This window comes from Girardinichthys multiradiatus, chromosome 3, assembly GCF_021462225.1.
Source record: "Girardinichthys multiradiatus isolate DD_20200921_A chromosome 3, DD_fGirMul_XY1, whole genome shotgun sequence".
Lineage (NCBI taxonomy): Eukaryota > Metazoa > Chordata > Actinopteri > Cyprinodontiformes > Goodeidae > Girardinichthys > Girardinichthys multiradiatus.
The window spans coordinates 33,472,986-33,584,895 of record NC_061796.1 but is presented as its reverse complement, the minus strand read 5'-3'; the positions used below and the strand labels follow the sequence as shown (position 1 = coordinate 33,584,895).

General features: G+C 38.5%; 4 protein-coding genes across 4 annotated transcripts; 3 read left to right on the top strand and 1 right to left on the bottom strand.

The window, feature by feature from the left end:
• The first annotated feature begins 10,105 nt into the window (after positions 1 to 10,105).
• LOC124866265 (trypsin-2-like) lies at positions 10,106 to 11,610 on the top strand. Its single transcript, XM_047361973.1, has 6 exons — positions 10,106 to 10,259; positions 10,354 to 10,504; positions 10,610 to 10,860; positions 10,970 to 11,106; positions 11,235 to 11,336; positions 11,463 to 11,610. The coding sequence occupies exons 1-6, from the start codon at positions 10,220 to 10,222 to the stop codon at positions 11,508 to 11,510; spliced, it is 729 nt and encodes a 242-aa protein (XP_047217929.1). The 5' UTR covers positions 10,106 to 10,219; the 3' UTR covers positions 11,511 to 11,610.
• Positions 11,611 to 23,877: 12,267 nt separating this feature from the next.
• Positions 23,878 to 25,371, top strand: LOC124866255 (trypsin-2-like). Its single transcript, XM_047361952.1, has 6 exons — positions 23,878 to 24,020; positions 24,115 to 24,265; positions 24,371 to 24,621; positions 24,731 to 24,867; positions 24,996 to 25,097; positions 25,224 to 25,371. The coding sequence occupies exons 1-6, from the start codon at positions 23,981 to 23,983 to the stop codon at positions 25,269 to 25,271; spliced, it is 729 nt and encodes a 242-aa protein (XP_047217908.1). The 5' UTR covers positions 23,878 to 23,980; the 3' UTR covers positions 25,272 to 25,371.
• A 2,506-nt stretch (positions 25,372 to 27,877) lies between these two features.
• On the top strand, positions 27,878 to 39,104 carry mrpl17 (mitochondrial ribosomal protein L17). Its single transcript, XM_047360976.1, has 3 exons — positions 27,878 to 28,258; positions 38,329 to 38,397; positions 38,500 to 39,104. The coding sequence occupies exons 1-3, from the start codon at positions 28,085 to 28,087 to the stop codon at positions 38,752 to 38,754; spliced, it is 498 nt and encodes a 165-aa protein (XP_047216932.1). The 5' UTR covers positions 27,878 to 28,084; the 3' UTR covers positions 38,755 to 39,104.
• A 1,469-nt stretch (positions 39,105 to 40,573) lies between these two features.
• tmem145 (transmembrane protein 145) lies at positions 40,574 to 111,529 on the bottom strand. The gene is made up of 15 exons (XM_047360975.1): positions 110,705 to 111,529; positions 85,375 to 85,449; positions 84,206 to 84,283; positions 77,535 to 77,621; positions 76,822 to 76,923; positions 66,149 to 66,233; positions 65,593 to 65,664; positions 62,282 to 62,350; positions 61,656 to 61,736; positions 61,267 to 61,345; positions 56,966 to 57,059; positions 49,422 to 49,594; positions 47,178 to 47,298; positions 46,650 to 46,838; positions 40,574 to 44,505 (listed from the first exon to the last, which is right to left on the bottom strand). Exons 1-15 carry the CDS (start codon positions 110,813 to 110,815, stop codon positions 44,266 to 44,268), a joined length of 1,656 nt encoding a protein of 551 aa, XP_047216931.1. The 5' UTR covers positions 110,816 to 111,529; the 3' UTR covers positions 40,574 to 44,265.
• Positions 111,530 to 111,910: the final 381 nt, after the last annotated feature.

The window sequence follows — 111,910 nt, the reverse complement described above, 5'->3', positions numbered from 1 at the left end:
AAGTCCATTATCTGAGGCCATAAGAATTTCATTAGTGACTTTCAGCAGAGCTGTTTCAGTACTATGATGAGCTCTGAAACCTGACTGAAACTCTTCAAACAGGTCATTGTTGTGTAAATGCTCACACATTTGATTAGCAACTATTTTCTCAAGAATTTTAGATAAGAATGGAAGATTGGATATAGGTCTGTAATTTTTCAAGACATCTCGATCAAGTGAAGGTTTTTTAAGTAAAGGTTTAATTACAGCTACCTTAAAAGCTTGTGGTGCATATCCATTTACTAAAGATAGGTTAATCATATCTAAAATGGGGCTGGTAATCAGAGGGAACACTTCCTTAAATAATTTGGTTGGGATTGGGTCTAACATACAAGTTGAAGGTTTAGATGAAGCTAATATTTCTGATAACTCAGGAAGCTTCACAGGATCAAAACAGTCCAAACACAGATCAGGTTCCACAGGTATTTCCAATGTTGTCTCACTTGCTGAGGATGAAGTAATCATCTTCGGGAGTATGTCAAAGATTTTCTTTTTAATAGAATCAATTTTATTTAAGAAGAATCCCATAAAGTCATGACTGCTAAGAACTAAGGGAATGGATGGCTCAACAGAGCTATGACTCTGTGTAAGTTTACCAACTGTACTAAAGTGAAACCTAGGATTATTCTTGTTGTCTTCTATTAGTGATGAGAAATAAGCTGTTCTGGTTTGGCGAAGTGTCTTTTTATACAACAGTAGGCTATTTTTCCAGATTAAGTAGGAATCCTTTAGGTGTGTAGAGCGCCATTTTCTCTCCAATTTTCTAACATTTTGCATTAAGGTATGCAGCTCTGAATTAAACCAAGGAGCCTGCCTCCTATGAATGATTACCTTCTTTTTCAAGGGGGCTGCATTGTCTAATGCATCACGCAATGATGAAGAAACACTATGAACATGGCAATAAACAACTTTATCTGTGCCAGTGCCTTATTTGTTTAAAAAATTCCTTGTGCACACAAAACTCTATATATGCATATGATTATATACGGGCAATCACTTTGAATCTCTTTTTTTCTAATTTGGGAGTTTTTTAACTAGACCTGCAATATTCTGTGCTATTATGTGCTGCCACATCCATAAAGAAAATGATTTGCATCTTCCATGTTTCCTCTTTTATGGCATCAGTGGAGTTAAAAGCATTACCTTTTCTACTCTGAAGCTTTACTAAGCCAAAAAACAAAGATAAGTGCTGCTTTCTGAACTCTACTTTTGCATGTACCTTCTTTCTAGAATGTTTCAATAAAATCAAGTTAAAAAAAACATTAATTTTTTTTGCAATCAGTGCATCATGTCCAGAATTATTATGCCTTGATATATGCTTTTACTTGACTAAACTTTTATATTCTAGTGCAATATGACAAGAAAGGGCATATATGGTACAAAACCTATCAATATTAGCACACAATAAATATTTAGGCCTTAGCTGCTGAGTTCCTTTCACTGCCAAAATCTTGATTAGAAGTCCTTGGTTGATTCTTTTATAACCAATGCAGATGTACTTAAAGAAAAAGCACTCTAAATACCAGACCAAGCAGGTAACTCTTAAATTAGACTCATAAATGAATAATGAAAACAATCAATAATCAACACAGGATATGAACAACTGAATTCAATTGAAAACATTCTGTTATATGTAAAAAAAAAAACAAAAGACAGGATAAAAGGATAATCATTTTGATACATAAATGTGGGTTAAAGAAAAATATGTTATTTTCAAAAGGTATTTCTAATCTAACAAATGATCCTCATATTCTAATTCATTAAATATGACAACATATTGCATTCCCAATGTTTGTGTAAAATGTCCTTCCAGGTATCCTGAATGATACTTTTCCTGCTTTTGGAAACACATTTGTCACAATGCAAAATGTTTTTAAACAAAATTTTGAAAAATGACCAGTTGCCTTTGTTCAATTTTGCACACCTGCAACAGGTTAAGTCTGAAAAGAGACATCACAAAGTGCAACACATACAGTAGAAATTTTTCTGTTTGTGAAGAATCACTTTTTTAACCTTGAAATTGCTTTTTATGCTTTGTCTTCTCATTTGTGGAAACCTTTTAAAACATAAATATTTAAACAATTGTTTCATATTTTCTTATGGTCAGACTGGAAATGTGCACATTGCTGCTTTCACATCTGTGTGCTTCTCAGCAGCTAGGATAAATCCAGTCATGGACATTCTGACTCACTTCAACTAATAATTAATTTTACCACGAAAAACACTTCTGGAAAAGCAAAGGACAAAATGGAAGATCCAACACTGACTAATAAATACTAACACAATGACGCAAAAGAAATTGTGTTACATGCAAAGAACTATGTGCTTTAACCAATACCATATACAGTCATTGACAGTCACCTAAATTGTCTTAAGAACTTAAGGCTCAGGAGTTTTCTAAAGGTTGTTTTACTCCTTAAGTTCCTTCGGCTGTGTCTAAACTTATAACTTGAGGCAGACAAATAAGTCAAATTGTAGCGAAGAAAGTAGACATGAAGGATGATAATACAAAGGCACAGAAAGTTTCATTCTAACACTCTCCAAACATGCCTTCTCTGATTCCGCTGGTTAGTACAAATAAACATGAAACAATAACATGTAAAGAATTTAGGAAAATATTGTAACATACTGTTTCTGACACATTTTGTGACAACAGGGTGTTGGATCTAATAAAATGCCCAATCCCCTAGGATCTTCTAACACCAGGCTGCTTATAAAACCTTTATTTTTTATTGACATCACACTAAACATATCAAAAATAAAAACACATAAAACAAATCAGAAAACCCCAAGAGTCAAATCTAAATCATTAACAATATAAAGACATTAAAAAACTGAAAAGTATTATGTTTTCAAGCATTACAACTGTAGTAAATGAATAAAAGACAAAGAAAGACCGTAGGTTAACATATAGTCTTAGATGTAGACAGAGCGGTGAGCAGGGGCAGCAGGTCTGATTGGTCAAATCTGCTTGACAGAAATACCCCCATCTTCTGGACAACTTAAGGAGCTACAAGTGTAGGCTGCAGGGGGGAATAGGCTGGGGTTCGCAGACTTGAACGGGCTCTTTCTGTGTTGACCCTTTTTAGACATGCTTAAATCTCTTTCAGGCCCCCAGTTTCTGGAAAGCTAATGCGCCAAGGCTTCAATGGATACAAGAGGCGCAACTCCAGATAGTGTAATCCGGGTGGACGGAGCAGCCAAAGGGGAAATTTGAATAAACTTATTGTTTATTGAAATCCCACTTTCAATAAATTGAATAACCAACTCAGGTCACTTAAAAAAAACTGCAACTGCCTTATTCATACGGGAGGCATATGCAATATTTTCATTTCCTACCATTTCTCCCACTGCCAACAGCTCCCTCTCCACAGAGGTATTTGGGTGTGGTAAGGATGGCATCCCTAAGGACTCCATCCCTGCCATGTCATTAATTACTTAAAACAAATAAACACACCGCAAGAAAACAATAACTTACAAAAATAACAGTTCAACCATGGAAGAGATTGGAAATATGTGGCAACAGTTTGAAATATTGCTCTCAATCTCCCAGTTCACTTACCGCACACTCCACCATCAAACTCCCAGCATGCAGCTTAAAGAAAGACTTTTGACTTTTAACAACTTGTATTTATATTACATTAAAACATATTATTGACAAACAAAATTCACCCATAACCAGAGCCATGTACAAATGAAAAGTAAAAATACTGAAAGTTCAAAATCTCAAGATCAAGGAACCACCAACATGAAGTTAGCACAAAACCTTTTTCATATCACACCGGGCCTCAAAGGAGCTCAGATTCTATGTAAATGTAAAGAATGCATGCTCAACTTTCAGTCTAGCTGTCAATGAACCTTTAAAACACTGAAGCACATCAGTCCAGCCATGAACACACAGATTATTCTTCCTGGTCTTCCAGATGGCCAACTTTGCCTCACCAAAGGTAAAATTCATTAATACCACACATTGCTTTGTTTTGACAGCATACTGTGGTCCAAAGATAAAAAGAGGTGAGGAAAACGCCTCACCAAATGGTTTCAAATGTTATTTTTTTCCAAAGTAGGCAGACAGAAAGTGGGGTGGAGCGAGGGGGAAGACATGCACCACAGGTCTACAGGGTTGGGACTCAAACCTGGGACAGCTGCACCGACTGCGACCTCCGTATATGGGTCAGGCTCTCTATGGCTACACCATGCCCCAAGCCCACTACATATTCTGAAAAACTTTATGTTTGGAAGGGGAGCAAATTGTAATATATTTCTAACTGGTGATTTTACATACATACAAAGCTGAAACTCAGAATTCCGTCTGCACTTAAATATTTATTGGCGCTGCTCACTGTTGGGAAAGTGTTTCCAAATAGATATAGCTGGGCTAACCTCCATTAGCAGCATGGCCTCTGAAACCAAACTACCAGAGAGGGTCCGTCTCTCCTATTTGGGAGTAAAGAAAGAGGCATCAGGCAGATGTGAGGATCCTTCCTAGCTACTCTGACACACTTTGTATCCCTGGAATGTTGCAACAAACACTTTAGTTGAGCACAAGGGGAATCATAAATTAACTTGGTACCAGTCCACCTTGGGAAGAGGTACATGGTCAGTTTTGTAGTCATGTCATCAAGCCTGCCAGGCTTTGTCTTTAACTGTGAACTTGTGAACTGACTCCCACCTTGAGGATTGCATCTGGTGGCTCCCGGACTCACCAAAGCAAGACCTGTGTTTCCATTGTTGACACAAAGTCAAGTTTGTTGATTGAGTGTAAAGAAAACAGAAACCAAGACTAATAAGTCAGGAAAAAAACAAAGGAAACAAAGCCAAAAAAAAAAAACAGAATATCAGAAAGCAATAGTACCAGATTCAAACCAAAGTAGCTTTCATTTCATTAGCCGGCTGAAACTGCTGGCTAAGGATAAGCGTAAATACAGTAAGATTGTTATTCACGCTGGCGGTAATGACACGCGGTTACGTCAATCGGAGGTCACCAAAATTAATGTTACTTCAGTGTGTAAGTTTGCCAAAACAATGTCGGACTCCGTAATTTTCTCTGGTCTCCTCCCCGATCTAACCAGTGACGACATGTTTAGCCGCATGCTGTCATTCAACCGCTGGCTGTCTAGGTGGTGTCCAGAAAACGATGTGGGCTACATTGATAATTGGCAAACATTTTGGGGAAAACCTGGTCTGATCCGGAGAAACGGCATCCATCCCACTTTGGATGGAGCAGCTCTTCTTTCTAGGAATCTGGACGAATTTATTAGTTCTCCAAAACTCTGACAACCCATTGTTCAGACCAGGAAGCAGGGTCGTAGTTTAACACTCCTCTCTGCAGCTTCTGTACTGCTACCCGCCCATTACCCTATTAAGACAGTGTCTCACCCACAGCCAAAATTGAATAGAATAATCTAAAAGGAGGAAAAATATTAAAATCTCATACAAATAAACATAACTCAGACTAAAAAGAAAAATAAAACAATTAAATGTGGCTTACTGAACATACAATCTCTCTCTTCAAAGACTTTGCTAGTTAGTGACCTGATTTGTGACAATCAGATTTATTTATTTTGCCTCACAGAAACCTGGCTGCAGCAAGAGGATTATGTTACTATAAATGAGTCAACTCCTACTAATTATTTAAATTTTCACATTCCTCGAAATACTGGGTGAGGAGGACCAACAGTCGTAGACCAATCAATAGCTACAACTCTTTTGAATATTTAATCCTTAGTTTTCCTTGTCCAAATTGCAAAGCACTAAAACCTCTTCTGTTTGTTGTTTTGTACCGTCCACCAGGCCCTTACTCTCAATTTTTAGATCAGTTTTCAGACCTTTTATCTGATTTAGTGTTAAATACAGATAAGGTTATTATAGTGGGGGATTTTAACATTGATGTTGACACTGAAAGTGATAGCCTAAAAATAGCCTTTAAGGCTATCTTAGACTCAATTGGCTTTGCTCAAAACATTAACAAACCTACCCACCTTTGTCTTCATTCTCTGGACCTTGTGCTGACATATGGTATTGAGTATAAAGGCATAACATTATTTTCGCATAACCCTGTCCTGTCTGACCATTTTTTAATAACCTTTGAGTTTAATTTAACTGAGTACTCCACGCCTGAAAGAACATTTCATTATAGTAGATCATTATCAGACAATGCTGTAACAACCTTTAAAGAATCTGTTCCACTTTTAATTTCTTCATTATCACAGAAAAACATAGCAGAGGGCAATAATTTTGTTTCTTCCTCTTCACAAATTGATTCTCTTGTTCATAGTGTTACTTTATTATTGCACCCTTGAAAAAGAAGGTAATTATTCATAGGAGGCTACTTCCATGGTTTAATTCAGAGCTGCGTACTTTAAAGCACAATGTTAGAAAATTGGAGAGAAAATGGCACTCTACACACCTAGAGAATTCCTACTTAATCTGGAAAAATAGCCTACTGTTGTATAAAAAGACACTTTGCCAAGCCAGAACAGCTTATTTCTCATCATTAATAGAAGAGAACAAGAATAATCCTAGGTTTCTCTTTAGTACAGATGCTAATCTTACACAGAGTCATAGCTCTGTTGAGCCATCCATTCCCTTAGCTCTTAGCAGTCATGACTTTATGGGATTCTTCTTAAATAAAATTGATTCTATTAAAAATAAAATCTTTGACATACTCCCGAAGATGATTACTTCATCCTCAGCAAGTGAGACAACATTGGAAGTAACTGTAGAACGTGATCTGTGTTTGGACTGTTTTGATCCTGTGGAGATTCCTGAGTGATCAAAAATATTAGCTTCATCTAAACCTTCAACTTGTATGTTAGACCCAATCCCAACCAAATTATTTAAGGAAGTGTTCCCTCTGATTACCAGCCCCATTTTAGGTATGATTAATCCTTAGTAAATGGATATGTACCACAAGCTTTTAAGGTAGCTGTAATTAAACCTTTACTTAGGAAACCTTCACTTGATCAAGATGACTTGGAAAAATTACAGACCTATATCCAATCTTCCATTCTTATCTAAAATTCTTGAGAAAATAGTTGCTAATCAAATGTGTGAGCAATTACACAGCAATGACCTGTTTGAAGAGTTTCAGTCAGGTTTCAGAGCTCATCATAGTACTGAAACAGCTCTGCTGAAAGTCACTAATGAAATTCTTATGGCCTCAGATAATGGACTTGTGTCTGTACTTGTCCTGTTAAATCTCAGTGCTGCATTTGATACAGTTGATAACAATATTCTCTTAGAAAGGCTGGAATATGCTGTAGGGATCAGGGGAACAGCGCTAGGCTGGTTAAAATCTTATTTGTCTGACAGATTCCAGTTTGTTCATGTAAATGATAAATCATCTTTAAACTCCAGGGTTAATTGTGGAGTACCACAGCGTTTAGTACTTGGGCCAATTCTCTTTACTATATATATGCTTCCAATAGGTCAAATTACCAGGCAGCATAGGATAAATTTTCAATGTTACGCTGATGATACTCAGCTTTACTTATCCATAAATCCTGAGGAGCCCAACCAGTTAGATAGACTACAAGTATGTCTTGAAGATATAAAAACTTGGATGACTTTAAATTTTTTGTTTCTAAATTCAGACAAGACAGATGTTGTTGTCTTTGGACCGGAGTCTTTAAAAAAGAAACTGCTTAGTGAATCACTTAACCTGGATGGCATTAAATTGACCTCCGGTAATAATGTAAAAGACCTTGGTGTTATTTTTGACCAGGACATGTCATTTAAATCCCATATTAAACAGGTTTCTAGGATTTCCTTCTTTCACCTCCGGAACATTGCCAAAATTAGAAATCTCCTATCCAGGAGTGACGCTGAAAAACTAGTCCATACATTTGTTACTTCAAGGCTGGACTATTGTAATTCTTTACTATCAGGATGTCCAAAAAATGCAGTTAAAAGCTTTCAGCTGATTACAAATGCTGCAGCAAGAGTTCTGATGAAAATTAAAAAGAGTGATCATATTTCTCCTATTTTAGCTTCTCTTCATTGGCTACCTGTTAAATCCTGAATAGAATTTAAAATTCTCCTCCTCACATTTAAAGTCCTTAATGATCTAGCTCCATCATACATCAGAGATCTGATTGTTCCATATATTCCTAACAGAGCCATGATGATACAACAACAAAGTCAATCATTGACCTCCTGCCTAGGGTGTCCTGGTGCCAAGGGCACTGATGGACATCCTTATGTTTGAACATGGTGTTCATTATGGACAATCCGTGACTAACACCGAAGTCCAATAACAAAGCACTACTCGGATTCAGATCGGGGAGGCCATTCCTCCCGATCACGCCTCTCCAGGTGTCAGTGTCGTTTCCCATGTTGGCGTCGAAGTTTCCCAGCAGAATAATGGAGTCCCAGGGAGGGGCACTATCCAGCACCCCAGACAGGGGGCCCGTAGGCCGAAATGACTGTCAGAGACCTGTCCCCAACCCGAAGGCCAGGGATGCGACCCTCTCATCCACTGGGGTAAACCCCAACACGAGACGGCTGAGCTGGGGGACAACAAGCAAACCCACCCCAGCCTGCCACCTCTCCCCGTGGGCCACTCCATTAGCATTAGTTTTTCTGCCTGCATTTTGCATATGTCCTTTATAGGCACATTTAATAAACCATAATAACATGGAAGTTAATTTATTTCAGTAACTCAATTCAATAAGTGACACAAATATATACATTAATTACACACAGACTAAAATCTTAAAGCCATTGTTTCAGTTAATTAGTATGATTTGCTACTTACAGCTAATGTGGGCATAACATTTAAGATTTGAATATAAAATCATACCAATTAAAAACATTTTCAATACAGAAAAGTGGTCTTATTGAAAGTGTGTTTACTACCTGCTTCAAGTAGGTTAATTTCAAAAGATACTTTAAATCTGACAAATTAACCTCATTGGACTTCTATTATTATATGTATTTATCATATGTAGAATATATCATATTTTTTAATTTATTGAACATAACTGTACATGGCTCTTAACCTGCAATAGGGACTTTGTATGGGTTTAATTCAGCAATTTAATAATCATGTCGCTCTTCCATAAAGGAAAGATTTAAGGATCATGACTAATAGCTGTCAAGAGGATCTCTACTTCAGGGCACGGCAGGGTTAATGCAGATTTCACACCTGACTGCAATCACCATCATCAGGCTGCTTCTTCCTAGATGAAAGGAGATGTTGGATGACCAGACTTCACCTGATCATCAGCCTTTGTGGTATAGTCAAGCCATCTATATATCTCCTCTAGTTTTTTTCTAGTTTATTCACTTTCCATTGTGAATATTAAATCGCTGCATGAGTTCTAGTTTACTTGAGCTCCTCTTGTCCTCTGTGCCTCCTAGGTTGAAGTTCATGTAAGCCAATTCCTGATTCCTTGTGTCCAACAGCTCGAGGAGTCTGTAAATATTCCAGCCGACGGGAACAAATGGAGTTTTCCCATTATGCCTTCAATTTGAAATAGTGGATCCATGCAGTAAGAGTAATGTAAACAGCGTTAACCCAGCTGGTGTATGACCATAAACATTTCTGACACAATATCAGAATTCTTTATTGAAATCCATCAACTTAATTAACCAACCTTTCAGTTTTCTGCTAATTCTTTGGAAATATGAGTAACTAATGGAAACATCTGTGACTCTTCTCAAACCATTTAGTCACACATCAGTAGATTTGCACCAGTGGTACCTTTATGGCTGCTAATATTGATATCAGTAAATTATTTAAATGACGAGTAACTAGTACAACAGTTTACTGTAATCAAAAGGTTAACAGCACATAATTGTGAGAATGTAAAGAAAAATTGGAATATGTTCAGAAAAACATTTGTTGCTTGATATTAAAACAATGCCAAGCTCTACTGATTGTTGTTTCCAACATCAAGACCTTATGGTTATCGTTAATCTGCTTCAAATCATGTTGGAATATACGGTAAACATACTTCAGCTGCATATCTGGAATTCTGAAGGCCAGCCCTCTGCGCAAAAAGAGTTTGTTTGTCCAACATCCAGAATGTTTTTCTTCAGGTCACATATGACTGTGGGAGTATTGGTCCTAGATAACAGAAAGAAGTGTTCTTATAAGTAAAGCTCAGATCCACCTTTTCTATATAAACCAGGGCTGCAGAGGAAGTTTTTTCATCAACAAGATCACTCAGCAACAATGAGGTCTCTGGTGTTTGTTCTGCTCATTGGAGCTGCTTGTAAGTTTGTTTGTCTATTCTGCATTGAATAAGCTTCTACACTGAGTTTCAAAATGTTTAGTTCAACACTTAATGTTTTTTTTCTGTGTTTTAGTTGCCTTGGATGACGACAAGATTGTTGGAGGGTATGAGTGCACACCCCACTCTCAGCCTCATCAGGTGTCTCTGAATGTTGGCTACCACTTCTGTGGTGGCTCCCTGGTCAACGAGTTATGGATTGTGTCTGCTGCTCACTGTTACCAGAAGTAAGTGCCCATAATTACTTGTGTCTTCATGACAGAAGGCCTGATTTACTTATATTAACATTCTAATGTGTTTGTACTCACAATTTGTCTTTGAACTCTTTGCAGCCGTATTGAAGTTCGTCTGGGAGAGCACCACATCAACATCAACGAGGGAACTGAAGAGTTCATCAGCTCCTCCAATGTCATCCGCCATCCCAGTTACAATAGCTACACCATTGACAATGACATCATGCTGATCAAGCTCAGCAGGGCCGCTACCCTCAACCAGTATGTCCAGCCTGTGGCTCTGCCCAGCAGCTGTGCTTCTGCTGGTACCATGTGCTTAGTCTCTGGCTGGGGCAACACCATGAGCTCAAGTGAGTAAGATCTAAAATGTGGCTCCTCAGAGTTAAAGAGTGCTTTGACATATGGTTGCCATTGGGTTATTTTAGAGACTAATATTGTGCTCTGTTTTACACAATTCAGCTGCTGACAAGAACAGGCTGCAGTGCCTGGAGATCCCCGTCATATCCAACCAGGACTGTAATAACTCCTACCCTGGAATGATCACTGATTCCATGTTCTGTGCCGGATACCTGGAGGGAGGCAAGGACTCCTGCCAGGTATGGAGCAATTCAAATCCATACACGTCTCAGGCACAACACCTCAGCTTCTGTTCCAGGAATGTAACCAACATCTTTCCAGCAACTTAAGAACCAGGTTCAATCATTTTAATCTGCTTTGTTGTCAGGGTGATTCTGGTGGCCCGGTTGTGTGCAACGGTGAGCTGCATGGCATTGTTTCATGGGGATACGGATGTGCTGAGAGAGACCATCCCGGTGTCTACACCAAGGTAAAACAAAATTATATTTGTATTTGAAATAGTACAGCTACAAATAAACAGCATGTAAAATCCAATGTTGTTTCTTGTTTTTTATGCTTCTTGTACTAACATATCCTACACTGTCTTTATTCACAGGTCTGCCTCTTCAACGACTGGCTCCAGAACACCATGTCCAGCTATTAAACTGGATCCTACAATGGCCATCTAACACTGCTAAATTTCCACCATCATTCTGTACAATATGTAGACAGTTTGACACCAATAAATAAATCATAGAACTTTATTTCTCTTGGTTTCATGACATGTAGTTCCTTTCTTTGTTTACAAAATGTTTCTTTATTTTGTGAATAATGTTGAGATCCTCTTAATAAGACACATTTTGTCATTATACTGAAACTAATCTCATTTATCTGATGACCTATAAAAAACGTTCTCACTACTAACATTTCATACAAGAAGCATCTCATGATGGGTAAAAGCAAATAGCTCTCTCAAGACCTTTGCAGCCTTATTGTTGCAAAACATACCGATGGTATTGATGGCAGATTTATTTTGAAACTTCTGAATCTTCCAGTGAACATCATTGGGGCCAAAATCTGGAAATTAACCGAAAATCATTTTACCACAAACCAGCCATAACGATGTGCTCCTTAAACGATTTCTGTCCCAGGAGTCAAAGGAATTTCTGTAGTACTGTCCAAGAACCCTGCACAGAGCTTCTGAAACACCTGGAAGCGGCAATTCCAGTTTTTCAATTAAAATAAGAAGTAATGCACTCAAGCTCAATGACCATTATATCTACTGACTACGTCTGACTTTCCTGTCCCTGGTCAAGAATAAAATGTTGAAGGTCATTTCATATGTATTGATGCTCCATTCAGTATTGATTAGTCCAATGAGATGAAAATGAAGTTCCTCAGATGTCACAACACACCAAGTTGTGAGGAGAAATTAGACTATGAGGCTATTTTTCATCCCATGGCACTGGGATGTAGACAGTTTGACACCAATAAATAAATCATAATTCATAAAACTCTTGGTTTTATGTCATATTGTGCCTTTTCTCAAGTAATGTTGTACTACTTACAGTGTATTTTCATATTGTACATAACTTTGAGATTCTCTTAAATTGACACATTTTGTCATAATGCTGAAATTTGCCACTGGGTTTGCATGAAACATCTACCTCTAATATGTGCACACATGTTTCATGCCTAAACAATAATCTAATAACAATTAATTGTGTCATAGAAGGCCACAACCTCATTTCTATCCCTTCACAAATTGATTTTCTTGTTGATTGTATTGATACTATGAATAGAAACTGTACCAGCCTTGAAAAAGAAGGTTATCAGGCATAGGAACCTGACTCTCTGGTTTAATTTAGAGCTGTGTACTTTAAGGCACATCTTTAGGAAACTGGAGAGTAAGAAGTGGGACCAGGTCATTGTTTTACAAGTTACAATTGAGTCTCAAGTATTTACAAGTATTTTTAGGTCTCGACTTGAGTCCTAAGTAAAGACATGTAATTCTTAGTCACCTCCAAAGTCCAGACATGGAAGCCCTGAGTCACTTAATAAAAAGTTTATTTGATTACAGATGAATAATTATCATAGAAAATTATTTATTTATAGTATCTCTAAATAAATATCTAGAAATTGTTATGTTTTCCAGAACTAACAGCAAGAGAAAATGAACTTCAAAAAAGTCCGAAAATCTGTGCTGAGGTTGCATTTCACAGAAAATATTAATTAAAACGATTTCAACAGCCTGTAATCTGAAAAAAGGAGCAGACTGATGAATAATGAAAAATAGAATAAACAATCAAAGAAATCCACCCCCCCCCCCCCCCCCCCCCCAAATAAAAATCCATGTTAACCAGCTACAACGGTACAAGCCTGCCTTTGCAGTATTGTAAGAGTAATGTCAGATAGTGAATATAACTGGATAATACACTTTTATGCAAATTTCCTTTCTGAACCAGTTAATTTTATAAGACATTGTTTTGGTGCTACTATTGTATTTCTGCCAGCTGAGATGAACTGACTGGATCACATATTAATCAGAAGAAATTATTCCATTTGTATAAATAAAAATACTGGACAAGCCACCATGTAATTTTGCTATGAAGAGGTTAGCAGATTGCATTACTTTTTTTGTTTACAAATAACACTTTGTATTATCTGCGATGGACTGGCGACCTGTCCAGGTGTACCCCGCCTTTCGCCCATAGACTGCTGGAGATAGGCACCAGCTTCCCCGTGACCCACTATGGAATAAGCGGTAGAAAATGACTGACTGACTGACTTTGTATGATGTTGCAGCAAATGCTGGCCTTATTTGAAGTCTGTACAACTACCTGAAACTGACTCTGAGATTGATTTGCTAATCGGCTCAAATGTGCCAAACGCTTTGAAGCCACTGGATGTCATCAGAAGTGTTGCAGATGGTGCATATGCTGTAAGACTATTGCTTGGTTGGACAATTCACGGACCTTTGGGTGAGATTCAAGCTGAAGCTCAAGAGCAACCACAAATAACTGTCAACAGATTATCCTTAATCAGACTTGAGGAGCTTTGGAATCCACAATTTATAACAGATTTTCCAGAGTGTGCCAGAGATGAAACGGAACCTTCCAAGGAAGATCAGCAATTTTTGGATGAAGTCTCAAACTCTGCAAAGCTACATGACGGTCATTATTACATTGGACTCCCAATCAAGGATTCAAAAGTTTGCATGCCAGATAATAGAATTGTTGCTGAACAACGCCTTCAAACTCTGAAGAAAAACCTGTGAAGAATTCTTCTTTACATCAGGACTACAACAACTTAATGTCAGATATAATCTCTAAAGGTTATGCAGAAAGAGTATCAGATGACAACTTGGAATGTAATGAAGGCAGGGAATGCTATTTACCACACCATGGCGTTCTACATTCACAAAAGAAAAAGCTGACAAGGGTGTTTGATTGTTGAGCCAAGTACCAAGGAGCGTCGCTGAATAGTCAGCTCCTACAAGGTCCTGACTTGACCAGCATATTGATTGGAGTCCTGACTAGATTTCGTAAAGAGCCTGTTGTCAAAGCTGCAGATGTCGAAGCAATCTTTGACCAAGTTAGAGCACCAGAAGAAGATCGACATTTGTTAAGGTTTCTCTGGTGGCCTTATGGAGATTACACCCAAAACATGAAATATGAATATAGAATGACAGTACACGTGTTTGGATCAACATCATCTCCCAGTATTGCAAAATTTGCCCTAAGGAAATGTGCTGAAGATCATAAACAAAAGTTTAGCCCTCAACCCATGCATACAATCATGAACAACTTTTATGTTGATGACTGCCTTGTCTCAACAGCTTCAGAAGGAAATGCATAGGCTCTCTATCAAGAACTCTGCAATGTTTTGAAAGGAGACTTTTTATTGAACAAGTGGATAAGTAACAGTCGCAAGGTGTTGTCTGTAATACCTGAAACTAACAAAGCAAAGGAAATAAAAGCTCTGGACTTAAACAATGATGGACTTCCAGTGGAAAGAGTTTTAGGGGTTCAATGGTGTGCTGAGTCCGATGTTTTCATGTTCAGAATCATTTTGAAAGATCAATCCCTAATAAGACGTGGGATTCTCTCTGCAGTCAGCTCTGTTTACAACCCCCTGGGAATGTTGGCACCAGTAATCTTGATTGCTAAGAAGATTGTGCTAAAATTGTGTCGAAGAAAGACTGGATGGGATGATGCATTACCCGATGCAGTCATACAGGAATGGACTTTCTGGATGCAAGGTCTTCACGAGCTGTAGGACTTCAAAGTTAATTGTTGTTTCACACCTAACAGTTTTGGAACTGTGAATGCCGCTCAGTTACATCATTTTGCAGATGCATCTGAGTTACTATGATATAGTAACTTACTTGTTACTAAAGAACGAACAGGACCAGGCAAACTGTATCTTAATTATGGGAAAAGCACATGTTGCCCCTTTAAAGCCAATTACAATTCCTCGAATTGAATTAACTGCCGCTGTGGTAGCAGGCAGAATGGACGCAATGTGGAAGAAGAAACTTCAGCTGGAACTAAAGGATTCAGTATTTTGGACTGATAGCGCATCTGTGCTAAAATACATCAACAGCAAAATATCAAAGTTTCATACCTTTGTTGCCAACATAGTTTCGGAAATTGCCAAAGTTTCTAAGGCTCTACAATAGTGATATGTTGATACAGCTAGCAATCCAGCAGATATGGCTTCTCGAGGTCTAACAGTTTAATCTTTCCTAAAGAACAAAAAAACATGGGTGTCTGGGCCTCCATTTCTTCTGTTGCCACAAGAGGAGTGGCCTCAAAATCCTGATGAAGTGAAAGAAATCTCATCACATGATTTAGAAATTAGGTGTGAATGCTGTTCAAACATCACATGAAATTGATCCAGATTTTCAGCGTATTCAATACTTTTCATCCTGGACTCATCTGAAACGAGCAGTGGCATGGATTCTAAGAGTGAAAAAACTGCTTCTACATCACAGTAGAAAAAAGATGGGGGTTAAGGATGATCCCGAGCAAAGAAATATTGAACTTCAGAAGGAGAAGTTGCTGTTGATCAGCCGTCTCACAGTGGAAGAGCTGGATAGTGCTGAAAAGGCTATAATTTCTTTTTGTCAAAGGAAGACGTTTGTAGATGAAATCTCCTATTTAACAAAAGGGATGAATGTAAAGACCAGTCACTTTGTAAACTTAATCCCAGGAAAATAGTGTATTGAGAGTTGGTAGAAGATTTAGCCGAACAGTGGTGCCAGAAGAGACGAAACATCATTTATTCTTGCAAAAGACACTCATATTTCTAATCTGATCCTTCAACATACCCAACAGGTGGGACATGGAGGTCGTAACAATATGCTGTCTAAACTGCAGCAGAAATACTGGATTCCAGGTGTCACAGTACCAATAAGGAAAATTATGGCTAAATGTGTTGTGTGTCGGTGCATTGATGCTTCACCAGGACAAAAACAAATGGCAGACTTATCCTTACATAGGGTAACGCCTGATAAACCTCCTTTCACCTATGTCGGAGTTGACTATTTTGGACCATTTCAAGTAAAACGTGGAAGAACTACTGTGAAATGCTATGGTGTCATATTCACATGTTTATCCTCAAGAGCCATTCATATTAAAGCGGCATCATCACTGGACACAGGCTCCTTCATCAATTGCCTTTGTTGCTTCATTGCCAGACGTGGCCAAGTAAAAGACCTGCGATCTGACAATGGTACTAATTTTGTGAGAGCACATTGTGAGTAGAAGGAAATTATAAAAGGTTGGAATCAATGTCATGTACACAATACACTTCTAGAGAAGAGCATTAAATGGACATTTTATTCCCCAGCTGGCTCGCATCATGGAGGAGTATTGGAAAGACTTATAAGATCTTTGAGAAGCGTTCTTCTTTCCACTTTGAAATGTGCAGAGTCTCGGTGAAGAAGGTCTCAGGAGTGTTTTATGTGAAGCTGAAGCTATTCTGAACAGCAGACCTATTACAAAAGCTTCCATGGACCCAAATGACCTTGAAGCACTTACACCGCACCACCTGTTGCTTCTCAAGACAGCACCGTCGCTTCCACCAGGATGTTTTCAGAAGAATGACATATATGCTCGCCGTAGATGGAGACAGGTTCAACCTATGTCGGATCTTTTGTGGAAAAGGTGGATTAAGGAATATCTTCTTCAACTGCAACAAAGGCAGAAATGCAAAACCCAAGACGGAATTTCATGCCAGGAGACATTGTGCTCATCACTGATGATTCAGTGCCACGGAATTCCTGGATAACTGGAAAAACTGAAGCCACGATTCAGGACAAAAAAGGATGTGTTCGTCATCTTCGGATCAAGACAAAGACTGGAGTTCTGAATAGACCGATAAATAAAATCTGTCTTTTATACATATACATATATCTTTGTTTTGCTTGTTTTACTTACTGACTACTTTCTTCACAAATTTACAATGGTGTTACGGGGAATAGTATTGGTCAATGTGACACTAACAGGTAATTAAAATGTGTATCTGCTCTGTCTTCTTAAAACCCCCTGTAGGTCGTAATAGATGGCCGCTCACACTGAGCCTAGTTTTGTTGGGGGTTTCTTTCTTTTAAAGGGAGGTTTCCTTACCATTGTGGCAACATGCTAGTTCAGAAGAAGGAAAGTCAGTTATATGATTTAATCAACCGATTTTTTTAGATATAAAACTTTTTTACCAATTGGTATAATAAACTTAATTTGACTGTTAGAACTAGGCCTGGATTGGAATGTTTTTAACAGACTTTGAATCTGTCAGTAGGTTGGACTGAATTAAATAGTCAGTCATTTTCTACTGCTTATTCCATAGTGGGTTGTGGGGAAGCTGGTGCCTATCTCCAGCAGTCTATGGGCGAGAGGCAGGGTACACCCTGGACAGGTTGCCAGTCCATTGCAGGGCAACACACAAACAACCATGCACACACTCATTCATACACCTAAGGGCAATTTAGATAGACCAATTAACCTAACAGACATGTCTTTGGACTGTGGGAGGAAGCCAGAGTACCCAGTGAGAACCCACGCATGCACGGGGAGAACATGCAAACTCCATGCAGAAAGACCCCTGGATGGGAATTGAACCCAGGACCTTCTTGCTGCAAGGCAACAGTGCTACCAACTGCATCACCGTGCAGCCACCATGCAGCCATGAACTAACTATATATTTCTAAATATACAATGGAGCTTTTTGTTATTTAAAGTGCCATGAGATGACACTTGTTGTGAATTGGTGCAATGTAAATTAACTGAACTGAATTGAATTAAGCTTAATTTTATGGGTTTTGTTAATCAAGGGAATTTAATTGCACATGCCTTCAGTACCTGCAGATTTCACTACACCATCTAATCTTTCTAACATTTAGTCTTACATGCCCCAACAGTGATGAAATGTTAGAAGATTCCTCTTGGGTTTTACTAATTCTGTCACTTACTAGTTCCACTCATGGCTGCAGATCCAGTGATATAACCAGGGCTGCAGGAATCCAATAGCATTATATAACTCCAACCTCAACTTTAGATGTTCATGTCAAAGCTACTGTTCTGTCGTTATTTCCAATTCAAGTCAATATGAAACATTTAGTTATGCCCTGGTTTCTATCCTCTAATTATGCACATTTTTGCCAATACTGATCTTTACTGCTGTGATTCACTGTAAAGTAATTTTTTGATTTTGAGTGTTTATTAGTTACCTTATTCTTTCTTGCAAAACAGCTTGTAACATTGTTTAGAAAAGTGCTGTACAAATGATATTTTAATATGTGCCTTAGTGTGGGTGTGCCTGACAGTGGTATGCTATGGAGTCATGTCACAGCAATAATATTAAAGATATAGAACTTAAAATCATCCTTTTATTTCAGCTACAAACATGCTCCATCTTTCTCAAATGACTTTAGTGTCCAAATGATTGCCAGTCAGGGGGAAAAACAGCCATCGTAGTTGTTAGTTGTCAGCTGCCATATATGGGTGTTTTTACTTTCGGGACATTTTGCAGGAATTCTAACAATATTTAACCAGATCTGATTGACACAGTTGGTAAATTCACATGATGCCATAGCTCAAGGTTATGTTGCCTTATCAGTAGTGTCACCAGTGTTAACATACCTGGCAGAAGAGTGAGTTAAACTTAGCATAATATCTATACCACTGGTGTAAACCAGAATATTGTGGAAAATGGAAAGATATTGAAACAAAAATATTGGAATCAATTCAAAGCATAATTGGAGATAAGGAAAGCTTTGAAGGAATAAGACCTACTTGGATCCAGTAACTAAACACACATTAGATTTATGGTTTAAAATACATAAGATATAGAAAATTTAGAAAAATTTTAAAACTGCTTTGTATGACCAGAACTATAAATACTAGATTTTTAATGGAATGATGGCATGGTGCAATTGGAAGGTTTCCAACAACTAGTACAGAAATTTCATTTAGGAAAACATGATTTTTTTTGCTACCCCTAAATGAGAAATTATTATAGATTATTTATTAATTATTACAGATAAACCCTCCAAAAAAAGGAGAGCATAGTGATCCAAATTATAACTAAGGCATATGGGAACAGCAATGGAAAACAATATATACAGCATTAATAAGCATAAATAAAGACACAACAAAAGCTTCAAAGAATAAATGGGGGAAAAAAAGGTTAACATACATATTGATGCAATAGAATGGTAGAACACATGGAAGATCCACCAGACAACCACCAGCTCTCAGACCTGGAGGGGGTATGCCTGGAAAAATCTTATAAGATTTTTTTATTACACCAAAAATAAGAAGCAAACAGCTAAAAGACAACAGAGATTCTGTAGAGGATGTGGAGATGTTGATGTGGATGATTCACATATTTTCTGTAAATGTCCAAAAATATATGTATTAAGGGAAATTATCTGTGAAGTCATAAATAATGTCTTAGGATTCAAAGTCCCACTGAGACAAGAAGTACTCTATCTATGTAAATTTTCAGTGGGAACCAATCATGACTGTGATAAATATTTTGTTAAAACATTGCTCACAGCGGCCAAAAAGGCAGTACGAAGGAATTGGAGGAAGAAAGACATACCATCAAAAGCCAATGGACTGCAACAATAGAGGGCGTATTCTTAATGGAAAAAATTGACACACAGGTTGAAACTACAAAAACCACAGATGAACAAAAAAATTGAAAAAAATTATAATTTACATGAAAGCATGATGTACAGGTCCTTCTCAAAATATTAGCATATTGTGATACAGTTCATTATTTTCCATAATGTCATGATGAAAACTTAACATTCATATATTTTAGATTCATTGCACACTAACTGAAATATTTCAGGTCTTTTATTGTCTTAATACGGATGATTTTGGCATACAGCTCATGAAAACCCAAAATTCCTATCTCACAAAATTAGCATATCATTAAAAGGGTCTCTAAACGAGCTATGAACCTAATCAACTGAATCAACGAGTTAACTCTAAACACCTGCAAAAGATTCCTGAGGCCTTTAAAACTCCCAGCCTGGTTCATCACTCAAAACCCCAATCATGGGTAAGACTGCCGACCTGACTGCTGTCCAGAAGGCCACTATTGACACCATCAAGCAAGAGGGTAAGACACAGAAAAAAAATTCTGAACGAATAGGCTGTTCCCAGAGTGCTGTATCAAGGCACCTCAGTGCGAAGTCTGTGGGAAGGAAAAAGTGTGGCAGAAAACGCTGCACAACGAGAAGAGGTGACCGGACCCTGAGGAAGATTGTGGAGAAGGGCCGATTCCAGACCTTGGGTGACCTGCGGAAGCAGTGGACTGAGTCTGGAGTAGAAACATCCGGAGCCACCGTGCACAGGCATGTGCAGGAAAAGGGCTACAGGTGCCGCATTCCCCAGGTCAAGCCACTTTTGAACCAGAAACAGCGGCAGAAGCGCCTGATATGGGCTACAGAGAAGCAGCACTGGACTGTTGCTCAGTGGTCCAAAGTACTTTTTTCGGATGAAAGCAAATTCTTCATGTCATTCAGAAATCAAGGTGCCAGAGTCTGGAGGAAGACTGGAGAAAAGGAAATGCCAAAATGCCAGAAGTCCAGTGTCAAGTACCCACAGTCAGTGATGGTCTGGGGTGCCGTGTCAGCTGCTGATGTTGGTCCACTGTGTTTTATCAAGGGCAGGGTCAATGCAGCTAGCTATCAGGAGATTTTGGAGCACTTCATGCTTCCATCTGCTGAAAAGCTTTATGAAGATGAAGATTTCATTTTTCAGCAAGACCTGGCACCTGCTCACAGTGCCAAAACCACTGGTAAATGGTTTACTGACCATGGTATCACTGTGCTCAATTGGCCTGCCAACTCTCCTGACCTGAACCCCATAGAGAATCTGTGGGATATTGTGAAGAGAACGTTGAGAGACTCAAGACCCAACACTCTGGATGAGCTAAAGGCCGCCATCGAAGCATCCTGGGCCTCCATAAGACCTCAGCAGTGCCACAGGCTGATTGCCTCCATGCCACGCCGCATTGAAGCAGTCATTTCTGCCAAAGGATTCCCGACCAAGTATTGAGTGCATAACTGTACATGATTATTTGAAAGTTGACGTTGTTTGTATTAAAAACACTTTTCTTTTATTGGTCGGATGAAATATGCTAATTTTGTGAGATAGGAATTTTGGGTTTTCATGAGCTGTAAGCCAAAATCATCCGTATTAAGACAATAAAAGACCTGAAATATTTCAGTTAGTGTGCAATGAATCTAAAATATATGAATGTTAAATTTTCATCATGACATTATGGAAAATAATGAACTGTATCACAATATGCTATAATTTTGAGAAGGACCTGTATGTCAAAGATTTTGTTCCCTGGCAAATGTGTTACATATGTTCTGAATTACAAGTAAAATATTAAAAACTCAATGAGAATAAGTATAAAAAAGGTTAAACTCAGCTTACCTAAACAGACTTGTAAATGATATGGTAATGTCATGAAATTTAACATGAAACATTTATTTTTGGGCTGCATGGTGGCGCAGGTGGTGGCACTGTTGCCTTGCAGTAAGAAGGTTCTGGGTTCAATTCCCAGCTGGGGGGGGTCTTTCTGCATTGAGTTTGCATGTGCTCCCTGTGCATGTGTGGGTTCTCACTGGGTACTCCAGCTTCCTCCCACAGTCCAAAGACATGCCTGTTAGGTTAATTGGTAAATCTAAATTGCCCTTAGGTGTATGAATGAGTGTGTGCATGGCTGTGTGTTGCCCTATGATGGACTGGTGACCTGTCCAGGGTGTACCCTGCCTCTTGCCCATAGACAGCTGGAGATAGGCACCAGCTCCCCCATGATCCACTATGGAATAAGCGGTAGTGACTGACTGACATTTATTTTATTCAACTTCAACTAATCATTTACTTAAGTACAAAATGGTTTTCCAGGTTGTTTTTAGTGACACGCAGCAATCTCTACTGAGAAAACTGCTAAATATTCCTACATCTTGGAAAAACACATGCACATACAGTAAATCTGCTTTCATCTTGATCAACATATAAAGTTAAAACAGCACTGAAACATCTATTTTGTCAAATGTCAGATACTCTAAGATCATAAAGTCAATCAAGTTAATTCACAAAACCCCTGTAAAAACATTAATGTATATATAAAGTACTGTGCAAAAGTTTTAGGCAGGTGTGAAAATTGCTGTAAACAAATAATGCATTCAGAAATATAAATGATTATTGTTTATTTTAATCAATTTACAAAATGCTAAGTGAGCAAACCCAAACATACAGCCAAAGTCATTAAGAACTATCTTCAGCGTAAAGGAGAACAAGAAGATGAACAAGACGTGATGGTAAGGCCCCCACAGAGCCCTGATCTCATCATCATTGAGTGTGTCTGGGATTACATGAAGAGACTGAAGGATGTGAGAAAAGCCTACATCCACAGAAGATCTGTGATTAGCTCTCCAAGATGTTTGGAACATCCTACCAGCCGAGTTCCTTCAAAAACTCTATGCAAGTTTACCTAGAAGAATTGATGCTGTTTTGAAGGCAAAGGGTGGTCACACCAAATATTGAATTGATTGAGATTTCTCTTTTGTTCATTCACTGGATTTTGTTGATTGATGAAAATAAATGATTAACACTTCCATTTTTGAAGTATTCTTTGTTAACAGCATTTTTACAGACCTGCCTGAAACTTTTGCACAGTATTGTATATATATATATATATATATATATATATATATACATATATATATATGTATAAATCGGTGTGTGTGTGTGTGTGTGTGTGTGTGTGTGCATTGAAAGGGGGGTTATAATTCCCTTAAATTATTTCATGTCAAAACACAGCTCCAATGTGGTTTCACATCTAGTTTTTTTATCAGCAATTTTACTGCTTGAATACATATATATATATATATATTTTTTTTTTTATAATGTTTTTATGCTTTTCTGTCATTAGTGAGTCTGTTCACAAGCCACTATGGCAGACTTAAAGAAGCATCTTTAATTTCTGTCAAGGTAGTTAATGATTTAAAAAAAAAAAAAAAGATCCACCAACTAAAATCAGTTGAAAGGTAATTTTGCTTGAGAGTGAATATTGTTAATATGGATGAAGCCAGTTACAGGTCTTAGCAGTAATTAGGATTTATCTGCAACATTAACAGTTAACTCCCCAAAATCAATCAGTCCAGTTCTAACTGTTATCAGATATTATAAAGTTATTTGTCCTGTCTTTAAATCAACAAAATTATAACGACCTATAAAAATGTGACTTGGTTATGTGGAGTTAAACAAGCCATCTGCTAATAAAGTCCTGTCAGAGTTGATGGAAATTATGCATTTAAACAGTACTAAATACGCTTGTCAAACAAAGTTAAAGGTACTGTTTAAAAACTGAAAAAATGCAGTCAAAGGCAATACAAAAATATTTTAAAATGAAAAAGCCAAAGGTGGCATATTTGTTTGTCCAACATCCAGAATGTTTTTCTTCAGGTCACATATGACTGTGGGAGTATTGGTCCTAGATAACAGAAGGAGGTGTTCTTATAAGTAAAGCTCAGATCCACCTTTTCTATATAAACCAGGGCTGCAGGGGAAGTTTTTTCATCAACAAGATCACTCAGCAACAATGAGGTCTCTGGTGTTTGTTCTGCTCATTGGAGCTGCTTGTAAGTTTGTTTGTCTTTCTGCATTGAATAAGCTTCTACACTGACTTTGAAAATGTTTAGTTCAACACTTAATGGTTTTTTTTCTGTGTTTTAGTTGCCTTGGATGACGACAAGATTGTTGGAGGGTATGAGTGCACACCCCACTCTCAGCCCCATCAGGTGTCTCTGAATGTTGGCTACCACTTCTGTGGTGGCTCCCTGGTCAACGAGTTATGGATTGTGTCTGCTGCTCACTGTTACCAGAAGTAAGTGCCCATAATTACTTGTGTCTTCATGACAGAAGGCCTGATTTACTTATATTAACATTCTAATGTGTTTGTACTCACAATTTGTCTTTGAACTCTTTGCAGCCGTATTGAAGTTCGTCTGGGAGAGCACCACATCAACATCAACGAGGGAACTGAAGAGTTCATCAGCTCCTCCAATGTCATCCGCCATCCCAGTTACAATAGCTACACCATTGACAATGACATCATGCTGATCAAGCTCAGCAGGGCCGCTACCCTCAACCAGTATGTCCAGCCTGTGGCTCTGCCCAGCAGCTGTGCTTCTGCTGGTACCATGTGCTTAGTCTCTGGCTGGGGCAACACCATGAGCTCAAGTGAGTAAGATCTAAAATGTGGCTCCTCAGAGTTAAAGAGTGCTTTGACATATGGTTGCCATTGGGTTATTTTAGAGACTAATATTGTGCTCTGTTTTACACAATTCAGCTGCTGACAAGAACAGGCTGCAGTGCCTGGAGATCCCCGTCATATCCAACCAGGACTGTAATAACTCCTACCCTGGAATGATCACTGATTCCATGTTCTGTGCCGGATACCTGGAGGGAGGCAAGGACTCCTGCCAGGTATGGAGCAATTCAAATCCATACACGTCTCAGGAACAACACCTCAGCTTCTGTTCCAGGAATGTAACCAACATCTTTCCAGCAACTTAAGAACCAGGTTCAATCATTTTAATCTGCTTTGTTGTCAGGGTGATTCTGGTGGCCCGGTTGTGTGCAACGGTGAGCTGCATGGCATTGTTTCATGGGGATACGGATGTGCTGAGAGAGACCATCCCGGTGTCTACACCAAGGTAAAACAAAATTATATTTGTATTTGAAATAGTACAGCTACAAATAAACAGCATGTAAAATCCAATGTTGTTTCTTGTTTTTTATGCTTCTTGTACTAACATATCCTACACTGTCTTTATTCACAGGTCTGCCTCTTCAACGACTGGCTCCAGAACACCATGTCCAGCTATTAAACTGGATCCTACAATGGCCATCTAACACTGCTAAATTTCCACCATCATTCTGAACACCATGTAGACAGTTTGACACCAATAAATAAATCATAGAACTTTATTTCTCTTGGTTTCATGACATGTAGTTCCTTTCTTTGTTTACAAAATGTTTCCTTATTTTGTAAATAATGTTGAGATCCTCTTAATAAGACACATTTTGTCATTATACTGAAACTAATCTCATTTATCTGATGACCTATAAAAAACGTTCTCACTACTAACATTTCATACAAGAAGCATCTCATGATGGGTAAAAGCAAATAGCTCTCTCAAGACCTTTGCAGCCTTATTGTTGCAAAACATACCGATGGTATTGATGGCAGATTTATTTTGAAACTTCTGAATCTTCCAGTGAACATCATTGGGGCCAAAATCTGGAAATTAACCAAAAATCATTTTACCACAAACCAGCCATAACGATGTGCTCCTTAAACGATTTCTGACCCAGGAGTCAAAAGAATTTCTGTAGTACTGTCCAAGAACCCTGCACAGAGCTTCTGAAACACCTGGAAGCGGCAATTCCAGTTTTTCAATTAAAATAAGAAGTAATGCACTCAAGCTCAATGACCATTATATCTACTGACTACGTCTGACTTTCCTGTCCCTGGTCAAGAATAAAATGTTGAAGGTCATTTCATATGTATTGATGCTCCATTCAGTATTGATTAGTCCAATGAGATGAAAATGAAGTTCCTCAGATGTCACAACACACCAAGTTGTGAGGAGAAATTAGACTATGAGGCTATTTTTCATCCCATGGCACTGGTACAGTTCACATAAAAGATAAATGAATGAAAGATGTATCAGGACATTTTGGATTAGAATCTGAAGATTTTATAAGGGTGGAAATTTCAGCAACAAATTTCTTTCAAACACATCAGTTTCAGAGATTGAAAGTGAAGCTTCTAGAATAAACTGGTTCGTGTTGTTTTTTTTTTTTTGTATGGGTGGATTTCTTGGGTTGTTACAGACACCTGTTGTGAATTCCATGTGAATAGCCTTATTAGAAATATCTCAACTGAGAAAAGTGTTCATGTTATGCTTCACTGCTGTATGCTACACTATTTTTCAGATGGGAAGCAAGGACTCCTGTCAGGTTTAGAGTCTGCCTTTGAAATGAAAGCACAGCATTTATTTCAAAGGTATCGTAATCACTTAGATAGGATATCTTTGTTCGTTGGAACACTTACATGGGGAATCAGCAGTTGTGTGTAAAGCTGAGCAGCAGGATGCTGTTTTCTAGGAGTTCAGGATATATAGGGAAAAATCACCCTGGGGGTCATGCTGACATAGGAAAAAGCAACAGATTTTTTCCACCATCACACAAAGAACTATTCTTAGAGCCCATACTGATGGGGATATGAGTAGGTGAATTCTTATTACGCTCAAACAAAAGTCTGTCAGTGATATCTGAAATAAATATATATTTTATCTATATCTCTTTATGGTTGCTACAGTCTTTCATTTTCCTATTGCAGCTCTGTCAATGAAAGCAAGAAGTTTCCAGAGCAAATTTTCTACTTTAAAAAAACTGTGCTAGAATATATTTTACAAAAATGTATACCCAAAAGTCATTTGGGTATACATGTTATTCCATCGAAACCTGTTCACAAGAAAATAACAGCAAAACATGTAAAGTAAGATGGGGGAACAGGTTGGTTTAGTTTGCAAAAATGTATGGATCATTTGACATACTCAGAAAATAATAGGCTTTGTACATAACTCTACTTTCTGAATCTTTGTTTTATAATCTCATTTATCCTTATACATACAATTATTTTGGGGTAGTACATTTCAATCTTATCTGCATAAAATATTGCTGCTTCACAAGAGATTTGTTAAATTAGCAACCTTTTCTGGAATAGAAGCAGCAAGTGCTCCTTTATTTTTTATTAAAAGTACGGAATATATTTGAAATCAATATTTTACAAACCTGTACTTTTGTTTATAAAGTGAAATACTTGATAGTGCATTTCTAAATTGGCTTTAGCAGTTATTTTTGTAAACACTTTCACTTAATAATTACTCAACTGGACAGGCCAAGAATCTCCATCTTCCATTGTCTAAAACATCACACTGTCAGTTTTCTTTTAAGTATTATGGAGTTATTGTTTGGAACTAGTTTTTATATCTTATGAAACCTTTTGGCCCATTGTCTGCATATAAAAAAATATATAAACATTCTTTACAGTCAGAATAATTTTGATTTTTTTATTCATTTTTATATAATAAAGCTTTTATTTTTTTCACTTAAGTGCTTTATATCTATAATTGATTTATGCTTTATATTTATATATTGTTAATACTGTTTATCTTCTTAATTATTTGGTATGGTTCATATAAACCAGAAGGCCTACTGGTTTCTACCATGCCATCGCCTTAATTTTTTCTTGAATGCGCTTAATATTTTAACGTTATTTTTTTTGTTTTTTGCATGTTTATGTTATGTAAACTACTAAAATAAAATAAAATAAAATAATAATAAGCAAATCCCGTTTTTGCATTGGGTTTAATATTTTCATTACGAATAGTTTAGCGGAACCTTGGTTTCCTAGTTTCATGAGCAGATCGGACACTTTGGGCGACGTACAGCCAATGTCAGAGGGAGGAAAACTACCGTTGACATAACTGATATATGTATTCATTTTAATGTCCTCTCTGTTTTCTTCCTAATAGACGGAAAAATCACATTGTTCTATTACGTGTTTATAGTTTATCGTTATTATTATTATTTATCGTGGACGCTGTTGGTGTAGCGGAACCTACGGGACGCGATGCGCCTCACGCTGCAGATGCTGATCTCCCACGGCCGGGTGGCCAGGAAGATGGGCCTGGGCCCCGAGTCCCGGATCAACATGCTGCGGAACATCCTGACAGGACTGGTCCGGCATGAGAGGATAGAAACCACGCAAGCCAGAGCCGATGAAGTCCGCTTCTACGCCGAGAAGGTGAGGGGGCCTGAATGCCACTGGCATGTTTCTGGGACATCACCAGCAAATTGTGTTAAAATTATTCCTCACAACCTTCAATGTTCACTAATTCCACAACGTTTAGATATTAGTTAGTATGTTAGTACACCCAGCCCTTTTTGTTTTACTTCTTCAAAGATAAAGATCAACGATGTACATCTGAAGCCATTTATTAGACTGTAAATATACACTGTATAAAATAACTTTTTTTTTCACAGTTTGACGTTAAATCAGACTAAACGTTTCCCGTTTTGGGTCATTTTTATTTTTAGATAATAATAATATTTTCAGATTCAGATATTTTCCTAATCATGGCTATAAATTATTTGGGGAAACCCAAATACATTTATACATACATTTCATGACAAGCTTCTGAAGGGTTAATTGACAACATCCAAATTACATGGAGGCACAATTATGGATGGTTTTTTTAAGGATTATGTCACACATGGAGAAATTCAAAAATATCACTGAAGACATCAGTAAATTGTGCACCTCCAGAAGTCTATTTTAATCCTTGGGAGTAATTTCCAGATTCCTGAAAGTGCTACAATAAAATGATATGTCAGTATTAAAATCATGGGGAGGACCGGTTCTGTGTCCCAGAGATGAACATGTTTTAGTGTGAATTGTGTTGTCAACCCCAGAACAAAAGGCAAAGACATCATAAAGATGCTTGCTGATGCTGATAAGAGTGTCATTATCCACAGGTTAAAAAGTTCTTTCACCAACAGGCTGGACGTCCACTCAGAGATGAAGAAGCTATTACTCCTAAAGCAACAAAGACCTAGAATACAGTTTGAAAATGCCCTCAGGAACACCATCCCTATTGTGAAGTACAGTGGTGGTTGCATCATGTGGTGTGGGAGTTTTACTAGTGTCATGGAAAAAACATTATGTGGAAATGTTGAAGTAACATCTCAAGACTTCAACCTGCAAATTAACTTTGGTGAAATTAGGTCTTCCAGATGGACACTGACCCAAACCACCAGTTTTGTCACATAGTAGCTGAATGATTACAACTTTAATGTTTTGGTGTGGTCATCACAAAGTCGTGATCTCAGTCCCTTAGACCATTTGCAGGCATAGCTAAAAAGATGTGTGTGTGAGCAAGGTGGCCTACAAATCTGACTCCTTTACACCAGTTCTGTGAGGAGGAAGGGGCCAAAGATCGAGCAGACTGTTGTGAGAAGCTTGTGGAAGAATAGCCAAAAAGTCAAGCCGTTTAATAGGAAATTAAATCAAATAAATGTGAAATTTAGGTAAACTTCTCCATTAAAAAACATCTTAATATTCTGGCATTTAGCAAATCCAAATTGTTTTAGTAATCCTAACTGACCTAAAACAGCCATTTAATCTGATTTAATGTTACACAGTGAGAAAAAAAGATTACATGTCTTTTTATTCGATTGATGTAAATATCTGGTTTCAGCTGTATTTAGGTGAAACAGTCTCAGTTTATCAGGTTATATACAGTTTCAAGATATACAGGGGTTGGACAATGAAACTGAAACATCTGTCATTTTATTGTGGGAGGTTTCATGGCTAAATTGGACCAGCCTGGTAGCCAGTCTTCATTGATTGCACATTGCACCAGTAAGAGCAGAGTGTGAAGGTTCAATTAGCAGGGTAAGAGCACAGTTTTGCTAAAAATATTGAAATGCACACAACATTATGGGTGACATACCAGAGTTCAAAAGAGGACAAATTGTTGGTGCACGTCTTGCTGGTGCATCTGTGACCAAGACAGCAAGTCTTTGTGATGTATCAAGAGCCACGGTATCCAGGGTAATGTCAGCATACCACCAAGAAGGATGAACCACATCCAACAGGATTAACTGTGGACGCAAGAGGAAGCTGTCTGAAAGGGATGTTCGGCTGCTAACCCGGATTGTATCCAAAAAACATAAAACCACGGCTGCCCAAATCACGGCAGAATTAAATGTGCACCTCAACTCTCCTGTTTCCACCAGAACTGTCCGTCGGGAGCTCCACAGGGTCAATATACACGGCCAGGCTGCTATAGCCAAACCTTTGGTCACTCATGCCAATGCCAAACGTCGGTTTCAATGGTGCAAGGAGCGCAAATCTTGGGCTGTGGACAATGTGAAACATGTATTGTTCTCTAATGAGTCCACCTTTACTGTTTTCCCCACATCCGAGAGTTACGGTGTGGAGAAGCCCCAAAGAAGCGTACCACCCAGACTGTTGCATGTCCAGAGTGAAGCATGGGGGTGGATCAGTGATGGTTTGGGCTGCCATATCATGGCATTCCCTTGGCCCAATACTTGTGCTAGATGGGCGCGTCACTGCCAAGGACTACCGAACCATTCTTGAGGACCATGTGCATCCAATGGTTCAAACATTGTATCCTGAAGGCGGTGCCGTGTATCAGGATGACAATGCACCAATACACACAGCAAGACTGGTGAAAGATTGGTTTGATGAACATGAAAGTTAAGATGAACATCTCCCATGGCCTGCACAGTCACCAGATCTAAATATTATTGAGCCACTTTGGGGTGTTTTGGAGGAGCGAGTCAGGAAACGTTTTCCTCCACCAGCATCACGTAGTGACCTGGCCACTATCCTGCAAGAAGAATGGCTTAAAATCCCTCTGACCACTGAGCAGGACTTGTACAGGTCCTTCTCAAAATATTAGCATATTGTGATAAAGTTCATTATTTTCTATAATGTAATGATGAAAATTTAACATTCATATATTTTAGATTCATTGCACACTAACTGAAATATTTCAGGTCTTTTATTGTCTTAATACAGATGATTTTGGCATACAGCTCATGAAAACCCAAAATTCCTATCTCATAAAATTAGCATATTTCATCCGACCAATAAAAGAAAAGTGTTTTTAATACAAAAAATGTCAACCTTCAAATAATCATGTACAGTTATGCACTCAATACTTGGTCGGGAATCCTTTGGCAGAAATGACTGCTTCAATGCGGCGTGGCATGGAGGCAATCAGCCTGTGGCACTGCTGAGGTCTTATGGAGGCCCAGGATGCTTCGATAGCGGCCTTTAACTCATCCAGAGTGTTGGGTCTTGAGTCTCTCAACGTTCTCTTCACAATATCCCACAGATTCTCTATGGGGTTCAGGTCAGGAGAGTTGGCAGGCCAATTGAGCACAGTGATACCATGGTCAGTAAACCATTTACCAGTGGTTTTGGCACTGTGAGCAGGTGCCAGGTCGTGCTGAAAAATGAAATCTTCATCTCCATAAAGCTTTTCAGCAGATGGAAGCATGAAGTGCTCCAAAATCTCCTGATAGCTAGCTGCATTGACACTCTCAAGCAAGAGGCCACTGACTGTGGGTACTTGACACTGGACTTCTGGCATTTTGGCATTTCCTTCTCCCCAGTCTTCCTCCAGACTCTGGCACCTTGATTTCCGAATGACATGCAGAATTTGCTTTCATCCGAAAAAAGTACTTTGGACCACTGAGCAACAGTCCAGTGCTGCTTCTCTGTAGTCCAGGTCAGGTGCTTCTGCCGCTGTTTCTGGTTCAAAAGTGGCTTGACCTGGGGAATGCGGCACCTGTAGCCCATTTCCTGCACACGCCTGTGCACAGTGGCTCTGGATGTTTCTACTCCAGACTCAGTCCACTGCTTCCGCAGGTCCCCCAAGGTCTGGAATCGGCCCTTCTCCACAATCTTCCTCAGGGTCCAGTCACCTCTTCTCGTTGTGCAGCGTTTTCTGCCACACTTTTTCCTTCCCACAGACTTCCCACTGAGGTGCCTTGATACAGCACTCTGGGAACAGCCTATTCGTTCAGAAATGTCTTTCTGTGTCTTACCCTCTTGCTTGAGGGTGTCAATAGTGGCCTTCTGGACAGCAGTCAGGTCGGCAGTCTTACCCATGATTGGGGTTTTGAGTGATGAACCAGGCTGGGAGTTTTAAAGGCCTCAGGAATCTTTTGCAGGTGTTTAGAGTTAACTCGTTGATTCAGATGATTAGGTTCATATCTCGTTTAGAGACTCTTTTAATGATATGCTAATTTTGTGAGATAAGAATTTGTGGTTTTCATGAGCTGTATGCCAAAATCATCCGTATTAAGACAATAAAAGACCTGAAATATTTCAATTAGTGTGCAATAAATCTAAAATATATTAATGTAAAATTTTCATCATGACATTATGGAAAATAATGAACTTTATCACAATATGCTAATATTTTGAGAAGGACCTGTATATGTCATTCCCAAGACAAATTGACGCTGTATTGGCCGCAAAAGGAGGCCCTACACCATACTAATAAATTATTGTGGTCTAAATCCAGGTGTTTCAGTTTCATTGTCCAACCCCTGTACTTGCTTAGTATGTGTTACCACAAACAAAAAAGAAATACACTTAGCTATATGTCAGGTTAGACTCATATATAATCTAGTTGAAAAATGCAAACAACATAAAATGCCCTGCAGGCCTTTTTCAGATTGCCGTTTTTTATGCACAACACTTTGATTAAAGTTTGACACATCTAGCTAGAAGATGCACACACACCAGTCATGAAGTCCTAGTCTGATGCTGATCACGTCAAGGTACTCTGGGAGATATTTGATTGCTGATGGTGGTTTTCATTTCTGTTACACTTAGTGCAATCTCTTGAACATTTCTCATTACTAAGCCTAAACCAGACCCAGAAGGTGGAGCTCCTGGATAGGCTTAAATTCTCCTAACTCCTTTTTTTGCTCTGAGAATATTTGAACATGCATCCTCTTAGTTGTTGCTGATGTTCACCTCGACAGATTTCTCTCTATAATCCAAAGCCTTATATCAGCGTGCAACAGGGCATACAGTTCTGAACTTGACAACTAGTAGTAGCAGCTATTGTGGATCTTTAATTTTCAGTACAATTGCTTTCTTGTTACAGATTATTGTGTGTTGTCTGCTGAGAAAACAATAGATATTTTTAGAAAAAGCAGTGACATTGTGTATATTTAAAAGTGTCTAAAAAGACAGAGGGCTTTTTTATTATACCAAATCATTAAATAATAAAAGAAAATGTATCTATATTCATTAAAAAGTGTCAGTTGTTTATTGTATGCTTAATTAGTCAAATATAAAGTTCATTAATTTAAACTGGGATTCAGTGTATGATAAAAATCATAGTTTTTTCCATTATTTCTTATTTCTTGTGCAAACGTTTAAATAAATTATTTTATTATGGCCTGTTAGTTAGGCTCTAATATGTGATTGGTTAACCTGTAGCTCAGACCAATCATCTTGTGAGTTGCAGTGTTAGCTCTGTCCACAAACTTTGATGGCCAAGACTAACAGATCAAAACTAATAAGTGGGGGGCTGAAACAGGACTATAGAAGTATTTACTGAAATAATAATATATGCTTTAAACATATACTGAATAGACATTTAAGCTGATTATTTCCATATTTATTACTTTATTCAATGAATTATTGAAAAATTTAAACAATTACAGATACACATATCATGTATGCTCTTCTCAGGTGAATGGAGCTAAATTGGGGCCATAAAGTTTGTTTAAACGAAAAACATTTGAACCTGAAAAATTATTTTGAACCTCCCCCCCATAAAATTTGAAAACTGGAAAAAAAGGTTTTTCACGACGCGAATCTCAGAGGAGAAAATATGATCTTGACAGATTTGCTCAGCATTTTAAGTCCGTGTTGGAGATTTCCCATGCTCTCAACGTGAAGCAAAAGAACCGCCAGACTAAGCGGCGGGAATGAAACCAGATGCAAAACGAGCCGGTATTTTCCAAATATCCTTGCATAATTAAGCCTGGACTTGTTGTCATATGGACTGGACTCGGGTTTCGGTTTCTGGTGCATTTTTGATTAAAACGTGTTTGGTCTTCATTTAGTGAAGTGACGCACAGCCAGGGGCAAACTGGCATACGGGCAACCGGGGAAATCCGCGGTGGACCGCTGGCAGTTTTTAATAAGTGTCACTGTTTGTTCTAGTAGCCCGGGCTTTTTTTTCTGATCTCCGCTCTTCATTGTCAGCTCAGCTGGCCGCCCTGCAGCGCATATTCATGTGTTACAAATCAGCTGTTCGCCAGCGCGCAGCAGAGCTGATCTGCCTGACTGGAGCAGAGGAGAGGTTTGTCCGAGCTACCGCACCTTGTTGGTGGTCAGACCTCTCGGAGTTCCTCCGGTCCTTGGTCCCCAGAAGCGATCAGACTCTATCTAACACTGACTCTTAAAGGAACGACTCAAATAGTTTCTAACTTTTAGCTCCATTAATCTAAATTAGGCAGAGGAATGATTACAGAGATCAGCGCTGAGGCTTCCGTCTCGGACCGTCGCAGTCTGTAAGGATACATGTTATCCCTATGTAGAGGCGCGTTCAGGAGCGGCGCCGCGGAGCGGAGCGAGAGCGATGGACAAGTTGAAAAATCTGAACTTTTTCCTAAATTCGCATTGCGTCAACCAATCAGGGGGAAGGACCACAGCGGAGAAGAAGCGGTTGTCAGTGAAGATGGAGGACCAGATCATAGTGGCGATGTGCAGCAAGCCAGAGTTGTATGACTCAACTAATTATTTTTACCGAGACAAGTACAGAAAGGACCTGGCCTGGTTATGTTTAGGCACAAATGTCTTATATTTAGGAAATGTGGACATTAAAAATCTGCTGTTTTTTTATTGAGCTGAGATTTATTTACTCACCGAAGACAGATGGACAGGCGTTCAGCAGCGGGGATACAGCGCCAGTAGTTGATGTCCCGGAGGCCGCTTCATCTCCCAACGCGGGACAGCAGATCTTTGAACTGGGTCCTGGATAAATGGAAGTACCGCTGAAATCAACCGTCATCCAGACGCAGCTCCTGGAGTAGTTGGTGGTAATCTCTGAACTGTTCCCATCCCTGAAGAATCTGGTGAACCCAGGGACGTCGGCGTCGTTTTTCGCCTCTCCACAGGTAAAACACCGTAATTAGGTCCGTGAAATCCATGTCCGCCATGTTCAGTTGAAACCAGCAAGCAGCAGATAGAAGCTCCTCCTATTTGATGACGCGGCGAAGCGTTGCCGCTTGTTGCCAAATGGCAACGCGGAGTTCACGCAGAATGTCAAGCGGGCAAAAGCACACAAATGACGCGAAATATTCGCAGAATCCGCGTTCGGTGTGAACGCACCATTAGGATGACAAAGAGCCCCGATAGAAGGTCACATGTAGTTTTATATCTGGCACTCCAATGCAATGGATGTGCCCTCCCTCAGTGTTTATCAGCAGACTATGTGTCACCATTGTGGTATCTATCTGGTAGGTTGTGTAGTAGCTGGTGTTAATCCTTAATCTAATCAAACCAGTTACTGCCTGCTCCACCATCAAACCCAGTGCCTGGGCCACAGGTCATTCATGACAAACCTTGGGCCATTTATCCTTGTAATGTGTGTCGATGAGCATTCTTATCCTCTTCTAACAAAAGGGAAACATTAGAACTTATGCTTTATATCATTATGGTATAAGTGGGAAAAACAGCTATGAGTCATATAAATAAACGTTATCCCTAACAGGTTGATATGGCATAGTTTAGGGAACAATGGTACTTGTTGGCCCTTTTGCCTTCACTCTCACCCCAAACCATCTCGATTGGGTTCACGTCCGGTGACTGTGGAGGCCAGGTCATCTGGCGCAACACCAATCACTCTCCTTCTTGGTCAAATAGCCCTTACACAGCCTGGAGGTGTGTTTGGGGTCATTGTCCTGTTGAAAAATAAATGATGGTCCAACTAAACGCAAACCAGATGGAATAGCATGCCGCTGCAAGATGCTGTGGTAGCCATGCTGGTTCAGTATGCCTTTTATTTTGAATAAATTCCTAACAGTGTCACCAACAAAGCAACCCCACACCATCACACCTCCTCCTCCATGCTTCATGGTGGGAACCAGGCATGTAGAGTCCATCCGTTCATCTCTTCTGCGCCGCACAAAGACACGGTGGTTGGAACCAAAGATCTCAAACTTGGACTCATCAGACCAAAGCACAGATTTCCACTGGTCTAATGTCCATTCCTTGTGTTCTTTAGCCCAAACAAGTCTCTTCTGCTTGTTGCCTGTCCTCAGCAGTGGTTTCCTCTCCCAGCTATTTTACCATGAAGGCCTGATTCACACAGTCTCCTCTTAACAGTTGTTCTAGAGATGTGCTGCTAGAACTCTGTGTGGCATTGACCTGTTCTCTAATCTGAGCTGCTGTTAACCTGCGATTTCTGAAGCTGGTGACTCGGATGAACTTATCGTCCACAGCAGAGGTGACTCTTGGTCTTCCTTTCCTGGGGCGGTCCTCATGTGAGCCAGTTTGTTTGTAGCGCTTGATGGTTTTTGCGACTGCACTTGGGGACACTTTCAAAGTTTTCCCAATTGTTTGGACTGACTGACCTTCATTTCTTAAAGTAATGATAGCCACTCATTTTTCTTTACTTAGCTTTTTTCTTGCCATAATACAAATTCTACCAGTCTATTCAGTAGGACTATCAGCTGTGTACTGTATCCACCTCCTGCACAACACAACTGATGGTCCCAACCCCATTTATAAGGCTTGAAATCCCACTTATTAAACCTGACAGGGCACAACCATTTCAGATGACTACCTCTTGAAGCTCATCAACAGAATGCCAAGAGTGTGCGGAGCAGTGATCAAAGCAAAAGGTGGCTACTTTGAAGAACCTAGAATATAAGACATATTTTCAGTTGTTTCACACTTTTTTGTTCAGTATATAATTCCACATGTGTTAATTCATAGTTTTGATGCCTTCAGTGTGAAGCTACAATATTCATATTCATGAAAATAAAAAAGTGAACCACCATTCCACTAAGCCAGTGGTATGCCCCCGTATGCCAGTTTGCTGGTGGTGTAGGGGTTAGCGCGCGACCATATATAGAGGCTATAGTCCTCGAAGCGGGCGTCCCGGGTTTGAGTCCCGGACCCGGCGACCTTTGCCAAATCTCTCCCCCTCTCTTTGCCCCTCCTTCCTGTCTGCCTACTGTCAAAAACAAAGGCCTCTAGTGCCGAGAAAAAAAATAAAAAATGAAGACCAAACACGTTTTAATCAAAAATGCACCAGAAACCGAAACCCGAGTCCAGTCCATATGACAACAAGTCCAGGCTTAATTATGCAAGGATATTTGGAAAATACCGACTCGTTTTGCATCTGGTTTCATTCCCGCCGCTTAGCCTGGCGGTTCTGTTGCTTTATGTTGAGAGCATGCGAAATCTCCAACACAGACTTAAAATGCTGTGCAAATCTGTCAAGATCATATTTTCTCCTCTTAGATTCGCGTCATGTTTTCACGTAAGCTGCTTCTATCGGTGAAGCATGTTATCTTTCAAAACCAATCACATATATATAGAATATTGATGATGTATTACAGATAATTCCAGTTCCCACGGTCCCTGAATGCAACAGCTGGGAATATGTTGTTCAGCCGCTGTCTTGAGCTGTCAGTCATGATTCCACACCCCGTGATCTGAGGCCCCGCCCCCCACGCCAAAACAGGTCCAAAAGTTTGAAGCCGAAAAAAAAATCTGCACGTTCGAAAAAACAAATTTAATCTGAAAAGTAGTTTTGAACTTTTTTTTTCCAGTTTCAAATTTTTTGGGGGGAGGTTCAAAATAATTTTTCAGGTTCAAATGTTTTTCTTTTGAACAAACTTTTATTTTTCAGGTTCAAATGTTTTTTCATTTGAACAAACTTTATGGCCCCAATTTAGCTCCATATATTTGTATTAAAAAAAAAATTGCAGTTTAGAAATTGTGATACATTTGACCCTCAGTAGCTTCAAGATTCTTGTGATAATGTATTTTTGCAACAAAAATTGCATTCAAATAGTTAAATCTTGTAAATATTAGCATAATACCGACTGTCCAGCTTATGGCTTTGCTCCAGGTATCTAGTCCTGCAGATTCTCCTCAAGTCTTGTTGAATCTTATGGAAAATCTCCCATTTGATAATTTGAACATGAACATAGATGTAATCATGCGCCACAATCTGAATCTAAATTCTCTTAGACATGAGGTGTTTCTGACTGTCGATATTTTTCGTTTCATCTTCCCAGCTAATCGATTACGGCAAGAAGGGAGACACCGATGAGAAGGCGATGAAAATGGCCAGTTTTTGGCTAACGGTACGTGTCTGCAGCTCTTTTCATCCCTGTGAAGTTATAAGAGGCTGAGCTCTTAATGGAAAACAGTTGATTTGATGTTTACCTCCTGCTTCCTTTTTCCAGGAAAAGGACCTCGTCCCAAAGCTCTTTAAAGTCCTCGCTCCGCGTTTTGAAAACCAGTTGACTGGCTACACACGGATGGCCCGGATCCCCAACAGAGAGAACCTGGACAGAGCCAAGATGGCCGTGTTGGAGTACAAAGGCAACCCTTTTCCTCCTCTTTATCCTGTGAAGAAGGAGAATGAACTGACTCTCCTCAACCAGCTCCTCAAAGGCTACAGAGAAGAGAGAGCAAGAGTGTTGGCTGCAGAAGCTTAATTAATCCCTTCATGTTTTTGTTTTTTTATTGCTGCAGAAACAGCCTTAATACATTTCTTTTCATGAACAGTTTTAATGTGAGCTAAATCAAGAGCAGATCTGTTAAAACTAAACTGATTGTGTTATTTCTCCAACCTAAGTTTCAGGTTTTTCTTACTTCTTCAGTATTTATGAGTTTAGCTTTATGCGGGTTCTCAGCAGAAGGACCTGAATAAAAATAACGTGTCCTTACCCTGTTGAAGAATTTTAATATTTTACATCACTGATTTTGTGAAGAAGATAGTCAGAGCAGCAGAGGCATGCTCTGTTAAATCTGATCTGAAAGAAAATGAATAAAAGAATCGATGCAGCCTCCTGCAGTTGTGCTTTTTAAATAGAGGCCTCAGCGAATAAGTTATGAACCTCAAAATATGCGCTGTAGAGATTTTAGCCCTAAAGGATGCTTCTAAACTTCTCCTTTTTTAAAGGTTGAATATGAGCAAAAACACAAAATAAGTTAATGTTTCTCGACAAGCAAAGCCAATAATTTATGAAAACAGAAAAAGTTGAGTGATGTAACATGATATGCTTTGTATAACGTATATGCTAACTTTACCGGTTCACCTGTGTTCTGGCTCCACCTGTAAATTAATTTTTATTCATAGGTTCCTTCCTTAAATCATTAGTATTACTGTAAGCAAATGTCAAAATACCTACATTTTGTTGGAGAGCTGAGTTCAATGTCATTATCCGCACCCAAGCCGGTTGATGCAGAATCAGCAAAATTACTTAAATATAACTTGCCTGAAATTCAAAAGCAGGTTAAAACAGTTGTTACAAAACCATTTCCAAGGCTTTTGGACAGCGAGGAAAAAACACCAGTTAGAACTATTATCCACAAATGGAGAAATTTTGGAACAGTGGTAAACGTTTCCAGATGTGGCCAACATACCAGAACAACTCCAACAGCATATCAATGACCCATCCAGGGGGGTCACTGAGTAGCCATAACATCATGTAAAGCCCTGCAGGCCTCTCTTGACGTCCGGGTTCAGTGTTCATGAATCAATAATACAAAGGAGACTGAGCATCCATGGAAGAGTTCAAAAGCTCATAAAATTAAACATGAAGATGCCTCTCACATATCAAAAAGAACATCTTGATTAATCCTCAAGACCTTTGAGAAAATATTCTGTTGACTGATGAGACTAAAGTAGGAGTTCTTGAAGGTGCTCAAAGTCCAAATCAAGTACTCAGTTCCTATAATATACAATACATGGATATACTGTTCAGTAGGCAGACCTTTCTGTATTATTTTTATTGATTTAAAGTCATATTCTAATTTTGGGATTTCATTAGGTGCGAGCCATAATCATCAACAGTATATTATATAACAAATTAACTTTTCAATGATGCTGTAATTTATTGAGAGGCAGCTGTAATTATATATCTGCTTCAAATACGACTTATCACAGCATGTGGACAAAATGATTTATTAACCAAAATGACCAACAATTTCCCATAAAAGGGAAAAAAAATGTTAATACAAGTTTTTGAAATAGACATTTTGACTGAAAGTTCAGTAATACCTTCTGACTGAACAGCTAGTCAGATCAAGATATTGGTAATGCCTGTAGAACATTTAGGCCTGCAAGCTTCCATTTTGGACCAGGCTGGAAACTGTCCCCAGAGTGTTTTATCTTAATAGACCCTCATAATAAGAACAAATTCCAAACACAATAAACAAATATCAGGTTTACGACATTTGGACTCGTTCCTCACTGGAACGCAACAAGCTCACAAATCAACACAGAAAGCAAGTAAGACAGCCAGACTAGGCTTTAAATAAAACCATATTTTTATTAGTTATTTTGGCAAAAAGTGTATATGTACAGCATTTTTATAGTTAATATTATTTGACACCAATAAAATGCATTTGAATGGTGCTTTAGTGATGTGCTCTTAACCAGATCGCTCTGAGTAGCCTAAAAGCTGTGCTGTTCTCTGTCATGCACACAAATTCTTTCTTCAAGTTGTGTCTCCACAAAACCTTATGTCATTTCAACGAGGGCATAAACGTGGCTAAAGCAGTGTTACAATATCAGTAAGCCTGCCTCGGTCTCTCCGTGTCTATACAGTCAAGTCATGGCAACATCGGACAAAGAGGCAGACATGCCAAATACAGACCAGACACATACTCAGAAGCAACAATTAGTACTCTAATTCAAGTACCAGTCAGTTTCACAAAGTTACACTTCTGAAAAGACTCCTACATTTTACACATTACAGTCCTAACATCGGTACTCCATGACAACAAGTTTGCCACTGATAAATCTGGGGGCTCGAAGCTGAGCACCCCAGAATCTCTAATTCAAGATAAAACCATTGACTTTGTTGCAAACAAAGCATGAATTATTCCCTAAAATGTCACAATGACGGTTTCAGTCCGTATTTACAGGTGTACGCATCTGGGATAATACTCCATGAAGTGTAAATACAGGTTTTTAAAGCAGTCCTATAGGATGGATGCACACAAATAAACAGAACAAGACCAGGAACATTAAAGTGCTCCATGCAGGGCAGACAAAATGTAGTTATGTTGCTGCTTTCACAGCTCCTCTACACTTCTTTTTATTCCCGATATAAGGGCAGCATATTGAATATTATAACTGAATGTTTGTTCAGTTTTTTTTGCACAGTTTAAACATTAAGGTGTAAAAGACCAACAAATAAATTGATTTATGGTTCAGATACAAGACAGGGGTCAGGGGTTATTTTTGTAAAATAAATAAGAGAGAGAGAGCCTCTTGGGTCTATGCTTGTTTTGGTAATTAGGTTTAAAACCAGTAATGGCGAAACAACAGCAACAAAAAACAAGTGGTTATTTGATTTTGGTTTTAAACTACAACATATAAAATGGAAGAAAAAAAAAAAATTGTGGTAAAAAACGAATCAGCAGAAATCACACTGAAGTTTTTAGAAAGTGATGTTTCAGAAGTTAAAGAAAACAGGACACAGCGCCACCTAGTATCACAACATACAATGGTCGCAGAACTGGTGGCTGACTAGGATCATCAAAACACTGGTCAATTTAGCATATTTTAAGGTTTAAATATGAAAAAAGAAAAATTAAATCAAAACAAATTTAAACTTCCACTCATCCATTTTTATCACAAAAGAAAAAACGGCTTGTATTTCAATTTTATATTCGACTTTACCATTAAAATCAAATAACTCACTAGTTTTTTGTTAGTCATAACGGATTTTTGATTAGAATTAGAAAATCTAATTACCAAAGCACAAAGACACTTGTTTATAAAATCATGGAAGGCTTTACAGAAAAATGAATCTGATAAATCTGAAGCACTGGACAACTTTAGCATCACCGCTGTCCTGGTGCTGTATTGCATCTGTACATTCACCAACATCCACTAACACAGATATGACAGTTTAACAGGGATAGTCTGCACTCCAGTGAAATAATAAACTAAAAACAGTACTGTATGATTTTGATTTTATTAGGCATGGGCAGGTATCTAGTTTTATTGTTCGAAAAAGTCACATTTTTAAAACCATTAAAATATTGTCGAACTGATATTTGTGTGGTTTAAACTGCTCTTAATGACAAACCAAAGACAGTGTAGAAGTGTATTGGCTGAGAAATGTCAGTCAGCTGTGTATCATGGCTAATAGGAGATTATGAATAAATAAATAAAAAACAATGTAGAACAGAAAATAAATATGCCTTTAGAGCTAGAATAATATCGTGTTAGGGTGTTATATTTTATATGTTCTTAAATATGTATGAACAGATAAATCAGTTAATGAGCAGACACAAACATTTTTTAGATTGACCAGATTGTCCTGGTGAGCAGCCTGTGAGAAAGTAAAAAATGTTATCAGTTGCATTAATAACAACACTCTCCAGTGTGGAAGTTTGGGCACTGGTTATTTCTTCTCTTTTTCTAATCATTGATGTCCACAATTTATCAAAACTATTCATTTACCAAAAGAAAATAATCTGATACACAACGGTTAGGTGTGCGGCTATGAAACAGAAGTAGATATGGGGCAAAATAACAGTACCAGGCTATGAATTAGCAAAGATACAAACCAGAGCACTATATAGAATACAAACATGGACTAATGTTTACAGTTACTAATGCTAACCATGCTAAATATTATTAGATGTTGCCGAAGACAGTTTGAAATATCAGCTGTGAAATCATTTTGTCTTTTGTTTAAAAAAAAAAAAAAAAAGAGTAAAACCCTGTTTTCCAGCATAATCTCTCCCCCACACACAGTGTGAAGTCACCTCCACTCTTATCATAAACAATGACTGATCATGGAACAAACTGGTCCAACAAATATTTTATACTGTTAAAGATCTTCAGGAAAATTTAGAATCTACTAAAAGGTGCTATTAGCAGGTCAGAGGTTTACAAAGACCAGCCACAAATCTCTGATAGCTGCATCTATATTAAATGCTTGTTTTTGTTCTGCAATCTGATGTGGAACTGTGGTATTTTTGCCCACACTTATTATGTCTCAGAATGTCAAACCAGCCCATGCCTACTTCTGTTTTTGGGTTACAAATACAAGACAGTTTCAATCTGAAAAATAATTAACAGAAGATTTGCAGTAAAAAAGCATACTGCAGCCTATTGTATGTATTTATAGAAGTATGGGTTTCAATACACACAATAAGTGAATATTCTATGGTCATATGGAGTACATACATCTGCTTTTCGGACCAGAACTACAACACAAACATGCATGTATTACGAGTATTGTACTTGGAGGTGCCTAGATTAAATATGACAATTTACAGTTACACATCAGCATATCGATCCAGAAAAACCAGTTCCAATGAAAGCTTATAGTCAGAATATAAATAAACAACAGACTCCATATACCATAAATATACCTAAGTTTTATCAAAAATGTCTAGAACATAAAAAAGTATTTTTTATGAATTTTAAACATGTAATAGCATGAAATTTCTGTGGTTGAGGCACCAACTGGAATGTCATGTTTAGGGAAAATACATGAATTAATCTCCTCTGTTGAAATAAAACTATACAGAGTTGTTGTTCTCAACATTTTTAGCTATTTACAAACTTCCAGACACACCATCAAATCCCCATGAATTTTTCAATAAAAGTATTTGAAGAATTTTGTTCATTTCCACATTGTGCACAGTTATCATTCTATTGCTCTGGCTACATCCACTTCGTCATCTTTCTCCCCGTGTGCCTTCAACTGGTCAACATCAAATATTTATTGCTTCTTTATTCTTTTACAACCTCAGCATTTGCGTCAGAGCCATCCCCCTAACTTTTCCATACAGGTCATTTCCATTTGCAGGTTAAAAGGACCATTCAGGGATTTACGTTTGTGATGACTTCTCATGTGTGTCCTTCCATCTACAATTCCTCTGTTATTTTGGATGACCTTTTTGACACCGTCATTCGCACCACCTCTTTCTGTAGCCTTCATCCTTTCTGCCACTGTCTTTCTTTCCCATTCACTTCATGCCTTCGTTCCAAAGCCTCCTCCACCACCGCTCTGCATGCTGAAATACTCTGTGAATGATGGAAGCCGAGGGGGCATCGGAGGTGAGCGTGAGGCAGGACGTGGGGGTATCGGAGGTGGAGGTGGGGGCAATATCATGGTTAAGTCTGCAGCGGTGGTAATGATCTTTTGTTCGCTGTTCCTCGGCACATTGGGTCCTTTACGAGCTACCGTCTCTTCTACAGTTTTCACTGGATCCTAGAATTAAAAACAAGTCTTACTCAACTGAGGCGTCATTTATATAATAATATCAACAATCCATACAAAAAAAAAAAGCATGCTGAGTGCAAAGGAGATCCTCGTCTTCCAACACTGTCAGCACAAAGATCTTCTGACTAATTAAAAAACATGCATTTAATTTACCTTTGGGATTAATGAAGTATGAGTGAATTCAATCGAATGAAGATTTTTTCATAAATAGCAGGAAATGTGTATACAGATCTAAACAATGTTAAGACCATCAGCACCCTACATCTGTTCAGTCAAAGTACCTCTTGAGTGATCATACATACATACACACACACACACACACACACACACACACATATACAGTGCCTTGTGAAAGTACTCGGCCCCCTTGAACTGGTCAACCTCTTGCCACATTTCAGGCTTCAAACATAAAGATATAAAATTCAAATTTTTTGGGAAGAATCAACAATAAGTGGAACACAATCATGAAATGGAATGAAATTTATTGGATGTGTCAAACCTTTTTAACAAATAAACTGAAAAGTGGGGCCTGTAATATTATTCGACCCCTTTACTTTCAGTGCAGCAAACTCACTCCAGAAGTTCAGCTGAGGTGGGAGAGTCTGTCCATAGAACAACAATCAGTCGTACACTGCACAAATCTGGCCTTTATGGAAGAGTGGCAAGAAGAAAGCCATTTCTCAAAGATATCCATAAAAAGTCTCGTTTAAAGTTTGCCACAAGCCACCTGGGAGACACACCAAACATGTGGAAGAAGGTGCTCTGGTCAGATGAAACCAAAATCAAACTGTTTGGCCACAATGCAAAACAATATGTTTGGCATAAAAGCAACACAGCTCATCACCCTGAACACACCATCCCCACTGTCAAACATGGTTGTGGCAGCATCATGGTTTGGGCCTGCTTTTCATCAGCAGGGACAGGGAAGATGGTCAAAATTGATGGGAAGATGGATGGGGCCAAATACAGGACCATTCTGGAAGAAAACCTGTTGGAGTCTGGAAGAGACCTGAGACTGGGACAGAGATTTATCTTCCAACAAGACAATGATCCAAAACATAAAGCCAAATCTACAATGAAATGGTTCACAAATAAACGTATCCAGATGTTGGAATGGCCAAGTCAAAGTCCAGACCTGAATCCAATCAAGAATCTGTGGAAAGAGCTGAAGACTGCTGTTCACGAACGCTCTCCATCCAACCTCACTGAGCTCGAGCTGTTTTGCAAGAAAGAATGGGCAAGAATTTCAGTCTCTCGATGTGCAAAACTGATAGAGACATACCCCGAGCGACTTGCAGCTGTAATTGTAGCAAAGGGTGGCGCTACAAAGTATTAACGCAAGGGGGCCGAATAATATTGCACGCCCCACTTTTCAGTTTTTTATTTGTTAAAAAAGTTTGACACATCCAATAAATTTCATTCCACTTCATGATTGTGTCTCACTTGTTGATTCTTCACAAAAAATAGAATTTTATATCTTTATGTTTGAAGCCTGAAATGTGACAAGAGGTTGAAAAGTTCAAGGGGGCCGAATACTTTCACAAGGCACTGTATTTATATACACACGCATATATTCGAATTAGAGCTCCTCTTCTGTAACTTATCTCTATGTGGCATAAAAGCAACAACCAACAGAGTAGAAAGTAACCGAAGCAAGACAGTTCATCATAGAAAACACAACAACTTAATTAAGTCTTGCCAGACTTTCTGCTCACACTTTTCCTTAATTTCACTCATGTGTTTTAATCTCAGACATGTTGTTATGCAATGTGTCATTCCCCGGAGGAGATAAGTGTTTTCCTGAAAAATAATCCCTAAAAAGTGCTCCCTCACAAACTGTACAGCTGCCCCGATCGCTTTCTATTTTCAAACACTTCTGCTCGATAAGACAGCAGTTAATTTCAAGCTACGCTTGACACACAAAAAGCATCATAAAATGAGTACACTAGAGCCCTTATCTAATTAAATGTAGCAAGCGTTGCAAAATAATGGGGAATTTATAGTGGATGTTATACAGACATAATGTATATCTCATTCTGGTTTCCTTTTTATTAGTTCACAAATTAGATGTTCCTGGCTGCATATTAACCATTCCAACATATCCAGGAACACAACTCTACATTTAAACTTACTGATTGGATGGAGAAGAGTTCAGTGAAGTTGGGTTGAGAATCTCCAAGGAAGGAGCTGTTTCCATAGGCATGGTGGGGAAAACTCTCCCCTCCCTCACCTCCTTTTGGACTGGACTGCAAGATCCCGATCTGAGAGGTCCGAACATGATATGGGAAGTTCTTGTTAGCTGCTGATGGTCTTGTGATAACCTAAGAATGAATAAACAAATTGGAGTTATTTTTCAGCTTTTAAGAGAGCTTCAGGAATATGTGTTGAATCTATGAGCTCTAGGTAACAACAGAGACATAAGAGGTATGGGTGAGGATGGAAGGATATTGGAGAGAACAGTGTGGCCCATTAGTGAAGAACAGTATGTTGAAGGTTACAAGGAGATGAATAATGATGTGTAGAGGAGACGTTACCGAGCTACGCAATCAGAACTCATGGACTGTCAATTATGTATGACTGTGGCAATAATGACTCTTGAATAATGCGAACTCTATAGAAAGGCGCAGGGGTCTGCAAGAGCACGTGCGTGTGGTACGAACAAGGAAGACGATGTGAGCGTAGAGGTGGATGCCGAGTTGGATCCCGTTCACAATCTTTTCCCGAGCCCATCGAGGTATCCCGAAGTTGGCAATCAGAGCCATCACAGGCACAGCGAAAAACCTAAGGAAGAAAAAAAAGAACAGATTTCAAATTAGAGAGAGGAGGGAGAACATTAAAGTAACTGATGAGAGTATGGTTTGATGGTGGAGTAAAAGATGTAAAGCACCGAGAGTGATAATGATGGGAGGAGAGAAGTGGATAATGAGGCAAGGGATAGTTGCTACAGCGGTGGAGAGATAATATTAGTCTTTGTAACCTATGCTTCGTTTTAAGCCTCTCCTGTTAGAAACAGTGGTTGAAAGACTGAGAAACAGTCAATATTAAAATGTTTACTGCCTTCTATTATAAAAAGTGAAATATCTAGCACACATTGTTTCATGCAAATATTCACACCTCTTTGTTTTATGTTACAAGCACATGTATTAAATGGTATTTTATGTGATAAATCAACACAAAGGATTCATATTTTAAGTAGAAGAAAAATTATACATGGTTTTCAACATTTATAGCAAATAAACATCTACAAAATACAGGGTGCATATTTTGTCAGACCCCTTTAATCTGATGCTCCTAAATAAAATCCAATGCAACCAATTGCCTTAAGACGTCACACAATTAGTAAACTGAGTCCTATGTATAATTTAACCTCTGTATAAAAATAACTGTTCTGTAAAGACCTCAAAGATATTTTAGACTACATTAGTAAACAGCATCATGAAGACCAAGGAACACAGTGGACAGGTCACGGATAAACATGTGGAGTTTAAAGTTCATAGCAGGGTTAGATCATTAAACATCCAAAGCTTTGGAAATCTCACAGAACACTGTTCAATCAACCATGTGGAATGGCAAAGAGTAAACTCCAAACCAACATTCCAGTCCACCTAAACTGGCAGGCCAGGGCAAAAAAAGCAATAATCACAGAAGCAGCAAAGGGCCCATGGTGCCTTTGGGGGAGCTGTATAGATCTAAAGCTCAGGAAGGATTATGTGGTTGGGCAATAGCCTCAATATATACACTCAACAGTGTCTTCAGTTAGAGGCTTCTTCAGATCGGCTGCAAGGAGATCCTTCCTACAGGAGATCCTTCCTGCCCACAGCCATCAGCATCAACAACGGCTCTTTGAAGAAACCTGTATGTGCTACAACATTTAATTTCCCTTTGGGATTAATAACATATTTTTGAATTGAAATGAATTAAATATGCTGTGCTTATTTGAATAAAATCTGGTTGTTTAACTAAAGAAAGATTATGCTAAATTATCTCTTTCCCTCCATTAAGGACCACCCTTCAGAATTTTACATTCCAGGTTTATCCATGTTTATTCTCATATATTCCTGTTAATTCCAGTTGAAATAATTTAATTCCTGCTAATTCACATTTATTCCAAATAAATGTATTCTAAAAGTTTTCAACTTTAAGAGTGGAAAGAAGAAAGTCCCTGTTGAAAGGAAGCCATACAAAATTTTGTTTGCATTTTTCTACATGCCATGAAGGGACACACCAAAAATGTGGAAGAAGCCTTCTGGTAAGATGAAATCAAAATTGAACTTTTTGACCTACAAGGAAAACGCTTGGCAGAAAACGCTGCATATCACCCTGAAACACCCTATCCCCACTGCGAGACATATAGAGTCATTCTGTGGGGATGCCCTAAAGACTTGTAGCTGTAATTACAGGTATAGATGGTTCTACAAAGACACGAGGGAAGGTGAATCTATATGCATGCCACACTTTTCAGCCTTTTATTTGTAAAACATGTTTAAACATATGTATCCTCATTCTTCCATTTGGCGATTATGTAATACTTAGTGTTGGTCTGTTACATAAGATCTCATTAAAATACATTAACTTATAAAATGGGATAAAATGTGAAAAATGTTCAAGGAACATGAATATTTTTACTAGGCATTGCATAATTATTCTGAAACATGAAGTCTGAACAGCTCATAAATATAGATATCCTCCAGCTATCCCTCATCTGGGAACAATTATCTGCAACATAAGAAGAGTATGAAATTGGGACTTCCCCACCTAAAGCCCCTGCTATCCTTTTTCATTTTTTGCTTTGACTGAACTGTATGAATAATTTAAATTTCACAGAGAAATACATATGCTTCTGCTTTTGCAGTCTCGAGCTCACATGGCGTAACAGTCAGCGACAATTGGAGAAGCTATCTCACCATAATGTGTATGTGGTAAAGAAAGGGACAAAGAAGGGCTGCTTCTCAGGATAATGTTTCAGGGAGACCAGCACAGCGTAGCAGAACCACACGTACGCGACCAGCTGCAGGCCCATCAGGCCGTAGCCTGCGGGGCTGTCGTAGGCGTAAAGCACCTCACCTGGGTCAAAGAACTGGCACAGGAAAATAAGAAACGTTAAAAACAAGCAAACTTTTACACAGAGAAGAGAAGAGGTGCAGACTGTGTCCTATTTCCTAATGATGAATTGCTCATGGGTTAGCTGACCTGCCCCGGTGACAGCAGCTTGTTGCATTCTGTGCAAGGGTTTGACATTGACACTTCTCAAGAACTAGGACATCGGCATGTGTGCTCACAACTTTGTCTGCGTGTGTGGCATGTATGCTTGTATGTGCAGACAAAAGATTGCATTTCACAATCCAGTGACTGGATATAGCCTCTGGCTGTAGACAGTTACTCTTGCTGCTACATAATGCATAGTGCTGAGAGCTCGGTGTGATGTTCGGGATGCAGTCACCCAACCACAGCCTGGCAGATTTCTAACTGCAGTCACACTATTGGGTTCAACTTTCAAGTCTTCATTTCCGTTCCTCTTCTAACCTAGTTTTGCTTATTTTAGACAGAGTTCCCCAGAGTTTGAAGCTCTTAAATAGCAGGGCCTGTGCAAGAGGGCAGGCGGCTGATAAATCATACCACTTCAGAACCACATATTGGAAGAGACAGCTGCATGCTTCAATATCAAAAATAGCACAGATACTTCTACAGCCTTCTTCTCTTCTGGGGTCATTACTAACCTGAATTCAAAGGCTGTAATCCACCGTCTCTAAATGCAGAAGTGTTACATCTGACAGTGCAGAAGCTTCCTCACTGAGCAAAGATATATGCACCACTTTACACTCCCCAGTGTATTATTCATTCATAAGATCATGTGCTGGTTAAATGTGTTTTCCCCTTCACCCAAGACAGAAAAAGCAAGGTGGTTAATGAAGATTAAAGTTTCCCAGTATGCTGATTAGAAAAATCAAACTTTCCAGGAAGTCTTACAGTACAGATCCCTGATCTGGTATTTACTGTTGAAAGCAAAGATTTATATACAGATCCTTCTCAAAATATTAACATATTGTGATGAAGTTCATTATTTTCCATAATGTCATGATGAAAATTTAACATTCATATATTTTAGATTCATTGCACACTAACTGAAATATTTCAGGTCTTTTATTGTCTTAATACGGATGATTTTGGCATACAGCTCATGAAAACCCAAAATTCCTATTTCACAAAATTAGCATATTTCATCCGACCAATAAAAGAAACGTGTTTTTAATACAAAAAACGTCAACCTTCAAATAATCATGTACAGTTATGCACTCAATACTTGGTCGGGAATCCTTTTGCAGAAATGACTGCTTCAATGCGGCGTGGCATGGAGGCAATCAGCCTGTGGCACTGCTGAGGTCTTATGGAGGCCCAGGATGCTTCGATAGTGGCCTTTAGCTCATCCAGAGTGTTGGGTCTTGAGTCTCTCAACGTTCTCTTCACAATATCCCACAGATTCTCTATGGGGTTCAGGTCAGGAGAGTTGGCAGGCCAATTGAGTACAATGATACCATGGTCAGTAAACCATTTACCAGTGGTTTTGACACTGTGAGCAGGTGCCAGGTCGTGCTGAAAAATGAAATCTTCATCTCCATAAAGCTTTTCAGCAGATGGAAGCATGAAGTGCTCCAAAATCTCCTGATAGCTAGCTGCATTGACCCTGCCCTTGATAAAACACAGTGGACCAACACCAGCAGCTGACACGGCACCCCAGACCATCACTGACTGTGGGTACTTGACACTGGACTTCTGGCATTTTGGCATTTCCTTCTCCCCAGTCTTCCTCCAGACTCTGGCACCTTGATTTCCGAATGACATGCAGAATTTGCTTTCATCCGAAAAAAGTACTTTGGACCACTGAGCAACAGTCCAGTGCTGCTTCTCTGTAGCCCAGGTCAGGCGCTTCTGCCGCTGTTTCTGGTTCAAAAGTGGCTTGACCTGGGGAATGCGGCACCTGTAGCCCATTTCCTGCACACGCCTGTGCACGGTGGCTCTGGATGTTTCTACTCCAGACTCAGTCCACTGCTTCCACAAGTTCCCCAAGGTCTGGAATCGGCCCTTCTCCACAATCTTCCTCAGGGTCCGGTCACCTCTTCTCGTTGTGCAGCGTTTTCTGCCACACTTTTTCCTTCCCACAGACTTCCCACTGAGGTGCCTTGATACAGCACTCTGGGAACAGCCTATTCGTTCAGAAATGTCTTTCTGTGTCTTACCCTCTTGCTTGAGGGTGTCAATAGTGGCCTTCTGGACAGCAGTCAGGTCGGCAGTCTTACCCATGATTGGGGTTTTGAGTGATGAACCAGGCTGGGAGTTTTAAAGGCCTCAGGAATCTTTTGCAGGTCTTTAGAGTTAACTCGTTGATTCAGATGATTAGGTTCATAGCTCGTTTAGAGACCCTTTTAATGATATGCTAATTTTGTGAGATAGGAATTTTGGGTTTTCATGAGCTGTATGCCAAAATCATCCGTATTAAGACAATAAAACACCTGAAATATTTCAGTTAGTGTGCAATGAATCTAAAATATATGAATGTTAAATTTTCATCATGACATTATGGAAAATAATGAACTTTATCACAATATGTTAATATTTTGAGAAGGACCTGTACAGTATATAAAATGGCACATTTTTTCTAACTCTCTGATAAACTGTATTTTGCAGATAGAGTAAACGGTGTCATGAATAAGCATTGTTGTATTCCTTACTGGGGAAGCATGCTAATTCTTTTCAGGATCTAAAATATTGAACCAAAACTAATTTTTATACATTTTTGCAGTCAAGTTGATGTATTTTCATAATTAGTAAAATATCAGTGTAATGAGTTTGTGACAGAAACAGTCATTACAGCCCATGCTCATTTGTGGTGCACATTCTCATATGAATATTTATGAGATTATTGAGAAACAAAAGCTAAATAGAGCTATACCATATGTAGATATGCTTTGCAGAACATTCTGCAGTCAGAAACCTCAGTTTGTGCCTGTATGTATGTCAAAAAGAAGTGTAAGAAACTATGAAGTCAGTTTCAATGATACTTTTTAGAGAAGAGGAACAAGTCAAAGTCTAATATAAATCCCGCTTAATTACTAAACATATCCACATACTAAGCATTTATTCAGTTGATTTATGGAAAACTTAATGCTGGGACTGTGCTCTCTTAGCACTGCGATCTGCTGAATCATTAATACCCACTGACTGATCTAAGCTGTCTATTCTATGTCTGTCTGTTGCAAGCTATGATTTTAAAGCATTTATAATCAAACAACTGGTCATAAAACTATATTTAAAGTTTTATTTTTTTAAACTTTCTTCTCATTAAGCAATAAGAAGCCTCTCATATGTGGGGATTTGCTATTCCTTATTAATTGTTAAGTAAATGCCTAACTAATGGGCAATTAAGCAAGGATTTAAATCCTTTCAACATAGTGAGACTGTGAAGAGGTGCAGATCTAAATGTCAACAAGCTCAATGTCACCACCATAACATGTTTAGCAGGTCAACAAACACCATGATTATCATCTTAATTAAGTCTTTGGACACACTAAGAGCCAATTAACAGCTCAGTCCTTGGCACATCAAGGACTGAGATGTTAATTGGCTCTTTTTTTGTTTTTTGTTATTTTTTGATGAATTCTTAATTGGGTCAAGATCTTGGAATCCTTTCTTTTATTCTGTTGACTGATTTATTGGACATTGTGACATGGACCTGCTCTTAATGGTTCAAAAGGCCAGAGTAACTAACAAGTAATTCTGTGTGACTGCAGTTGCAGTCTCATCTTGCCCTGTATCCTATTGTCTCTAAAAATGTGCTTTATGGATATCTATATGTTGTCTTGTTACATATTGTGTGTATATTGGGATGAATGGTACAAAATTCACAGGACAGGAAAAAGATACTTTTACCATGATGTCCCTATCTGTTTCTTTTTTTCTTTTTCCACACATATTGATCAGCTAATCATCTTGGGCATAAGGCTAGGAGCTTGGTGCCCCCGAGTGCTTAAATAATTATTAGCTTAACCAACAGGTCAACTTCCCTGCTATGTAAGCGACTTTATTCAGCATGCTGAGGTTAGTAAGTCTTCATCAGTGCAAACATGGTGTCTGCATATTGTAGCATGAATTTATTGTCACATCAATTTAGGGTCATTGCTGGGACATTCAAGTGACATTTCCATAACCTGTGTCCCATTCGCACAAACACTCATATGCCATAAAATGTTTTACATGTTCAAAACAATAAAAACAATGCAAACACGTGACAGAGGTATTAGTCAAAATAGACTAATCACATAGACAGATATTAAATTCCTTCTACTATTGGAAAGTTGGAAAAAGTAATATACATCCGTATAAATGCAGACTGTGGAAGAACCACAGTGCTGGTATTATTGGACCTTAATGCAGCATTCGACACTGTTGATCACTCCATTTTATTAGAGCGCCTGGAAAACTGGATCGGCCTTTCTGGTACAGCACTCAACTGGTTTAAATCCTACTTGAAGGACAAGGACTTTTTTGTGTCAGTAGGTAACTTTACATCAGAGACCACAAAAATCACATGTGGCGTTCCCCAAGGGTCCATCTTAGGGCCCCTCCTATTCAATATCTACATGCTCCCCCTAACTCAGATTATAATAAACAACAACGTAAGTTATCATAACTATGCAGACGACACACAGCTATACGTTATGATGTCACCAGATGACTATGAACCCATTCAAGCACTGGGTAAATGCTTAGAAGAAATCATAAATGGATCGTGCCAAAATTTTCTTCAACTGAATCAAAACAAAACTGAAGTAATAATCTTTGGACCAAGGGAAGAGCGTTTAAAAGTTAGCACACAGCTTCAGTTAATACAGCTAGAAACCACCAATCAGGCTCGAAACCTGGGTGTAGTGATGGACTCAGACCTGAACCTTTAGAGGCACATAAAGACAGCAACAAGGTCGGTCTTCTATCACCTAAAGAACATCTCCAGGATTAAAGGACTAATGTCTCAGCAGGACCTTGAAAAACTAATTCATGCGTTCATCTTTAGTAGAATTGATTACTGCAACGGTGTCTTCATAGGTCTGCCTAAAAAGTATATCAGACAGCTGCAGTTGATCCAGAACGCTGCTGCCCACGTCCTCACTAGAACTAAGAAAGTGGAGCACATCACCCCGGTTCTAAAGTCCCTACACTGGCTCCCTGTAGCTCAGAGAATAGAGTTTAAAATACTTCTGTTAGTCTATAAATCACTGAATGGCTTAGCACCAAAATACATTACAGACTTGTTGTCAGTGTATCAACCACCCAGACCTCTCAGGTCTTCTGGCTCAAATCTACTCTGCGTACCCAGAACCAAACATGGAGAAGCAGCTTTTAGCTCTTATGCTCCACTAATTTGCAATAGACTCCCAGAAAACTGTAAAAGCGCTCATTCTATTCTCTTTAGACGTCAGTCATTTTCTACCGCTTATTCCATAGTGGGTCGCGGGGGAGCTGGTGCCTATCTCCAGCAGTCTATGGGCGAGAGGCGGGGTACACCCTGGACAAGTCGCCAGTCCATCACAGGGCAACACACAAACAACCATGCACACACTCATTCATACACCTAAGGGCAATTTAGAGAGACCAATTAACCTAACAGGCATGTCTTTGGACTGTGGGAGGAAGCCGGAGTACCCGGTGAGAACCCACGCATGCACGGGGAGAACATGCAAACTCCATGCAGAAAGACCCCCGGTCGGGAATCGAACCCAGGACCTTCTTGCTGCAAGGCAACAGTGCTACCAACTGCGCCACCGTGCAGCCCTCATTAAGCCCTCTATTCTCTTTATTTTATTTAAATTTTTTTAAATTACCTCTGTTGTTTGATTTTATCATTTGATTTGTTTTTCTGTGTCTGTATCTGTGTTTATTTTCTTTGTGAATGTATTGTAATTGTATGTACAGCGCTTTGAGTGTCTCGTTGCTGAAAAACGCTGTATAAATAAACTTACCTTACCTTACCTTACATTATAAAATGCAAAATATTGACAGCTTTGGTTGAAATGATTGACTTCCTTATTTTCAAACAAAACTCATAATGCAAACAAAGTAAAAAAAAAAATATTTTAGACAATAATATTTTGTAAAGTGACAAAAAAAGAAGAAAAGCAGGAAAGGAAGCAAAACCTAAAAAACAGAAATTGACAACATTTATTAATGTTTGTTTGCAAAAGCCTGAATTTGTTTTTTGTAGCCACCTAGAGACTTCTTCCACTTGTTCTTGTCTTTTGGTAGTTTCAACAAATGCTTTGCATTCAGCATGTTTGCAGGAATCTCTTTTTGTGCTATAACAGATCATCTCTTTTTAAAGGTTTCCGGTTGGATATTGTTTGAGTACATAAACAGTGTTTTAAGGTAATCTGTAACAGTAATAATTTTCTAATTGTGTGATTTTTATTTCATTTTTCTTCATTCATTTCATCTTAATTTTTTTTATTTTTTACCTCTGTTCTTCCGGTATCAGTGACGACAAAGCAGACACACAGCAACATTAAAACCTTATTTTACAGCATAAACATAAACGTTTTCCTCTGAGGCAGTTTGTTTATTGGCCATAAACAAATTGAAGCACTTCATTTCCGAGATCTCGTCCAGAAGTTTTATGCATCAATGGAAGATTACATTTAAAGAATTTGGTTTTAACAAAAACATTTGTTTTGAATTGTTAAGTATTTTCTTCCTGCAGTAATGTTCTTCTCAGCCTTTCCCTTGGCAGTGTTTAATCCTGGCTGTTTTTAGCAAGTCACTGGCTGAAATCAGCATATCTGAATAGCTTGAGATCAGAGACACTTGCCGGACGCATTGTGTGTGGAATTAGACTATATTTAATTTAACTTTAATGAACTTGTTTATTCTGCTCTATAAAGTAGCCTGACATGACCTTTGCTTTCATTTGGAGTTAAATTAATGAAGTGACTTTAATTTAATTAAACTGTGTCTGTGAAACCTAGAAACCGTAAGAACCATGCTTCCCAGGGAGTGCTTTCTGGTGCTTCTCTTGCAGCCTTGAAATTCTGTTTTTGGAGATTAGCATTTCTGATTCACTCTGGCGGCTCTCTTGTTTTTTCCGCAATGGAACAGAAACAATTGCCCCAGTTATGAAGCAACATATTCTATTATTTATACGTTTAATTTTAATTTCAATGCATAAAACTAGAAGTTGTTGTTTTGAATCTTTGTGGTTGTGTCGGTGAAGATAATCTATTCTCACAGTTAAAAGATGATAAAAATTTAGACTAGCAGCAGTGAACTGAATATATTTATACTGGCAGGAGATGAATTAACAAGTATGTGAGTTATTACAGTTTAATTATTGATTTATCTTACTAAGAATAAACATGTAGCCTTGATACATATGTGTGTGTAGAGTGTAATGTGTATACTGTACCTCCGCCTCATAGATGAAGAGGATGACGTAGGTGATTGTGTAGACTGTCATGTAGATGCTCAGTTTAACAGAGCCACTGTGGCTGATCCTCGCCCTGGCACACAGGGACAAACCGGAAGGTCAGAGATCAGACACATGTTTAGAGGAAGATAGAAATCAAACACACTCAGATGCACTGAGATATTCACATGTTAAACAGCCAGATGTAGGTGCACATACACAATAGTATGCTTCTGACTTGTGATGCTGAAGCAGGGAGCTTAACAAGATCTATCTCTGTTTATAAGATGAAAGTAGCTGATAAACAGAGCAGAAAGAGAAATGTTTGTTTCTATGTTTGAAACAGTTAATACTAGTATCTTAGCATTAAATTCAGCATTTTTAAGCATCTCATTATAAAATACCTTTGATGAAAACAGGGTTTCTGCAAGTTTCAGGAGGTTAAATTTAAGACCACTTTAACACCTTGTTAAGACCATAATTTATAACCTATATTGCTTAAAATACTTAAGTAAATTAATACCATAATACCTTACTTAAGCTTTTAAAAAAGTAAAAAATATTAGGTTATTAATTAAATTAAATATAACCTTGTCCAAATGGCTCATGTATGTGAGCCCACTGCTTTTAACACCTAGGTTATCCAACTTAAAAGACAGTCCATGCAGGAAGATAATGTTGACTGAAAGCAGGTTTTAGAAAACTAGTGAAATCCCCTTGTTCCAATAACACTTTTTTAATTCCCTTTTTAGTCTTTTCCATAAAGAAGGAGCTGGTAGTGGATATGTTATCAGGAACCCTTAAACAACAAGCCAATTTCTGGCACAAAATCCTGTTGTTGAATTACTGAAAAATTATACATTTTCAGCAGAAATACTGTGTTTGATCCTTCTCTGAAGTCAGTGCTCAGATCTGGGAATAATATTACACCCAAGTTGAATGCATTCAAGCTGCAAATCACAAAACCAATGGGACTTGCTAATTATTGTGGTGCTAACTATTAGTAGCAACATAAGCTGAAAACATTGTCTTTCCCCATTTTACGTGTACACTAAAGGAACATGTTGTTACATATAGGATGTTAAGAACTATGTGGGCCAGAAATTGTCAGAAGTACTAATAATTTATACTTGCAACTGTCTCCTGGTCTTAGATGCGTATTGAACTCGGGGCTGCAGGGAGCCCAACTTCAAGGGGTTTCTTTTGTACTTCCTACTGGGAATTCAGAAAACCTCACTTCTAGGTAAAAATAGACTTCAGCAAAAATAATAAACAAAACAAATAATTGCCACCACTGCACTTATCAAAAAACAAAAAAAAATTTAATGGAAGAAGCAATCAGTTAAGCATGTGTGCAAATTTAAGATGTCACTAAATGAAGTATAAGACCTAGTATGGGAAATCTTAAGCCTGAAATTATTTAAAGCCTGAAATTTAGATGATTAAATGTAAGATATTTTAGGACCATGCAGGAAACCTGTGGGTCATATAATCAAGTTTTTCTGGTAGAGCCTTGGTTAAAAGGTCACTTTTTTAGCTTGATGTACTTTATTTATGTGATCATTTATTTAAAGCTTAGTGTACTTTAGAAGTAAGTTCAGGGTTTAGTAAGTCTAGAGATCACAGAATCCTCTGAACTCTGGGGAGGGTAAAATACTAGAGACAAAAAGTCTCCTGAAAACCCTGTAAGCCCATGATTTACTTTGTTTGAATCTTCCCAGAGACAGAATAGCAAAGTAAGAAAAATTCTCAAAAGTTGAACAGTGGTCAAAACAAAAAGCCATTTGCCAGTTTGTGCTTCATTTGGAACATAAAAATTAAGGAGAAGAGGAGCTGTCACTACATGTTTTCCCAGCTTGAAAATTGGAATTTGGAAAAATGGATATAGAAAACTGGCAGCACCAGTGACAGCTGAGCCAGAAAGGCAATTTTCCAGTCAGGTGTAAGATGGAAAATGCTGATGTTCCAGTGAGAAAAAGCACTCATAAATAATCAATTGTGCAGTCGAGCTGCAAGTCACAAGAAAATGTCCACTAATCCTCGCCAGAGAAGGAGGTAAAACACCCCAAAACAAACCAACACTGGAAATAATTTGACTGGCCTGAAAACTTTTCAGCTCTGATATTTACAACAAAACTGCCATGCATTCACACTGGGCTCAGCTTCCTAACACATATTTTGATTGACACATGGCATTATCATGTTGTGAGACTAGGGTTGATGGCTGTAACAACGAGGGACAGTGTCTAAAAAAGCCACAAAATGTAACAGGCATGCAGAAAAATGGACAAAACACATGCACACACTGGTGATGTAACAACATCTTGTGCCATGATATATTGTGATATTAAAATGTCACAATTGTTCTTGTTAAAGTGAGCCCTGTGTTGTAAAGCACCATCCACATGCTGCCAACCTGTATTTGTCTAGTAAAGTAAGCAAGCTGTTATTATAAGTCCTGGATAAGAAGCTGTATGTTTTAAGCTTGAAACTTTGGACATATGTTGGTGACTAGTAATGAGCTCGTATGATATTCTAATGGTTTATACCTATGAGGAACATACCACCATAACATTACCATGGTATTTCTAAAAAACTTTTCATATTTGTCTATTTTAATCTTAAAACCTAGACTTGAGCAAAAACATTGGCCATTTAACAAACAAGCTGCTTGTAGCTTGCTGACTGTCATGTTCTGAAATACGAGTAAGAGTGAAGAGTAGAGCTGCTTTAGTTTTCACACCATGACTGCATGTCTTTGTTTTTGCAAAAAACAAGGCGGTCAACAAGGGGCGAGGGGGTGTAATAGCCTTCTTTCAGCCATCTGACCAACAGTGTGCAGCGACAGTTGGAAAAAAGAGAGTGCAGTGTGACAGTGCGATACTCTGCTTTACAAGCACTAAAGAAGCCTTTCCCACTTTTTGTTTATTTGGCTGAATTTTGAAATCTCAGAAGAAAATAAAACAAAAACAAGAATAAGAGTGACAGACAAAATAAAATAGATTTTCAAGCACCACAGGCTAATCATGGCAGCTAACAAACCTCAACTTAGTATCTGCTTCAGAGCCTCCTAATGACACTAAACTAAATTACTTTAGTTTTACAGTTTCCTAATTAAACAGTGAATTATCATATGTAGTTCAAAACCTGAAGTACTTAAAATGATCCCCTTTTAACTAAACAAAGACTCCTTAAAAACTGTTTGAGATTAATGAAGCAATTATTCTAATTAGAAAAGGCAAATGAACAGTATTTTTGTTTTGGCATTAGAACCACCATAGCACCAAGCACATAGGCATTAAAAACAAAAAATTGAAGACTGGTCAAACTTGGACTTGAATATTATCTATTGGTCAATAGGGTTGTAAAAAGATCTTATGGTAGGAGATCTCACAAAAATCCAACTCCAACATATTTCTTATCAAAGTAAAATTTGTACCACAAGGCTTCATCCTGTTGCTGTCATGCGGTTGTGTGGCAAAATAAATGTACACTAGTTTTAAAATCCTCAGATGTGAAGCTGTGAGCTTTAGGCTTGACATCATTCGATGTTACAGATTTCTATTTTGATGTATAAAAGGAAGTAGATCTTGAGTTGTTGCCCTATTGTGTTGATGGAGTTGGAAAGAAAATGTGATTTCCTTTTGCCGAATAGGCCGAAAATTCACGATTAAAGGTACTGACAAAGTTCTCCCCACAATCTTTGTGTGGCAGCATTATGGATACTTTGAAAAAAACAAATGTGTTACACTAAAAGACTGTTTCACAGTTTTGAATAAATCTGGACGGCACTTGATGATGCCAAGTTCAAAATTTGAAATACCAAGACTCCCCAAACCTGAACTCGATAATTCACGCTAAACAGAAATTGTTTAAGATACAATTAGAGTTTTATGAAACTTGCATTCTATTAGAGAAAAAAAAACAAAAACAAATCTGTAATTTAATGCTTTTCTAAGCATTAGCACCACCTTAAAACGAGATGGACATAAATACTACAAATATGGATACGTCAAACCTGGACAGGAATAGTCTGTAGATTTTTTTGAAAACACTGCTTATGTGTATGTTTTATTTGTGTAACCTTTGTTCTAATTATAGAAATTAATAAACTGAGATTTTTAGTTACCCCAAATTAATATATTTATCAATAAGTTTCCCAAACATATTGCTCAAAATTCCGTCTTTACATAAACCCAATACCATGTATTGTCTGATCTCATGAGCTGGATGCAATATTACACCCCTAATGTGTTCACACCCAAGAGTGTAGAAAAAGTACAGTGTTCCCGCTCTCCTACCTGGTGACAGTGAAACCTTTACCCAACAGTATGAGCATCAGAAGGAACACCAAGAAACTGACGGAGAACAGTAATTTCCCTGGAGACGGACACATAGGTGGAGAGAGAGAAGACAGAGGAGGTAATTAGGTTGTAGTTTCTGAATCTGTGACATCAGAGGGGAACAATAAAATCAGGTCAGGGTACACATATTGCAGACACACACACAAAGTCACATAAAGTCATGCACGGTTCTGTCAATGCCCATCCAACTTTCTACAAGGCATCTTCAAGCACACATGCATCCATCATCATCCACTCATCCGATCTGCTCGGACAGTAAGTGATCTACCACAGCAGATTCTGAGTCAGTCATTCAGCCAGTGACTGATCCAGGGGGAGAAACTCACCGAGTATCTTCAGGCTGCCGTTGCCAACTCCATCCCTGGCATACAGGCCCCAGTAGACACAATGGAACATTAGGCTGAGCACTGCCAAGTAGAAAAAGATGGAGGGTGGAAAGAGAAATGGGGAATATAAGAGGAGAGAGAAGGAGAAAAGGAGAGATAGGTTAGCAGGTGGTGAAGACAAGGAGAGGAAGGCAAAGGGGATGTGGGATTAACGCAGAGAGAAGGGAATGGAAATGGAGCAACAGAAAGAAGAAAGAAGTGGAGAGAGTTAGGAGGAGGAGAAGGTGAGGTGAATTCAAGAGAGGCAGAAAGGATTTGAAGAGGGGACAAAACAGCGAGAAAGATGAGAGTGATAGGGAGTTGACAGAAAGTGAAGAGAACAGGATGAAGAGAGCATTGGGGGTGTTCATCAGTAACAACATGCTTCAGTAAACACTGTAGTCCTGCACATCTGCTTGCAATAGTTCCCATTCGGAAGCTAATCAGTGTGATAATATCTGTGCTCTTCAAGTGCGGATTAAGTTATGAGATGTTGCAACAGTGAATGTGGCTCATTGTTTTCCCAGGAGCATGTGTGTGTGTTTTGATGATGTAGGTGTGTGTTGATTTGGGACAGAAGCTCTTACCCTCCACACCTGCGGCCGTCATAAACATTTTGTAGGTTGTGTGAAGAAGCTGTCTTCCCTTCAGATTGTCTGGAGGGAGAGAAAGAAAAACAGCAATAAGGTGATAGAGGTGTGAGTACGTGTGTGCGCATTGGGGCGACAGATAAAAAGGATGGAGATATGCTAACAGATGGCAAAGGAGAGCAAGGGAGGTGCAGAGAGAGGGAGAAAACAGGAGAATGCAGAAGAACAAGGGAACGGGCCAGATAAATAGAGAGAGCAGTGATTAGTATGCATCCATCTTGTGATGCCCATCTCCAGACGAGGCCTGATAGAACTCATCTCGGTTTCTGCTACCTAATCTATGAGGAAATATTCTTAATGCATATTTAAGCAGCCTATTTTACTACCAAAACAATGAGGTGGCTGGCGGTGAAATGTATCAGGGGAGGGAGGGTTGTAAACAACAGCTCATAGCTGCTCTGTACAACTAGACTTGATCTGCCAAGTCCTGGTTATAAATATGTCCTTTAAAGAAGTAACCTAAACAAAAAAGCCTATAACCTTTAAAACATACCGCCAAAAGTAATTTATTACATTTGCATAACCGTGCACAATCAATGGCACTCCTGTATGTAAAGCTGTTGAAAAAGGCTTAAAATACTTTTTTTTTTTTATGAAGTACTAAAGCTATCAGCACCCTGTTTGTTAATGTTTTGTACAACCCCTATTTGCCAACAGAACAGCACTTGGTCATCTATAACATTTCACAATGTTGGAACATACACAGATGGAGATCTTCGACCATTCCTCTTTGCAAAATCTTTCTAGATCAGTAGTTTCCAAACCTTTCAGTTTCTGACCTAAAAAATAAAAGTTGAAGAGGAAAGTTGCCCTGACTATCGACTGAGGACACAAGCATTTATACTCTGTCATTTAAGAAGGGATACAACGATGCTGCAAACAGCATCAACAGCCATTTAGCTAATTGTAAGTACTGATCCTTATTTCTCTTCCAACATTTCTAACATAAATATGTTTAACCAATATCAAACATGTTCAATAGGTAAGGATTAAGCTTCTTCAACCATGTTTAAAATGTCCAATGGGTAGAGACTAAAGTCTTTTCAACATACTGAAAATGTGCAATAGCTTTTTAGGCAGAAGCCTTTCATGTCACAATCTGTTTGTATTACTCTGTGTGATCTTCCTGTCTTCTGCTGATGGGCGTGGTGTGCAGACTGCTTCTGGACACCTGTATCCAAGCTCTGGCTGGAGCGTTTTTAAGGAGCTGCAGGACAAGCACTCTTCGCCTGATGCTCCACGTTGAGTGGTAACTCAAGCCTCCGAGATACCAAGCTCCCTAGTTTTTTGGCTGAATCTTTGTAATTCCTGTGCTAACGTTGAATTAACCAAGCTCGTGTTTTTGCTTCTCTTTCAATTATGTTTAATATGTCAAATAGCTTTTCAGACATAAGTCTGTCAATCACACTTAAAATGCGCAATAGGAATGTGCCTATTTATATATATATGTGTTTAATATAGTGATTTTACCAGGCTTCAACAACTCTGTCATTCTATTTGTCAGTTGTGTTTCCCCTTTCATTATATTGACTGACTTGATGTGTGTTTTTGTACTTTTAAGTAGACTATTACTGTATGTCTGGTGCCTTATGTATATAAACTGTGTTAACATCAAGGGGCCAAAGTATAAACAGATGGAAATTAACTTAGGGCTACAATCTGGCATATTTCCAAAGACTATGTATTTGTTCATTAAATCTAATTTTGTTGTGATGTTAAATTTGGAAAATCTAAAGAGCCACCACTTGGTGATTTGAGTCCCAAAATGTAGACCTATCCCAAAATCTTGGGAATCACTGGTCCAGATCATCCAGAGTCTTGGGCCCTCCCTCAAGCTCTACTGTCTTCAACTCAACCCACATTTTCACTCAACCCAAGTTTTCCATAATATTTAGGTTTGGGGACTAAGATAACCATAGAAGAAGGTCATTTTGGCCTCTGATGAACAGTTTCTGTGTGAATTATTTTTCCTTATTCTCTGAATAATTATTCTGCTAAAACACCCAATAAGGACCCATTTTTGGTTTACTGGCAGATATCATCATTTTCTTATTTGCACAGTTCCAGTTAAAGTCATAATTCAGCAAATTCCACACAGCAGAAGCTTGTTTCTCAAACAACCAGTGACTATGGGGATGGGCACCTATTACGCCATTTCCTTGAGTGGCAATCAACACACACCTTGACTTATTCAAATGGCATGTTTTCTTGTTTTTCCCATTTTGAAGACTGCCTTGAAAAAAGTTACCCTTTGTGACCCACTGTGATATTTATAGGTTCCTAGATACTAGTCAGCTTAAAAAGGTTATATATGAATTACAAAACTGTGCTATTTATTCCACAAGTAATTTTGTTAAAAAGTATTATTTATTAAGGCAGAATCCCCCTGGCACCACTAAATAGATAGTACTGAAATTAAAGCCTTTTAAGCCTTCCAAAGTATAACAATTATTTTCTCAAAATTTAAAGAAACAAATCTATGAAGCAATAAATGGTCAACATGGTGACAAGCTAAGGGGTTTTAAGGGTTCATTAAATTAAAAAAAAGAGGTTAATCAACTTGTTGACTTTATGACATTTGCTAATTTTCTCGTTGTTACTGAAAACCTCAATAAAACAAATTATGTCAAACTAATTAAGAGTTTCCCTGCTTTTTGACATGCGTAAATGCTTTACGCAATGATGTTTCTAGTTAGTGTCTGAAAAGAGAATTTAAATGTAATTTAGGTCTGATTTAGGTAATTCACCCTAGTAGATCAGACACAGTAAGATATACTGACCACACAGGTCAACCTTCAATGAAAATAGACCGGAACTGTGCATTTTTTATTTAAATACAGGCCTCTTTTTGCTCATGTTCCCAGTCACTTTAGGGTTTTTAAACCTTAATTTGTAGACGAAAATTTCACTTCAGTAGGCTTAAGGCCATTGCTGGCTTGAATACTTAACTGGCCATCTTTACATGCAAAACAAGCTCTACTCCCACCATATTGTCACTTTCGTTTGTTAGAGGCATGTGCTCTATCGTGACAAATGCTCAGTAATGGCAGAAAATTCTGCCAAGCTTCACCTTGACTTTTCTGAAAGAACACGGGAACCTACTCCTCTCCCATCAAGAAAACATGCAGGTTTTATAATAGAGCCGAGGCAAAGTCCCTTTAATGATTACAGAGAGCTTTGAGAGTCAAGGTACATTGGCTTACTGGGGGGAGAGAATGATTATATTAAGTAAAGACTGTAGTACTTACATGCAAAGTAGCAGGAGAGGAGGAACACTAATGTGAAGATGACCAGGAACGTGATGTCAGTCTCCAAGATTCCTGTCAACAAACGTTTAAGGAGTTAGCAGAAGATTAAAAGACGATTGTGATCAGAACAATATATAAGCAATACTATAAGTAATAAGGGAGACATAGGCAGAGGAGAGAAGTAAAAGAGTTAGAGTGATTAAAAAAATGTCAACAAATAAAAAAGTTGGGCTAACAAAAGAGAGAAAAAAGACAAAGAAGAGTAAATCAATGAGCATATTGGGTGAGTTTAAAAAAACAGACAGTTACAGTAAAAGCAGAGTGTGAAAGGACAGAGGCATTGGGGATGTAGGAATAATTCATTTAGAAGATACATGGGCATCTTCTTTTCATCCCTCCCTCTCAGTTCATCCATCATCATTAACTCATTCAGCCGTCCCCTCATTATTGCAATTTGTTCAGAGCAGTGTGTTTTATTGGCCGTGGTAAGTAGTGTTAGCTTGTGCTATTGGCGATTCGTTCCATAATCCCTCTCGTTCTGTGTAATCATTCTTACCAAACTCATCTGCAGAGAAATGCTGTGTCCAGAAAGACTGGCCATTGGTCAGCTTCATCTCGTACTCCAGCTGCAAGCCATCGCCCTGAGGCAAAGGAGCAAAAGGGGGGAAGTTTTATTAAAAATATGTATTCTCTGGCACTGTTACATGCCTTATGTATGATTTTTGTACAAAAGATGATTAATGCTTTATGCTTTAGTGGACAATTCTGCAGGTTGTGCTGGCAACACCAAGTAATGACTTAGATTTATATTTTAACAGTCTCAGGGCACTTAGCTCTGTCGCTATAAGACAAAAATCAACATTTATTAGAAATATTGAAAGAAAAAAAGCAGTGCTTTGCTGTTAAACTCTAAGAACTTCAGTGTGCTGAATTAAAACGGCTAAACACCTTGAAAAAATGGACTTCACTTAAAAATGTGTTTAATCAATATAATTAAATGCACAGACATCACTTTATTATTCTTTTACGCACTGATGAGTTGTTACAAACAATCTAATGACAGCTATGATAGACAGCATGGTTTGTTTTTATTAAGCTCAATCAATCTGGAATGTGTAGTATTTTCAAGACTAGATCATTACATTTGGCTATTTTGGTTATGGCAGTTAATGAGATGGCACAATACAGTATGTTACTTTAAAACACTAGAATGGCATTAGCCAGCCTCCATTGTGAAAGCATGCCACAGTTTTAAAAGTATCAAAATCACAGTACAAATAAGGATTTCCTCTTTGCGACTTCTTTGCGACTTTATGAATCATGATAACAAGCTGCATGACTAGTTCATGAAGAAATGCCTGAGACAAAAAGCTACAGATACATTAGTCCATGGACACAATTTACAGATGTTGATGCACTTTTTATTCAAGTTGGTGGCTGAAAAAAGGGAGAGAAGAGTGAGTGAAAGGTGACTTGAAGATGGGCAAAAGAGACAATTATGGGACACCAGTTTTAGCAGCAGTCACAATATGATTTTCTAGAAACCTTCTGACACTAATTGGAATTTGTTGTAGGCCATCTTTGGTTGGGAGAGTGTTAAATAGGCAGTTCTAACAGATTGTGTTCATCTGTTAGAAAATTACAGCTTATTATAAAACAACCAGTTGACTATTGTTGTCATTTTAGCTGATAATGATTTTTAAGATAGTAGGACTTTAAACACCTATTTTATATATATATATATATATATATATATATATATATATATATATATATATATATATATATTTATATATATATATATATATATATATATATATATATATATATATTTATATCTCGCTCTCCCTCTATCTATGTGTGTCTCTGCTTAAGCATCAAAAATACTATGAATATCATAAATAATATATCACCACAGCTATAAATACCTAGAATCTAGAAATTACTTTAGTAAGTCATTTTACAGCTAAATGTAAAATATTCTAGTAATACTACTAAGAGGACTTTTGTTTTTTTATAACAAATTGGATCATGAAAAATATGTCTTTATTTTAAAAAGGCATGTACAATTTTTACAAATGTTTCAGTTGTATTTGTTGTTCAAATTAGTTATATTCATTTCCATGACTGAAATTGAGAAGAATTAAAAACAAGAAAAAAAAACAACTGTAAATTACAAAAGCAATAATAGCAAAGTGCACAGCTCTATTGTGTGTTCATGAAGTTTTATTTGATGATCTATCCAGTAAGAAGGTGTAAGACTGGATAAATATTCTCTAAAAACGGTACAATTGTTTTATTTATTTAAAACTGTTCACTAAATTAGAATATTATTGAAAAGTTCACTTAGTGAATTGAGTTACTGAAATAAATAAATAAATTCATGTCACGGGAATTTCCCACTGTTGCCCATACCAGATTGCTATGTGAGGAAATAAATAAATAAATGTTTTTCTTCCAAATTTAGTGGATGCTGATCTCCGTTTCAGCACATTGCTGTAGCTTACTTCGAGACGGGGATATGACAAAAAAATCCCTAGCCACCGCACTTTAAAAGAAAAGGTTTCTTCCAACATTTCCTGCTACATGAAGGCAAAAAACATCCATATCTCCCTTAAGGAGGATAAAACTGTCGATTTATCTGCTCAGTTATGTAGTCAGTGAGTCTCATAGCACGACTGGAAACATCCTGAGATCTCCAAGGAGGAGAAAGAAGTTAGTACACAAAGAACAAAGGGGAATGTAGACAGTTACCAATGTGAACATGACCCAGATGAGAAGAAATGGATCAGAACTGCTTCCTGTAAGTAAACTTTTCTTCTTTTTAACCTTTTGTATTGTGAATTATTTTTAACGTTGTTATATTTGGGTGTGACTATCACCAGTTTTCTCTGCTGAAATGTTTTAAGAGAAAACCGAAAAACCAATTTTGAAAATATGCAAAAAAAGAGATAAATATCGAGGGGAAAATAACTCATTTATCCAAGTAAAATGCTGGTGGAATAGTTATTTTTGACAGTAACACAAAGAAAAAACATCAAACTGAATTAAACCTGGGAGGTGAAAGAGAAAAAAAGAGTGATGGGGAGCAAAGAACAAGAGAAAGGGCACAGAGACGGGATGACAATCAGAGCAAAGAGAGCTCATTTCACACACGCGAGTTCAAAGCTGATGGAATTCGGGCTTGTTGCAATGGAGCAAAGGAACAGAGGGAGGGAGGGGAAGAAAAAGAAGGACTTTGATTTTATTTGGCAGACTGAGACTGCATTTCACTCCCTCTATCAAAAAGGGCAAGAAGCATGGAGCGCGCACTGCCACAAAATCAATACAGACATAAAGACCAAGGAGACAGAGATAAAGAAAGTGATAGATGTGGAGAAAGTTGTAAAAAAAGTGGAAAGAGAGGGCGAGTAAATGCAAAGAGAAGATGGAAGTATGGGAGATGGAATGATGTGGAAAGAGGTGGCATTTCTCAGCGGGAGCACTCTCTGTGGGACGGGCAGAGTCACAGGATGTGTTTGAAGGTGGTTGATGGTTGGCTGTACTGATATCAGCTGCTGAAGGTTTCTCACATAGAAATCTGCAGGGCTTTACCTCCTGGGTCGCATGATAAGTACACTTAAATGAGTTTTGAAAAGCTTTTGATAGTGTTGGCTTTGGAGGATTACAGCTCTGTGCAGCTAAGTTTGTACAGCAGAGAACAGCCGACATCTAAACAGAGCATGGCTATGCCAACGTATTATTCCCATATGAAACAAGTAAAACATTACAGTCTAAAACTAGAAAAAAGTAGACTGTTCTGTTAATCCAAGCTCTTAATTTGTTTATAAGGATTTTTTTTTTATATTATATTTCATCTCCAACTGTAATTTGCAATATGTTGCAGTTTTGTCAAACACAAAATGTTTACCAAGACATATATATATATATATATATATATATATATAATATATATATATATATATATATATATATATATATATATATATATATATATATATATAGGTTAGCGGTCTTGTTTTGATTTGAAAAAAAAAAAATCAAAGTAAACCTTTACAAGGTAAACTAGAACGCAATCTAATATCTGACATCATTTTCCTCAGAGATAAATCACATGTTCTAATCTTACAGTACAACTCCAAACTAAAGCAACTTTTGATATGGTATAAAGACATAGAAAATATATTTATCTTGCTGCAACCTAAAAACATTCAGCACTATTTAATTGGATCATCTAGCAGGAATTCTTATAAACAGTACAAATGTTTTCCACAGGATTTGAGCACCTGGCTGCAGGAAACTGCTCCTTCCCCTGCCCTGAAAGGATTAGATGAGGTCAGAAACTGGTGCAGGTGATAAAGCCTGCCTCGCTGTTGTTGGCACTCTCAATCTTCCTGGAACTGTTTGGGGTTAGGGCTTTGTAAAAGCCCCTGGAGGGCTTTAACAACAAGTTAAGTTAAACAGAGGAAAAACCTCGGTGAAAAATAGAGCTGTGCAAGACAACCATGGCAAGTTACCTGCTGTAGAGATTCTATCACCTATTTAAAGGAAAATTAGGGACTAGGCTTGGGCTGGTTTTCAATATCCAAGTACCCCAAGGTTATAAAACGTCACTGTTTCAAAGCTGCTAAAACGTTTTATGATTTTCTTCCAACATCCAAAATCCTTTCAATAAGATGACAGAGAATAGCGGAGCGCAACCGTACCCTCTCTCTGCCAGGTGTTGCTGTATACTGTCGGCTGGAAGGAAAAAAATGTACTTCTTTTTTCCCTTACAAAGAAGGAAGATAATTGTTATTAATTAGATTAATTTCTCTCAGTCACTATAAACAGTCATGGCATACAGACTAAAGAAGCGCTTTCCATTACACTTCCTACCTTCTGAAGGGGTGCTAAATTCCGGTTAAAATATGACAAACCATTAAAATACCTGCAGGTTTATCTTCTATCTTCTTTTGCCACATGAATATTTAATTGTAACAATATTTCCTATTTATTCAGAATCCAGAATTTAAGCACCGTTTTCTGTGCTCACAGTGAGCATCGCAGACTACAAATCATGACGTCTCTTCATTTCCTGAATGGTTAAATAAATCTCGTAGAAGGCTTGTAACAGTGTCAACTACTCCTGTTATTTCTTATTTATTACGATCCTGAACACAGCGTTTCAAGTCCAAACTGGATCCCCATCTGGTACAGAGGAACGATGCTCTCCTGTATGACAGTGTTGGAAGTCTTTGTGTGACATATAGCCTACAATTGTGTTGCAGCAGCTGTGGCGGCTTTTTATGACAATCTCTATCTATCTATAAAAACGAGTGAATTAGCCAAGTTGACAGCTGTGAAATTATGGACATATTTTTTTCCTAAATTTGAACAAATTAACAGCTGCTCTGGTTTCAGCTCATTTTCAGTTCCCTACAATGGTTTAGATCAGCTGATGCCGACAGCAGCATTTCAAAAGTTTTTCCTGGATTTCAGTTTGAAAGTCCAGAAAATCAAATATTGTGCAAATAGCTGAGCTGCACTGGAATTTGGATATTTCGAAATAAAAATTATCTAATTTATTTATTGTGCAAACAATGTAATTCATCAAAACACTTTTACAAAAAGGGGTCCTTTTTAAACTTTGAGTAAACTTCAGTAAAAAGGACTTGCAAGTTTAAAGGAAATATATCTGTAATTGGTGCTTTCCTGGGTTTTATTTCTATTACGGTTGTTTACTTTCCCTGATGAATTAATCATTACAGCCTGAAAGAAGTTTGGAACATTAATTTATTTTATAAATCTACTGTTTAATGGTTGTTTTTAACTAAACAAACAACAAAAAAATGAAACATTTTGTTTTGTGTATTACAATTAAACCCAAGACTTTTACCTATCATAAAAAAAACAGCAATTCTGCTTACATTACAAAAACACAAGGCACATATAAACAGAATGTATTACTTTTACCATGTTTAAAACCCTATTACAGTTTATTCCATGTATTTGCATTTTTATTGAGATTTTTTAAAATAAAATAGAAATACTGGAAAAATATTTGCATGATACATTTGCAGTTATAGGGTTAGTAATTTGTGTCCTTAACATCTCCTACTATATGTATTCAAGTGGAAAGCACTGGAAATAATTAGAGGAGATCAGCCTCACATTTTACAGTTTCATGCAAGCAAGGACACTGAGGGCAAATCGACCTCTTCTGCTCTTCACACCCTTGTAGGGTTGCCTGATATGGATTAAAACCCACTACCCTGAGAAAGAAAGCACATGAAAGTAAAGCTAGATAACAATGAAATAAAAATTAAAAGGGGAAAAAATTTGAATGTGTCAAAGAAAATGCATCAGATGGGTAAAAGGTAAAGAAATGTGACAAGTAAGAAAGGGAGTTGTGAAGGAAAAGCACAATTAGGCCTTGCTGATGGGGAGGAAAAAAAGAGATGCAGAGGTAAACACACATAAAATGCTGCGGAGTGTGTCACATCTTAGTGTCGGAGAGTTGAAAGAGAGCGGGACCATTGCCAAAGATTGTGAGCGACAGCAGGAGAGAAGATGAAGACGTGAGGGCCGAACGGAAGCGAGAAGGCAAACGGAGTGAGACGAGGGGTGGAAATTGGCCACGGGACGCATATGTCTATGGGGGCTGAGATTAGCTTTTATACTGAAATCCAGCAGAATTAGGCAGTGTGTCTTGCAGCATACGCTGGCGTGACACTAAACCGCACTGTGCAGGCAGCATCTATTCTAATCATTCACCTTCTCTGCCAGCATGTTCAAAAGCAACCTTCCAAAAAAATTATTCAAGGGCATGAGTCCTCACATTCTATTACACAAGCAATTTGGTGCATGACCCCAGTGTAACAATAAGTCAGAATCCAGCAAACTGTGATATGGGCAGAATGTCACTTTTTTACATAAAACCACAAAAACACAAACAGAACAGCAAAAAAACACAAACTTACTGTCTTTCACTGAAGGCTTTCTCTACTATCATCTAAGGTCGTTATTTCTATAAAAACTATGAAAAACCCAGGTACAGATGTACATCAACAAAACACTTTACTACTTTGTTTCCTTTTTCTCTGCACAACATTAATTCCAATTAAAAACAAAACACAGTTCTTAAAGAGGCTAATCAATAGTCTACAGAGTAGGCATCGGAGGGTCTGCTCAGCAGTTTAGCCGTGGTTGAACATTAAGATTCTCTGTACTCTGCCACAGGAAGCAATGTGCTTTACAGGAGAGTAAAGCTACACACATAAGGATCTTGATGTAACATCAGTTGTAATATATTCAGAGACGAAAAGCTTGCTATAATATTGTGCAAAAGTCTTGGGCCATTCCTTGTTTTTATATTTTGCTTCTAGGGAACACTATAGAATTTCTTGCAAAAAGGAGTTTTGAGCAACATATCTTCAGGATTTCTGAAAGATGTTTTTTCACAAATTTGTAGTGAAGAAACTGACCGTTTTAAGATAAAGGTGTTTGTTTGTTAAGCCCCTTTACGCTCAGGCCTTAAAAACCTGTTACAAAAACCTATGTGTTCCCATTTTTCCAGTTGAATCTAGGAAAACGTCTAGACAAACACCAGAGTTAAGGAGGGCGACCTGGAGGTCGTCCCGTGCAGGCAAAGAGTTTAAGCGGGAGATCCGGAAGTTGTCCCATGTGGGTATTAAATCTAGGTAGGAGACCCAGACGTTGTCCTGTGAAGCAATAGAGTTCAGGAGCCCGGCAGTGGTTTAGAGACCTTAGTGGTTGGCGACGGGGGCGAAGATGAGGACCAGGAGGTCTGCAGGAGCAAAGACAAAGCCCTTATGGTCTGCCGGGGTGTATAGACCCTGCCAGCGAATGATGGCAGGGAAGAAGAGGACCCGGAGGCTGTCTAGGAAGTAGAGACCTTGGCGGCTGGTAACGGTGTCAAAGACGAGTACCTGGAGGCCATCATTGGCGTAGAGACCTTGAATGCCAGTGCCGGAGACAGGAATCTGGAGGATGGCAGTGGCGTAGAGACCTTGAATGCCAGCGCCAAAGACAGAAATCTGGAGGCTGGCAGTGGCTTAGAGACCTTGAATGCCGGCGCCAAAGACAGGAATCTGGAGGCTGGCAGTGGCGTAGAGACCTTGAATGCCAGCGCCAAAGACAGGAATCTGGAGCCTGGCAGTGGCGTAGAGACCTTGAATGCCGGCGCCAAAGATGGGAATCTCGAGGCCAGCTGAGGCGAAGACTTGGTGGTTGGCTGCAGAGATGCAGGACCTTTGGAGGCACACCAGGCAGCTGGGAGCACCCACGACGAACCCCATCTAGAGGAGACTTGGATCCTGACCAGAGCTTGAGAGACTTGATCTCTGGGCAGAGCTTAGGTGACTTGATCCCACAAAGGAGCTCTAGAGTCAGGAAACCACGAAGGAGCTCAGGAAGTGGGAACCACACATAGAAACCTTAAGGGCTTAGAACCATGGTGGGACCATGAAGGCTTGGAACCATGGTGGGACCTTAAAGGTTTGGAACCACGGTGGAACCCAGAAGACTACCTAGGAGGGCAGCGTGGAAGCCTGAAGAACCCTCAACGAGGCTCTGAAGGATGTAGTCCAGGCCTGGAGAATCTTTGACGAGACTCTGGAGATGTGGACAAGTCCACAAGGACACCCTTGTCACAGAACTCAGGAACATGGACAGGACGCATAACCACATGGGCACCTACATTCCAGAACCCTGGAACAGGCACATGAGGAAGTCCGTTCTCGATCCTCTCTGAGAACTTGATGTACCCTCCTAAGACTGGATGGCCTGTCGCCAGGCCGTCACCTCGTCGCAGACTGGCTGGACACGTGATGACTTGAGCCGAAGCGTCGGGCTGACCCTCAGTGGCATGAGCTGAGGACAAAAGAGCAGGGTCATCAGCAGTGCACTGGAGACATGGTACGGGCTCCTCAGCAGCGCTCTAGAAGCATGGTGCCGGCTTCGGTATTCGGAGGTGATGAGGAGGAATAGAGACGTCGGCCAGACCCCCCGGAAAAAGAGCAGATGTTGTTCCACAGTGGTGGCATCTGTGGTGTGTAGCGAGGGGAGCAGACATAGATACCGCTGCTGTGGGATGTTGAAGGGGTGCAATGAGAAGCTGTGGCATGGATGACAAAGCAGCAGTACATAAAGGCATGGGCACCACCGTTGCATCACGCTGGAGTGAAGGAGACGAGCGGTGCTAAAGCAGGCCTGTTCCCGGACGAGGAATCATCAACCTGGAGTTGGCAACTGCGGCCCTGGCAGGCTTGCAAAGCAGACTCCTTCTCTACTATACGGGAAAGGAATTCAAAAAGCTACATTTTCTGTCACTGTGAAAGCAGTGTGACTGATAGGCATAAAGCAGGTGGACAAAATGAAGCTGATTAAGGTGGAGCTGGCTAAGAATGGAAATGAAACATGATAAGAACAGAGATACAAAGACACAATAAAACCAAAGGAAAATTCTTACAGAAGTAACAGAACTAAAATGCCCCATAAACAGAATGAATAAGGAACTAAACCAAAAAAAATTAACATTTTCCTCAGTTGGTTAAAGAAATTACAAAGAGTAAATTTAGTTTTACAGACCTTTCCATAACAGCTATTTGACTTGACACAGTCATTACAGTAACTGCATTTTAGTGTCAGTGTTACTTTGCATCCTATACTTTATGTGAAATGTATTTTCCCTAGCATGCCTCATCACCCAGTCTGAGTGTTTCATAGATGAGAGATAAGGTACAAATAAAGTTAAAAACAAAAAATATTTTAGGAGAAACTTCTGACATGGCAACACAGAGTACAAGCTGTTTGTCCTCTCACCTTGTCAGGACGTCTCATGCCACCACAGATCTACTCTACTCTACTCTACTCTACTCTACTCTACTCTACTCTACTCTACTCTACTCTACTCTACTCTACTCTACTCTACTCTACTCTACTCTACTCTACTCTACTCTACTCTACTCTACTCTACTCTACTCTACTCTACTCTACTCTACTCTACTCTACTCTACTCTACTCTACTCTACTCTACTCTACTCTACTCTACTCTACTCTACTCTACTCTACTCTACTCTACTCTCATGTTAGCGTTGTTTAACCATATAGTGCTGTTGTTAAACAGTGCTGCTAGAAGCACTTAATGTTGCTGTTTGATGTGCGAGGCACTGGTTAAACATGAAAGGGTGGAAGAGTGTGCTTCGTAGCTTACGTTTTGCGCTCATACCATACAATACCAACTTTATTTATAAAGCACTTTATACACCGACAGGACCAAAGTGCTGTACACAATCATAAAAACAATGCACAGATGATTCTGCACTGGGTCACCTGATATTGATTTAAACAACAATTTTGCCAGTGGTGCAATTAAGTACGTATATTTGTTTGTAAGGGTTATTTTTTTCTGTAATTATTTAATTAAAATTAATATGTTAAAGTTCCAGTCCTAGCTGGAACAAAAAACTAGCAGCCAGAATTATGTAATGTGAATTTGATTGACTTTAAAGAAGTCAGTAGTATTAAAATTCTTGCAAAGGACATTATTACTGTAAGCCAGGGGCCGCGTTAACCAAATATTTTCTGTTTTTGACCGTTTTTTTTATAAATGGTGATGGAAAAATCTGAAGGCCATCAGTCATTTTGGCAGATTGTGATTGTAAGCCACATTTTATTGAGGTGAGTTATGGCTGTTTGTAATAGAACAGTTTCTAAAAACATCCATCTATCAGTTAGAAATTTAGTAGATAGTCACTGAAAGCCACTGGGTTACCCTTCCTGGCTGATTTTGGTCAGTTTAGATTAGTTTCACTATTTAAAATTTAGCTTGGTGCCATTTGCTCAAATGGGAACAGATTTACTGGGGCAAGAACTATGCTGAAGCCTATTTAAGATTCATATGGAGGTAGTACAGAAAAAAATCAAGTTTTTATAAGGCCTCTTGGGAATATGCTGAATATATTTTTGCCTGAGCTTTTCCAATTATAAAGGTCTAAACAATTTCATACTCACTCTTAAGCTATAAAAAAACTGAATTTATATAAATGAGATTGCACAGTTAAATAATTGAAAAAGATAACTGGTTGTTATCCTATGGAATCTGCTTTCAGATGTACATATACATAAAATAAAAAGAGCTTTCCCAGTCTGTGCATCACCATATCCACCGCCAGGCAGTAAGCCCACTGTTGTTAAAACAGGGGTCAGAGGTCAGCACTTATTTACCCCACACTTGCTGAGAGCGATGTACCACCACCTCTCCCTCACTGAGCGGAAACTGCGACCACCCACGCAACTTAGAACCTCCTCGATGCCGTCGTCCTCCACCTGGGAGGAGGAAAGAAATGCAGAGCGTCCAGTGATGCAAAGAGGATGTTCTTATTCCAAACAGGGTGGCACATTTTTACCTTAGAGACATGCCGACTCATTACATTAGAGTGAGAATCGGAGATATCAAGATACAAGCGCATTCAACATCCTGATATATAAACTAAAATGCCGCAAAAAGATCCACGAACCAAATCACCCTGGCACTCACACCTCTGAATGTAATAAACAATGAGGTTGTTGAAAAACGAGAATAGCAAAAAAAAATTAATTACGAGGCAGAAGATCAACAATGGAAATATGTAGTGGAATGTTATGATAACACATATTGGACCATTAACTCTCACCTCTTCTGCATCTCAGTCTCAGTTTATTATTTTCCTATTTTACATATTTAAATGTTGTTTAACATTTAAAAAGAAAATATAATAGAAAAGGTGAAAATGTGTTTAACTGCCTCATAATTAAAGAGAGGTGTCAGAGGTTTAACTTAATTTACAAAATCAAGAACAACTGCTGGAATATAACACTTGTTTTCTATGTTTTTAAAACATTTCAGTCCCATAGTCAGCATATAAGTGCATATATGTACAGTATTTGTATGTTCTTACCACACATCCTGACCAGGTGTAGCGTGTGGTGAGATTGATGACCTGGTTGTTTTCAGGTCTCAGCACTGCTTCCTTCTCGTAGCAGTTCTGTTGTCAGTGCACACACAAAACAAAACAAAAAAACATTTAAAACTGCTGAAATTCAGGCTGATCTGCAGAGCAGGCAGATTTGGTGTCTTGGCAGCTGGATTATATGAAATGTTATTACATTTGTGAATATGTATTTAGTTGACATTAAGGTGTATTTCTCTTTGGAGATTCAGCATTTTTGTTATTAGGTTGCAATTTATCAGATAAGGAGAGCAGACAAATAAAATCCCCTTTTTGGACCTCTGTTTATTGTTACATTAAGGTGTTTGCATTTTAAGAATTGTAACTGAAGTGCAGTCCAATCCAAAGGTTATGTTGACTTATCAGCATGAATTTTACATTCATATGAGGATTCAGTTATGTATTCGAACCATTTTTGGGGGTGAACTGATAATGCAACATACAACTTTAATGAATTTTAAAAATAAGATGACACTGCACCAGTCTGAATTTATTTCAGATATTATGACACACAGTGTCAAAATGATACATATACAGGGGTTGGACAATGAAACTGAAACACCTGGTTTTAGACCACAATAATTTATTAGTATGGTGTAGGGCCTCCTTTTGCAGCCAATACAGCATCAATTCATCTTGGGAATGACATATACAGGTCCTTCTCAAAATATTAGCATATTGTGATAAAGTTCATTATTTTCCATAATGTCATGGTGAAAATTTAATATTCCTATATTTTAGATTCATTGCACACTAACTGAAATATTTCAGGTCTTTTATTGTCTTAATACGGATGATTTTGGTATACAGCTCATGAAAACCCAAAATTCCTATCTCAAAAAATTAGCATATCATTAAAAGGGTCTCTAAACGAGCTATGAACCTAATCATCTGAATCAACAAGTTAACTCTAAACACCTGCAAAAGATTCCTGAGGCCTTTAAAACTCCCAGCCTGGTTCATCACTCAAAACCCCAATCATGGGTAAGACTGCCGACCTGACTGCTGTCCAGAAGGCCACTGTTGACACCCTCAAGCAAGAGGGTAAGACACAGAAAGAAATTTCTGAACGAATAGGCTGTTCCCAGAGTGCTGTATCAAGGCACCTCAGTGGGAAGTCTGTGGGAAGGAAAAAGTGTGGCAGAAAACGCTGCACAACGAGAAGAGGTGACCGGACCCTGAGGAAGATTGTGGAGAAGGGCCGATTCCAGACCTTGGGGGACCTGCGGAAGCAGTGGACTGAGTCTGGAGTAGAAACATCCAGAGCCACCGTGCACAGGCGTGTGCAGGAAATGGGCTACAGGTGCCGCATTCCCCAGACCTGGGCTACAGAGAAGCAGCACTGGACTGTTGCTCAGTGGTCCAAAGTACTTTTTTCGGATGAAAGCAAATTCTGCATGTCATTCAGAAATCAAGGTGCCAGAGTCTGGAGGAAGACTGGGGAGAAGGAAATGCCAAAATGCCAGAAGTCCAGTGTCAAGTACCCACAGTCAGTGATGGTCCGGGGTGCCGTGTCAGCTGCTGGTGTTGGTCCACTGTGTTTTATCAAGGGCAGGGTCAATGCAGCTAGCTATCAGGAGATTCTGGAGCACTTCATGCTTCCATCTGCTGAAAAGCTTTATGGAGATGAAGATTTCATTTTTCAGCACGACCTGGCACCTGCTCACAGTGCCAAAACCACTGGTAAATGGTTTACTGACCATGGTATCAATGTGCTCAATTGGCCTGCCAACTCTCCTGACCTGAACCCCATAGAGAATCTGTGGGATATTGTGAAGAGAACGTTGAGAGACTCAAGACCCAACACTCTGGATGAGTTAAAGGCCGCTATCGAAGCATCCTGGGCCTCCATAAGACCTCAGCAGTGCCACAGGCTGATTGCCTCCATGCCACGCCGCATTGAAGCAGTAATTTCTGCCAAAGGATTCCCGACCAAGTATTGAGTGCATAACTGTACATGATTATTTGAAGGTTGACGTTTTTTGTATTAAAAACACTTTTCTTTTATTGGTCGGATGAAATATGCTAATTTTGTGAGATAGGAATTTTGGGTTTTCATGAGCTGTATGCCAAAATCATCCGTATTAAGACAATAAAAGACCTGAAATATTTCAGTTAGTGTGCAATGAATCTAAAATATATGAATGTTAAATTTTCATCATGACATTATGGAAAATAATGAACTTTATCACAATATGCTAATATTTTGAGAAGGACCAGTACAAGTCCTGCACAGTGGTCAGAGGGATTTTAAGCCATTCTTCTTGCAGGATAGTGGCCAGGTCACTACGTGATACTGGTGGAGGAAAACGTTTCCTGACTCGCTCCTTCAAAACACCCCAAAGTGGCTCAATAATATTTAGATCTGGTGACTGTGCAGGCCATGGGAGATGTTCAACTTCACTTTCATGTTCATCAATCCAATCTTTCATCAGTCTTGCTGTGTGTTTTGGTGCATTGTCATCCTGATACATGGTGCCTTCAGGATACAATGTTTGAACCATTGGATGCACATGGTCCTCAAGAATGGTTCGGTAGTCCTTGGCAGTGACGCGCCCATCTAGCACAAGTATTGGGCCAAGGGAATGCCATGATATGGCAGCCCAAACCATCACTGATCCACCTCCATGCTTCACTCTGGGCATGCAACAGTCTGGGTGGTACGCTTCTTTGGGGCTTCTCCACACCGTAACTCTCCCAGATGTGGGGAAAACAGTAAAGGTGGACTCATCAGAGAACAATACATGTTTCACAATGTCCACAGCCCAAGATTTGCGCTCCTTGCACCATTGAAACCGACGTTTGGCATTGGCATGAGTGACCAAAGGTTTGGCTATAGCAGCCCGGCCGTGTATATTGACCCTGTGGAGCTCCGGACGGACAGTTCTGGTAGAAACAGGAGAGTTGAGGTGCACATTTAATTCTGCCGTGATTTGGACAGCCGTGGTTTAATGTTTTTTGGATACAATCCGGGTTAGCACCAGAACATCCCTTTCAGACAGCTTCCTCTTGCATCCACAGTTAATCCTGTTGGATGTGGTTCGTCCTTCTTGGTGGTATGCTGACATTACCCTGGATACCGTGGCTCTTGATACATCACAAAGACTTGCTGTGTTGGTCACAGATCCGCCAGCAAGACGTGCACCAACAATTTGTCCTCTTTTGAACTCTGGTATGTCACCCATAATGTTGTGTGCATTTCAATATTTTGAGCAAAATTGTGTTCTTATCTTGCTAATTAAACCTTCACACTCTGCTCTTACTGGTGCAATGTGCAATCAATGAAGACTGGCTACCAGGCTGGTCCAATTTAGCCATGAAACCTCCCACACTAAAATGACAGGTGTTTCAGTTTCATTGTCCAACCCCTGTAGGCTCTAACGCATGCATGCACCACCACCGATATTTGGTCATCTGGCCTTAGCAAGTTGTGGGGAGTGTTCAAAATTTTCAAAAATGTCCTGGCAAAATAGTGCCTAGAAATGTATCCACTCTACTAAACTAATATAGTTTATTCAAATTGGTAAGTGTCCTGGCAGAGACTGGTATTTTAGCAACTTAATATAAATGTGCTTTGTCCATTCCATAACAATTTTTTTATGTGTGTTTGGGGACATTTTCTTGGTGGAACACCTAATTGTGGGCATGTTTTAACTGTAGCCCTACACCTTTATTATTCCTCAAACATCCTAAGCAATTTCCCATTATTTAAGAGTTTATAAATAGTTTGAGTCAGATGGCTGTAAAATGTATACAAGTATTGTTGTAGCAGGATAAAATAACTCAAAACTGGTTTGTGGAATGATAAAAGTATGATAACATTTAGCTTCTGGAATGGCACTGATTGCAATCTTGGTTTGGTCTCCCTAGTCTGAGCATCTTAAATTAAATTTACAAATTCTCCAAAAGAGAGGCTTGAAATGTCCAGCCAGAGTTATAGGTTCTATTTACAAAGGGACATTTAACCAAATATTAATAGGGGTGCATGTATAAATTTGTGCCTGTATGTATGGTTAATAATAAATTAACGAAAATTACAAGAAAACCAAACTTGTGAAATCATATCTTTATTTTAGAAATCATTAAGATAGATGCTGTACTTACAGACCACCAAGGAAAATGACTTGTTTTAATAAATCATTAACTGCTCAAAATAAAAATAAAAAAACATCCATGCCAATGATGAGCGCATGTAAACTTCTGACCAGAATTTAATTAACATATTAATTTAGTAATAAAACATATTTATTTTGTCAATTTTTATTGGAATTCAGTTAACTCAACCCAAAACTCACTTTGTCACAAACACTTTATCTCTTTGAGTGATAGACTTGTTCATGTGTGACATCTTTACATCTGTGCAAAATATTCAACTGAGTAAAAAAAAAGTGGGATGTTTGATCCTGCAAATCTGTGACCAGAATCTGACAGACAGCTGAGAAGTGATGTGATCCCTCTGAGTGCACTAGAAATATCTAACACATTGTCACATATGTGTGTCAAAAAGGCAAAAGATTACAGCACTAACCGAATGACTTCAGCACATGAGCTGCAAAATGAAAGCTATGCATGTCGATATTTTTTTTTCATTTCGGCATAGATTTTTCTGAACATCTGAAGTTTATTTAAGATGTATCCACTTTCTCTTTCTTAAGGCAAATTTTAAAACTTCAGATCATAAACAGGCATTTCTAATTTTGGTATTGCAGTCACATAGCATTTTAAGAAAATAATAATAATCAAGAAACTCTACCGTTGAGTTTGAGCTTCAAAGGCTTTTTATTAGGTTCTTTCATATAAGGCATCCAGCTAGGGCTGGATAAAGATAATGTTAATTGATGGTAGTGTTAGGAAATTAATATTTACTACAATTGTAAGTGAATGCATGTGAAACTAATGAGTTTTTCCCCCAGTGGTTTATGTGCTAACACTGTCTGGGTGAATCATCCTCAGGAATATTATTTTTTTCCTAGAAAGTAACCATTTTAGGTGCCATGGACAGCTGTTCATTAACCAGTGGAGAAGGCCTTGGGGCAAACTCAAGAAATGCAGGCGAGATTATACTTTTATCTGATTTGAAAACAACTCAGTGTTCTCCTGGAATCGTCTGGATGAGAACGTCTGGAGATAATCTGGAGTCGATGAGTTAACTGTTTAGTCCAACCAACTCATGCACTTTTCCCTTCTAACAAATAGTTCGGCAATCTGCTGGCCCAGATAATAGATAAAATAACAGGTCTTTGAATTTGTTCTTATAACTGTTTTTGCCAGAAAGAAACCATGAGTAATGTGCAAAACCACAATAAGGTGCAAACCACCCTGAGCTCCGTTATATTCAGAAGCAGGAGCAAGACTTTGTCATGTTTTGGGGTAGGCTTGGACAGTCTCCCACAGAGGGATCTTGATCAAGAGTTCTCACTATTTTGAGGTTGCCCGCTTTTTCCCTGACTGTCTGTGCAGTCAGTGCATCAAACCATGGCTGCAAATTTAACAAGATTATTAAAGTAGACGAGCTGATCAACAGCATCTGTTCTTTTTTAAACAAAATAGGGAATACATCAAACGCGGAACCTGAGTTGCATCATTACTGAATACATCATCTACTGTATGTCAATTTCCACCCTAAGAACTTTTCAAAACTTACTATGGTGCTAGAATTCTAGGTGTTTCAAACAGGTGCTGGTAATTTCACACTTCTGTAACTTTGGTCCTTTCAAATTCGACTTTTCCAGGTATGAAAAGGAGTCATCTGCCATGAGGTATTGTACTGGCCATGCGTCAGTCCAAACCTGCATTTTACAATGATTTTAAGTAATTTTCTATAATATACTTTCAGTCTTTCAGTCTAGTGGGTGAAGGTCACTGATTGATAGTTTGGTTTTATTAGCGATTGTAATCAATTATACCTCACTAAAGTCAACTGGCTCAAACATGACTCATCAACACAATTAATAGATCTAGATAACATATAATTAAAATAAAATGTATTCAATATTTTGGTGTTTTTAAGATTATTTATCTTTATCAAAATAATTAACCACCAAGGGATGTAAAATAAAATGCAATCCTTAAATAAAAGGGTACCAAAGGGTAGTAGACTGGAATTGATTGGCTACAGGGTGTATTAAGCTGGAGATGTTTCAAAATGTGTTATTTTTGGTATTTCTTAATTAGTAATAGGAACAAATTGTGCCTTTATGACAGGTCTGGTACTAGGGCTTTAAATAGTCAAAAAGAAAAACAGAAAATTTGTCAAAAAGCCTAAACAAATATTGCTCAAGACCCCTTTATACAAAATATTTAAAAAAAAAGGAAAGAGGTTCCAATTTTAAGTTAAGTTCAGGAATAATTCTCAGTTTGGGAAGAAAAATTGACTTTATACCATTTTAGATTACTGGATTAATCATTGAAAACGTACAGTTATTCTCTAAATTTCTCCTAGAAACTGACAGTTAATTCTCTGAACTGGATGAAAAGTTTGAAGTCCTGAAGTCCAAGTTGAATTGTGAACAATAATGGCACAACTTCTTCATTGCAAACTGAAATGAATACGCACCATTTCTCTTTTATTCTAGTTTATAGTTTAGCTTGTAGTCTAGCGCCGGCAGTCAGTGTCTCACCTTCTCTGTCTTCTTGTACACAGCTGGCCACTGAGAGGTGTCATCAAAGTAGAGCAGAATGTTCTGACAGCAGCGCGACTGCAGAGAAGGGAGACAGAAACAGAAAGAGAGATTGCTCTGGGGTGGTACATCGATCAGAGCCACATCAGTGAGGTGATTCGGTATAAAACTTGTTCAACTTCCTGCAAGCTAAAACAAATAAAGCATTGCAAAAAAGGGATCATAACATTGGTTAATTCAGAGAAGGAAAAAAAAAGATATACACAAAGAGTTGTAGACTGGAAATAAGGGAGGAGGGGAAGTGGATGAGAATGCAAAGTCAGTTTAACGGTATGGTGGTGTCACTTAACATAATGAAGTGAGACCGAATAAAAGAGAAAATGAGAAAGCTGATCAAGTGGAAGATACTTCAGAAAGAAAAAATGAGGCAAAGAAGACAAGTACGCTCATTTTCCTAGACGGTGTGTTGAGCTGAGCTGATGTGAAATAACATTTTGGCATTACAACACAGTTTAAAAGAAGAAAATAAACCACTAAATACAGGTTAAAATAAAAAATAGATGTTTTCCAGAAAAAGCATAAAATAAAATAAAATTAAAACAAAGACTAACAATGTTCACTGCAAAATAAATGTTTGCTTTGAATGTCATAGCAGCAACACATTTAGGTAAAAATCAAGTTAAAAACATATTTTGCCACTGTGTTGCATCACCTCATCTTTTAACAACACTGAGCTTTTGAAAACCAAGAAAAGCAGTGGTTATAATTTTAAAACACATTATAATATTTTAGTTATTCAGCAGTTAGAAGCATTTTTGTTTTATAAACATTTAGTCCGCAACAAGACTGTACAGGAAGAGACTAAATGAACTGAGCTGTTGACATATATTGTGCAGAAGATGTAGGTTGGTAGAAGATTTTTACTTGAGCTTGACCTAAATATTTCACTTTTTTCACCCTTCAAGAGTTTTTTATGATTAATTGACATGTAAAGAAAATATTTTTTCAAAAAGAGCTAAGCTTTTCACTCTTAGCATTTGAACATATATGAACATATGAACATCATTGTATTATGTCTATAAAAACATCAGTTGTTGTTCTTTAACAAATTTAAAATAATTTAAATAAACATCTCACTCAGAAAAAAAACTTTGTGTTAGCAGCCCTACCTTTGGGTAGCGAAATCGGAAATCCAGCCGCCCAAACTCTGTTAGAAAGCAGAAACGTGTGAGGAAAACCCAGTCCTGCAGAGGCAAAAAAAACAATAAATAAATAACCAGACAAAGCAATGATTAAAGCTGTTAAACAAATACTACAAGTTGCACAATAAATACAAAAATATTCCACTTAACTGAAGGTAAAAGCCAAGACATAAAAATGGCTTTTTGAAAGTCACAAAATTATTAGCTCTGGTCCAGCTTTAAACATGAATATGCTTCACCACTGAATACGCTGGTATAAACCTAGAACATCGTCACAAATGGAAATTGTAGTATATAACTGATTTTAATAGATAGGAATAATCGGAATTGCAAATAAGCTGCTTATTCCTGCAGCCTTCACACTACATTGCATATATACGGCTCACACATTGGACAATGAAGTCATGGGTTGTTTGGGTTGGACAAAGCAGTGCTACCAGCTACATGCTAACGTCAGTGAGCCAGCATGTATTCATGCTAACCATGTTATTTATCTTTTTGTTAAGTCTCAACAGATGATAAGCATTCCACCAGCTGAGGCAGTTTTAAACCAAGCAGTAAATTTTTACACATCTCTAAATAAGCCACATTACCAGACATGGAAAATTGGCTCAATTCTAAAATCGGAAATTGATTTTGTTTTGGGGCCTGAAATGTTTTCTCAAATGCCTTTTAGTAGTGAAAATCTTTTCTAACTGCTTTCAAGGTGATAGCAAACCAAGCTAATTTTTATGCTTTTTAGACAATGTTGTGATATAATGAGAAAGAGTTAGGCATTTAACACTATTGGGTCATGCTATGCAGCTAAATTCATATTTAAGCTTAATGAAATAAGCTAAATAGGTATTAGCTTAGCACTAAACTCTGCATCATTTAAACCTTTTAGTTCAGCTATCTTTTCAGTGACTATATCTTATTGGATTGTGGATGTTTTGGGCATATCAGCATTTTTAAAAAGTGGTTTGAGATGGTTGTGAGGCTAAGAAATAAGAAACATCCAAATAAAAACAGATGCCTGTTCTGATTACTCGTTAGATTGGTCAAAGTTATAGCCAAATACAATGAGTTTAAACCATCGCCCCGGATTATATGGAATTTAGACAAAAAAACAACAAAAGTTATGTGAATTACATTTCTTATTAGATTTGATTTAAGTTAGAAAAGATGCTGTAAACACGCAAGGAGCTAAAAAAAATCAACAGAGTGAAGAGAAGCCTCAGGGAAGAAAGACAATAAAAGTTGGTGTAGACATTTGAGGGTAATAAAGAGGAAAGAGTGAGGAGGTATAACAGCAGGATAGTTTCAGGAACGTTAAGAAAGGAACTAAAAATGGTGTAGAGGGGTTCGGCAAAGGGTTAAACTTTCAGAGAGGGTAAACAAGGCATTAACGGACTATTGTGCAGGTTAATGAAAAGAAACCTACCTGCCTTTAATATTATTCAGCTCTCGACTTGGCAGCATGAGACTAGATAATAGTGCTGATGGTGTGCTTCACTTAGATTACATAAGGCACTGCAGCAGTGTTGGTATGGCGGATCAGTCACTAGTGGCCTCCATATATATATATCCTATACAGCTAGGGGCAGACACACTCTGCAGATATGGATTGCGGTGCTGAATGCAACACATACATCACATTGTTGACAATATGTCCAGTTTACCCACACCTTTCCATGTGGATGGCCGCTGAGTCTGAGTAGGCCTCAAGCTGAGGCAGGGCAAGTAAATGAAGGGTAAACCAGAACAAGACATCTAATCTTTTCATCCTGACAATTTTATGCAAATAACAGCTTTCTCAGATTTACTAATAACAGAGCGACTTTTAGCCCTGTATGTAAAAGCCTCATAATGCACAATTGACAGTATGTCAAGTGCTTGTTATTAAAACATTGGCAGAAAAATCTGAATACATTTTATATAAAATAATATCACAAGTCCCCTAATGTGCCTATTGTGTAATCTTAAAACAACTTATTTTGGTCAACTGGCGAAGAGCAAGCAACAAACATTTAAATATGAGGACTAAATGAAATTTTTATAGGGATTTTACAATAGATCAACCGCACTTGCATCAAAGGCATCGATGCAAGTGTCTGAAAGTGATTTTTAAATTGTGGCTTTTCCACAACAGCAACAGGGTACCATGTCTTTAGCGATGCGTCCCGTTGCCACAGGGAGGATGAAGTCAACACGTCACAGTTGGGCCCCTGATCTGCAAAATGAGGTAGTAACAGCTGACGTATCTAAAGGTTACCCATCTTTATGACTTGAATACCTGAATGAGTGATAATAGACAGGCTGTGCAACCGGCTGGCTGGTGGATTTAACACAAAAACACAGCAGGAGCAACATGGTGCAGTGGGTTACGCACATTGCAATAATACACACTGGACAGGTTGCGGTGAAGTTTTCAGAGACAGGTGACCGGACATTGGCCAACATTAGTTTCTTCTGTAGTGGTAATGCTTGAAAACAGAATAAAACCAATGAAGCATTACAGGATACCAACATATTCAACCCCTCAGAAAAGTAGAGCTGACTACTCTTATACAAAACTATCCGATCACACATTAGATTCCTATGAACTTATACAAAAAAAATGTACTGAAGGATCTTCTAGATGGGAGAAAAGGTTTGCTGGAGAGATTTCTAGACTCCTTCATTTTCTAGCTGAGAAAGTCTGCAGCCTGCTGTGAGAGCTGCATTCCAAGAGCATGAGTGAAATTGATTAAATGACATTGATTAAAACACTCCTGCGACACTCATTCATGACAAAACACTGCAGCACATAACGTATATTTTTTAGCCTACCTTTAGTACAACCTCTGGTGAAACAAAAATCATTTTGCAACTGTATTTTTAGCAAGAAAAAATAAAATTATTTGCATTTAACTATTTTTTTATTTAACAAAAAATTGCAGTTGAAAAACATTTTTAAAGTGGACATGGAAAAAAAAAATTTTTATTCAAAGTGCAACATCGATGAGCAGAATTCTAGGGGAACTAATCTGTGTGCACTGAAACAGACTATAAAGATTTGAAAAATCACTTTACAGAGCAGGGATGAGGATGGGTTTTCAGGGAGATTATCAGGTGCTGGATAGATAAAAACAGGCTTGCCTCAACACAGCATGTGCTGTGAAACCAATCTCCTGGGGAGGGGTTACTCTGTTTCACTCTGGGGTCACCCTGGGTGAGAGATGGCGAGTTAGGGTGTGCTAACACATGACCCACCATCCTTGGTTGAGGAAATTTGTATTTTTATTAAGTGGTTTCTTTCTTGGAATCTGCGAGTATGATTAAGCAAGACATGCAGCCTGGAGACTCTGAGGAATCCTTGAGAACTTTCACAAGTTATCTTCTGAATTTTTAATTATAAGTTGTTTATAATAATATCATTTTTGAATTTGTGATTGTTCATGAATAGACATTACACCATGATTCCTAACGTCTATGAATGCAGTGTTTCCTATTCCTTCAGCAGCATCATGGGCACATTGTCCTGCATGACACACATTTCCCATTTTTAATTCACCTGAGTCAAAAGAGTCAATTATCCCAACAGTTACTCAAATTCTGTAGAACCCGGCTAATGACTACAATTCAAACCAAAGGCAGCAAAATGGGGGGACGTGCAGGGTGGAGTGTCCACATGACAGAACTGGGAAACACTAAGTTCATGAATGAACTAGTGAGGGAGGATTAAGATAGAAATGTTACTTGCAGGTGCCCAGTGAAAGAATGCTGAGAACATGGAGGAGGCATCTTTGTAGGAGATTTGGAATACCCACCTCTGGGAGAGTTTTCAATATGCAAAGGCATGCTGGGAAAGTAAGAGGAATATTTTCTGTAATTGATGTGTTCCAAAAGACCAACAGGTACAAGATGAATGATGGTGCAAAACCTAGAGGTGAGAAACTTATCTTAAAGAGATAATCAGGCTTAAGAAGGATTCGTACAGAGCTGGATAAGGATGTGAGACCCTGGAAGGGGAGCGTGCAAATACAGACAGGTAAAGTACCATGCAACTCGTGCAGTTGTGGAAGCAAAAACTAATGTGTGGGAGGAGTTCAGGATTACTAAGCAGCAGGATTTTCAGCTTGAATTAAAAAGATTCTGGCAAAATGTCAGTCAGGGGACACAGTGCACCATGGTACATTTACAGTGCTGATAGTGCTCTGTTGACCCCATTTAAGGATCCAGTCCAGTAGTGGAAGAAGACTTGTTCTTGTCACTGAGGTAAAGACTTTACCATCTGATGAGATGGCTTGGTTGTTTCAATTCATAATGGAACAAACAAGATCTGTAGCAGTTAACGAAGAGTTGTACATTAGGTACAGCTCCAAAGCAGGTAAACTAACTCGATTATCATTAACAGAATTCATCTTTGTGGTGGGCCTGCAACCGCTACAAAGTTCACTCTGCAGCTCTCCCACTGAGAACTCAAGATAGGCATCGGTTCCCCCGCAAACCTGTATTGTAAACCTGTAAATCTCAGTCTGTACTATATCATATCTTTTACCTAAGGGTAATATATATCTCCATCTGCAGGATATCTGTTACATTTCTTACAAAATATTTTTAGTGCTGAAACACAGGTAACAAAAAAGCATTTTGGGCATTTTATATGGAGTTTATGTAGTCTGCTCCTCTGCAGAAACCAGACGCTTCCTCTGCTGATGATCGACTCGCTTCTTTTTATTTTGCTTTCTGTGGGACATATCTGAGCCTTCCCATTTTGGGCGGTTGTGTACTTCTCAAAGATTTGCTGTAAGTGAACTTTGACAGAAAACTCTCATAAAATCCACCGACGCAGCTACACCTGACAGGAAAGTGTATGTCTTGTTTCTTTCTTAAAATAGAACCTCTTTGAAAACAGTTGGTATATTGCATTTTACTTTTTTTTATTCTGTCAGTGTTTTTGTTGCAGATGCATCTCAAAACTCTGAATATCTGTCTCCAAACTGAAAGAAAATCCAACAGGTTTTTTAAACTTAATTGATGTAAAAGATTTTTGGTTCTGAGATTTCTTTAGTAAGCTGCTTTAAAATGCAATCCTAATGTGGTGGAGTGAGAATCTAAACCAATGTAGCTTTTTTTCTTAAGGAAAAGGAAGAAGGACCAACTTGGGGCTGCTTGTGCAAATAATAAAACAAACCAAGTGTGCCTATTAGAGTTCAAACCTTATTGATATCATTTTGAGCTCCAGTGGAAAAGATTTTAGTGTAGGCAGAGACAGTAGAGTGGAAAGATTGTATAACATAATTACAAATGCAGTGCTATCCACATTATGCCACCCACTCCCAAAAGTTAGATATGAATATATAAGTAATCAATTCTGCAAAAACAAAAATAAAACTATTTACTTGGTAGAGGATGAATGTTAGCACTCCCAACTCAAGGATGGAAACTGGCTGTATAACAGTGGATGCGTCTGCATCACTTGCCAGATGACAGCCGGTGAACAAGCTGTGGCTCAGGCGGGTATTGTCTTCTAGCATCCACTGAGCACAAAGCCGATACTTAACCTCTGTGATCTAACTGATGATACTAAGGTCAGTGAAGCCTGGTCCTGCTGAGCTCCAGTCTTTTCTCTCCACACTTCTGCCGTTGTTACTGATTGGTGAAACCTTTCTAGTCAGGAGCAAATGACAGTGTGAAAGCCTGATAGATTCAATCAAGGATGTAGGAGGGGTTTATATCCGCAAGGAGTGTCTGGACCAACCATCAGTCCTTCAGAAGGGATTTAAGAAAAACTGATTGCATATTGTTATGCAAGGCGAGTATATTTCTGTAGCACTATTCATATACAAGGTAATTCATAGTGTTTTACAAGACAATAAAGCTACTTAGAGTGAAAGAAAACTATAGATTAAAAACAACAAATTAAAAGAATACCTGTAACATTCAAGCATAATATACAAAATGAATAAATAAATAAGACATAATAAAAATAAACGGAAAAGTAATCTTTAATCTTTATAAGAAAGCGACTGTTAACATTAATGTTTTCAGGCAACAGCTTTTCAGGGAGTTGGTTCCAGAGTTGAGGAGCATAGACACTAAAGGCTCAAATCTTCAAAAATGTACAAAACCACGTGTTAACTGATTGGCATGCGCAGAGCTAACAAAATAGGTGCAAATCGGACTGCATGTGCAAAATGAGCGGAACAGCGACCACAAACATTTTAGCTTGTTTGCCTTCCGGAATACACAAAACATCGAAGCATATGTTGGTCACCAGAACGCGCAAAAGTAATCCCTTACCAACCGCAACGCGATTTATCAAACCTGAAACAGATTGCGGGAGCAGTTTTAGCATTTATATTTAGCACATCTGAAAGGCAGGTGCTAACTTGCACGCAAAAATGTTGTGCCATGTTATTTAACAAACAACACTGAACATTAACAGGCACCAGAGACCAGAAAACCAATGAAGGAGTCAAAGTGACATTGAAGGAAAAACATTTTGGATGAGTTGTAGCTGCCTGAGTGATTTTCTTTTTTCTTTTTTGTCAGATTAGTTAAGAAACCATTACAAGGATTAGACAGCGGAAAATAAAAGCCAGCACAAGTTTTTCTGTGGGCTGAACAGTGGGGCTTTTGATTGCTTGGTTTAATCCAGGGTTCAAATCCTGCTCGGAGGCCTTTCTGCATGGAGTTTACAGATCTGCATGGAGTTTACAGAAGAAAGATATAAGCTTTCCAAGAAAGAAAGATCTAGAAATGCCAAGCAATGACAATTGACTATTAGTCAAAATGATTGGATGGTTCATTTTGTGATCCAACAACAGAAATAGATAAATATGTGAGTAGGAAGAGTTTTGTCAAGAAAATCAGTTATGTCAGAATGCAATATACAGTGAAGCATACAAGCACCCAAACAAATTATGCCGTTTTTTTTCCATTACATCTAAGAGGATCTGTCATTTTGGAAACATTAGAATGAAAAACGAAACTAAATCACAGAGTGACTCCAGGATATGTTCTGCCAGCCAGTAATGAAACCCTTGATCTCCTTAGGTCACACCTCTTAGACATCCTAAACTTGAACTTCCCGGTAATCCATAATAAATAATTACAGCATTTCACAAAAGTGAGTACACCTCTCACATTTCAGTAAATATTTTATTATATCTTTTCATGGGGCAAAACTGAATTTATGACACATTGATACAATGTAAAGTAGTCAGTGTACAGCTTGTATTAACAGTGTACATTTGATATAAAATAACTCAACACAGCCATTACTGTCCAAACCACTGGCAACAAAAGTGAGTACACCCCTCAGTGAAAATCTCCAAATTGTGCCCATAGGTTTTCTGTGCAGGTCCTAGTGGGAGAAGAAGCAGGGGTAGACCCAGAAACCTGGAGGGACAATTTTTCCTGTCTAGCCAGGGAATGACTTAGGAATAAGCTTTATCTGGGCTTTCCTCCTGGACCTGTCATTTCTGCAACCCAATCTCAGATAACTGGGAGACAGCAGATGGATGAAAGGATGTTATATTCTAATAGTGTATACATAATCTGTGTCCTTATGATTGTTGGCTTTATTTAAAATTGTTTTTATTTAATTCAGTTGCTAAAAACAATCATCAAAACACCTCGTGCACCATTATACTGTAATTATCTGTTTCCAGCAACCTCCACTACATAAACAAGCCCTGTAATTTCTGCACTGAGAAATAAAGTGCAACTTGAGCAACATAACGTGGCCAGCTCTGCTGCCGTCATATATCACTACAGACAAAACCGCAGCCATATTTCAGGCCACTGCCAGCCAGCTCCAGCGCCTGAAGCTGCTGGGTTATAAATTCAAGGGAAAAGCCGGGGACTCATGCCGACCTCGAAGCATCGTCTGTGGGTGACGCTTAAGGCTGTAGCCATAACAGCAGAGGGAAGAACTGACCCAGAGATGAATCTGAGCAGTGAGCAGAAAGGGGTTGTCAAGGTTGAGATGGTGGAATGGAGGAGGGGAAGGAAGGGTGTCGTTTAACACACCACAGGCTGGGGCTATGAAAGACCCCTTTGTTAGGGAAACAAACACAAAGAATTACCTAGAAACATCTGTCAGTTAATGCGCACTCACTGTAGCTCACCCTTCATAGCAACTACAGCACGCCTTCATTTACAGCTGCCATAGAAACCTCAAAGGACATGCCTTCATCTACAACAAATAACCATTTTTATCCCGTTGTGCTCTCTTCTATTTGTCCTTCAGATTTTCAACTCAATTCCCGACAGTAGTACATGCTTCTGACAATGATGTTTAAAGCAGTAAATTAATTTCACCTTTTTCCAATATGAGCAAATTCTCTGGGCTTTTCACACATACAAACAGGGCGAAACGAGGCCACTTGAGCAGTGAATACATAGATTTCTAAACCGAATGCAGAAGAGTTAACTGGTAAACATACTTAAAAATGCCTCAACAATAAAGCACATTCAATGCTAAAATTACAGCTGTCTGGCTAAAGTAGTGTCTCAATTAAACAGAAGCTTATTAATTAAAAATACAAAATCTGATATGAATTCAGTGACTGCTGTTGGATGATTAATTGTTTCTACCGCTTTCTGAATAAAATGGAAGGAGGAACAGACTAAAAAGAAAAACTTAAAAGACAAAGTCTGTTCAAAATGTTCAGTCCCAGGTTGTAGTCTTTAATATGCAGCCAAGAAAGTCTTTGAACAGGCTTTTGGAACCTAGCTGCAGGGATTTGCTCACTTTCCGCTACAGGGGCTTTAGAGAGGTCAGGCACTGATGTCAGGCGATAAGGCCATGCTTTCAATTCGGCCTTCCACATCCTTCCAGAAGGTATTTGATGGGGTTGAGGTCAGGTTCTGTGCAGACCAGTTAGGCGTTTCTAAAACAAACTCAGGGCTTTTGTTTTTGGACTTGGGTTTATGTACTGGGAATTGACTAAAGAAAAGGCCCCCCCTCCAGTGGTTTTTTTGTTTTTGGCTGTTGAGGATTGGATGCACATTATTAATATCATTGTATTGTTTAACTACTTCCTGAGAAAACATGACAGCTAAAATTATAAGACAACCCAAATAAGTGCACTTTCTCAAATGTGAGGATTTGCACGGTTTGCCTTAGAAAACATGTATTTTGACGAGGATGCTAGGGCCTGAGGAAATTTTATGCACATTTATTAAGAAAACAGAGCTGATTAGAAAAATGTTCAAAGAGGCAACTTTCCAAAGACAGTAATCCATACTTGAAGTCTTGATGAAAGCCCTGGAAAGCTGCTCACTGTAGTTAATATATTTTCCAGCTAAAACAGCACAGATGTGGCATGAAAAACAAATTTTTAGACAAATATTTCTTAAACAAATTACAATACTCATGAGCTATTAAAGCAACTGCTTGTTTTACAACATTTTGGATGGGTAATTGAGGTAAAATGATTAGGCAGAACTACTCAGTCTCATTTATCTGTCTGCAACAAAAACCAGAACAAAGGTGTCTCCTTGCATGATTTTTTAAAATGGAAATCCCTGTTGCTCGTACCTTGTGATTTTTCCTAAAAATTATTGAGTTAGGACCATGTGTATCTGGGAACTGGCAAGAAAAACAGTAAAAAATAAAAAGCTCGTTGCAATTTGCTCATGCTATGGCAGCCATGGTTGTAGTCCAAATTGATTAGAAAATAAATAAATAAATGTGGTTTATTGATTGACAATTATACAACAAATCTTTGTTATAGATTTTAATGGTTTGACAGGCTTAGCCGTATAAATTATTTGACTAATTAACACAGTATATCAAAAACATTAATATGGGCCTAAAGCAGATTCAGCAGGTTGTAAACTGTAGCCTACCAAATGCAAAACAGTGAATATGCAACAAGATTTGGCCTTGGTCCAGACCACGAGCAAGCAGGATTCAGACTGGAGAAAATTAGGCTCCTGTGCATGAATGAAAGTCAGTGACCAATATTTAATAACAAGACTAATGCAGCATTGAAAATATGCAAGAGAAGTATTCCATCGGGGCTGTGACCAGAAGATGGCCGGTCAATGCCATCAGTGACATCTTCTGCTGGGGTTTGATGCTTTATGACCCAGCATAAATTCATCTATGAGATCTGCTGGTAATTAAGCACCGAGAAGATTCTCAACCCTACACAAGACAGTCTAAAAATACTACCACTGATGAGCTACAAAAAAGGGCAAGGTACTGCTGAGTAAAAGACAGCAAGTGTGTGAAATGTAAAAGCGTGAATACATAAAGTCAAGTGGGCTCATGACGGACATTATGGTAGACATGAGATGTGGAGGTCTGAGATACTTGATTTCTGAAAATGTCATTGCAGATATTGGTTAAAATACAATAACAGCAATAGTTTTTTCAGTTTATTCTTTTAATTAATATTTTTTTTAGCGTTGGCTAAAACAATGTGCCACAATGGCATCTGGCATGATGAAGAAAACACATGTGAAATTTCTTGCAATGTTGAAAGTTATTGATTCTTGCACACACAATCTAAACCATAAACCTTAGGGAAATTAACTGGGAAGTCAATCTTCGGGTGTTGCTTATCAAGGCTTAGTATTGTCCTGTTTGTTATTGTTAAGGCTCCTCTGGCAGTGGGGAAACATGACTTCCTGAGGCAGATCTGAGGGGAACTAAAATTTCAGTGGTTCTAGAGTTAAGATCTTTTCATACCTTTATGCATTGTTTAAAGTTTATTTAGCACTTTTTAAATTATATCAATGCCAGCTGGGCTTAGAATACGAGTTGTCAACTTTTCATATCCAGTCAATTAAATTCAACCATTCAGCTGATCTTTCTTTGCATCATTTTGACATGGATTTAAAGATACTAGCCAGACTTTTCTGTTAAATCAACAGAATACCTCTGGTGGCATCACATAATGCATAATACCTGATCAAACTTCAGTAGGTCCATTAGTAATTGTCATTATTTCTCCTCTATATCTGCATGTTTTAAATCCAATTTCTCCATCAAAATATGTTTCCTCTTATCCTATAAGAATCCAGCTAAACATTTTATCCAATTGTGAGAACACCTCATGGATTTCAGCAACATTTGGCCACATTAAAACACATGGAAGCATTTTGTGAAGAAGACCAGGGTAGTCAGGAACAGCCAGATTCATTATCAAAGATTTTCAGGGAGACAGATATGGTCTGGTCAGTACCTTCCATCAGGTCCCAATGACATTTACTGCTTTACCTTCTGCTTCTGCACAAAATATTTTTGGAGTAAACCTTTGGCAAAAACACATTAGGCTGAACCTTGTTCACCTCAAATGCTTTAGAACCAATATTAAGATTAGTCAAAACTGGCTTGTCTGCAACAGTGTGTTCAAATGCCAGCTATCTAATTGATCCTTGTGTTGTGATCTCATTCGCCCAAATACGCACCAAGCAGAATTAGTAGGGTTTTTATTCTTCAGAGTGCTCCTTAAAAATGTAATTTGTGAAATCCTGCTGTGGAAATCCATAGTTCATTACCCAGGTGGTTTTGTATTGTTATTCTATATTGATTAGTGAAGAAATACACCACTGTATGGTATCTTTTTTAGCTGAAATACTGAACTCTGCAGGGATGTTGCAAAAGAAGAATCCAATAACCTGAAAAGGGTAAACCCATGGCACTCAAATATCACTTTAGACAATACTAACACAAAGAATTATATAGAAAGTAGAAACAGATTCACCAGCTCGCCCAGTCTGCAGCATTTAGAAAACAACCCTAACCTAAATGAATACATTTCATCGCACCTGCTCTGTTCATTTTTCCTTCAAAGTTTAAACAAAAGGGAACATGTCATTGTCATGCTTGAATATTTAATGCAAATAACAAAAACTATGCTATTTATTAAATAAGTCAGTCAGTCAGTCATTTTCTATACCGCTTCATCCATAGTGGGTCGCAGGGAGCTGGTGCCTATCTCCAGCTAAATAAGAATACACTTTAATGAAATAAATAAAACTGTTACTGCATCTAATATGTGACAAATCATGCTGAAAACTTTCAAAGTTATTTAAATTAAACTATTTCCGACATTGTGACCGGCTTTTTTTTTTTTTTTACTGTTTTCAGACATTATATACACAAAGCAATAAATCAGTAGCATTATGATTTGAGTTAATAAATGAACAAAATAATCATAAGTTGCAGCCCTGGAGAATCAAGGCTTTAAATGATTGGCTTGTTCATTTGGAAGGAAGACAGTTGAATATGAAAAAGCTATGACAAGCTTGCATTTAGCATGCTAGCTTTCAGAGCAGTTACCACCGGAGTTCTGTTATTTCCTGATCATCAGCAGCTAAAATAAGCAGCAATAGTTAGTCTAGCATAGTTCAGCATGTCACAGGAGAGCAGCAACAGTGAATGAGGTGTCTACTTTAATCCCCTTTTAGTCCTCCTATTTCCCCGAGGCCACTGCATTGTGATGCAGAGTCACTCAGCCACCTCTCAAACTGTGTGCGTTTGTGTGTGTACGTATATGTGTGTATGCACACCTCATTAATCAAGTCCTATGCCTTGATGCAGTATATGGTCAATTCAGCATCTCCCAGCTTCTGTTTCACTTTAATTCCTGGTTGAGTCCTCACAGTTTCTATCCTCTCATCTCCATGGATTTCTGTCTTTTTTTCCCCCTCTTCCTCCCAAGATCCATGTTTGCTCACTAAGCCTCATTAACAATTAATTACCAGTCAGCTAGTCAAGTCACCCCTGGACCGATGGGCCTCTTTAATGATTCATTAGTCAGGGTTACACAATTTTGCAAAGCATAAACACTCACACACAAAAACACAGAAGTGTGGTCACCATTTTTTCTGTTTGGAGAGTGGGGGTTGTCAACAGGCTTTTGGAGACTAGTGAACACACACACACAGACATTATGGCTAGCATATGGAAACACCTCCTCACATGCGTGCACCCATCTGCACACATCCAGCATCACCTGTATCTAATCACAAAGTCCTCATTAAAAAGAGATGAAGGAAAACTGATTGAGTAATGCCGTCAACAGAAGGTTCCTGAAAAGTACTTCAAAGTCAAACTAGAAGACTTTGTGGTGTCTCCTAAAGTCCAATTTGGGAAATCAATAGAGTTACGAACTGAAAAGTTAAATCAAGCTGTAACCAAAGCTTTTTGTTTTCTGTTCTATGCCATCCTATTGTCACCATCAATCCTGACAAAATTCGTCATTTAATAACTGTTACTACATTAACCTTCACATTCATCACGTTTTTGTTTTTTTCTCGCCACAGGTTAGGAGGTGCCAATTTTAGGAAGTCGAAAGCCCCACTGAACTAAGCGACGCTGATGAATCTGGGTGTCAAACTTTTAAATTAGAAAGAGAACTTTCAAGGGCACTCGCTCATTTTCATCCATTTTCACAGGAGTTTCCAGCCACTTCTGGTCCAATCCAGAAATGTTCATTAACTGGGCAGACAAAAATGCTTCAATGTGCCTGCAGCCAATTTCTTCCCTTCAGTAATATTCAGCAGGAGTTCAACCCAAAACTGAAACAAAAATGTCTTTTTTTGGCGGGGTGGGGGGGACTAATTAAATTAGCTTTTTTCCCTCTACTTTTTAAATAGAAAAACAATGTTTGACCACAGGACAACGTATCAGATAACTGACATTCTTCCTGCTATTTTCCATGTATTTATTATTTTAAATTGTTGCAGCAAAGAACTTCAAATTATTATTTTTTGTTTCCATAGACAGTTCTCCAAGCCTGGTGCTTTTGTGTTTCAGTGTTTATTCTCATGGGCAGACAGAGCTATTTCTGCCAGTATCTTGGTGAACCTTTTCTGTTATGTCCCATAGAAACTACTCAAGACCCAGTGTTTGACTGAAAAAGGTCCTTACCTGAGAAACTGCTTCCATTCAAAGGTGTTTTTATTTCGTTCCTCTACAAAGTACTCCAGACCCGGCGATTTTGTGTGTTGCCGTGTTGTTTTAATTATTATACTCATTATGGAGCTATTGATGACATTAACTAGGTTTACTTTTTTGCTCCTTTTTCCCCATAGAAAGTCAGCCTGGCCAGGTGCTTCTATGTTTCAAATTGGCTTTCGCCTTTGGCAGAATCATTGATGAAGCCATTGTTATTAATTAGGTGTATGGTTTCTTTTCCCTTTGTAATTACTCCTCACTAACCCCCTCTCTGTTTATCTGTCATTGACAATGTCATTAATGGAACAATTCCTCTCATTCCTCCCCATTATATGCAATTTTTTTTAACCTTTTCCATGAGAAGTACTTGTTTTGTAAACAACCTTAAGATGACATTTGTGGTAAATTGGTTCTATCTAAATAAACCTAACAAAAGCAAACTTGGACAAATTGTAGCACCTAAGATTAAGACAGGAACTATTTAATATAAATGAGCCTTTTATTCAAGATCATTTAAAAAAGTTCCTGAAGCTAACTTAATTTCACATTATTAGCACACTTCATTTACACTCAGTGTGGTAACAGTATTTGGACTAATGTTTAAGTATTTTTTTCAGACTGGTTCAAACACTACTTTGGGCTGGAACTGTATTATTCATTATTTGTATGTCATTTACATCATATAAGAAAAAAAGAGCTCCTTTAATATCTTACACACCAACGCCACAGTCAATTTTGTTACAGTGACAGCCTAGGTCAACCAAATGTCATAGAAAGTCTTTACTTAAGTTAATGATTGCCACTGTTCACATATTGTATACACTTCAATGACACAGCAGTGCCTAACAGAGTGTGGATTTACTGGCTTGCTCAGTGGTCCTTTGCTGCTGGTTGTTAGAAGAGGACAAAGTTAATTCACTTCCTCAATTTTCCCAGCTGGTTTTCAACACAACGTCCTTCCTCTCCCCTTAAATCTGGTGAACCACAGCCCTCTCGAAGGGACATTTTATCACCGCGTCCACACACTGTGAGACACTTAGGCTAATTGTGAACATCAACCTACCCCACAGAAAGAGGTTGACCAGTCTTCTGCACCAATGGCGATGGATAGCTGTGTTCGTGCCTTACTGTAATTTCTGCAGCCAGGTAACAATTTTTAGCAGTTCATCACTCCCAGTGTGGTCAGTTTCATTGGTCAATTTACAGCTTAGCACAAACTTTGCCTTCACCTGTACAGACACCGACACAAGCTGCAACATAGAGGGACTAAAGCAGAGCTTAAACTGTAAATACATTTGAGAGAAGAGAAGTTAGAAGAAGACCTTGGAGCAGAAATGCACTACTAAGGTTGATGAGGAGTTAAACTACATTGATTCAGATTGCTATGCTTTCAGGACTTCAGAGGACACTGACAAGCATTTGTTTCTTAGAGACAAATCCCCCTCGAGTCTTCTGTCAGTTTCCAAACTTTTTTTTAAGGATCTAAGCTTTGCTCTCTAAACAGTACTACCCACTGGAAAGCTTGATAATACTCGACCTTTAGAAAAAGGAGACAGCTCTCCTTCCCTGCAGCAAACAAGAGCCAGGAGGGAGAGACGTAGCAGAAGCCTTCACTTGATTAACTTCAATCATAAGCTAAAGCAAAATTTTCACATAGTTAAGGAGTTCCATAAAGATGACTTGCTTTTGTACCTGTGATGTAACGTGTTCCCAAAATCCAGCTTTGTAAACAAATTTAAATGTTCACAAAGTGAGGGAAGGAACAGAAACAAAAATATGTCAAGATGTCAACACCGTGTACAGGTCCTTCTCAAAATATTAGCATATTGTGATAAAGTTCATTATTTTCCATAATGTCATGATGAAAATTTAACATTCATATATTTTAGATTCATTGCACACTAACTGAAATATTTCAGGTCTTTTATTGTCTTAATACGGATGATTTTGGCATACAGCTCATGAAAACCCAAAATTCCTATCTCACAAAATTAGCATATCATTAAAAGGGTCTCTAAACGAGCTATGAACCTAATCATCTGAATCAACGAGTTAACTCTAAACACCTGCAAAAGATTCCTGAGGCCTTTAAAACTCCCAGCCTGGTTCATCACTCAAAACCCCAATCATGGGTAAGACTGCCGACCTGACTGCTGTCCAGAAGGCCACTATAGACACCCTCAAGCAAGAGGGTAAGACAAAGAAAGAAATTTCTGAACGAATAGGCTGTTCCCAGAGTGCTGTATCGAGGCACCTCAGTGGGAAGTCTGTGGGAAGGAAAAAGTGTGGCAGAAAACGCTGCACAACGAGAAGAGGTGACCGGACCCTGAGGAAGAAGGGCCGATTCCAGACCTTGGGGGACCTGCGGAAGCAGTGGACTGAGTCTGGAGTAGAAACATCCAGAGCCACCGTGCACAGGCGTGTGCAGGAAATGGGCTACAGGTGCCGCATTCCCCAGGTCAAGCCACTTTTGAACCAGAAACAGCGGCAGAAGCGCCTGACCTGGGCTACAGAGAAGCAGCACTGGACTGTTGCTCAGTGGTCCAAAGTACTTTTTTCGGATGAAAGCAAATTCTGCATGTCATTCGGAAATCAAGGTGCCAGAGTCTGGAGGAAGACTGGGGAGAAGGAAATGCCAAAATGCCAGAAGTCCAGTGTCAAGTACCCACAGTCAGTGATGGTCTGGGGTGCCGTGTCAGCTGCTGGTGTTGGTCCACTGTGTTTTATCAAGGGCAGGGTCAATGCAGCTAGCTATCAGGAGATTTTGGAGCACTTCATGCTTCCATCTGCTGAAAAGCTTTATGGAGATGAAGATTTCATTTTTCAGCACGACCTGGCACCTGCTCACAGTGCCAAAACCACTGGTAAATGGTTTACTGACCATGGTATCACTGTGCTCAATTGGCCTGCCAACTCTCCTGACCTGAACCCCATAGAGAATCTGTGGGATATTGTGAAGAGAACGTTGAGAGACTCAAGACCCAACACTCTGGATGAGCTAAAGGCCGCTATCGAAGCATTCTGGGCCTCCATAAGACGTCAGCAGTGCCACAGGCTGATTGCCTCCATGCCACGCCGCATTGAAGCAGTCATTTCTGCCAAAGGATTCCCGACCAAGTATTGAGTGCATAACTGTACATGATTATTTGAAGGTTGACGTTTTTTGTATTAAAAACACTTTTCTTTTATTGGTCGGATGAAATATGCTAATTTTGTGAGATAGGAATTTTGGGTTTTCATGAGCTGTATGCCAAAATCATCCGTATTAAGACAATAAAAGACCTGAAATATTTCAGTTAGTGTGCAATGGATCTAAAATATATGAATGTTAAATTTTCATCATGACATTATGGAAAATAATGAACTTTATCAGAATATGCTAATATTTTGAGAAGGACCTGTATATTTAGAAAGTTAACACAGCTTTTAAGGATAAAATGTTAAAAAGGCTCAAAAATAAAGTGCATGCTATCACTTTCTCTAGATAGCTCACATACCAATTTAACTAACAGTAACATAAAGCTAAAACTAATGCAAATTCTCGATGCAAATCTAGAGATGCACTGGTCAGAATTTTGTTTCTCTAGCTGTTGATACAGATTTTGGCAAATTCCGATTCCTCATTAAAATTATAATATAAATGATAATTTTAATGAGGAATCGGAATTTATGAATTATAATTCATACTATACAAATTATATAATTATGTAATTCCATTCCATGAGAGAGTTTGAAAGCTTCAAGAAGATAACAGAGCAACTTTGCTGTACTCCATTTAGCCTTCCTGTTATCTGCTCTTTCTTACTCTTACAGCCTAAATGAACCCCAGGCATGTCTTGAAATGTCATAGAAAACACAGTTCCCTTTTAAATATTGTCTTATGTTTCTCTTCATTTTAACACCTCACTAATCCAGGAAATAGTTAATATTATATCTTTCTCACTCAGTACCAACCTCTACATTGAAGAGTGGTGTTGTCAGTGCTAAGTGGCAGTGCTAAGGCATGGTATATTGACTTATTGGAAAAAAAATAAAACATTTTTTTTTTGTGTTTGGTCACCATTAATGGCTGTTCAAGCTGGAAACTGGCCCATTCTGTTCACCAGCTGATTTGTCATGGATCTCTATTTTATTCATGAACCAATTAATAATAAAGTTAGAATGATTTGTGAGGTGACTTGAATAACTCCATTACAAAAAATGATTGGAGTAAAATTTTTGACTCTGCATGCATCATTACAGGTGGATTTTCACAATTCCCTGAGAAGAAATTAGGTTCTATTTTAAAGTTGCTGTAACGCTGTTATAAAGCAATCATGAGTTGGTAAACTCCATCTCTCTCTGTCCATTCCTCCATCTCTCTTAGGGCATGCCAGGCAGTGCCCATGTATAAGAGAGATTATTTAATTGAGTTCTGAAGTACTGATATATATTTAGTCATCGTAGCCCTAATTAACACAGAATCCATTTTCAACCATTTCACAATTAGCGTTTACCATCAATGCAAAAAATGACTAACAGCAGAGCTTAAAGGCAGCATCTGTGGAGAACAAAGACCAATTTAAAGGTGTGATTTATGGTTGATACTCTCTTCTTTCCCCCAGATAAACCTTGCTACAAGCTTTAAAAGCAGCTGGGACTCATGGAGTTAAGAGCATGGTTGGCACTTTAACACCAAGCATCCCTGTTTCTTGCAGTTTTCAAAACTCTGAAACCCAAATACAAACGGAGCACCTTGTAAGGCAGCTAATTTTATTTCTGTGATTGTATGAATGAGGGACAAAATCCCTTTTTGTGGTGCATTGCAGAACCTCACTAAGGTTAAAAGTGCAAACCTTAGCTCCCACTCAGCAGAAACAATCTATTTGACTTTTTTCTGGAGTTTTTTTTATAAAATAAATTGAAGGGGAAGTCTCACAGGTGTAAAATGGTAGTGATTCACTACAACATTGAGAGGGTACATTTGTTGTATTCGTTGCTATGTTAAAGCTGCACTACATATTGAACCACAGCTTTTATTGCAGAACCAATATGTGCAACACCTCTATTGCAAATGACTGCAATTTGGCAAACTATTATATATGCCATCTGGTTGCCAATAATATATTGGACCACGTGGACGGACCTGCACTGTCCTTTATGTCTACAATTAGATCTTACTAGCCAGAATCATCAAGCAAGGGTGAGTGATGGGGACATACCAATATTGAAAAAGATAGAGAATAGTATTTAATCCTAATATTCAACAATCATATCACAATATTATATTTTCCCAATATTGTGCTCAACAAATCTCAGATTCGGTGATTAAAAAAATACAAGTTTGTTTAATCCAAAGATCCTCTGGTTTTGGTTCCCTGAGGATAACAGTGATTTACTTAAGGCAAACAATGACTTGTAAATACAGAAATACTTATGAATGTCCATGCTTTTTCATCTATTTCTATGCTAAACTTAAAATGGGTTTAGCATGCTTCTCTGAAAAATAACCCCATACTCCTTCAGTAAAACAAAGGAAATATCTACATGTTCTTTAATATTTATAGGCCTCCTAAGTCCAAACCAAACTTTTTCAATGATTTTAATGAGCTTTTATCTGTGATATGTGTTGATTATGACTGCTTAATTATTGTGGGAGACTTCAACATTCACATGGACAATCCTGAAGACAGAAGTGCAATAGATCTATGTGACACTCAGAAATTTTGGTTTGACTCAACATGTTAAACAGCAAACGCACAAACAGGGACTTGATCATCACTAAGTGTCTAAACATTTCCAAGGTGTCTGTAGCTGATGTTGCTCTATCTGACCACTTTTCTGTTATTTTTGAAAGCATCATCTCCAATGACTCAGTTTGCCAAAGAGACGTGATAAGAAAACGCATGTTTAAGGACGGTGCTGCTGAAACCTTTAACCAGATTTACTCTTCTACCACCACTTTGCCCTGTAACACTGTAGATGAGCTGGTAGATAACTTTCATTCTAAAATCTCAGACATCATTGATTCAATTGCTCCAATTAAAGTGAAAGTCATTTCTGGGAAGAAAATGTCTCCGTGGAGAAGTGCTCCACCAGTCAGAAGTGAAAAAAAAGGAGTGTCGAAAAGCTGAATGCAGGTGGCGAAAGACTGGACTCCAGGTTCACTATATTATCTATAAAGAGAGACTCTACAGATATAACCTACAACTGAAAAATGCAAGGGAATCTTTCTTTTCTGAGATCATCAGCAAAAACATTAACAATGCTCGTGCATTATTTGCCACGGTCGACAGGTTAACAAACCCTCCTGTAACTGTAGCATCTGAACTCCACTCTACCAGGGCCTGCAATGAATTTACTTCCTCACTGAAAAAACCCAAAAGATCAGAGGGGCAGTCAGCACATCCACATCAACTCCAGTACCAATGTTGTCTCCAACTAGAACTAATTTTGACAAAATTTCCCAATTTCACCAAATAAACTACAAAATCTTAGAAGAAATCGTACAACAACTAAGCTCTTCTTCCTGCTGTCTCGATCTTTTACCCACAGCTTTCCTTAAGAAAGCTTTGCCTGTAATAACATCAGATTTAACACAAATAATAAACACGTCCCTTTTGTCAGGTGTTTTCCCCCAGGCTCTAAAAACAGCAATTATTAAACCTCTATTGAAAAAGAACAACTTGGACAAGCTGCTACTGCAGAACTACAAGCCTATATCAAACCTCCCCTTCATCAGTAAGATTATTGAAAAAGCTGTGATTCAGCAGTTAAACAACTTCCTAACAATGACCAACCGCTTCGATGTCTTCTAGTCAGGCTTCCTGCTCACCACAGTACAGAGACTGCTCTTGTCAAGGTGTTCAATGACATCCGTATAAATGCAGACTGTGGAAGAACCACAGTGCTGGTATTATTGGACCTTAGTGCAGCATTCGACACTGTTGATCACTCCATTTTATTAGAGCACCTGGCAAACTGGGTCGGCCTTTCTGGTACAGCACTCAACTGGTTTAAATCCTATTTGAAGGACAGGGACTTTTTTGTGTCAGTAGGTAACTTTACATCAGAGACCACAAAAATCACATGTGGCGTTCCCCAAGGGTCCATCTTAGGGTCCCTTCTATTCAATATCTACTTGCTCCCCCTAACTCAGATTTTAATGAACAACAACGTCAGTTATCATAACTATGCAGACGACACACAGCTATACATTACGATGTCACCAGGTGATCATGAACCCATTCAAACGCCGGGTAAATGCATAGAAGAAATCAATGCATGGATGTGCCAAACTTTTCTTCAACTGAATCAAAACTAAACTGAAGTAATAATCTTTGGAACACAGGAAGAGCGTTTAAAAGTTAGCACACAGCTTCAGTTAATACAGCTAGAAACCACCAGTCAGGCTCTAAACCTGGGTGTAGTGATGGACTCAGACCTGAACCTTCAGAGACACATAAAGACAGGTCAGCCTTCTATCACCTAAAGAACATTTCCAGGATTAAAGGACTTATGTCTCAACAGGACCTTGAAAAACTAATTCATGCGTTCATCTTTAGTAGAATTGATTACTGCAATGGTGTTTTCACAGGTCTGCCTAAAAGGTTGATCAGACAACTGCTGTTGATCCAGAACGCTGCTGCCCACGTCCTCAATAGAACTAAGAAAGTGGAGCACATCACCCTGGTTCTAAAGTCCCTACACTGTATCCCTGTAGCTCAGAGAATAGAGTTTAAAATATTTCTGTTAGTCTATAAATCACTGAATGGCTCAGCACCAAAATACATTACAGACTTGTTGTCAGTGTATCAACCACCCAGACCTCTCAGGTCTTCTGGCTCAAATCTACTCTGCAGACCCAGAACCAGAACCAAACATGGAGAAACAGCTTTTAGTTCTTATGCTCGACTAATCTGGAATAAACTCTCAGAAAACTGTAAAAGCTTATTTGTTTAGAGTGGCCTTTGACTGTGCTATCTAAGCATAATTAGTTTTTGGTCCAATTTTCCTTTAATTTTCTTATCCATCATTCTATTCTCTTTATTTTATTTTAATTTTTTGAAATTACCTCTGTTGTTTGATTTTATCATTTGATTTGTTTTTTTGTGTCTGTATCTGTGTTTATTTGCTTTGTGAATGTAATGTAATTGTATGTACAGCACTTTGAGTGTCTTGTTGCTGAAAAGCACTATATAAATAAACCTTACCTTACCTTACTCTTCTTAATTTGTCCAAATCTACAATCAGAGCAATGATTAAAAATTACTGAAACTGTGAATAAAAAGGTAGTTGCCAGAAGCCAAATTTACCGTCCCACCACACACAGTGAGAAAGGCAAGTTTAAAAATAATCTCCAAAACCACAGCTCTTTTTTTTCTTTCTGAGATTATACTGCTGCATAAAACACTGAAATTATTTCAAGGCTTTTTACAGAGTTTTACTCAGGGTGCTAAGAAATGTGGTGATCGTTGAATCAGAATTTGGATTCTTTAGACAACCTTCTGAATACTGCAACAACGGAATATAAATAAATGATAATAAACACTTCTCTGCTCAATATTCTCTTATCAGCAGGAGTTTCTGTGATGTACTACTATGGAGAAATCACAGCAGCAGTACAGCACAATCTGACAAACAAGGCCTCTCGGCAAGGTTTAAAATGGACACTTTCAAAACATAAATACATATTGTATAACATATACAGAATAAATAAGTATAAAGCAAGTAAATAAAGATTTATGTGTTTTTTATGATGGGCTACAATCCAAAGTAAGTATGGAGTTGTCATAAAACAGTGTTCAATTGTACCCAGACTGTTTCACCAATATAAAATCTTTACTGCAGAGTCCTGGAAGAGTGGATGGGTGTTCTTTTATTGAGGATCTAAACACTCTCCTTCACTCAAACACACACACACACACACTTATACACATGCATGCAGTCTTGGAAGTTGCCCGGTGCCACCTTCTGTATGACCACCGAGTTGCACCACCGGAGCAGGTGCGGATTCAGTCGGAGTTCAAGGGCATGTAAACAGCTGTGATGTATGGATGTATGGCTCTCTCTGTTTATCTATTCAGAGGTCTGCCGTCATCCAGGAGTTTCAAACTGGTCAGATAAATCCCACAGCTGGTCTTATTTCTCAGGTTTACTAAAGACATGAGGTCGGTAATCTGATGTATAAGTGTGTTGGTGCAACATAAGAGGTCAGTAGGACAGAAAAACATGGTGCTAATTGTTCATCATGTTTTGGTCATGACTGTAGTGTAGAGATGTACAGAGAACTTAGCTGTTATCTTAGCTCGATAGGCCCTGACAGGTAACTGGCAGGGCAGAAACCGCAAAATCTGATCTTTTTCCGATCAGTAAACAACCAAAACCAAAGCATTACCAGGTCACAGTAATAACAACCCTCAGTAGTTAATCTGGGAAGGAGACTCAGAGTTAGCACAAGGATTCTGTAAGGTATTTAAAAGGAAGTGGCAAGACTGTAGTTCATTCAGGCTGTGGGAAAATGAGAGAAAGCAAGACTTTCAACAGATACCAGAAAGACTGAAAGGAGTACCACATTGTTGCTCTTTATTCCTTGTAAGTGTGCAGATATGGAAACCTCAGAGTGAAGCTAAAAATCAACACTCACACATACTGATGCTATATTGAAATATATTTTGCCAATTCATCATAAAAGATGCAAAACATAGTCTAAAACATCAACTCCTTTATCATTTTGTCTTTTTTCTTACATGGTAAAAGCTTGTTTTTGGGGGCATGTGGCAGTGGAAAAGGGGTTAACTATGTGACCCATGTTCAGAGGCTTCAGACATCAACACAGTCCTTAGTGGGCTCCACTCTGGGACCAGGCAACCTTTGCTGCATCTCATCTCCCTCTCTCCACCCCTTTTATGTCAGCTTACTGTCGAAGAAGTGAGAAAATTAAAGGGAACTTGCGCCGCAAAAAAACCTTTTAAAAAGTTTTGTTTGTGGGACTGCTCTCTCACACATGCGGTGGGACGCTGCCCCTGATTAATGTAAATAATTAATGACCAATCACGTTTGGAAGGCAAGAAAAAGACACATATTGGATGCTTTTTTTACATCTTATATTATAGTACAAAAAATGTTATCAGCAGGTCAAAGCTTTACAAAAACCAGAGATCAGAAACTGGCCCCAAAATTATGATGAGTGCAACGGTACTCAGAACACAAATACAATTTTTGTACAGACAGCCATTTCAGTAACACATTATTTGCACCACACACTGCAAAAACACATAACCAGAAACATCTGAAACAATTAATTCACTAATCACCATCTACCCATCCATTTTTCCATGCATGATAAACCCTTCTGGGGATGGTGGTGATTCACAAACAGTGAATAATCAGCAGGCAAGGTGCACACCTAACAGGCATGTCTTTAAACTGTGCCAAGAACCAGAAACCAAGAACCTGGAGAGAATCCACACTTGCATGGGGAGAACATGCAAACTCCATGCAGAAAAGCCCTTTCCACCTTTCCCAAGGAGCCTAATGCAGGAGCTACTAGTGCAAGAAAACAGCGCTAACAACTACACACCCCAACCTGAACCTCATAAAATTTTAAGTCAACCTGTAGCACTTATAGTTAAATTTAGAATTACAAAACAATTATGTTACCATATCATTGTGCATGGTTCTCCTGCAAACACTGTTGTCTCAGAATAAAACTTAATGATAAATACTCCTGATTTGACTGACTGAAAATAGACTAGAATGTATTAGTTTTTTTGTTGGTTTTTTTTTTTACATAAAATAAAACCACAAATCCTATAAACCTCTGCATGGCCATCTTGCAGTAGAGCTGCTGTTCTTAATTAGGTTACTCTGCCAGAAACGTGCTGCTCATTTATTTATCTTAAACTTGTGCCCAACAAACCGGTAGAGAGAAGACGCTGGGGGATATTAACGGGGAGAATTACAAACAGAGATGCTCAGTCACTGCTCTATGTGATGCTTTTCTGTGTGTCAAACGCAGACCTCAGACCCTGGACCAAGCTTTAGTTTCTGAGGGTTCACCACAAACCAAACACAAAGATGACGCACACCTGTGACGGGTCATCTTATCAATTAACACGAAGACTATAATGGGGGTTTTCTCAGGCGCAACCTCTAATTAAAGATGGGCCAACACCGCTGGAGACTGTGGACCAAAGGAACGTCGCTCACTGGGACACAAATGATGTCAATAAGGCTGGAATAGACGCCGCAGCCGCAGACAGCGCGCAAACGCTCGGCGGAGGAGCCGAGTGTGTTTCCAGCAACAGCCACTGATAACGGAGAAGGAACTTGGGGCGTAAAATGTATCACAGTCCAGCTCAGAGACACCTGCAGTCAGGTCTTATCGGTTTGTGTCAGCAGCGCAACCAGAACACATTCTGCGCTCACCTCTTTGGTATTGACGATGCCTTTGACGTATTTTCCGAAGACCGAATCCACGCAGAGGACAGTGGACAGCACGGCCAGCCACAGGAGTCTCTCCCCGACCCTCACCTCCATCTTTCTCTCTCCCCCGCAGCCGCTTGTCTGTTCTCACAGCTCCCCGAAAGCCTGCCTCCGGCTCGGGAGCGCGCACCTAGGAGCAGCGCAGAAAGAGAGGGAAAAGAGAGAGGCGCGTCCACGCAGCCCACCCTCTTCCTCCAGCTGTTGAAGATGGATGGATGGTAGCTGATGGTGATGTGTCTCTGTGTTTGTAGTGGGAGTGGGGAGCGCGCTCCCCGTTCCGCTCGTGCTCCGGCCATGCGACGTCCACGCAGTGAAAATGCCACCCATGATTGCAATCATGTTTTCATCTGAGGTCACTAATGAAGTAGTTCTTGGGAAGATGATGCCTGGCCTCCCGGTACAAAACTGATTACCTCAATGATCAGGGAAGATTAAAGGCAGAAAACTACAAGAGAGGAGGAAAATATTCTTTTGTACACAATATAACTTAAAAAAGTTACAACTTTTCCTATATTGTTTAAAGCAAAACGTAATCAGGATATGCTTAATCCCAATTTCCATAGCAAAAATAATATGTCAACGTTTCATAGTATTTTGCATTTGTAAACCATACATTTAAATGCTTAACTAGCTACTGAGATCCAGTTCACAAACTACTTGATTTATACATGCAACAACCTCAAGGTGACATGTGATTTTTTTCTTATTGCACATATATTTATATTATGCACATATATTTATATTATATTGTAGATATGTTTATACTGTTTAATTTGTATTGTATTGCACCGACTACACCAAAACAAATTCCTTGTATGTCCAAAAACGTACTTGGCAATAAAGCTTTTCTGATTCTGATCTGTATAAGAAAATAATTATTAACTCTATCTTGCAATAATGTTTAGGAACTTGCATAGCAGTGGCACTGAAAAAGATCTGTCACTAAGTGCAAGTGTTGTTCGTAAAATGATGCCTTAAAAATGTGCTTCAAGTTATTTTTACAAAAAAGTTCTGTTGCAGGTGTTCAGCGTTTTCTGACTACTCTGCCTTGTAAAAGTATTCTCATTGGTTGAGCTTTCACACATGGTCTTTTATTGGGATTTTAGGTGAGAGACCATCAAAAGTAGCTTCGAATTGTGAAGGGAGTGG

Bases quoted from the DNA above. Each gene is read 5' to 3' on its own strand.
- LOC124866265 (XM_047361973.1), top strand. From the start codon at position 10,220: ATGAGGTCTCTGGTGTTTGTTCTGCTCATTGGAGCTGCTT. The intron at 11,107-11,234 runs GTATGGAGCAAT...CTTTGTTGTCAG, and splicing joins GAGGCAAGGACTCCTGCCAG to GGTGATTCTGGTGGCCCGGT. The intron at 11,337-11,462 runs GTAAAACAAAAT...CTTTATTCACAG, and splicing joins ATCCCGGTGTCTACACCAAG to GTCTGCCTCTTCAACGACTG.
- LOC124866255 (XM_047361952.1), top strand. From the start codon at position 23,981: ATGAGGTCTCTGGTGTTTGTTCTGCTCATTGGAGCTGCTT. The intron at 24,868-24,995 runs GTATGGAGCAAT...CTTTGTTGTCAG, and splicing joins GAGGCAAGGACTCCTGCCAG to GGTGATTCTGGTGGCCCGGT. The intron at 25,098-25,223 runs GTAAAACAAAAT...CTTTATTCACAG, and splicing joins ATCCCGGTGTCTACACCAAG to GTCTGCCTCTTCAACGACTG.
- mrpl17 (XM_047360976.1), top strand. From the start codon at position 28,085: ATGCGCCTCACGCTGCAGATGCTGATCTCCCACGGCCGGGTGGCCAGG. The intron at 28,259-38,328 runs GTGAGGGGGCCT...TCATCTTCCCAG, and splicing joins TCCGCTTCTACGCCGAGAAG to CTAATCGATTACGGCAAGAA. The intron at 38,398-38,499 runs GTACGTGTCTGC...TCCTTTTTCCAG, and splicing joins TGGCCAGTTTTTGGCTAACG to GAAAAGGACCTCGTCCCAAA.
- tmem145 (XM_047360975.1), bottom strand. From the start codon at position 110,815: ATGGAGGTGAGGGTCGGGGAGAGACTCCTGTGGCTGGCCGTGCTGTCC. The intron at 57,060-61,266 runs GTAGGAGAGCGG...CCTGTGTGCCAG, and splicing joins AAAGGTTTCACTGTCACCAG to GGCGAGGATCAGCCACAGTG. The intron at 46,839-47,177 runs GTTCGTACCACA...ATTCATTCTTAG, and splicing joins ACGCTCACATCGTCTTCCTT to GTTATCACAAGACCATCAGC.